This window comes from Adiantum capillus-veneris, chromosome 5 (genome assembly GCF_014529385.1).
Source record: "Adiantum capillus-veneris isolate H3 chromosome 5, ASM1452938v2, whole genome shotgun sequence".
Lineage (NCBI taxonomy): Eukaryota > Viridiplantae > Streptophyta > Polypodiopsida > Polypodiales > Pteridaceae > Adiantum > Adiantum capillus-veneris.
In genome coordinates, this window is record NC_140935.1 from 165314059 (window position 1) to 165458237 (window position 144179).

The window sequence follows — 144179 nt, forward strand, 5'->3', positions numbered from 1 at the left end:
ATATGGAGATAACGTGGCGAAAGGGAAAATGGTTTCAGAAGCTCAAGAACCGCCACCAAACATTGATCGACCTGGAGCAATTTTTATGTATGATAAGAAAACAACCAGGGTTTCAACTTATAATGAGAACGTGGGAATCTACAAGCATGAGGGTGAGGGAATAGTCGTTTATTTTCGCTGCAAAGAACCATACTTAAACGAATTAAGCAAAGACAAGGTTCTTTACTTATTCTCTTATGAAACTGCTATGGGGAAGGATATAGTTTTTGTTGATAGGTACGGTCGAGAATACCAACGTATTCTCCCAGAGGAGGTAGAAAAGGCAACAGTTCCAGGAGCATCAACATATGCCCCAGACGAAGTGCCAAGAGCCATCTACACCCCTAGCAAGTCGACAAATCCCTTCTCAGAGGAGTATGACGCTACCTCACATTCTACCCGACCGCAGACATTCAACAATCAAAACCAACCAACAACTCAGTCATCATTGCAGGCATGGCTTCGACAGAGTGCAACATTGGAACAAGACCGAAACCGAGATGGTTATCAAGCCGCACGAGGGCTAAGGGATTTGCAAGAACCACCACTCTATTCAAGGTATCAAGGAGAGAGTAAGTATAAGCCTCAAGGGTCAACAAACCCTAGAAAACCACCCATAGAACGAGTTCGAAGAGATGAGCCATCTTTGGCAAAAACTGTTAGAAATTATGGCTTAGGAGCACCAGTGGGAGAGGAACCAGCCTACTACAGAAGACCAGAGGAGGTATATCGATTAGGACGTGGAGATCCAATGATAAAGGTTTGTAGACCATCGTAGAATTAGACCTTCTCAAGTGCAAAAATGGGTAAACAAGAAATACATAGGAAATAGAGATCCAAGAGACCATGTAGCAGCCTTTGTGCATGTAATTAGAGTTGAAGAGGTGTTAGACTACCCTACCCAATTCGCAGGGTTTGGACTAACCCTAGAGGATGACGCTGCTACTTGGTTTGACTCTGTAGAGCGTAGAGACTTTGAGTCTATGGAGGAAGTGTTTGACGAGTTTATCGAGGAATTCTCACAAAGGGGGATAGCTCATAATACCGTTTCACAAATCCATAAATTCAAATAGAAAGATGGGGAATTTGTACGAAAGGCAGCCCTAAGACTAAAAATATATGTTAAGTTCTGCCCTGTGGAAGAACTGCCAACTCAGTCCAGACTTATGCTTATATTCATCCAAGGACTCAGAAATGCAGATCTCCAGAAGGACTTACATATGAAGAAGAGCACGACGTTGAATGAGTTAATCAAGGAAGCTCTTTACCTTGTGGACAATTGTGCGGTCTACAAAGAGGAGGAGTCGAGGACCTTGACGACGATTCATCTTCACAACAAAGTGGAAGCAAGTATTCTAAGACAACACCGCAAGGAGAAGTAGCTGTAAACCAAGAGCAGCTTGTAGAGGAAGTGTTAAAAAAGATTAACCTGTACGCCAAACCCCAAGCTAAACAACCCAAGTGGTGTGCTATTGAACAAAAATGGACAAACCATGGGACAGAGGAATGTTATTATAACAAGGGATATGTGAGAGAGAGACCTTACACTCCCCAAGTTCAGTTAGCTTCTCCTCAAGTTCCACCAATGCCTAGGTATCAAGCAGACAACCTACCAGGACCTGTAGGTGTAGAAAGACCACAACCAGTGTTGGGGCAACAACCACCCCTACCAAAATTACGACAAGTCGGTATAAGATACACACCAACCGTAATCGAATCAGAGGAGAAGGCTTTGGTGCCTATGCATGCATATTATGAAGATCCCAATGGATATGCGGAAAACTCTGTCTATTATCCACCGGAAGAACCCTCGACACCAGAACCATGGAGCATGATAGGAAGTACAGGACCACCAACCGCTGCACAGGCAGCAGGAGAAGGAAGATATAGCTTAGATGAACGAACATTGTTGTTCATAGCCAACGGAGGCATGGGCGGACAAAGACAAGCATACCAACAAAGAGGAGCTCAAGGTGCACCTCAACAACCCAAGGTTCCCTGCTACAAGTGTGGTGGAGACCATTGGCTAAGAGACTGCCCTCATGATGAAATCATTAGAGTTAACGCATATTGCACCGAGTGTCGAGTTACTCATTTGATTCCTGATTGCCCTAAAAACCCGAGCAAAGGAGCAAAAACTACCTTGAACATGCTAGAAACAGTACCTTCCAGTGGAGGGTCAGAAAATGAAACAATCATACCTATTCAGACGGTGACACGAGCCCAAGCTCAAAGAAGGACGAACGAACCCATAATTGAAGAACCAAAAACCGATGCCCCAAGTTCAGAAACGAAAAATCAGAGAAGCACTTGGAAAGCTAGAACGAGAGCAAACAGCTCTATCCCAGGAGTTAAAACATACAAAGGATAGATTAGAGCGGTTAGAGGATCTAGCTAGCTTAAGCTCACACACCACGGCAACCATAGTACCCAAGGAAAAAGCAGAGCCCAAAAGTGCAGGATCAGGAGGATCAGTACTGGTAGACAAGGTAAATGAGCAGGTGGATGCACTTCTAAAAGCTTATGAAGCAAGAATAAAAAAGAACCAAACCCAGGAGCAAAGATGGATGACTTATCCATATGCTGAAATAGAAAACAAAGGTTGGAAATGTGTAGAAAGATGATTGAAACAGCTCAATCATTGATGGAAGACACGCTTGATAAACCTACAAATTGGCATGAAGTACCAGCTCCAATCCCTATCCAACCAACTTTAGAGGAACAAGTAGAAACGAAGGAAAGACTCACGAATGCCTATGAGTCCAGAGGAGAGCCTATCATAGTGCCAAATACAACAGATGAGGCAAGTGACGGGTTCCAGCCTAAAACATTGACAGAAATGGGTAAGGACTGTAACGGTCTAGATGATCTGTGGAAGCAAATCCGTGAGGCCAACGAGGCTAATAGGGCGAGTAACCACATGAATAGCACGAGAAAAGAGAAGAATGAGATCTTACCACCTATTGAAGAATTTGAGGCAAGGTCACAAATGAACTTTGATATACACTCATAAGGGGGAGACCAGGGATCAATAAGTTCGGGGCACAGCCAACCAGACTCGCTGAAAACTTTACCCTCTTACCTAGGAGAGTATGAAGCCAATTCTGAAGTGAGAGCAATCTTATCTCAAAGACTCTCTTCTAACAAAGTGATGGACTCACAAGGATTGATTGAGTTATTGTCCACCCTGGTGGCATGCACAATCACATTAGCCGAACTCCTAAGGTTACGACCAAACATGTGGACCACAGTAGGCAAATGCCTAGAAAAATTTGGAGTGAAAGACCCCACCTCGAAGCTTCAGGAAGGGATAAGAGAATTGGACAGGCCTCAACTAAACACTAGGTCAATACCATTAAACAAGGTTGGAGAGTATTGCGAGGGAGAAGATGGAAACACCATGCTACTAGTAGAATTCCAAGGAGTAGTTTCCAAAGCTATTCTTGACAGTGGAGCGGGAGTTGTTATCGCCACCAAGGAAATCTGGAAAAAATGGGGAAAACCAGCTTTAAGAGCTACCAGAATGAAAGTGCAATCGGCAGATGGGTTCATGGAGAAGCCTCTAGGACTCTTAGAAAAAGTGATTGTCACTTCGTGCGGAATCGAGTATGAGCATATATTTGCAATAGTCGATTTCGACAAAAAGAACAATTATGAGATCGTCTTGGGAAGACCATTCATGCAACAATTAAAGATGGTCCAAGATTGGGGTTACGACCACATATACCTCAGACATGGTGAGACAACAATTAAAATACACATGAAAGACCATAGTTACAAGGATGTGAACGAGACACCAGTGGAAGAATTTGCTTCAGCCACATTAGCAGGATCGGAACTCCCAGTATGGTTAGGGCAACAAAAAGAGCTATGGATGTGCGGAGCTTCACATTGTGGAAGCTTAAAAAGAGAGGAATGCGTCTTAGAAAGAGTGATTGAAGACAAGGAGTATATTCCGGAACCTTTCCCTGAAGATGCCTTGGAACCTCTAGAATGGGAATACATACTAGCAACATTGGATGGCTGTATCATTACAGATAGTCCAACAACAAAATTTTGTGATAAGGATGGCTATGATGTGCTACCCTACTACATGGTAAGCATTATACCAGGAGGAGATGAGACGATAGAACCACCAAAACAAGAAGATTTTTATAACTTCTCTGAGCATCTGGAAGTAAATAATGATGCAGATAATGAGTGTTCAGACAACTCGAGTGAGCGTGGGGGGAAAATAGAGAATATCAAGTTTTATGATTTTGCTAATCAACACCCTAGACGCCAGGAACGCTATAGGAGGAAATGAGCAGGGAACAAAGAAAGAGAGAGCCTGATGCCCATGATAAAAAGTAAAGCTCACTATTTGATGCTTGTAAAAGTAGAGGATTGTGTAAAAGATCAAATATCAGGAAGATTCTCAAAAGTTCGAAGGGAAAGAACGCAAAAGGAAAACAGACAAATACGAAAAGCTAAAACAGAAACCAAATCACAAAAATATCAAAAAAAAAAAGAAACAACAAAAGACCAAGAGTGGACCAAACTGGAGCGTAAACAGAAATACCAAGAATTGAAACGGTCTTTACGAGAGGTATGGACTACTGAGGAAGATAGTGATGGTAAAGGGGAGTCAGAGAAGGGAAACATGAATGTACCATCGCACTATCAGAAATTCACCATCGAGGATAGAAAAATCATAATGATACCACCAGTCAGGGAAAGAACCAACCAGGAATCTTACGATGGGCCAGAAAATGCAAAAAGGATAGACCTCGCGGAACCAGGTGAAAAGCCTCAGCCGGTCTATATAGCAAACGATTTAGAGCCTGAAGAAGAAGAACGGCTAACACAACTTCTCAAGAAGTATAAAGATGTGTTTGCATGGTCCTATAAAGACCTCAAAGGAGTTGATCCATCGATATGCCATCATACAATTCCTTTGAAATCGGATGCAAAACCTAGCAAACAACGTCCTTATACATATAATGACACATTTACTAAACGAATCAAAGAGCAGATTGACAAGCTAATGGAAGCTGAATTCATCTATGAAATCGAACATACAGATTGGGTGTCACTCATTGTGGTAGTCCCCAAAAAGAACGGAAAACTGCGAGTGTGTGTAAACCTCAAAAAGGTAAATGCAGCCACCATAAGGGGTAATTATCCCTTGCCAATCACAGAACACGTACTTGAGCGGGTGGCCGGGAAACGGGCTTATTCCTTTCTGGATGGGTTTTTAGGATACAACCAACTGGCAATTGCAAGGGAGGATCAACACAAAACAACGTTTGCCACAGAATGGGAAATTTATGCATATCGAGTTATGCCGTTTGGCTTAACTAATGCCCCAGCTACCTTCCAAAGGTTAATGACGCACGCGTTCAAAGAATACCTGAGATTATTTTTAGAAATATACATGGATGATCTTTGTGTACACTCTCTTCTGTGAGAGGAACATATTGACCATTTGCAAAAGGTATTTGAAAAATGCAGGACATATCGAATCTGTCTTAACCCGGAAAAGTGTATTTTTATGGTTAGGCAAGGCCGCATCTTAGGACACATTGTCTCAAGAAATGGCATAACCACTGACCTAGACAAAGTCAAAGTCATAGTAGACCTACCGAGACCTACTAATGCGAAACAAGTGCAATCCTTCATGGGACACTGCGGATATTATCGAAGATTCATATACATGTATGCAATCATTGCACAACCTCTGTATCATTTGCTAGTCAATTTTGACTGGACCAAAGAGTGTGAAACTTCATTCCAAAAGTTGAAGAAAAACCTTGTATCAACACCTGTACTCAAAGCACCAGATTGGGAACATATATTCCACGTTCACATTGATGCTTCTGCATATACAATCGGGAGTATTCTGGCTCAACTTGGAGACGGAACAATGGATTTTCCAGTTTGTTATGCAAGCCGATAGTTAAACAGTACGGAAAAGAACTACACAACCACCGAAAGAGAGGGGTTAGGAATGATTTATGCTGTAAATTTTTTTTGGCATTATTTGCTCGCAAACAAATTTGTGCTCTTCACTGATCATCAAGCTCTTTTGTATCTGGTAAATAAACCATGCAATACAGGGAGAATTGTACGCTGGTTTATTATATTGCTAGAGTTTGATTTCACAGTGGTGGTCAAAAAGGGTAAAACCCATCTACAAGCGGATCATCTTTCAAGGATACACAACGGGGAAGCTCCTGAAGGAGTAGATGATGACATACCAGATGCTTATCTTTTCAATATTGAAATGATACCCAAATGGTCTCAGGAAATTGTCAGCATTCTTTGCTTTGGAGGCAGGTTTGATAGCATGAAAGACAGATCCAAACAACAAACAATTCGACAAACAAAAAACTTCCAGTTGGTTGCAAGACGGCTGTATCATCTAGGATCGGACCAAATTCTACGATTATGTATAAATCTGGAAGAATTCGAGTGTTACCTTGAAGAAGCACAAGTCCAGGATTGGGCATTTCATTGTCCAACAATGAAAACACACCACAAATTGAAACAATTAGGGGTTTATTGGCCAACTATGTATGCGGACACACATTCTTATGTTACCAATTGTACTATATGTAGTGCCAAATGACCAGTGGATCACGCAACATTGTTTCAGGTAAACATTTCACCTGCATGGAGTCGATATATCATTGATTTCTTAACCACCAGGACGTTTCCTGAAAACATAACAAGAGCACGTAAAAGGGCTATAGAGCTGGAGGCTCGCGACTTTCAGTTAATTGGGAACCAACTCTATAAGCGAGGAAAGGACAATCAACTTAGAATCTGTGTAAGTGAAAGCGAATACGTGCTGATTCTAGAACATGCACATAGCGGAATAAGTGGAGGCCATTTTTTGGGTGATAAGACGGCAAAAATTGTCTTAACCGGAGGAATATGGTGGCCTACATTGCACATGGATGCTGAAGAGTTTGTAAAGCATTGTGATGCATGTCAACGCACCAAGGTGCCGATAAAGAGAGATGAGATGCCACTACGGCCAATGATGGGAGCAAGGGCAACAAAATGGGGCATTGATTTTGTGGGACCTATTTCACCCCCTCCATATCGCACCCATACCCAATATATCATTGTGGCTACGGACTATCTCACAAAATGGGTGGAAGCCAAGGCAACGCAAAAAGAAGATGCATGGACCACTGCACAATTTTTGTATGAGAATATTTTTGTACGATACGGTTTACCAATAGAAATTGTCAGTGATCGTGGAACACATTTTCTTAATGAAGTCATTGAATATCTGCTAGAGGAATTCATGGTCATACATAGGAAATCTTCTCCATACCATCCACAGGCAAATGGACAAGCTGAGGCCACAAATAAAACACTATGCATGGTTCTCACTAAAATTATGTCAGAGTCAAGAACAAATTGGGATCAACAGCTACACTCAACACTATGGGCATACAGGGTAACTTACAAAACATCAATAGGAACAACACCGTACAACATGGTGTTTGGTCTAAATGCTATATTACGCATAGAGTTTTTAATTCTGACTCTACGAGTAGCAAAACACCTAGAATGGACAGGGCATGAGCTCTCTTCAAGAATAGATGGTCTTGAAAAGCTAGATGAACTCCGCTCGAGAGCTGTAGCTTCGATCTATGCTAAAAAGAGAAGACAAAAAGAGTTTTTTGACAAGCATGTGCGCACGAAAGAGTTCAAAACAGGTGATTATGTACTTGTTTATACTTTGAAGCAACATGCCAAGAAACTTAAAAAGCAAGGGATGGGACCCTTTGTGATTAGTGATCTATCGCAAAGCGGAACTGTCAAGCTTGCTACATTAACAGGTGAAGAAATGCCCAATTGGATTAGTGGATGTCGATTGAAGAAATATCATTTACCACTAACATAGGATATGCTTCAACAAACCCATCAAGGAAAACAACGAATGAAGGAGAAACAGAGAGAACGAGAAGAAGCTCAAGCAGAAGCAAAAGAACGCATTGCAAAACGAAGACTTCTGCGACAACAACAACAAGGTGGAGCACCATTGAGAATCAATGCCATTCGACTAACGACATTGGATGAAGACACAGTGGAGCCAATAATTGCAGTCAAAGTGGATAGCAATCAAGTTGAATCGACGGCATTGCTTGATTCTCGAGCTCAAGCAAATTCGATCTCTTACAGATTATACCAATAGCTCAAGTCCATAGGTCAACTTCATCCTACTCCTCAAGTGCTGGAAAGTAGTACATCACACTCGTTGAAAACATTGGGCTGGACTATATTGCATGTACAAGTACATCAATATAGTTACCCACACAAATTTTATGTAGTCGAAGATGAAAGCACACAACACCCAATGTTGTTGGGACAACCTTGGCAAAAAGAGTACAATGTGCAGATAGATTGGAATGCGAAGACAGTCAAAATTCAGCATGCACAAGAACAACAAGTAATAGCCTTTGCTTAGCAATACCGGAATAATCAGCTGCCGGCAATGCAATCACTGGAAAAAGAGCCAAAAGCAAGAGTGCCACCAAAGAACAACATGATACCCAAGGCTAACAAACAAGTAAAAGCCAACCATGCTAACTATATACATACGAAGTCACTGACCGCAGTGCAAAGATCTAGGTTACCAAAACAAGGGAAACAAGTATGGATGTGGAAGGATAAAAATGACATGGCATACCAAAAACAATACAACGGAAGAATTCAACCGAAGCAGATAGTTCCACCAAAAACCAAGGGCATAAAACAGATATGGATCCCAAAGAAAGTACTCAGCAATAACCCAAATGTTACTCACATTTGGATACCGAAACAAAAGCAAAAGGAACTCCCTTCAGTACAAGCAACATCGGATGGCAGACAGCTGCATTTGCAAAACGACAACCGACTTATGTGGATGCCAATCAACAACAAAACAGTGGCACCAAAGGAAGTAGAAAAAAACCTACAAAAATCGGCAAAAACAAGCTACCAATGGAAAGCAAAAGAGATACGGTCTACGGCCATTCCGGCCAAGCCAATCCTCTCCAAAAAGACAACTATGGCCATATCAAAAGTAGCGGCAAAGCGACTGCCTTTTCCAAGAAAGACAATTAAACAGAGAGCAGTAGAGTTACAACTGTTACTTGCAAAGAAAACAGGAAACCTCGACGGCGAATGCCAATAAGCATCTTACTTATACCCTCCTCTTGCACAACATTAATTTTTCCATGCATTGATCGAGTATGCATAAAATAGGGCCACATTAATCGGCCAAGCATTAGCACAAATTTTTCAACCTATGCACGGCACATACTCCGAGGCGATACCTTGTTGTCCGGGAGGACTCCGGCTAGGAGGGGGGGAGGCATTCTCAAATGCGGAACCAATAGTAGAAAGAGCAAAAAAGGGCATGATTTTTGACTAACTTTAAGGGTTGTTGTTTGATTGTGAAATTTTCTGGACTAACCCAGGTACATATGCCCTTATACAGCATGTATCTATAGGTATATGGGGCCAAACGCCGAATCAAGCCCCTAGGTGTGTGTGTATAAGTAGAAATAGCCATTTTTTGGGCAAAATATTGGTAAAACGGAGAAATCCGGCCATAAAAATTACATGTGAATGTATATAATGTTTTGCTGTGATGCTTTTGATTTATTATGATTTTTGGAGATTTTTTGGGTTTGATTTGCTATTTTCCTTTTAGGTTTGCTAATTTTCGGCAGAAAAACTTCAAAAATACAAAAAGCAGGTGAAAAACGATCGTAATCAAAAACAAAAAATACGGGGATGATCAGTGACTATAGGACAACCTATGATACAGTGGGGGTGCAATTATGAGACTGGAGCGGAAAGCGTGTTTTGGCCAGATTTTGATCGAAATGCCAAATTTCTGATAAACAGAGCAAATGGAGTTCAAATCAAGAAATTTTTGAGCCTAAAACGCATCTCGCAAGAAGTTGGGAGCACATGTCAAATTTCATGAAAAGCTCTCTCTCCTTTGAGAGAGAGCTTCTGCCACCTAGAGCGAGCGGAACTTCCAGCAGCTTCTACGACTCGCACGACTACCCGATGGGCTTCAAACATGAGAGGTAGGCTCACCACCTTGAGCTTTTCGCGCATGTTTGTCGTTTTGTTGCAAAAACTAGCGTAGGGTTCACACACAAAGCGGGCAGTAGAAACCTACAAGTAGAAGCGGCCACCTAACGGCTAACCCAAAAGCAACAAGAATTCATCGGCACCTTACCCTAGCATAGGAGACCAATCTTGGATGTCCAAAGGCGAAAACCATTGGGAAAAACCCTAATTCCTAGAATCCTGCAAGAGGCCAACAAATGGGAAATCGGCGGAATGGCGCCCAAATGCTACCAAAATTCATGGGTAGGAGCATCTCAACATGCTCGACAAGTCTGAGTAGCCCACATTGCCAAAAGGTGACCCGAAGCGGCACTAAACTTCAGAAACGGCATCAGATACACAAAGCGTCAAATAGCTCTTGCGGCCAAACCGCATGTTTGTTTGCCACCAAGCTTCACGAGCGGCTTTCCTAGACCATCAACAACCAAGTCTTATGGTGGTAGACCACCACAAATCATCGAAGACTTGTAAACGCAACCATGGGTGCTTCTAGAGCGACAAATTGCCAAAAGGAGCTTCGGTGAAGCCAAAGTCGACAAAAACCATACGGCAATGATCCCCAAGGGATCGGGAAGCTATGGAGGCCAACATTAAGAAATCTCATCGCAAAAAACCACTCCAAAAGTCAGAAAACGGCTCGGAGGCTCTGAAATCCACACAGAGAGTTACTTTCTATCCATTTGACTTTTTTGTTGAAATTAGGCTTAAACATTTCTGGGCACAGATCTCAACATTTTTCATGACACACATTTTCTGAATGACCTTTACATGCTAGCCACCAAGTTTCATCTTATTTGGACCAAAATTGACCTCATATGTATGAAAAAACGCAAAGTTAGGACATAGAGGCAATAATGGGCCATAGACCTACCAAAACTTGTCCAAATCACATGAACCTTGCACAACACATTCACAAGTACATAGCCAACCAATCTGTGTGGTCACCTGCAAAAATTGATGAAGTAGACATCCTACGCGTAGGATGTCTATTTGACATTTTTGGCCTACGAAGGGTGTTTGTCCATTCCAGATCTAATCACATCATCTTCAAGAGCTCATATACCAAGTTTGAAGCCATTCTAATCATTTTTGACCCCCAACACCTTCAAGTTACACTTTCTCGGTCCAAAAACACTACACAGCCTCTTACCAGCATCAATTCTTGTCCAAATCAAAATCCAAGAGCATGGCCATGTTCCATATGCCAAAGACTACCCACAGAACAAATCCCAAGCCATTTTGATGAAATAGACATCCTACGCGTAGGATGTCTCCATCATATTTTTGACCCTCTGTGCAAAGAATGACATCATGGGAGCCAATACCATGGTGCAATGAGCCCATATATCAATTTTCACCCCTTTTGGACATCACTTGCTACCTGTTATGAACTTTCTACCCAATTTATGACCTAAAGCCTGAATCAACCCAAAAATCCACTTTTTGATGCCCAAATCCAAATCCAAGCACATAGCCATGTTGTACAGGCCAAGGACCACCAGCATGTCAAGTATCACCCAAATCTAATTAAAAAGACATCCTACGCGGAGGATGTCTAAATGAATTTTTTTGGCCAGAATTGCACTGTGAGCACATGCACAGTTTCACAAATTCCTTTTAAGCTTTGTTTTCAATTTTCAAGTCATTTGGATGGTTAAAACTCAGTTTCTTAGCTGATATGGGAAAAAATGCTAACTTCGGACTACTGAGTGCAATAGGATCTATGGCAGACGCAAAGTCACCGGCAAAGAAGAAAAGGATGACCATAAAAGATTACCTAGAAGAGGTAGAGCCCTTCGTCATACCAGAAGGAACTCTAAAGCCAACAAGCACATGGATCCAAGAAGATCTGCTAGAGTCCAATGATATAAAGATTTACCAAGGCGTGTTCAGAGACACCGACGAAAACGTGATAGAGCTACCAATGTTACCGCGGGAACTCAATGACTTTGTCAGAAGCAAGATGGCAGAGTATCTGGAGAAGATTAATCTCCACAATTACTTTGAAGCGGTGTCGGCAGGTATTGACATATAAAGAGTATGGGAATTTGTGACAACAATAAAAGAAGATGGAGTGGCCCGAGTTACAGATCTGCAGGGCAAGCCAGGCACTGAGATTCTAATCACAGAAAGAGTAGTGGCAGCTGCACTAGACCTCTCCAACAAGGGGGATAGTGTAACCAAAAGAAGAGACGAAGTAAAGGTGTACACTGAAAAGAAAGCCAACTATACCTTTGAAGATATTGCCAACCCCAAAGTGGCAATCATGAGTCAGCTGTACAATCAATATTTCCATATGTGTACAAAGTGGCCACAAAAGTACAGGATGCCGCCTGTAGCAATTGCCACAACATTCACCTAGGCAATGCAGAAAAGCAAGCCGAAGATCATCAATTATGCAGCTTATGTACATGATAATCTGGTGAAGATGGGCAATAAGAACCCCACATACATTGAGCCGGGTGAGCTAATCACGAAGGTGATTTATGGAGCATTGCACGCCAAGGGGAGATGGCTTGACCCTCCAGCACAGAATGACTGGCTGAGGCTCAAGGAAGATAAGGAAGACGAGCAGCCAAAAGAACCAAGGGTGGCAACCCGTTTGAAATACCGGTTAGAAACCGTGCAAGAAGAGCAGCCAGAGCTGAAGAAAGGAAACAAAGAATCTGCCCAAGTGCCAGCAAAAGAGACGAAATCACAGAAAGCGGCACGTCTAAAGCGGCTGATGGAAAGCTTCAAGGCAGAAAGAGCCCTCAAAGGAGATTTAGACGAGCTATGGAAGCCATCTCTAGAAGCAATGTCGGGATCATAGCGAAGGGTGCACAGAGACAGATTCGATGATTATATTAAGAATTTTGAGATTCTTGATGCCACAGCAGAGAATATCTCACATATATCCTTTACAGAAGAGGAAGTGGAGCAAGTCCGACAGAAACTGCTAGAAGAGCAGGAGGGCCAAGAGAGAGAAAGGAAGACCAAGGCGGATAGAGATTTCAAGAAAAAGCTGACAACTCCACCGGCCAGCCCTGAGTCCAGCCCACCGCCCTCACCACCTCCTCGTAGCCCTCCACACGAAGACAAAGAGGAGCAAGACAAAACAGAACACCAAGAAGAGTCCAAGCAAGAGCAAAGCCAGGAGCAAGAACCAAAGTAGGAGGCTAAGCCTAAAAGTGGGCAACCAGAGCCAAATGAATCATACAACACATTTCTAGACCTGCTAGCTGTCGGATATACAAAAGAAGAGGCTGCCACAGTCGCATTCGACTTGGCAAGCACGGGGCCCAAAGAGCAAATGCAAAGCATACAGTTAGTACAGCTAAAGGAGATGGCCACTGATACGGTGGACCTGCACCCGCCCACCAATGATTGGGATGTGGTGATGACAAAGCTAGCCGGGCTAAGCGCACAGTCAATGGCCTCGGAAAGTGAAATGGCAACTCTCAAATCCACTAAAGTGCAGATAAAGCTGGAAGTTGACACTTTACAAAAGCAAAGCCAAAGGCAGATAGAGAGAGAAGCAGAGCTGCAAGCCAGTCTGGCAAAGGCACTGCAAAGATGCCAGGAAATGGAAAGAGAAAATCAGGCAGCAGCTCAAAGACTGCAAGGAGCCGAAGAGGAGTATAGACAACTCAGCAAGTCATTGACAGATGTAGAGAGGGAAAGGGATAACCTAACCCTACAACTTGCTGAGGAGTCCAAGGAAGTTGAGGCCATGAGAAATGCCAAAGAAAAGGCAGAAATAGACCAGGAGGCTAGCCAGGATGAGGTCCTTGAGCTCAAGGACCAGCTTAAAGTTAAAGATCAAACCATCCAGCGGCTACGGGCATCTTCTGCCAGAGTCAAAGCTACTAGCTCGACTCACACCACCATAGAAAGCCAGATCTATGAAGAACAGATGAAAGAGCTTCAGAAAGAGTTGACTTTAGAGAAAAAGCAAAGGTTGATGATGGTGGAAGGGTCGGTGGTTATGCAGACACGCATGGAAGAAGAGCAGAAAGCAATGCAAGATGAGCTAGAAATTATCAAGAGAAAGCTCGAGGAGGCGGAGAAGGTAAACGCCGAGTTGAACGACCTCCTCGTAAACATGGGAGAAGAAGCTGAAAGAGAGAAACAGACACTCCTAAAGTAGATAGAAGAGCTGAGAGGACAGCAAGCAGAAGAGCAGGCAGGCACAGGGCCGGCAACCATGGAAGGCATAGACCTAGAGAATGTGGCAGATCCTGTGGACACACCCATGCAAGAGGAAATCCTAGTAGGACCCTCTCAAGAGCCACAAGATCTGACACAAGAAGAGGAAGAGAAGCTGCACAAGGCCATAGAGGCAAAAATTAGAGAAACGGCCAAGGAAGCCTTGGAATGGGAGCAGAGGGTTTTTAAATACATGACCATTCAGAAGATCGATGCCAGCAACCTCCGGCGTGAATGGCTACAGCCCTCTCTCCCATATCCTTTGCTAAAGTACGAAGCCGCCACCATCAACAAGAGGATTAGAGAAGAGTCGACAATGCCACTCTACACAACAGATATCTCCCAGCCTGAAGGGGCCAAGTTGATAGTTGACTCCAGCCCAGGTGGAGAAAGGCATGGCTGACGAAGTATCCACAGTACCTAATCCATTTGGTAGAGGCACCCAAACTCATCACAGATAACCTAAGCTTCTCCCTTCTACCAAGGATATGGATGTGGAAGGCCCAGGAGATACTACAAAGAAGCCAACCCACTTGGCTGAACTATCCGAAGCTGCCAGGCTTGAAGGCAGGTGAGAGAATAAGTGTTCAATACATGGTGAAAACCGGCACCATCAAATTGTTCACTGGCTCGCCTGACCTTTCTGCAAAACCCTTTTGGCAGTCTTTGAGACGTTCAAACCGGGCCAAGTGACAGACAATATCTTCTTCTTTCAAGATACTTACAGATGTGCATATGATATGTCTGGTCAGCCTTCCAAGGAGGTGATACATGCATTGTATCAACGGATAATGTTTCTACCATCCTATCACCTCCAGGCCTTTGAAGAAGCGTTCTACACCGGCTTCTTCACCATCAACACTGATATATTTGGCCCAACACTGCTGGATTTACATGCAAGATACGAGTCGCTGCTCAAGATGCACGAAACCATAAGATGAAGAAGCAACTCTACAGACATGTCGGGGACGACATGAGCAAGGAGGGGGGGAGTGTTAGAAGCTGGACACACCCTACGGAAACTGACTACTCGGCAGATTATCATTTTTTGTAATTATTCATTTTTTGAGAAAACTCGACATTTCACCTTGTAAATATTGGGGCTTACAGAAGTTTCCAGATTGTATCCCATTTTTGATAGTTAAATTGAGTAGATGGTTGATTTGGAACTTTAGGGTTTGAGAATTGTAAGATATTTATACCACCTTTTGACCTTAATGAAGGACCTTTGTCATTTTTAAAAAAGTTTGGAAGTCTGTGAGTGAGCGTACTGTGTACAACAGAGAGTGTGAGCTTCATCTTGACGCTACGTGTGCACCGGTGGTCGGAATCGAGTGCGAAGAAGTGCAGCATGTTGCCCCCGACGAGAGCTACGCTCCGATACCTACATTGCGCGCGTACGGTCCGGTTTTGCGAGCTCCATCTACGAGCTTCATTTGGTGATTCGGTGAGCATACATTGTCCGATTTCACATTGCATCATATCCACGCGTTCACATTGAGTAGAGCTACACATTAGACACTTTAGATTTCAAAAACGGAGACCTGCAAATTTTGGCCAGACATCCTACGTGATTTTGCAACGGGTGTTTTGGGTTGGGGTTTTGGTTCATAGACCTTAGGGAGAGCGACCTATTGGTGTTAGTAGGGTCTCCTTCAAGTTCTGTGGTGTTTCGAGATTGTTCGATGGGTGTTCGGCTCTAGAAAGCATTGTAGGAAGTTTCCTCTTATGCACTCTTGAAGACTGTGACTTAGACATTGGGTAGAGACCTCTGTAGGAATTAGTTAGGAGTCGGTCGAGTGTAGGTTGACACCTTATGCTTGCTTCCACGCGCCTGCGGGTCGAGCTTCGTCCTTAGCTGACAAATCTTGTTAGGTGATTTCTCGCTGTGCTGACGTCCGTTGAGGCGTATCCGTCCAACAAGCCACCATAAGGGATAATTATCCCTTGCCGATCGCAGAACATGTACTTAAGAGGGTGGCCGGGAAACATGCTTATTCCTTTCTAGATAGGTTTTCAGGGTATAACCAGCTAGCAATTGTAGTAGAGGATCAACACAAAACAGCGTTTGCCATAGAATGGGGAATATATGCGTATAGAGTTATGCCTTTTGGTTTAACCAATGCCCCAGCTATCTTTCAGAGGTTAATGATGCATGCGTTCAAAGAATACCTAAGAATATTCTTAGAAATATACATGGATGATCTTTGTGTACACTCTCTTCTACGAGAAGAACATATAGACCATTTACAAAAGGTATTTGAGAAATGCAGAACATATCAAATCTGTCTTAACCCGGAAAAGTGCATTTTTATGTTTAGGCAAGGCCGCATCTTAGGACACATTGTCTCAAGAAATGGAATAACCACTAACCTAGATGAAATCAAAGTCATAGTAGACCTGCCTAGGCCTACTAACGCGAAACAAGTGCAATCCTTCATGGGACACTACGGATATTATCGAAGATTCATATATATGTATGCGGTCATCGCACAACCTCTATATCGTTTGTTAGTCAGTTTCGACTGGACTGAGGAGTGTGAAAATTCATTCTAAAAGCTGAAAGAAAACCTTGTATCAGCACCTGTACTTAAGACACCAAATTGGGAAAAGATATTCCATGTTCACACTGATGCATCTGCATATGCAATTGGGAGTATTCTGACTCAACCTAGAGACTAAACAATGGATTTCCCAGTTTTTTATGCAAGCCTACAGTTAAACAGTGCAGAAAAGAACTACACAACCACTGAAAGAGAGGGGTTAGGAATGATTTATGCTATAAAGAAATTTCGGCATTATTTGCATACCAGATGCTTATCTTTTCAATATTGAAATGATACCCAAATGGTCTCAGGAAATTGTTAGCATTCTTTCCTTTGGAGATAAGTTTAATAACAAGGAAGACAAATCCAAACAGAAAACAATTCGACAAACAAAAAACTTCCAGTTGATTGCAGGACGACTGTATCATCTAGGCTTGGACCAGATTCTACGATTATGTATAAATCCGGAGGAATTCGAGTGTTATCTTGAAGAAGCACACGTCCAGGATTGTGCATTTCATTGTTCAACAATGAAAACACACCAAAGACTGAAACAATTAGGGGTTCATTGGCCAACTATGTATGCGTGACACACATGCTTATGTTAACAATTGTATTATATGTAGTGCCAACTGACCAGTGGATCACGCGACATTGTTTCACGTAAATATTGCACCTGCATGGAGTCAATCTATCATTGACTTCTTAACCACAAGGATATTTCCTGAAAACATAACAAAAGCACGGAAAAGGGCTATAGAGCTGGAGGCTCGCGACTATAATTTAATTGGGAACACACTCTATAAGCGAGGAAAGGACAATCAACTTAGAATCTGTGCAAGTGAAAGTGAATACCTGCTGATTCTAGAACATGCACATGGAGGCATATGTGGAGGCCATTTTTCAGGCGATAAGACATCAAAAATTGTCTTAACCGCAGGAATATGGTGGCCTACATTGCATATGGATGCTGACGAGTTTGTAAAGAATTGTGACGCATGTCAGCGCACCAAGGTGCCAATAAAGAGAGATGAGATGCCACTACGACCAATGATGGGAGCAAGGGCTTTTGCAAAATGGGGCATTGATTTTGTGGGGCCTATTTCACCCCCTGCATATCGCACCCATACCCAATATGTCATTGTGGCTACGCACTATCTCACAAAATGGGCGAAAACCTAGGCAACACAAAAAGCAGTGCATGAACCATTGCACAATTTTTATATGAGAATGTCTTTGTACGATACGGATTACCAATAGAAATTGTCAGTGATCGAGTAACACATTTTTTTAATGAAGTCATTGAATATCTGCTAGAGGAATTCACGGTCATACATAGAAAATCTGCTCCATATCATCCACAGGCAAATGGACAAGCTGAGGCCACAAATAAAACACTATGTACGGTTCTCACTAAAATTGTATTAGAGTCAAGAACAGACTGGGATTAGCAGCTACACTCAACACTATGGGCATACAGAGTAGCTTACAAAACATCAATAAGAACAACACCGTACAACATGGTGTTTGACCTAAATGCTACATTACCGATAGAGTTTTTAATTCCAACTCTACGAGTAGCGAAATGCTTAGAATGGACAGGGCATGAGCTCTCTTCAAGAATAGATGATCTTGAAAAGCTAGATGAACTTCGCTTACGAGCTGTACCTTCGATCTATGCTAAAAAGAGAAGACGATAAGAATTTTTTGACAAGCATGTGCGCACGAAAGAGTTCAAAACATGTGATTATGTACCCTCCAAAGCAAAGCTACAAATAGAAAGCCAAAGAGACAAGGACTACGGCCAATTCTGCCACGAAAATTCTCTCCAAGGAGACGACTACGGCCATATCGACAATAGCGGCAAACCAAGCGACTTTTGCAAGAAAGACGATCAAACAAAGAGCGGTAGAGTTACAACTTTTACTTGCAAACAAAATCCGCTAACCAAATTAACAACAAACAGGAAATCTCGACGGCGAATGCCAATAAGCATATTGCTTATACCCTCCTCTTGCACAACATTAATTTTTCCATGCATTTACCGAATATGCATCATATAGGGCCACATTACACGGCCGAGCATTAGCACAATTTTTAACCCATGCACGGAACATACTCCGAGGCGATACCTTGTCGTCTGAGAGGACTCAGGCTAGGAGGAGGGAGGCATTCTCAAATGCGGACTTAATGGCAGAAAGAGCAAAAAAAGGCGTGTTTTTCGACTATTTTTTTAAGGGTTTTCGTTTGATTGCGAAATTTTTTGGACTAACCCAAGTACATATGCCCTTATACAACATGATTAGACAAGTATATGGGGCCAAACGCCAAATCAAGCCCCTAGATGTGTGTATATATGTAAAAATAGCAAATTTTCAGGCAAAATATTGGTAAAACAGAGAAATCCGACCATAAAAATTGCATGTGAGTGTATATAGTGTTTTGTGGTGATGTTTTTGATTTATTATGATTTTTGGGGATTTTTTGGGTTTAATTTGCTATTTTCTTTTTAATTTTACTAGTTTTTGGCAGAAAAATTTCAAAAATACAAAAAGCAGGTGAAAAATGGTCGTAATGAAAAAAAATAAATGGGAATGATCAGTGACTATAGGACAACCTATGGTACAATGGGGGTGCAATTATGTGGATGGAGCGGAAAGCGTGATTTGGCTAGATTTTGATCGAAACGTCAAATTTCTCGTAAACTGGGCAAATGGAGTCCAAATCGAGAAATTTTTTAGCGTAAACTGCATCTTGCAAGAAGTTGGGAGCACATGTCAAATTTCATGGAAAGTGGTTCGAGGACCCCCATTATAAGAAATTTTCACCTCATTTTAAGCTCATTTCTACTATTGACTTTTGAGAGAGAGAGCTTCTGCCACCTAGAGTGAACGGAACTTCGAGCAGCTTCTACGACGCGCACGACCACCCAACAGGCTCTAGACATGAGAGGTAGGCTCACCACCTTGAGCTTTTCGCGCATGTTTGTTGTTTTGTCACGAAAACTAGCATAGCGTTCACACAGAAAGAGGGCAGTAGAGACCTACAAGTAGAAGTGACCACCTAACGGCTAACCCAAAAGCAATGAGACTTCATCGGCGGCTTATCCTAGCATAGGAGACCACTTTTGGATGACCAAAGGTAGTAGAAAACCATCGGAAAAAACCCTAATTCCTAGAGCCCCGCAAGAGGCCACCAAATGGAAAATCGGCGAAAAGGCGCCCAAATGCTAGCAAAACTCATGGGTAGGAGTATCTCGACATGCTCGACAAGTCCTTCCTTCTCTTAAATCTTGCACATCTTTCCCCACAAGTGGTATCAGAGCTCAGGGAGCTTGGATCCACCCCGCGTGTGCAGCGACCCCAAAAGCATGGGACTCTATATAGCCCACATAGCCATACGGGACCCGAAGCGGCACTAAACTTCAGAAACGGCATCAGACACACAAAGCGTCAAATAGCTCTCGTGGCCAAATCGCATGTCCGTTTGCCACCAAACTTCACGAGCGGCTTTCCTAGACCATCAACAACCAAGTCCTATGGTGGTAGACCACTACAAGTCATCGAAGACATGAAAACGCAACCAAGGGTGCTTCCAGAGCGACAAATTGCCAAACGAAGCTCCGGTGAAGCCAAAGTCGACAAAAACCATACGACAAGGATCACCATGGGATCGGGAAGCTATGGAGACCAACATCAAGAAATTTCATCGCCGAAAAGCACTCCAAAAGTCAGAAAACGGCTCGGAGGCTCTGAAATCCACACAGGGAGTTTCTTTCTATCAATTTGACTTTTTTGTTGAAATAATGCTTAAAAGGGACTCAGGGGGGCTCAGGGCAGGCACCAGTAACACTCACCATAAAAATTTCATCAGGAGACATCCTATGCATAGGATGTCTCAAGGCCAAATTTGGGTACCAAACCTAACATTTCTCATCACACACAGTTTCTGAATAGCCTATACAAGCGAACCACCAAGTTTCATCACATTTGGACAAAAATTGACCTCTTGTGCACCAAAAAACGCAAAGTTAGAGCATAGAGGCAATAATGGGCCATAGACCTACCAAAACTTGTCCAAATCACATGAAACTTGCACAATACACTCATGAGCACATTGCCAACCTATATGTGTTGTCACAAGTGAAAAATGATGAAATAGACATCCTACGCGTAGGATGTCTAATTGACATTTTTGGCCCCCAGATGGTATTTTTCAATTCCAGATCTCTTTATGACCCTTTCATGAGCTCATATATCAAGTTTCAAGCCATTCCCATCACATTTGGCCCCCAACACCTCCAAGATGCACTTTTTGAGCCCAAAAACACTACACATGCTCTTACCAACACCAATTCTTGTCCAAATCAAAATCCAAGAGCAGGGCCATGTTCCACATGCAAAGGGCTACCCACAAAACAAATTTCAAGAAATTTTGATGAAATAGACATTCTACGCGTAGGATGTCTCCAGCATGATTTTGACTTGCTGTGCAAGAAATGACATCATGGGAGCCATTACCTTGGTGCAAGAAGTTCATATATCAAATTTCAACCCATTTGAATATCATTTGCCACCTGTTGTGGACATCCTACCCAATTTGTGAGCCTAAAGCCTGAATCTTCCCAGAAATCCACTTTTTGATGCCCAAACCCAATTCCAATCACATAGCCATGTTCAACAGGTCAAGGACCACCCAGTAGACCAAGTTTCACCAAAAACTGATGAAATAGGCATCCTACGTGTAAGATGTCTAAATTATAAATTTTGGCCAGAATGATACTGTGAGCACATGCAGGGTTTCCCAAGTTCCTTTTAAGTTTTATTTTCAATTTTCAAGTCATTTGGATAGTTAGAACTCAGTTTCTCAGCTAATATGGAAAAAACGCTAACTTCGGACTACTGAATGCAACAGGATCCATGGTAGCAGCAAAATCACCGGCAAAGAAGAAGAGGATGACAATAAAAGATTAATTGGAAGAAGTAGAGCCGTTTGTCATCCCAGAAGGAACCCTGAAGCCAACCAACACATGGATTAAGGACGATTTGTTAGAGTCCAATGAATTGAAGATCTACTGAGGTGTGTTCAAGGATCCTGAAGGAAATGCAGTAAAGCTACCCATGATACCACGGGAGCTCAATGAGTTTGTCAGAAGCAAGATGGGAGAGTACCTAGAGAAGATAGATCTCCATAACTACTTCGAAGCTTTGCCAGAGGGGATAGACATCAAACGAGTGTGGGAATTCGTAACTACAATCAAAGAAGATGGAGTGGCCCGAGTCACTGATCTGCAGGGCAAGCTAGATACCATGATCATCATCACAGAGAGGGTGGTGGCAGCCGCACTAGACATCTCCAACAAGGGAGATAGTGTAACAAAGAGAAGAGATGAAGTCAAGGTGTACTCAGAAAAGAAGAACAACTACACCTTTGAAGATATAGCAAACCCTAAAGTGGTTGTCATGAGCCAACTGTACAACCAATACTTCCACATGTGTACAAAGCGGCCACAGAAGTACAGAATGCTGCCTGGAGCCATTGCTACCACCTTCACCTGGGCAATGCAGAAGAGCAAGCCAAAGGTGATAAATTATGTTGCTTATATCCATGACAATCTGGTGAAGATGGGCCACCTACATTGTGCCAGGTGAGCTGATAACAAAAGTGGTTTATGGGGCATTGCATGCCAAAGGAAACTGGCCTGACCCTCCATCTAGAATGATTGGCTAAGGCTGAAAGAAGATAAAGAAGAAGAACTGCCCAAGGCACCCAGAGTAGCCACAAGGTTGAAGCGCCGGCTAGAGACCATGCTAGAAGAGCCGCCAGAGTCGAAGAAGGGAAAGAAAGAAAGTTTACAAGTGCCGATCAAAGAGACCAAGTCACAGAAAGCGGCACGGCTCGAAAGATTGATGGAAAGCTTCAGAGCCGAGAGAGCACTGAAAGGAGATTTGAGCGAACTGTGGAAGCCCTCACTAGAAGCCATGCCCGGATCGTCTCGAAGGGTGCACAGAGATCGATTTGAAGACTACATCAAGAATTTTGAGATTTTGGATGCTACAACAGAAAATATTCCGAATGTTTCTTTTACAGAAGAAGAAGTGGATGAAGTACGACGACAACTGCTAGAAGAGCAGGAAGGCCAAGAAAGAGAGAGAAAGACCAAGGCGGACCGGGACTTCAAGAAGAAGCCACCAACTCCACCGTCAAGCCCGGAGTCCAGTCCACCACCATCACCACCTCCCCTTAGCCCTCCACAAACCCAACAAAAGGAGGAGCTTGACAAATCTGATGATCAAGAAGATTCAAAGCAATAGAAGAGCCAAGAGCAAGAGCGGAAGGAAGAAGCTAAGCCCAAAGATGAGCAGCCAGAGCCAGAGGAAAGAAAGTTCATTCCTTGATCTACTAGCTGCGGTTACTCAAGAGAAGAGGCAACTACAATAGCATTTGAGTTGGCAAGCACAAGGCCCAAAGAATAGATGCAGAGCATGCAGTTAGTGGAACTGAAAGAGATGGCCACTAATACAGTGGACCTGCAGCCACCAACCAATGATTGGGATGTGGTGATGCACAAGCTAACTGGGCTCATAGCAAAATCAATGGCCACGGAAAGTGAGATTGACAATCTCAAAGCCAATGAAGTTCTTATCAAATCTGAAGTCGACACACTACAAAGACAAAGCCAAGAGCATGCAGAGAAACAAACAGAGCTGCAAGCTAGTCTGGCCACGGCATTACAAAGATGCCAGGAGATGGAACAAGAAAATCAGGCAGCAGATCAAAGACTTCAAAGAGCTGAAGAAGAATACAAGAAAATTAGCAAGTCCTTGACAGATGCAGAGAGGGAAAGGGACAACCTAACCCTACAACTTGCTGAAGAATCCAAGGAGGTGGAAGCCCTGAGGAATGCCAAAGAGAAGGCAGAGATAGAGCATGAAGCAAGCAAGGATGAGGTCATCGAGCTGAAAGATCAGATTAAAGTCAAAGATCAAACCATCCAACGGCTGCGGGCATCTCCTTCCAAAGTTAGAGCTACTAGCTTGACTCACACTACTTCAGAGACTGATTTATATGAAGAACAAATGAAAGAGCTTCAAAACGAGTTAACATTGGAGAAGCGACAAAGGCTGATGCTGACCGAAGGGTCATTGGTGATGCAAAACCACTTAGAGGAAGAAAATCAGGCCATGAGGAATGAGCTAGAAGAAATCAAGAGAAAGCTTGAGGAGGCAGAAAAGATAAATGCAGATCTAAACGACCTCCTTGTGAATATGGGAGAGCAAGCGGAAGAAGAAAAGAAGACACTTCAAAAGTAGATAGAAGAGCTGAGAGGCCAGCAGCAAACGGAAGAGCAACACTTTAGCACTGGGCCAGCAGCCATGGAGGGGATCGACCTAGAAAATGTGTTAGATCCCGTGGGCACCACAATGCAAGAGGAAATCCTTGTGGGACCCTCACAAGAGCCACAAGATCTGACACAAGAAGAAGAAGAGAAGTTGCAAAAGGCCATAGAAGCGGCAGTCAGAGACACAGCCAAAGAAGCCTTGGAATGGGAGCAAAGGGTCTTTAAATCAAGGACGATTCAGAAGATAGATGCTAGCAACCTTCGGCGTGAATGGCTACAACCCTCTCTCCCATATCCTCTGCTGAAATATGAAGCTGCCACGATCAACAAGCGGATCAGAGAAGAGCCAACAATGCCAATGTACAAAGCAGACATCTCCAAACCTGAAGGGGTCAAGTTGATAGTCGACTCTCAACCCAGCTGGAGAAAGGCATGTCTGACAAAGTATCCTCAGTATCTAATCCATTTGGTAGAGGCCCCTAAAGTGATTAGAGACAACCTCAGTTTCTGCCCCCTACCAAGGATGAGGACGTGGAAAGCCCATGAATTGCTGCAGAGAAGCCAACCTACTTGGCTAAATTACCCTAAGCTGCCGGGCTCGAAGGCAGGTGAGAGAATAAGTGAGCAATACATGGTGAAAACCCTAACAGGCGCCATCAAATTGTTCACTGGCTCGCCTGACCTATCTTGCATCATGTTTGTAAAACCCTTTTGGCAGTCTTCGAGACCTTCAAACCAGGCCAGGCGATAGACAATATCTTCTTCTTTCAAGATACATACAGATGTGCATACGATCTGTCTGGTCAGCCTTCTCACGAGGTGATACATGCATTGTATCAAAGGATTATTTTTTTACCATCTTATCACCTCCAGGCCTTTGAAGAAGCCTTCTACACCGGCTTCTTCACAATCGGAGAAGTGCAGCGTGTTGCCCCCGACGAGATCTACGCGCTGATACCTACATTGCGCGCGTACGGTCTAGTTTTGCGAGCTCAACCTACGAGCTTCATCTCGTGATTCGGTGAGCATACGTTATCCGTTTTCGCATTTCAGCATATCCACGCGTTCACATTGAGTAGAGCTACACATTAGGCATTTTAGTTTTTGGAAACGATGACCTGCAAATTTCGGCCAGACATCCTACGTGATTTTGCACCAGGTGTTTAGGGTTGGAATTTTGGTTCATGGACCTTAAGGAGAGCGACCTATTGGTGTTAGTAGGGTCTCCTTCAAGTTCTGTGGCGTTTCGAGACCGTTTCATGGGTATTTGGGTCTTGGAAGCATTGTAGGAAATCTCCTCTTATGCACTCCCGAAGGCTGTAGCTTTGACATTGGGTAGAGACCTCTGTAGGAATTAGCCCAGAGTCGGTTGAGTGTAGATTGACACCCTATGCTTGCTTCCACGCGCCTACGGGTCGAGCTTCGTCCTTAGCTGACAAATCTTGTTAGGTGAGTTCTCACTGTGCTGACGTCCGTCGATGCATTTTTTTGGACTCATCTTGAGCTCTTTGTTTTGCTTTCCTCTTGAGAACATTGTGGATGTGTTGTCGCATGGTGCCGACAAGCTCACATTAGCTTCTGCTATCCTCCTTTTGTATTGATTTATCTTTTCTAAGCTTTTTGCTTTTCTTTGCTCTAGTGACTTGTGCTGATCATCCTCCCCTTCGTCGTCGGCATCAGCTCCAGGCTTTTTCTTTTCCTTAGCTAGCTTATGTGTTCTTTCTTCTCTTAGCCTTTGAGGATGTTCCATAGATCTTTGTGTTCAAGAGATCGGAATTTGCTATTTCATCTCTGTCAATTGACATTTTACTTGTTCTAGAGGGATGGTAATAATGTCCTCCTCCTCATCTTTCTCAGCGACTGTGGAATTAAATTCTGAGGGTGTATCTCTGTTGTGGGCCTTGGTTTCACCACTGAGCTTGAGTCCGTTTCCATTTCCTTAGTATCATATGTCCTTCTTCAAGAGCTTTGTCCTTTTGTTTTCTTTGTTGGACACACAGTAGAGGGTATGCCACTGGCCACACTGCATGCTTCCACTTGTGCAATAGATCCAATTGAGACTCTGCTTCTGGCAATTGGTCTATCATTCCAAGTGCTTGATAGGAAATCCTGGTCAGCACAAGTCCTCCATTCATGTAGGTTTTGTCCTGCTCACTGCTCTTGAGGTTGGTCGCGACCATATTTTCAAGGATATATGTCCCCAAGTCGTAGTGCAGATCCTTGTAGGTGAATTTGTGACCTTGTTGCTTGACGAATGCTTTGTCATTATCTATGGCCTTTGTCTTGAGCAGCAGGTTATGGTTTCCCAGTGGTAGATGTAAAGCTTGGTTGATCATATCAGAGGTGATACAAACCTTTACCATCTCTTCGTCTTTGTCGGTCAAGGTGGCCTCACCATTATACTGAATTGAGCTCATCAGCTCATGAGCTCTCTAAAAACCTGTTCCCCATGGGTGAAGTCTGAAGAAAGTGTCCATCTATAGACACTTGGAACCTTCAATGACTTCTTGTTGCTGGTGCAATGTCCATAGCTTCTTTAGGAAAATAGTGGTCTTCACCTTTGTGCCATTTGTAGCCTCAAATCTTCCAATAAAAGCATATGTTGGTATCTCTGCCAGCTCCTCTTCTGGTATGTGGGCTTTCTCGTTTGATGAGATCTCCACTACCTGGTAGGGGGAGCTTCCCATTGCTTCCTTGTTCATATGCAAGGCATTCTGTTAATAGATTTGCATGTAATTAGTTCAAAAAGTAGGCTAAAAAGTTGTCAAGAACGTTAAAAAAAAAAAAGCAAACTTGACCATAAATTGAAAAATGGCATCTAAAACTATAGGTAGTAGTTGCTCCATATAGCCAAATTCTTCTCCAAGTTTGCGAGGGACAAAAGATTGGTTGATTGGCCAAAAGGGTTCATATGAAGCAAAGGATTCTAGAAAAGGGACTATCTAGTGTCTTGAGGCTGTGCCATCCACGAGCAGCTCGCCACACCAAAAAGGAACTAATTGGGTACGCATGTCACAGACAACTGGATATGAAAACAATACAAATCAATACAGCTGGGGATCTCAAGCACGCGGGTGCAGGACTTCCCTTCATGTTAGCCTTTGGATTCATGTGCTCACCTAGGGGCCTTGTTCGCCTTACTACAGAGAGTTCTGATGGGATTTAATCCCTGTGTGCTAATATTATGTATAGGGATTGGTAGCCTACTGTGGGTGGACTACTCAAGAATTATTGCTTAGCATTGTGCCCCACTTTGGGGTTTATTTGGCTACGCAAGGCAACTTTCTAGTGAGCAATATAGGATGCTCTCTTTGGCACTTGCATCCACAAAGAGGCACACATTCACTTCAACAACAAAGAAGAAAGACAATATGGGTTGTGAGTGGAGATTGTGGAGTCATGTTGCTCTGATCATGCATAAGTAAGCTGAGCATGAGGACCTGCACCATAGGTGTTACACTTCGTATCTCTCATAGCACTCAGGCTCTCTAGAGGTGCACGTTGTCTTATATGAGCAAGGTCTCTATTTGTTTTACCAGGCCTGCATAATGTCTTTGTCTACATAAACCCTGAATAGTGATACCTCACACGACTACCTTTCAAGACCGAGCCCCTACTATGACCACCACCTTGCTTGCAAGAGCTCTCCTCTATAGTGGTGCTTTGTGCTAAACCAAGCCAATGCGAACAAAGGGTAGCTCAAAGCAATCATGGACAGAGCATATTTTCTCTCTCTCTCTCTCTCTCTCTCTCTCTCTCTCTCTCTCTCTCTCTCTCTCTCTCTCTCTCTCTCTCTCTCTCTCTCTCTCTCTCTCTCTCTCTCTCTCTCGCTCTCTCTACATTTAGAAATTCCCATTCGTGAATTGTGAACACATTATCGCATCCAAAATACTCCAAGATAATGAATTGTGAAACACGTCTTGTCCATAATTCGACCAACAACAAATGGATTGGTGCACTCATCCATAGTGTTTTAGATTCATTTGATTAGTTCCCTACCAGATGCATGTGCCTTGAACACCGACCCACGGGTTCAAACATCGGTAACTTGAACTCCAACACAAGGGTCCAAATTAATTATAGGGAGCACTGCTTGCTCCTCTCTACTACTCACAAGCCTCTCTCTAGCTAAATCTAGTGGCGGCACCAGTCTCCATGTGACTAGAAAGCGAGATTCCTTGGCAGTGCAGACTCCACTACACCAACAACCTCTTTGTTGTCCTTCCTGAGTCACTATCACTGCTTTCCTTAGGATGCTTGCTTATGTCTTTGTCCTTTGTAGAACCTCTATCTTTGCCTTTGGATCTGCAATCTTAGACAAATGATCATGCTTTCCACAATTGTAACAACGATTCTTGGTTTTCTTTGTGGAATCCAAAGCAGCGAGCGCTTCCACACCTTTCTCAAAAATCTAATTTTTGCCTTGAGTTATCAACACGGCTTCCTCTTCAATGAGAAAAGAGCTAAGACCATCAAATTCCAACTAATCCTTCTTGATTTGTAGCCAAAGTGTCCTAGACATCGTTCATATACCTCAAGTAACTTTGTGAGAACCAAAGCAGCTAAGTGAGTACTTGCCAGTGCACTTTTCATAGCCGATAGTTGATCATGAATAACTTTAGCCTTATAAGGAATGATTGCATGGAACTTCCTCGTGGAAACTGGATATGGAGAGAGAGAGAGAGAGAGAGAGAGAGAGAGAGAGAGAGAGAGAGAGAGAGAGAGAGAGAGAGAGAGAGAGAGAGAGAGAGAGTCTCTTGAACCAATCAACCTTGACAATGAATAACTAAATGACAATACAATGGGGGCAAGGGGTCACATATATACCCACCTCAATAAATTGCCCTATCTAGACTTTGACAAATAAGTAAAATAAATACATAAAAGCCAAAATAAATAATGGGATCACTTTGAGTAGTTTGCTTGAGATGCCAAAACTATAACACCCACCTCTTCTTGTGCTAGAGGGAGAGAGAGAAAGGGAGGGAGGGAGAGAGACAGAGGAGACTATCTTGGGCTCCTCCAGACGAGCTTGTCAAACTGCAACCGCTCACGCTCTTTAAAATTTACCTCTGTATTTTAAATTTGAAGATTAAACGACCTACAAAATATAGAGTAATTTAGTGTTAAAACCTTCAAACTCCCTCAAAAAATTCTCTTATATAAGTTTGCCAAGTTTTTGAATAATTTTTTTTTTCGAGCACTAGTTAGAAATCAAAAGGATTTACTGGCTTTTACACTGCACCCTGTAAAATTTGACGGTTTTCATAAGTGAAGCTTAGAATCTAGTAGTGAGTTTGTGATTTAAACTACATCAAAATATATTAAAGGCACGTACTTTTCAATCAAGGCCAATAATGTAACCAAGAGGTATTCTTGTAGAGTCGATACATGGTGAAGGTAATGGCGACATTCATGAAGGTTACTAACAACTTACAAGCTCTTGTTGATTATACGTTGAGAATTGATGAGGGCTATAACACGGAGATGATTTCTACTTCAAATGGTTGGTAATAAATCTATTGTGGTGAACCACAACCATTATAGGCTCCTTTGCGCTCAGCTGATTAATGTTCAAAAGATGGCAATGAATGAATACGATAAGTGGGTCTATCATTCTATCTCGGGGGGTCCCTCAATAATTACGTGACTATCACGTGAGTGCAGCAGAAGGGTTATTAAATTTTATTTTTTCTCACATTTTCACATACAGAAGGGTACCCTATCATGGAATTGGGAAAAAAATTTACAAAGTGAATAAATTTTTTTGCACTCGTCCACTCCCTTGGAGGCTCCTTGTCATCTTTTTCTTTGCTCTTTGAGGAGTCATCAAAAGATTCTAGGTCATCCATTTTTTTCGCATACACAAGGGTACCCTATAATGGAATTGTGAAAAAAAAATTACAGAGTGAATCCCCTCCTCCCTCCCTCTCTCCCCCCCCCGTCTCACATAGCTAAGCCGAATGGTTGCAATACTGTGTATCATTGACAAGGGGATATACTCAAGCATGTAAGTGTGAGTACGGTTTTCCCTTTCAGCAAAGAACATGGTTTTGTAGTTGACGGCAATATGGGTGGTGTATGTATGAAGCGTGGACCACCGGATTCCTCCCAAGTTGTAATACATTGGCGTTGTAGAAAAGCTTTATTCACTTGGGAGTCAATAAAGGCATCATGTAGCAAGTGTAATGCATCCCATCTCCCGAGCCATTTCTTTATGTCTTGCATCCATCCCGTGCTCAAGGTCTTGCTTTTATGCGTCTTTTGAACTTTTTTGCTTGCTTCCATGCAATTGTAGGACGTCAATGTGAGGGGTTTTGATGCATCTTTATCATGTACTCCACAACCCTTTCCATGTTCATAACCTCAATTGGAAGAGATCTCGACTCAAGAAGTAGGAGCGTAAGAAAGTTTGTAAGAAAACTCTTTTGGAAACTCTGAAACTCTTTCCAAGTAGACTTTCTTCCCACACTTCAACTCCATAAGAAGAACTAGTGTCACCAATGTGTCAAAAACGTACTTCTTAAGAACCCAACACTTGATGTTTCCCACATTACACATGTTCTCAAATGCATAGTATGCTCTCTTTCCCGCTTCCAAACGATGCATAGCACATTCATGACACTTGTGATTGGCCGGAACCTCAAGGCCAAGGTACTTAAAGCTCTCAACAACTTCAAGTGTCTCATTAATGTACACAATACATGGCTTCTCCTTATGGTTTGTTTTCACAAGCATAACCTTTGTTTTGGATTCATTCACAATCAGCCCACTATGCAAGCAAAAGTTCTCAAGGAAAACCATAAGCTTTTGTGCATCTTCTAAAGTGTGTGCTAGAAGCACTACATCATCCGCATACAACAAAATCATGATTACCGCACTGCAAATAACGACCTCTTCAATGCCTTCTTCTTGCATAAAGTCAAGTACCATTTGTTCCAATTGATCGATGCATAGACCAAAAGAGAGTTGGTGACAACGGACGTCCTTGTTTAACCCCATTAGTGCTTACAAAAAATTATCAAATTCCTCTTTCCATGCACAATCGACACATCACCTTCTCATAGATTCGAGAAATCGCAAGCGTAAATAAAGAGAGAGAGAGAGAGAGAGAGAGAGAGAGAGAGAGAGAGAGAGAGAGAGAGAGAGAGAGAGAGAGAGAGAGAGAGAGGCAACATCACACTTTGGACCATGTGGAAGGCTCAATATGCCCACATTCTGGGCTCACAATCCTTCCCTACATCCACCATTTTGCCAGTCATATATATATACACACACACACACACACACACACATATATTTATACATGTACACATATAAACTCTTCTTGGAGCGAGATTTTTTTAAAATGGTCTCTTCAAAAACTCTTTTTGGAGGAGCGAGCTTTGCAGAGCGATCCATTTTTAATATTTGATCAGTTGAGCAAAGTCTGAAAAAAGCTCACTCCAAGGCTGGCTCAAAACCTCAACTCATTTGAAAGACCATCCAGACCTCAAATTGGTACCAAATTTGAAAACAGGCCAAATCTCAAACACAGACTTCAAAGGCCCTCATCTTTTCCATATACTTATTGGGGCTATCAAATTCTTCTTATTTAAACTCTCAACCGCAAACTTGAACCATGCTTGCACATGAGATGAGGTCTGTTGTCCATAACTTAGAGACTTATCACGCATATAAATATTTAGGATTTATTAACACTACTAACATCTCTAAGTGATATTGAAGTGTATGAGATGATGAGATTTGAACAACCATCCAAATCTTAAACCTATTCTCCAAAAACCATTGTTTTGTCGATAGGTTTGTTACACCCGTGCTACCAAACTCTACTTTTGTTAAGTGTCAATCTCAGGGCAGAACTATGCTTTGAAATGAGATTTGGATACTTGTCCAAATCTCAAAAACTTTTCCTAGACACAAAATTAGGGAATGAGATTTGGAACATCGTTTGCTTCCGTACTTGGCTAGAGGTATGAATGACTATATACGTCTCAAACCCAAACTTGATTTCGACAATTGTCCAAATCTCAAAGTCAAGCTCTAAAAACAAGCAAACAAGCACTCTGAACTTGGCTTGTGATTTTGAGAATCTCAAACCCAAGCAAGATTTGGATACCTTTCCAAATTTCAAACCCAAGCTTCAAAGACTATCATCTTTTTTGTAGATTTGTTGCACCCAAGATACCATTTCTACTTTTGTTAACACTCCAAATGAGACAGCTTGGACATGATATTTGGGCGGTCGTCCAAATCTTAAGATTTCTAGTTGTGCAATACTTTGAAATTTGCCTTTTTATGATCCATTGTTGTATTTTTGAAGCCAAAACCCATTCTTTAAGATCATCTTTCCCATATGCTTGTTGCACCTAGGCTACCAATTTATACCTTCGATGGCTCTCAACCCCAAGGCTAAATAACATTTTTAATCGAGATTTTGATGATTATCCCAATCTCAGAGGCTCATCTTGGAGATCTTCACAATTGTTTAAATATAAACCCCAACCAACCAATTCTTCTAGTAGAAGTTCAAGAAGAAGTGGACATGGCCATACAAGGTCCATCAAGTTTTTCCCAATGGTACCTATCAGTTAATGAAGATGAATGGTTGATTTCTCAAACACAAGGTGAACGGTGTGTGTCCCAAGTTATATTTTGACAAGGATTTAGTACTCAAGTGTTGATAAGAAGGGGTTGGGCAACCAGCCTGAGCAAGAGTCATCTACACCACAAATAACTTTGTACATACACTAGTGTTTTTTCTTCACTCAAAGTGTTTGCTAGTTTTGAAATTTCCAAATTCCAATAGTCATGTTTTTGGTTGAACGTTCAACATAAATAACCCCACCATAACTGGTGATCAAGGTTGAGAACATAGCTGAAACATGAAGGGACGAAACCTAGTCAGAGCATGCTTTGCCTCATGGTAATCAAACTCCAACTAGAGAGATAACCTTTTCAATTGGATTGCTTTGTGCTAACATGCGTGCTTAGCATATCCTTTACCCCAGGATTAATGCTTGTAAACTGCCTATCTGCCTCTGGATGATTGGTCGTACTTAGTTGTATTTCCCAAATGTTTATACATAGTCTTCCAAAAATGATTGGTAAAATTGAGTCACATTGACTCGCAACATTACTGAGCAATCAACAATATTTTGAACAACCAACTTGGTTAACTTTGAGAGATTGAATAGTGGATTGAATGAACTTTACAAAGTTTGTTCACCTTATTTACAAGCACCCAAATCGAGTTGTGACCTCTGATGGTGATTGGTAGACCCATAATTAATCTCATAGAGGTATTGGCATATAGTGCAGAATACTTCATTAGCAACCAATCTCATGAAGTTGTATGCCGTTTTATATTTGCCTTTGCTAAACACTAGGGTCCATAACACCTAGTGTGCATACATTTAACAAAAGCTGATTTGTACCTACACTTTCATGATTGTATTGCCATTTTTGATGCTCATACACCCATGGAAACGGCTGGTAGATAGTTCTATGAAAAGAAATTATGTATATTTCCTACTACAATCACTTGAAAACCTTGCTAAAATGTTCTAGCACCCATGGAAACGGTTGGGTAGATAGTCCCAAAATTCTTTACTCCTACATGACCTTGTCATGTGTCTGAAGAGCAAAATAGATGAAAGAATTCTAACAAACACATCCTACTTGGAAAACTGTCAAAGTATATTAGAAAATGAAATGGAACCAAATTATATGGTTACTTTTCTCCCTTATAAACTATATTGATGGTGTTGCTCGACGTCGACGTACAAAGATGAAAACTAGTGAGAAATTCCTCACGCTCCCAATGAGCTCTAGCGCTTACCGTATGATGCAGGTCACCATGCAACCTCAACCCGACCTAGGGTTGATTCCCGCATCTTGCGCTACCATGGAACCTTGACGAGAGAGAGAGAGAGAGAGAGAGAGAGAGAGAGAGAGAGAGAGAGAGAGAGAGAGAGAGAGAGAGAGAGAGAGAGAGAGAGAGAGAGAGAGAGAGAGAGAGAGGAGAATATTTTAATGTCACATCTCAAGAAATTGATTCATGAGAGCCTTCAATTACCCACTTACTCATTGGGGCTAAGGTACCCCCCACACATGAGGGGGTAACTCGTAGGATTAGATGGACATGACGTTAATTTGACAAGGCCAATCACGCACACATGAAAAAAAAAAGGGGGGGTGGGTAAAGAAGCTTATATTCTAATTGCACCTCTTTGAGGTGCAATTATTGAGGGGAGCAGGGTGTAACTCGTTTTTTTAGAATACTAAATTAATTAAGAAAAAAGAACAGTTACAAATTCTCCTAAGTAGGACCTATAGGGGGAGGTAAAAATCAGGCAATGAGGAAAAAAGAGAAAAGTATCTAAGGATAACAAACATTCTAGAAAGTTAATATAGAGAAAGAATAATAGGTCTCCATCTATGCCACTTTAGGACTTTTTGAAGCTCTTTAACCTCATACTAAGAAACATCAGACACCAGACCATAAATCCCCTTCATAACAACAAGAAAGCAAACAGAAAGAGGCACTACTAAAGGGGAATGATGAAGACCAAATAAGGCTTTGTTTCTCTCCAACCATATCTGCCATAAGAAAGTCCATCTGAGGCACATCCATAAGGGTACATCCTAAAAATTGCATTCTCCTAATAATAAAGACCTCTAGGTAATCACGGTAGCATCAACATTGCAGGCTTTTTGGAGCTCTCCTTTAACAAGATATTGTGCTTGCACCTAAAAAAAAGTTGAGAGAGGGACTCTTCATGCACTTGGCATCTGCTGCATATCCATTTGAGACCCCTATCCTCTTGGCTTTTGCACATGTCCATATTCCCTAGTGGATGATAAGCCACATGAGACAACTATGCTTGATAAACAATGGATAGGCCCTATGCATTTAAATCTATAGGGCCATTGATTGGCATTCCAAGAAACTCCCCATTTGGAATTGAGCTTAAAAATAAAAATAAAAATACTTTGGCAAAATTTTGGATAGAGAAAAGGGTTGTCCTTTAAAGCACCTCTGTAATTAGCCTTGAAAACTCGACGACCTCTCTAAAACCAAGTCAGCACAACCTTGGGGAAGGTGGAATTGATGTATCGATTCCTGCTTAGTAAGCCATGCACCATCCCTATACACATCTTTCCAGATTTTAAGGCCCGATTTGAAGCATTTGTGTGCCCTTCTGGACAGCTGCCAACCCAATGAGTGACCACGCCAGCCAAACCAGATAAAGTCATGAAACCAGTAATCAGTTGAAAATGTCCAGGACATTGGAGGTGTCCATATAGCTTTCTGTCTATTCCATGCATTCCAAAATGCGCACACAAGGTTAGACCCCCTAGGGGTAAAATTAGCATTAGAGACTAAAACATCTTCCACTGACAGACCAATCCAAGCTCTATAGTCTCTGAGATGAAAATTTTGAACTTTTCTTTTGATCAAAATTGCCCAGAAGTTAGTAGAGGAAGAAGCCCTCAGAATCCACTCGGTTTCTAGCTTGTTATTAAGTGTTGGACGTTAAGAATTTCCAATCCCCCATGTTCTTTCACTGCCAAGAAACCTTCAATATTTTGTTCAAATCCTCTGAACTGCCCCAATGAAAAGACTTTGTTCATGCGATATTGAGAAGGAAGCCAACATGACAAAAAGAAGATTAGTGATGAGGAAAGCATATAATGAGTTAGAGAAAAAACTCTTGCAAAAAGGTAAGGTTAGTGTTTTTGCCATGAAAAAAGATTTTTCTAAACGTGTCCAACACCTAGTTCCATCTTTGGTTGAAGGAGACATTAAATCCCATAGGGAATGCCTAGTAGCCTGAGAATCTGACCATCCTCAATAACTTTGCAGCCAAGTTGGGTAATAATTACAAGGCACATTATTTAGAGACCTTGAACCCTGTTTTTGCATGGCTAATGACGGATCCATTAGCCAGGTGGTAAAGATTACGGCATGCCCAAAAATTATCAATAGATTATCATTTTTAACTAAACCATTAGTGTCATCTACAAATTGTCGCAAACAAAGCTTATCAATAGAGGATTTAATGTGAATAGCCTTCATTTCCCCCTACTAAAACGGATCTTTCACTAACCATCCCAATGCATCAAAAGAAATAGCATTAAGCAAAGGTGACAAAGGGCATCCCTTTTTGATAAAATTGTGAAGAGGGATATCATTCAGTCAAGGTACCATTTAGAGAGATCCTAGCAGATGCATTGCCAAATAAAACGTGGCCAAATCTAATAAAGCCTTTACCCAAACCCATCTCATGCACATTCTAAAGAATGAATTCCCATTCAATTCTATCGTATGATGTATCAAAATCAATTTTAAAGAAGATAAAGTCCTGCTTTGTTTCCTCTACATACTCCGTTCCTGCCAAGAGTGAGATAATAACATCAAGAATGAGTCTTTTCTTAATGAAACCCTTCCGCTCTTTCAAGGTGAATTGATTCATAAGAGGCTAAGTCTAGCTAAGGAAAGGGGAAAGATCTTGTAAACAAAAGTCATACATGTCATTGGCCTCCAGTTGGATAGATCCTCCCTTGAGCCTTTCTAGTGAATTATTAGACCACACCACCAATAATGAAGGGGAGAGAGCTCCTATAGCTAGGGCTTCTTGCCATACCATCGTCAAAATAAGGTGTCAAAATGTATTGGTAAATACAATAAAATTCATTAGGGACACCATCCATCCCATGAGTTTTGCTATTAGATAAATCCTCCCTTGAGCCTTTCTAGTGAGTTAATTTGACCACACCACCATTAATTGAAGGGGAGAGAGCTCGTATAGCAAGGGCTTCTTGCCAGACCATCATCAAAATAAGGTGTCAAAAAGTATCGGTAAAGAGAGTATTGGTAAAGACCGTCCATCCCAAGAATTTAGCCACTTTAATTTTCCAATAGTTTCTCTTATCTCCCCTTCTATAAGGGGTCGATCCAATCGTTTAGCCAAGTGCAGAGGCATTGTTTTCTTTCTGACAGCAGCAATCATTGCTCTAGAATTTGTTATATCCCTATTTGTCACAAGGAGAGGAGAAAATATTGGGAAAAAAAGTATTGGCAATGTCAACATTTTCCTTATGGGAGGTGGCTTGAGACCTATCTTTATTGACCATTTTTTTTTCTTAACAGTTAAAACATGTGAGAGGCTTATCAAAAATTTCAACCGAAAATTGCGTGGTCCAAGCAAGGGCACATGGCCCTCCAGGAAATCCTCCTTTCTTCGTTGGTCCTTTAGATTACTAATCTCAAGGAAAGGTGAGTCAACTTAAAAGCAAAGAGATTTGCCTACTTATTGTTGGGGTATAGGCGTCTGTGCCTTGCCCGACCGCCCAGAGTCAGGGCGCCCACTGACTTGTATACCTTATACATAGCATAAGTGTATAGGGGGCTGCTCACTCTTTGGAGTCTCCCCACCCATATCTGTGTCGTGTATCTCCTTCTCTCTCTCTCACTCTCCGTCTGTGGTGCTCCCCGATCCCCTTCAATTGGTATCAGAGCTATGGTGACCGCAGAGAGCACGACGGCTTTGAGAGCTTCGAGGCGATAGCTCGCTCGCTCTCGACGATGGAGTTCGATCGCGGAGTTTCACGGAGAGTGATTTTAGCTTGAGGAGCATTGTCTTTGGAGCTTAGGAGCTTGGTATGGTCAAGCTTGGTCGAGGAGGCGGTTGCGGCTTCCTTGGTGAGAGGAGCTTTTGAGCTCAGTGGAGCTCGTTAGAGAAGTGCTCGACGGAGGAGAGCTTGACATTCGAGTGCTTGGATGCTGTTGTGGCAGAGCTCTTGCGTTGGAGCTTGCATTGAGAGGACATTGCATCACGCAGAGTGGAGCAGGAGCAGGTTCAAGACTGTGTGCAGCTCGTTTTTTCCATTTTCGGGCTCTAAAACGCAGTTTTTTGCGTAGCTTCGTCATACAAAGTCAGATCTACATGATCCAAGAGTCTAGGTCAGGGTTTTGGCACGCTCTGGACGCGATGGTGATGTCTATTTGCTGAAATTATGCTTTGAATTATAGCAGGTACAGCAGCAGGTTTATTTGTGCACTTTCGGGTCCCAAAAACACTGTTTTTGGTATATCTCACACACACGGAGTATTTTCTGCAACAACCAGCAAATTCATAGGTGTACACAGGTTTTTGGATATGCATTTTTCCAGAGAGCCACTCATGCGAGAGTGAGCTATGTTGCCATGGTCTTGGCGGTTTATGTATGCCATATATGGATTTGTGTATTTGTTTATGGCTGAGATTATTTGAGTGGTACTCCGGCAAGAGCGGGTATGCTCATATGTATGACTTTGTGAGGTGGTTCCGGTCGAGTTTATTCCCGGATTGGCCATCGTGGCATATATTATTGTCTCTTTGAGGTTTACTGTTGAGATTTTGCTCCAGTTACAAAGGAGACTCTGCCAAAATTTTGTCAGATATTTATGCGCGATTGAGTCATATTGACTTGTGATTTTGTGCAAGGCTTTGCACGGTTATTGGTGCAACTTTGCATCAAATTTTACAGCCATATTTGCAGACTTTTGTTGATGCGATTCGAGCCAGTTTAGGGCTAATTTGGTTGACATTGCGGGAACTCTATTTTGGAGTGGTTTTACATTGTGTTTCTGGCCATATTGGTAGACAGTTTCCAGGTGTTGTTGGTGAGGTGGTTTTGCTTTCTAGTTTGCTACATTGTGCTCATGGCAGAGACAAGTGATCGATCAGATTGTGACCTCTCACAGATGCCCATGTTTGATGGGTCAGACTTTGCGGCATGGAGAGAGTGTATGCTTGACGCATTGACACAGCGAGGGTTGCATCGACCATTGAGTGGTGATGTAGGTAGACCTTCAAACATGTCTGACGATCAGTGGCAGGAGCTAGAAGAGATGGCACTATCTACGCTCTCTTTGCACCTTGTGGAATCTGTATATGCTCTTGTTATGTATGAGGCTACTTCGAGAGCACTTTGGCGCAGATTACATGATATGTATGATAGATCTGAGTCATCAAGGACTCTTGTGAGACATGTACATTCACGAGTATGCCGGCAAGTGACATGTTGGTATTGTGGTCATTCTGGACACGTTAGACGGCGCTGTTTTTGTCGTATGCGACATCGTAGGAGACATGGCAATCTCAGAGATGTATGTAGTGATGCCATGGACTCAGTTGCTTTGACATGTAGTGTCGGAGTATACTAGTGACGGGGATGTCACTTTTACCTCGATCTATGCACGAGATGCTATACATGTGGATAGTGCACTCCCTTCGCAGTGGTTGCTAGACGCAGATGCTATGTTTCATGTCACACCGCATCGTGAATGGTTTTGTAGCTATTCTAGCAGGATGCTTGGCAGTGTACATTTGGCCGATGGATCGGTGCATGCGATAGCAGGTGCAAGAGATGTGAGACTGTCATTACCGAGTGGTGCATCTTACTTGTTACGACATGTGCGCTATATACCAGATTTGACAGTGAGTTTGATCTCGATTGGTCAGCTTAGAGATTGTGGATGTCAGATTTCTCTACGAGAGCGAGATTTTGTGATGCATTTGGGTTCGCTAGTGATTGCGAGAGGTGCCAGGAGTGGTACAGGTTACCCATTGCATGTGGATCACACGAGAGACGGTGTTGTCTCTGTGATCATGCAGCCAGGTAGAGAGCGAGAGAGCAGGCGAGTCTCTTTTGCTCATGGGTTGCAGGATACTTTGCATGGAGTGCAGAGTAGTGAGCTCGTTGTGCACACAGTTGGGGTACGACTTGAGCAGTCACACAAAGAGGTGACAGAGTCAGACATGCATGCTTTGCTAGTGACTGAGCAAAGCAGAGAGTCAGTTGTGCGAGATACTTCTATGCAGGATAGACAGGTAGAGCGGTCTTGCTCTAGTGAGTCACGACAGGAGGATGTTGTGCAAGAGTCTATGCATACGGAGTTAGAGCATGAGAGATCTAGTGAGTCACAGTAGATTGAGTGGTCATGTTTGCAGTGGATGATTGCAGAAGAGGCTGAGGCGTCAGCGATTATGCAATCATTCCTTTCTATGCTCGACAGTGAGCATGGGGATATAGTTGTGCAGGATATGTCTTCCAGCAGACACATAGAGCAGCTGGTTTGCTCTGAGTTTGCACTTGCGTCTTTTGCGGATAGTCAGGAGATGCATGTGGCTGACACGCCTTGTCAGTCAGAGATGCCTATTGCCAGGGATATATATGTTGATGCATGCTCTGTAGAGCTAGCAGGGCCCGCTAGCATTGCATCGGCATTCGGTGGTCTCATGTATGAGATGCTGATCTTGAGATCAGATATCGCAGCTGCAGTGGGAGCATTTGCAGTTGGGGTTGTCAGTCATTTGTTGACTGATGATGGCATAGTGCACGAGGGAGATATGTAGTTATTGCGTACATACTTGTAGTACGTGTGCGGTACGTCTGGTGGTGTATGGACTTACACGGGAGCAGGACAGCTGGATGCACATGATCACAGCCAGCCAGTGGGCATCGGTTGAGAGCGGTTTTCTCTCGCCTTTGCCGCCCAGAGTCTGGGCGCCCACTGACTTGTATACCTTATACATAGCATAAGTGTATAGGGGGATGCTCACTCTTTAGAGTCTCCCCACCCATATCTGTGTTGTGTATCTCCTTCTCTCTCTCTCACTCTCCGTCTGTGGTGCTCCCCGATCCCCTTCACTTATCATCATCCTTCTCTTACACCTAATTTCCTTGGCCCTTTTTTTGAACCGAGTTAAAGCCTTCCGAGCTTGCTTGATGGCAACATCCCATGCAACAAATGCATTTCTATGTAGAGCAAATGCAATTTCAAAGATATTATGAACTTTAGCTTTAACAGAAGATAGCTTTAACAATGAACTATCCAGATGAGGCCCACTAGCTTTGAAATTATGCTCCCCTTTATATAGTTCAAAAATCAAAGTTTTGTGATCAGACAGTAATAGGGAGGAGTCAGACTTGCAACTCACCAACCAATGCTCTTGTAGAAGGTCTATAGATATACATTCTGTCCAATCTAGCATCTCTATAGCAGCTGCCCTGCTGATTATTTGACCAAGTGAAACCAGAGCTTTCAAAAGCATCCACCACTGTTTTTTTGTCAGCAAGCTCTTCCCAACTATCCTTCTCCCTTCCTTGAAGGACCTAACCCAATCCTTCCATATGTCATTAAAAGAGGTGACCATATTAAAATCACCTATGATCAAAAGAGGATTAGCAAGCTCAACGAATTCTACCCACATGGAGGTCCTTCAAAAGTAAAATTAGAAGCATAGATGCAAACCACATTGTAGCTGAAGGGCTCTTTGAGAGTAATAGCTAACCAATAACCCTTTTGTCCATATTGAATCAACACCCCCTTTATCTGCACTATGGTTAGTGTAAAGCCATTTGTGGGACCTGTTAATCCTTTGGAGGTTGACATCCAATGAGAACCCCTTGACTATAACCTCTTGCATGCAGATAAAGTCAAACTGCAAATGCTGGTTAACCAACCATTTCTTAATACTTACACCCTCATAGGGTCAGTAAGACCCTTGCAATTGAGAGAAAGACCAGAAATTAGTTGATTCATTTTTTAGAAGCTTTGGAGGATTTGACTAAAGAGACTGACGACCTATTAGGATCAGAAGGATTCTCTTTCCTCCTTTTGGATTTTCTGACTTGTAGAGGGAGGGTTTCTTCTTCTACTTGAGTGATAAGGATGTCAACTAAGTTCAAAGGCGAATGAGTGAGCTTGTTTAATTCCTTATTGTCATGCTCTTGTAGCTCTTTACTGAAATCATCTCCTTCCAGACTGGTATTAAGACTGCCTTCCCCCAATTTGACAGTTGGGAAAATGTTTTGTGTAGCAGAGACATAGTGCCTCCCCTCCTCAAAGTTCTCAGTTAGAGAACAAAACCCTAACATTTTTTGTAGGACTCTTAGGAGGAATCAAGGTGTCAGTATGAATAGGAGGTTTGCCTGTATAAGGCTGGGGAACTTCAGTGCCTTTTCAGTTTCATTATCATCTACATCATCGTTTTCATCTGTGATGGAAGGATCAAAAACTTCATCCAACAATGCCCCAAATCTGTTAACATACATGTTACCATTATTCCTTGTAGGAGGTCTGTTTCTGTTACTTCTCCTTCTATTTACCTACGGGAATCCATGATTGATGTCCTTTGCATCCCTCCCCTTATCTGTTTCCTTTTGACCCTTTTTGGCAAGCTCTAGACAATCCTTGACCAGGTGACCTTGTCTAAGGTAATGAAAACATGCATTAGGCAAGTTCCTATACACAATTTTTTGAACATGTAATGTTTGACCCATATTGTCCTTTAACTATATAGTCTCTCTAAGAGAAGCATCAATATCCACCTCCATCAACAACATCTGAGGGTCCCACTTGGGATTAATCCCATTGGAAGGTTTTTGTCCAAAAACCTTATCAATTTGGGCACCTACCTGCTTCAACCAAGGAAGGAATTCAATGGGACTTTGGAGGGTTTCTTGCCTTTGGGATCAAAAGCCTTATGCCACTCAAAAATAGACATTGGAGTATTCCTAATTGTTACCATATATATGTGGTAGTGATGTGTGTGAACACAGTAGGACCGTTGGGGCATTCTTTCCCTCTTTAGGAGGTTTTTTCCCCCGTGCATTGTTTATACGCCCATCACTCTAGGGCTATCTATCTTTAAATTGCATACTAAGTAATACGGTCTCTATTGTGTGCCTTGAGCTTCCTTCGTCTTCTCCAAGCTGTGTGCGTTTCTCTGCAACCCTAATTTCAACAATTGGTATCAGAGCAGGTTGCGTCCTCTCGGGCTCAGTCGCCAGCAGCTCCAGCACATGTCTGCTCACTTTCTCCGATTTCAGTGAGCTTTGGCGAGCGTTCGCAAGTCGACAAAAATTTTGGACACGCTCTTAGAGCTTAGTCTGCTCAGATTTTTGATTCGGGCTCATTTCGGCTTCCGTTTCCACTACAGGCTACTAGTACTGCAGATGCTATTTCGTCATAGTGCCATTTTTTGCATAACATGTGCCTAACAGTCTTCTACGGTTTGTGCTATATAGCACGTGTTGTTCCCGCTTTGTTTCTCCTCTTTTTGGGCAATTTTCACATCAGGTGCAACATTTACCATGGCTGACAACAACACAGATGTGTTCAAGATGTTTGCTGCTGAGGACAGATTGGATGGGGACAATTACCATATGTGGGCTTACATGATGCAACATGTTCTTGTGTCAAAGGGCGTCTGGAATATTGTGCAGGGCATTGATGTACGTCCTGGTTCTGAGGATGCAGGCAATGATGAGGATGTGGCAGGTCTTGCTGCAAGGATTGCTGCTATTAGAGTTGTTTTGCCTACGGTAGAACAATCTCGTTGGGATGTAAAGGATGCACACGCTCATGCATTGATTGCGGTGTCTGTGAAGTGCACCATTGTTCCTCACATTCGTTTAGCAAAATCTGCAAAATGGGCTTGGGATATCTTGGCTGGTCTTTATGCAAGTCGCAATGAGGCTAAAATTGCTTTGCTACGTAAAGAGTTGGAGTCGAAGATTATGCCTGAGGAAGATGATATGGACACTTTCCTTGCTGGTGTCAAGGATATCAATGAGCAACTTATTTCTGTAGGTGAAGTCATTTCAGACAGTTCCCTTGTGCAGAATGTTCTTGATGCCTTACCAGATTCTTTTCAGACTTTTGCTAGTACTTGGAGACTTATGACCCAAGGAAATCCTGAAGTTGTCAAGTTTGATGCATTATGCACATTGCTCTTGCAAGAGTCACTTTCCAAAAAAAACAGGACTAGATAGCGTGCAGTTGAACATGCTTTTATTGCTTCTCAAAGAAAGGGTGGTAACAGCAATGCAGCCACTTCTTATGGTTCTGCTGCGAGTGGCAAAACTTCTGTTCCCAATGCTTCTGTTGGCAGCACTTCGTCTGGCAATTTTGGTGATAAGGGAAAAAAGAAGATGCGTTGCCATTATTGTAAAGCTAATCACTTGATCAAGCAGTGTCCTAAGTTGAAGGCCAAAGAGGCTAAGAAGAAAGAGGGGGGTTCCACTGCAAATGCTGGTTCCACTACCAATGCATCCATTGTTGAGTCATCTGTGAAAGGAGACTGTGATGTTGATGTTGATGCAGAATGGGCTTTAAGTGCAAAGTGCACTTACAATCCTGCTATCCATGATGCATGCATGTGATTTGCTGCAGATTCACATGTGTGGTATTTTGACAGTGGCGCTACAAAGCACATTACCTCACATCGTGAATTGTTCACCTCTCTCAAGTCTCTGTCCCTCATGGGAATTCAATCACTTCTGCCAACCATGCCTCTTATCCGGTTCAGGGAGTTGGAAAGATTGTGCTTACTGCTGCAAATGGCAGTTCTTTCACACTTGTTGATGCACGTTATGTACTTGGGATCAAGAAGAATCTTTTGTCTGTATCTGCACTTGCTACACTTGGACTTGTAGTCAAATTTGTGGATGACAGATGTAGAGTTCATGATCTCAGTTTTGGTGATGAAATTGTTGCATCTGGGCTTTTGTGCCGTGGGCTGTATAAGCTCACTCTTTATGACAAGTGTGGATAAAATTTTGCAAATGCAGTTACTGATTTAAGGGCTATCTCAGATGCAAAACTTTGGCATGCACGTTTTGGTCATCTGAATTTTGCCAGTTTGCTGCGCTTGCAGAAATCTGATATGGTTGCTTCTTTGCCACCTCTTGAAGCACCTGTCAAACATGTTTGTGAAGGCTGTATTTTGGGTAAGATGCAGCGTTCGAAGTTTCCAAAGGATGGTTCAATTAGGGCCACATGCAAGTTGCAGCTTCTGCATACTGATGTTTGTGGGCCCATGCAAACTCCGTCCTTGGGCAATTACCTTTACTTCGTGACTTTCATTGATGATTACTCCAAGGATGCATGGGTATTTCTGCTTAAAGCGAGGTCCGAAGTTTCTATGTGCTTCAAACAATTTCTGGCTATGGCTGAAAATGTCTCGAAATGTACTATGGGCACCCTCCGTTCCGATCGAGGGGGGGGGGAGTATATGTCTCATGAATTTAATGCATTTTTGGCTAGTTGTGGGATAAAACACCAATGTACATTGCCTTATACACCTCAGCAACATGGTGTTGCTGAGAGGAAAAACAGGTCACTTACGGAAATGGCACGATGTATGGTCAAAAGTCAAGCTTTGCCGCATTTTGGCTTGAGGCCATCATGTGTGCCACTTATGTACTAAACAAGTGTCTTACAAAAGCTTTGCAATCTATTACTCCATATGAAGCATGGCATGATAGAAAGCCTTCTATTGAGCACATGCGTGTTTTTGGCTGTTTGGCATATGCTTTGGTGCCACAAAGACAACGCAGAAAATTGGATGATAAGGCCGTCAAATGTATTTTTGTTGGTTATAGTGCTGAGAGCAAAGGTTACAGGTTGTATTATCCGCAAACAAAGCATATTCTGGTTTCACGGGATGTAGTGTTTGTGGAAGATTCTGTTCAGTCCTTGTTGTCATGTACTAGAGACAGTAATGTAAGCTCGCATAACAATTTATGACACTTTGTTGCCTCTTTTCAGTGGTGGAAACGTAGAATGTAAATTCCAATGAGGCAAAAGTACAGCCTAGGGGGGTTTCAGAAAATGTTATAGATCAGCCTATTACTAATGCAGATGTACTTGATGTACTTGATGAGGAAAGGGCTGAAAATGAGCAGGCTAGAAGTATGCCAAAATGTCTGGTGCATACATTGCGTGACAGTAAATTGGATGCACCTTTGTCTAGTCGTACTCGTTCAAGCTGTCGCCATGCATCTTATGCATCAGATTGTTATGCTTTGGTTGTGTCTAGCTTACATGATGTTGAGGAACCTCTGCCTTTTGATGAAGCACAAAAGTCAAAAATTGGATGGCTGCCATGCAATCAGAATATGATGCACTTATAGAAAATAACACATGGACTTTATGTGATTTGCCTCCTGGCAAAAAGGCCATTGGTACAAAGTGGGTTTACAAGTTGAAACGCAAGCCGGATGGTGAGATCGATCGCCGTAAGGCTCGACTTGTTGCAAAGGGTTATGCACAACAAAAAGGCATAGATTATGAAGAGTCTTTCGCTCCCACTTGTCGTATGACTACTGTGCGTTTTCTATGTGCATTGGCAGCTCATTTTGGTTGGGATGTACATCAATCAGACGTTGTTACTGCTTTCTTGAATGGTGACGTATTTGAGGAAGTTTATGTAGCACAGCCTCACGGTTTTGTCAAGAAAGGACAAGAGGACAAAGTGTGCAGATGTAAGAAGGCTTTGTATGGGTTGAAGCAATCTCCTTGTGCTTGGTATGAGAAAGCTGACACTCATTTGGTTAAACACGACTTTCGTAACAGTCCAACAGAAAGCACATTGTATGTAAAGCATGAGGGTGATGTACTTCTCATTGTGGTTCTTTATGCAGATGATTTGTTGATCACTGGACCAAATGAGAGACACATTGCTGAATTTAAGGCTGATTTAAATGTTACTTTCAAGATGAAAGATTTGGGGCTATTGCATCATTACTTGGGTATACATTTTAAGCAGTGTGATGGTGGTATTGCTTTGCGTCAGAAAAGTTACATAGAGACATTACTATGTAAGTTTGGACTTGAGGATTGCAAACCTATTGCCACTCCCATGGAAACACGTTTGAAGTTGATTCTACATGATGTTGGTGATCCTGTTGATGTCACTCTTTACCAAAATGTTGTTGGCTGCCTCATTTATGTATGCAACACGAGGCCGGATATTCAGTTTGCATTCTCACAGGTTAGTAGTGCCAACATTATCTACATTGACAGTCAGAGCGCATTGGCAGTTGCGAGGAACCCAGTCTTTCATGCTCGCACAAAGCACATTGAGGTGCATTACCACTATGTCAGGGAGAGGTTAGCTTGGCTTATGTGCCAACACAAGACAACCTTGCAGATCTTTTCACAAAGGCATTGTCTCGTGAGAAGCTCGAATCTTTCCGCAAAGCTTTGGGCTAACTCCCCTTTGTGGACTCATCATGTCCTCAGAGCATGGCACTTCCCTTTGCTCATGTGCCAGCTCTCGTTCACCGCATCACTCCAGGGGGGATTTGTTACCATATACGTGTGGTAGTGATGTGTGTGAACACACTAGGACCGCCGGGGCATTTTTTCCCTCTTTAGGAGGTTTTCCCCCCCGTGCATTGTATATACGCCTATCACTCTAGGGCTATCTATCTTTCCATTGCACACTAAGTAATACACTCTCTATTGTGTGCCTTGAGCTTCCTTCGTCTTCTCCAAGCTGTGTGCGTTTCTCTGCAACCTAATTCCAACACTAATGAGCCATTGACCTTTGCTTATAACTTGTAAGGCACTATCAGAATCATCAAAGAAGAAGAGATAATGATTGCTAGGCAAGTATTGAACCTGTACTGGAAACAAATTTCTAGACTCCCAGCCATGTGAGATGCACTGCTTGAGGATGTCAATAGGTGGTATGAGGCCATGACATAACCCAATAACAACCCTTTCCATCAAACTTAAACCAATTATCCAGCTCAGTAGCTCCCACATAACTTCACCTTCTCCACCAGATCCCAGGTTATGAGCTTTCTCATTATTGTCTTCTTCCAAAGAGGTATCAAATTTGTCATTAATTGCAGGCTCCTCTCTTACTTCAATATAAATAGGATTCTGAACATTCTAGGGATTTAGGTGGTTGATGATGAAAACTATCCTAATTTTCTAAAGCTCCTTGGGGAGGATTGTCAATATTTTTCCATACATTGGAGATCAAAGAAAACTGACCATTGTGAATGGGCATTTACCTGATTGGTCCCCTGAAGAGAAACATGATGTATAAAGAAGTTGTTGTAATGTCTCGCACGTTGAGGAGTCAAAGAGTTGAAGAGGTCATGTTGGTGAAGTTGTTACATAGTCGGGTTTATGTTGGGAGATGGCCGATCCTGCACAACATGCATGTACATATGAGTTGGGCCCCTCTGCCATGGGCCTATGTAGCAAAACCTTCCCACTTGACTAGCAAGCCATGAGGGGCTCTGATTAGTGGCCCCCCCATTGGGAGAAGATAAGCGTTATGGGTGGATGGGAATCGGGTGTCCTTACTACGGACAATCCCGCTCAATCCAAAGGGAAAGGGAGTAGGGAGAAGTCAGCATGTGACAGAGGGCGAGGGCGCAGTGAATGTGCATGCCTCGAACTATGCTCCCATTCCGGTGCTCTAGATCTCCGAGCTCCCAAGAGGTGATACCGACCACTTGATCTGCTTTGAACTAAAGAAGTGAGTGTCTTAAGACATCCATTGGTTTTCTCAAGAGAGTTTAATAAGCAATAATTGCCTGTGTGTGTGTGTGTGTGTTGGGGGGGGGGGGGGGGGGGGGGGGGGGGGGGGGGGGGGGGGGGGGGGAAGGGGGCACAGGTCATGGCCTTACGAGAAGATGACAACACTAAAGAACATGGGGTCTTTAATGAAAACCTCGTCATGGGATGGGAGGGAGGTGCACTAATCTCTAGGTAGGCAAGTGGCGAGCAAAATTCGTACATGGACAGGGGACCAAGGATTCGAACTCGTTAGCTCGACACAGTGGCTTAACCACGCAGACGCGTGCCTTAAAGTGACGGACACGTCCATTTAAAATCGGACGGCCACTTCGCATCTGGCGCTTAGTTCTGCGCCGTTGATCCCATGTGGGGGTCATCATTGTGTTGTCCTGAGGAGTGTAGCGAGCAGGACGGGAGGGAGCTTCAACATGGCGTCAAGCTGCTGGATCGGAAGCGGAACCGCGGCTAACGTAAGGATTAGGGAGGCAGATGGCAAAGTTTTAGACGCCAAAGACGGTCGATCCCGTTTTGCATACATGGAAATGGACATCGATTGCATGGACAATGCGGCAGACAAATTCATGGGCCGGGACACTACTGTGAACAGGAGGTTGGAAGGCATTACGATGGCTAATGGTTCGAGGGATTATGCAGGTACTAAGAGGAGCAGCAGGATTGAGCGTGTAGCTACAAGAATTGACAAATGTAGCTGCCATAAAAGGTTCATGTCAGCAAAAGCTTGCAAGGACAAGGAATGTACTCTTATAGGTGGGGCGAGGGGAAATATTAGACAAGACGGCAAGATTATTTTACCTCAATTCACTATATCAGAGGCCAGGGAAACTAAAGCAGTCTGTCAAGCTCTGCAAGAAGATGATGAATGGACCCCTCGTGTTGAGCGAGCCCTTTGGGCTCTGTCTCCTAAGCTACAGACACATATATTGGCTCGCATTCTCAAGCGCCAAACCAACCCCTCTCTTGCATGGAAGGTTTTTCAATGGGCAGAGTCTCTTCCTGCTTTTGAGAATGATAGTTCTACGTTTTATGCCCTTATTGAGGTTCTGGGTAAGGCAGGGGACCTCCAAGCCATCTGGACACTTATCAATGACATGCGCATCGCAAACATCAAAGTGAAGCCAATCCCTTTCACCTTCCTCATCTCTAGCTATGGTCGAGCTGGCAAAATTAAAGAAGCAGAGCTGACATTCCATTCAATGCGTGAGTTCAACTGTAAACCCAATGTTTACACTTACAATGCCATCCTTCTTGCCTTGTTTAAAGCACACAAAACTGAGAGAGCACTTTTTACATTTCAGAAGATGCTGGCATATGGCTGTCAGCCCGACGATGTGACGTTTAACACAATTATTAATGGTCTCTGCGTTGATAACCACACAGAAGCAGCAGCTTTTTACTTGGATGAAATGTTAAAGGTGGGTATTCCTCCTGACATGAGAACTTTTAACATTGTGATAAGCAACTATTTGAGGTCAGGCCAACTACAGAAAGCTTTGAATGTTTACGAGCTAGCTCTCAAGACAGGATGCAAACCCTGTACCGTCACTCACAGCATGCTGCTCAATTTTCTATTTAAGATGGGGATGTATGATACTGCACTCAACTTATTCAAAGAAATGGTCAACACTAGTCGCGACCTTGATATAGTTGCTTGTACAACGTTTTTAGATGGTCTCTTCAAATGTAACAAGTTAGACATGGCATTTGCTTTGTTTGAAAGTTTGGTAAAGAGAGGGTGTGCAAATGTGGCAACCTTCAATGTAGTTCTGAACTGGTTTTGTAAGAAGAAGCAAATGGATAAGGCTCTGGAAGTTGTGCAGGACATGAAACACAGGGGTGTTTTGCCCAATACTTTCACTTACAATTCCTTAATTATAGGCTCATTCAAGGATGGTAGGCCTGGAATGGGCTTTGCTTTCGTGTCTCAGATGATGGAAGAGGGCTGCATTCCTGACCTGATTACTTACACTTTGCTCTTGGAGTTTTTCCTAAAGGAACAGGGAATAGATGATGCGATCAAGTTATTCAAAGAAATGAGTGAATATGGCCTTCAGCCAGACCTGATAGTGTATAATCGTTTACTGCTCGGACTTTTCAGGGCAGGCAGGATTGCAATGGCCCTTACTCTTGCAAAGGAAATGATTCGAAAAGGGTGCCACCCAAACAAAATGACCTACCGTATACTTAATAGTTGGTTACAAAAGCAAGGGCAATCAGCTGAGGCTTTGAAATTTATTGAAGAAATGATTAGCTTGGGCTGTGATGCCAGTCCTCTGCTGCTGAAAATTCCGGATTCCAATGGATCATTTCTTCAAGACTAAGCCTGCATTTTGTGCCATAATTTCTTCTGCATGGTAAGGGATTCTTTTTATCTGGGGTCATGTGTTGCAACATTTACAACGGGAAACCATGCATGCTAACCGAGAAAGGTAGTGCCAAGCTCGTGCTGCTCAGCAAGGTGAAGGGGGTGATGTTTAGCTTCATTGTTGTCAGTTGTATAGTCTCGTTCGTTTGGAAAGAAGACTTGTGTTCAACTTGCGCCTCCTATTACTTGTAAAGAACAACAGCAAACATGACCGTAGTGGAGGAATGCCTGGTGCACAGATAAGGAGATTATTGTACGGAATGATGAATCTGCTTTTTCTGGGTTTGAAGTTGCATTGAGCAGGCAGATTATTTGGCTTGATGCTGTCGTGAATAGATGTGGGGAATATTACAATGGCAATATTGCCTATTGATTTGCAGGTTCCATTGAAGCCTCATGTACAGCATTTATGCACTACCCTGATTATAGCTGCTCTTTCATGGATCAGTAAGCTGTCCTTGTCGCTGTGGAGCACTTGCAAAGATTTTTTTGCAGGCTGCCTTATATGAGCATGTTGAGGCACGTATGCCTATCCTTCCCCTTCTGTTGTGCATTCTTTGCTTCACGCCCCCAGATTTCATCCAAGGACTTCTTCCAACTTATCCGTGATTCCTCATGTTTCATGCACCATGTTGCATGGACTTGTGATTTTGGGGTACATGAACGGTTGCCTGAGACGTGAGTGTTGGAGCACAAATGGTATTACAAATTTGGAAACCGTATCCCAACGCTCACGAGTTTGTGTCAATGATGATAGATCAACCTATGCTACCTATAACTCTAGTGCTGCCTACTACTAGAGTGTTGTTTTGCTTGATGTGTGCCATTCGTATAATGTAAAAGTTAACGAGCACGATCATGTTAGCTATGATGTCTGGCAACCAAGCACCATCCTTGTTGAAGACCAGTGTTTGCTATAGAAGATGTCCCTTTTGAACCCCTCTTTGGCTACAATGTTCATAAATACAACATGTAGCTATTATAGATTCTCGTATTTCAATTTGATGTTGTAGAGTCAAGCTGGTATAAAAAAGCAACACGGCAAAGCCCTTGTGAGCTTGCTTCTGTCCAGAACTCTTGGGAAACAAATGGAGATACGCATCTAAGTAAAACCCCTGCTACTACTGCGGAGAAACCCCCAACTGAAATAGAATAGAGCTTCAAAGAGGAGTAGGGCTTTTAGGAGCAAGGGGCAGTATTGTCTCACAACCTCCATGTGAGGAAGGTAAAGCCATCCCAAAAGAAAGCGGACAAGTGACAAGATCAAAGCAAACAAAACATCACCAAAAGTATAAAGTAAGGCCCACTATGAGTTTGCTATATGATACCGTCAGACTTATGCTACAATGTTGGTTTCATACACATGATAGCGTACTGTACTGATTCAAGTACAAAACATTACCAGTAATATCACAATATTGTAGCGGAATGATGGTGTTTGATAACACACTATCGTATGGAAATATATTTATCGATGCGAGCATTCGCCCGATCTTTTTTGTACCGTTCTTCTTACACAGTTCCTTCGGATGCATTGCTTTCTTCTAGCTTCTGGTGTTGTTCATTTTTACTTGAATACATCTATTGGGTCCCAATGTTTGGCCTGCATAATCATGGATGGCTCCAGCACTCCTGAGCCCAGAAAGCTGGTCTTGAACTTCCCCTTTTCCCACTCCGATCTGTAGATTCTGTACTTATCCACTGGCTTCGACCACTCTCTGATTAGCCATCCTTACCTTGAATGGAGCTTATGTTTGACATATTCTTCCAGAATGCTTACACCGCCCCGCCATCTAGTATCATCACATGTGAAAATAGCCCTCATTGTTTCCTTATCTTGTAGTCGATTTGGATGACTAGCACTTCCATCCTTTATTTCAGACAAGTCTACGGCCATAGCTTCTGATGCTTTCTCTCTTTGGGTTCTGATCAACTTTGTAGCCTTTGGTAAGATCCATCTAATGTCATCTAACTCTTTAGCTTCTGAATCCTCTCGCAAATCTTCGTATAGATTCCATCCTGTTGATTGCCAGAGCTGCTTTCTGAGCTAGAGGACCTTCCCTCCGAATGACTGTCTTCGCAGTGTCATGCCTCTGTTGGCCTTCTGCGTCTCCTGGCTAATTGATCTTTTAGTGACGAATCGGATTGCAGCTGAGAATTTTTCATCCTCGGATCTGTTTTGTCAGCGTGGTCAAGTCTGCCTTGACTTGCTGTCCCTCTTCTTCCAGGCACTCAACTGAGGCCTTGATTGACTCTTCAGCTTCATCCTTACCAGGTCCACTTTCTGGGAGCTTTCTCGCCAAACCTCTGGAAGCTTCTGCGAAAGCCTTTGGATCGTCCTGGCTTCTGAGCACTTAGTTCCTCCGTGAACTTGGCTACCAGAGTTCTCTGCTCGTGTCACTCATCAACCTCCTTGGCCTTTTCCTTTGGCCGTCCAGGTGGCTCCAGTACTCCAAGTGATCGTACGCACCGGAACTGGGTCGACCGCTTTCGCTTTAGACGCGTCAGCCTTAACATTCTCAGAGCGTTGGGCTACAAAGTGTCAGTATTTCTCACGAGTGTGGCAACCAAAATTTCTTCTTCCAGCATCCGGATTGGTACTTCTTCGGGTTCATCAAAACATCCTTGCCTTTCTTAAAATGATGCATTTGGATCTTGCAGTTGTTCAATGAATGGCCGAATGCTTTGCAATACGTGCAATTGGCATCACTTGTCGGACCTGTTCCTTCGACTTGCATTTTGTGCACCAAGCCTCCACCTTTCCTACTGCTGGTCTAATTTTTGACAATTCTGCGATTTGTTTAGACATTGCTTTGATTTTCTTTATCCACGACCCTTTCTTCTTGTTCTTTGTACGATCATCTGATTCACTCTCAATTGAGCTTGAATTGGAGTTTGGACCCCGACTCCTTAGTTAATGACTTGCTGTCACTCGAGTTCCTTCTTCCCTTAAGGCCTTTCTCTTTCGTCTGTTGCTCTAACTTCAAAGCCCTTTGCACCAAATCGTTGAATTTTTTCGTTGGTTCCGGTACCTCCTTTTCCTTGTGAACCAACTCAAAAACCAAGCCGCATTCGTTTGCTTGAGAGATTTATTCAAGTGTTTGGTAAGCGCTTTTATCTTCGGGACATAACTCTTGATTGAGAGCTTACTTTGTTTGATCTTATCTAGTTCACAAAGTATGTCTTCATCTCCTCTCTCATCGGCATATTCTAGATGGAATTCCTTTATCAATTTGTTGTACGTCCTCAGTTTGCAAGATGGGTAGTAATAGTACCACTTCCTTGATGTATCCTTCAATGTTTGTGGGAAGTATGCTCCCCATTCATCCTCGTCAATGTCCTTCAATTCTGCATAGTGCTCGAACGCATGTATATGGACATCAGGATCATCTTTCTTCCCACCCTCAAATATTGGAAAGGCAATTATCAGGTAATAGATCGCTCGCTATGTCTGGATTTGTGCTAGTGTGATTCGTGATTTGTCTGGATTTTTCTTTATGACCCGACTATCTCTCTCTCGTCTTGTGTTTGCTGTAATGATCAGTGTTAACGTCCCACCTATCATTGTATTGATTATATGTCTCAGTCACTGTGTCTGTATCATTCTTCTTATCTAACTTTCGATGTGCTGTTTTCGGGCTTTGTCTACTACCATCACCAACAGCCCATCTGTTCCTTTGCTTCGCCCTTCTTGTCTGCCTTCTAAGACCCCTGTGAGTGAGAGTGTCTTTCAACCCTCTCTGAATGCCTCATCTAAGTGAGCGAGAGCATCTTTCAGCCATCTCTCAATGCCTCCTCCTTGATTGAGCAGAGTGCTGAGAGCCCCCAAGCCCATCAGTATCCCTCCAGTCAAGGTTGGCATCCGTCTTCTCATTCTTGAAGTTAGGTCCACCATCAAAGCACTCCTCCAATTCTGATATGGACCTAATTCTCTGCAGATATCGGAGCATCCTGCTGATATAGACTTGATCCTCCATGAATACTGTGGTAGGTCTCCATCCTCTTCCTGATCCTTTGGGCGGCATTGTGAATGTTCAAATAACTCCACATTCCAATTGGGAGATAGATTTCTGTCAAGAGGTTGAGCTCACTACTGACAGAGCTTGAGCTCACCACCGTGATCGCCAAAATGGAACGAGCTAGTCATATCTAACAACTATTCCAAGTTGGAGACTTCGAGTTAGATGTCAGATCATATAGAGAACCAGATTCAAACTTCAAACAACGTGAAAATCAGATAAACTAGAATGAAAGTACAAATACAAAAACCGAGTACAAGAACTAAAAGTGGGTTATTGAGATACTGAAGAAGAGTACAACTGATACCAGGTGATAATACAACACAATTCAATGATGCTACGAGCAATAGCTTAGCGATTAAAAGGCTCGCTCTAGCCGACTGAATGACAGTCCCTCAAAATGAAGTAACAGATCCTATTTATAGGTATCTGGATTAGACTTAAATTGACTCTACGACAATTATAGCTAGTAACTACCAAGTTCAACTACGTAGCCTGAATATGAACCAGCACATGACTAAGGCACGACATTCCCACCGTTTATAAGGATTCAATGCAAGAGATGGCCGATAGGTGAAGAGCTCCGAAAGGTGTACATTTTGAAAAAAGGAAAACATTCAAAGAATCAAAACATATGGTTCTATCAAAAGCATGCTTTGAACTCAATCTTGCACTTGCCCTCGAATTGGCAGCACCTGGGCATTCTCCAGGATCTTACAACTAATAGAACCCCTTTCCTTGCAAAGAAACAGAGTGACTATGTCGGTACATAACTAATGTAAGCTTCATATTGCAAGGTGTCGCTGCATTGAGAAAACGAACCTAATCTCCTAAACAACAATGCAAGTGCTTGGCTTCTGAACTGCAACAAAACCAAACGACTCTAAAGAGCTTGAAGTGACAACCAGTTGCATAGATGTACGCATGTGCACGCCCAAAACAAAAGGAACCACAAAACTTAAGATTACAGCACAAAATAAAACTACCAAAGATTCTAACCTGCCCTTGTTCCATCTTGTGAACTAAATGTTCTACGTATAAATAGCTGAAAAGGAGTGTTGCTCTGGTAATCTTTGCTAGACTCAGCCGAGCAGTAAAAGTACTGAAGCAATTCCTACTCTTGACTGACACTTGCCTGTCGTTTTGAATAAAAATTTACTCAATAGGTCGGGAATGTGATAATACTCCTAGATAAGAATGTCTCCAATCAAAGAATGGGCCAATTATTCCAGTCTTGACCAAATTTAACCTTCCACATCTTGCAGCGAGCACGTGCACGCATGCGCACACCCCCGAGCCCCCGGCACAAGATCTAAAGGTGAACTGAATTGAAGTATAAAGACAGGTCAAAATACTAAAATACTTCACCTATCTATTGAGTTTTCGCCGATTTCTAGTGCAGAACTGTTTGATGCACTGCACGGGTCTAGACAAATAGATGAGCATTTCTGACTCAATTTCAGCTTAATTAAGCATTTGAAAGCAAAAAGCAAAGTTAACATTGGTAACAGTGCACAAAGTCCAACAATAGCAGACCGATAAATTATACAGTCAATGACCGATTGACTCTTTCTCACATTCTAATCACCAAAAGAGGAAGCTTTTAAATCCAAAAAGTGAGATAGCCCCTGTTGGCATGCTGGATTGTCTTCAAAGCAACTCCCAAGTTATTTGACAGGCTTGCAGCCTATGCTATTAAAAGCGATGTAACATTTGACAACAAACAAATCCTGGACGATCAGATACAAAGGCTTCACCAAACATGGTTAGACAAACAGTCGTTTTTTATAATTAAGCCTGGAACCCAAAAGTACCACAGTAGGCCATCTCTTTGTTGAATTCAAGACATTGTGGAACCAAATTTTTTTTTAAATACTTACAGTACAACAAGCAACAATGGTACTCACAACATCCTTCAAAGCACAATTGGATTACAAATAAATTTAGATAATTGAGCAAAATGAGTAGAGCAAACTGGCAAACAGGATACACATTCTTGTCCCCCTGCATGTTTGGATGAAGGATACATGCAAATGCCTCTAAATCTGTACACTGGTAAGTTTAAAGGTATTATGCAGTGGACACTGAAGAGACTGCAACAAATAAGGCCATTATCACACTTCACTACTTTACAAGAATGCATCTTTCTCCAGCAGCTTCAACACCTCTGTTTGATCATTCAGCTTTGCCACATCAATGGGAGTCTTCCCATCCAGATTTTGTACCGTCCTGTGGCAACAATGAGACAACATAAATTAACAATTTCCAAACAAAGTGACAGACAAATTGAAATGGGAACACAACCAGACTTTGTGTGACGAATCTATCATTTGGAAAACTAGTAAATGACAAAGGATTATGACAATGGCAGTGAAAACCATATTGAATTCTGAGCCCTAGCCATACTTTTTATTAATTTTATTTCAGGAGAATGGAATATGTTTTGCACATGATGACCTGGTGCTTTTAGAGTTTGACTACTCTCTTTGGATTTTAAATTATGTCCTATTTCCAAAACACTCTTGAAGCTAGACGAGTTGGAATACCTTCAGCTCTCTGAACTCAGCAATCAGTTTCTTCAAAACAAACATAACTATTTGAAATGAAGAAAATATCTGGGAATGAATTTGCTTCTTTGAAACCTTCCAAGAAGCAAATTTTGCTTCTTGGAACATAACTCTTCGAAAATGAAGAAAATCTCTTGGCATAATTTTTTTTCCTCGAAAACCTTTCAAGCCAAAACAAGTAATGATGACACATGCTTATGTGCCTTAGTTTCCCCAGCAAAAAAAATTTAAGAAGAATACTCGGGCCTTTTTAAAAGCTGGCGAAGTAAATGCTTGCCTATTTGAGAGACATACACACTGATCTCAAAGGTGTGGAGAAAACCCTAGCAAATTATAGAACTACTAAAGAAAAAGGAGATGCTTACACGGCTGCTCCATTCTTTAACAGCAGCTCAACACATTCCTGCCGTCCATATCCAGATGCATAATGAAGAGCCGTGTTATTATTTTTATCAACAGCATCTACAGCAACTCCAGCCTCCAAAAGTACTTCAGCACACTTCACCTGCCACATTGAACATTGCACGAATGCCCGCACATCCAAATCATTGTGTTGTAGATTATAAAATCAAAAGCCGAGAACCTTCAAGCAATTCAAAGCTACTAGCTTCAGAGTAACAAATTAATTACCTCTCCATAACCACAAGCGAAGTGCAAGGCAGTTCGCCCTTCAGAATCTTTCTCGTCCTTGTCGGCTCCTTCAGCAAGAAGTGCCTTCAATGCCTGTGTGGGCAAGGTTAATAAAGCTTACTAGCATGTTATAAATTCAAACAGTCAAGCTACATCGAACATTGCTGACACCCAAGACAAGAAGCAAAAAATGGCACACCTCCACATCACCAACGCTAGCTGTGTGATGCACTGTTAACTCTTCCTCGTCCTCACCAACCTCATCCTCTCCCTCCCTAACCTCCGCAGGATCATCAGTAAAAGGCATCCCTCCTGGAAGTGCAAAGCCCATGACATCACTAAGCTTGTTTAGCACTTCAGGATCATTCCAATACCTGGAAAAACAATGATATGATAAAAGTCACTCATTGATACTTTTAACCATTCATTACAACATAGAAACACCCCATAAGAAACTTGATCTTCAATAATCATTGGCAGAAGCAGTACTTCATCATTGCCGAAGGTCCTCCTTTCTCAATCTCCTCCAGAATGGGCTTTAGGGTCGGATCACTTCGCACCTCTGCCATCTTGCTTTCTAACTGCTCCTTCCTAGCAGGGTTTGTCAGATTCTCTAACATACCAGCCATCCCAGGATCCTAAGCATCAAGCAGTAAGAAGTTAGGTGACAAAGCACAGGCCCATATCAATACACAGGGAAACACAAAAACAGCACTTAAGAGGCCATTTTTCTTACCTGCAGAAGTGCACTTCCTAATTTCTCTGCCATTGTCATAAATTGGGGATTCTGCATGACTTCTTGCATAGCGTTGAAGTACTGCTGAGTGTCAAGTTGTGGAATTCCATCCCCGGCACTTTGCACACTCCTTTGAAGCTGCTCAGCCATGTTAGTAAAAGCAGGATCCTTCGCAATTTGTTCTGCAAGGTCTTTGATACTAGGATCCTGGGCAGAAATCGTCATCTCAATAGCATGTCAGTGTTCTATAACAAGCAATCCTTGAATCTTGATGATTGTCATAACACAATTGGGTCAATTAACAGAGACCCTTTTAGCTCAATCTTGAAAATTTATGTAAGTTATAAAAAGTAGTCTTGCAAACTCAGAAAGGCAGAGAAAAGAATTCTAAAGGCACTGATTCGTCTGCTCATTCCGTTGTGCAATCACCGCTCGCCCTCCCTCTGCCGCCTGTGCACTTCGTTCTCCCAGTCTCACCCAAATTCCAATTTTCGCAATAAATCATTTTCCTACTAACCAATGAGTGGCAATCGGGGCTAGCCAACAGCACACTTAAAACAAGGGGTCGTTTAAAATTGGACTAGTGAAATGAATTAGAGAGAAAATAAGAGTACAAAAGCCTCTATATTCTATGAAAGGTTCGAGTTCAAAAAATAACAAAGCTTCTCTAAAAAAGGAGAGCAATAATTACTACAAGTTCTCTCTTTAGAAGAAAAATTTCCCTTGGATTTCAAAATGACAAAATACACCACTTTTTCCTTCGTGGCAGAAATCTTTTGACTAGAATCTGCTGAATTTCTCTCTAAAAACACGTTTTCTTCTCTCTTTTTAAGGAAAAGCGGGGGGGGGGGGGGGGGGGGGGGGGGGGAGGGTGCTTTTGAAGAGCCCGGCTTTTTGGGGACCTCCTATTGTTGCAAGACCTCTAGGCCTATAAAAGCAACCCTTTGGAGCATCACTTGCACGCACAAAGATCACTTGTTGATTGGTGTCAAGTGATTGCATCATCACAACTCTTGGATTTCAGTCCTCTAATCCTTGTACAACAAGAGTTCAATTTAATAAAGAAATACCTCAAATGGGGACATTGACGGTGGTAGTTCAGGTGTGTATAGCCGCTCCAACATCACTCTTTGTTTCAGTTCACTTATTCAAATTGTTTGAAGTGATAAAGTGTTCCCAAGTTTTGCAGATTGTAACTGTCTCTGTGTTTCAGTCTGACCCCGCGCCGTAAGTGATTACAGTAGTATCAGAGCTTAATCATTATGCACCCTCCATCTCCGTCACTAGGGTAGAGATTACCAAGCTCATCAAACAGGACTTGATTCTTCAGTTGGATACGAAGAGGACATGGATACAGCCTACACGAGTTGGGTACGAACATGGCTTTCTATAGAAAGCATCTTCTCTAACTTATGGAGGATGGTTTTGTGATCAGACAAGGATACATGGATACTCATCTATCCCCTACGATGTGCTATTAGTCAGATACGCACATCCTCACATCGGCTAGAGATCGAGACGGGTAAATTTGGAGTACCTGCTGAGTCCAGGATTTGTCACGTGTGCCAGATAGAGCCCGAGACAGAGCTACATTACATATGTCATGTCCAATATACTATAAGATACGAGGCTGCTTTCACTGTCTATTCAAAGAGGGTTTTGGACCCCTTTCTAGAGTCATGAGATACCAGGATCAAAGATGCCTCGGATAATAATTACTGGAGATTTGCAGACACAGAGAGGACCTCTTGAAAAGGGACACAATGAGGGAGATCCAGCGACAACGGCAAATTACAGATTTCTTTCAATCACATACAGAAAAGTTCGAGCAACCCCCACACCATAGCAACACCAGAGGCACCAGAGGCATACTGCTTGATCGGGCGATAGAGTTGGGCGGTCCCGTCGTCCACGGATGAGGGGGCCCTCCCGACATCGACGCAGATTGCGATAAAGGATCCATACCATACTGGCGCGGCATAGGAGCCGTCCCAAGTTCTTACCTTGGAGGACATTGAACCTCTAAAGCATTTTGGATACTGATGTATATGTATATGATGCCTCTACTCCAGTGTATCAGCTCCCCTTTGTATTTCACCTCACCCCTACCAACTATTTTCTTTTCAGCTCTTTGTACTTTTTGTACCACACCTGGTATTAGATTCACCACATGTAACCTTTTGGTCTCATAGGTCATTTGGACTTTTAAAGACGTTAATAATACATTTCATTTCATCCCATCGTGCAAGATCATGCTCCCCCCCCCGCCCGACAACTGAAGGCGACTTTCATGCTCACTCACAAACACCTCACAGAGATGGAAAAAGAGATGGAGTGGAAATCGGAGATGGAAGGTTGGAGGGACGAAAGATAGGTTTCCTCCAAAAGCAAGCTAGCAAAGAGGAACAATGGAAAGTGGAGGAGGGGGATATGAGGGCTGAAATCGACGCGCTCGGAGGGGAGTATCGGCCCTTACAAAAGAGGCTAGCTGATTAAGACAAGAGGGGAACTCGAAGAAGGAGAATTTCAGCCCTCAATGATCAAAGAGCTCAAAGTCATCAAGGAGCAACTGCAGGCGATCAAAGAGAATGAGAAGCAACATGAAGCAAAGACGTTTACATGGGTGGAGGTGATCACCAAGATGCACAAGAAGATGGATTTAGCGGAGAAGTGGATAGAGGTCGCCAAGAAAGGAAAAGGGAATGATGCATCAACCCCCACACCAACCATCAGCAACATGACACTAGAGGAGGAACAACGAAGACACTTGCGTGCTATACATGTGAGAGTTACCAGTCTAAAAGATCCAAATAAAGTCAAGGACGAAGTAAGGGAGCTCATGGAGTCGATGGGAATAGATAAACCAACGCACACAAAGGCATGGAGAGTCGGTAAAAGAAGTGGAGGTGTTGGAGAGACATAGAAGGAACGTGCTCTTATTTTGCGCTTTCCCATTATTGAGGCAAAGAAAGAGTTTTTGAAGAAAAAGCCCGCATTACAGAAGACCGGCATATTCCTTGGCGATGATCTCACTCTATCGCAGCTTGCCCACATGCAGGAAGTTATGCCAGAGATTAGGGCGGCAAGGGAAAAAGGAAAGATAGCCTTCAATAGAGAAGGGAAGGTGGTCATCATGTAGCGACGCTCCACATGACGATTGGAGACCTATGGGACCAAACTTAAAATAGCAGTGTGGAACTACAATGGGTCCCTCAAGTTTGATGTGGGTCCTTGGAGGACAACTTTAGAGACAGAGATAGTGTTCTATTCAGGGACTCACCAAGCCCTTGGTCAGATGATGGCACATGTGACTGGATACACATGGGAGACGGCTCATCCAGTAGATGCGAGATCAAAGCATGGGAGTAGGGGATCCGGGGGGCAATTCTTCTCCAGGAAGATTTGCAGTTGCTTGTACATATTGTTTCGAGAGACGATCGTGCAAGGTACATGTGGGTGAGATTGAAGGCTGAAACAGAGAGATTTCTCTATATTGCCATATGCTACTTTGCTCCAAGTACATCAACCTATGCCTCAGCTAGAGGAGAGTCTCTTTTCTCTGTGCTTGATGACATATGGAAGTTCTCTAGAGATGGGAACATCATTCTCCTGGGGTACTTCAATGCCCGAACGGGCAACCATCAGACAGTCTTCTATGATACTCGGAGGAGATGTTAAGAGAGTTGGACACCATAGACATGGGGCTGGACAGACGCTCACATGATACACAATGTACATAATATGGGAGATACTTGCTAGATATGGGAACGTTAGTTATACTTAATGGCTTATAGAGATTCCCACCGTCGGGTTTACTTGCTTCCCACATCATCATGAGGCTAGCACAGTGGATTATATTACGGCCACCCCGAGCTTTCTTTCCCATATTAAAGACTTTACAATTGGACCCCGGCCCATTGGGATAGCAATGAACCATGCCCTTTTGACATTGCACATCTCATTCCACTTCACCACAACTCAGAGAACATGAAAAGCAGGACTTACAAGATATACTTTCACTTTGACGGACTCTGCTTAAATGGATGGGATTTAAAGACGCCTATGCACATAGGATACAGGGCGACCTTTGGAGGAGCTCACCCATAGTCTAACGGAGACTCTACGGGATGCGGCTAGGGAGGCCTACCCACATACACATCCCGTGGAGAGACGCCGTTCTAGGACTATGCCCCACAACAATTGGTATGATGAAGTGCAAAGATTTGAGAGCCCGACCACAGAGAGAGGTTTCTTTGGGAGTCATCACTCATAGACAATCGTCCATTACCTTCCAACGTTTAGTACGTCAAAGAAGAGGGCCTTTCTAGCTAGCCTTGAGCAAAAGTTACACCAGCTATTTTTGGTTGAGGCTTGGTGGCTTTTTCATGAATCCTCTCCCATTCTAGCTATTACTTCTCCGGAGGTGTGGGGCTGATATGCGGCATCCCTATACAGAGTGTCGGGGCACCCACCTCTACCGGATCCAACAGAGCCATGCCCACATGCATATGCCTTCTTTACAACGAAGATGGTGAGGAAAGCGACAGACAGAAAGAAGCATGAGGGATTGGTGGCAAAGTATTAAATTCGTGCCAGAGATATGCTTGCAGAGCTTCTAGCTATGATGTTCAACCGTGCTATGTGTGAGGACCTACCTTAGACTTGGAGTTTGTTTACTATCGTGCCTATCCTAAAGGGAGGTTACCCTATGGAGCCTATCGTACTATTTCGATCCGTCACACATTAACATGGTTATACACATCCATTCTTGGGCAACATCTGAGCGCATGGACAAAGAGACAGGGAATACGAGTAGCATGACAGGTAAGTTTCAGGAGGGATTTCTCTACTCTTGATCACATCTTAACTCTATGAGTCATTATTGAGGAGGGCAAGGCACATGGGAAACTGTAACAGACTTGGACACTCCAAGTCAAGAATCAACCGCAACAGCACCAAATAACCACTTCAAAACAAGTCATAGATCACAATAGATGTACACTGGCCCGGCGGAGTTCCGTGCCTAGAGATATTGGCCCCAAAGACTGGTGCCCCTTTCGGTATTTCTTTTTATATTAATCAAATCAAAGTACAAGAGAGTGGCTAGGGTTTCACTCTCAGACTCTGCGTCCAGATGCTCTGAGAAGTGAGGCCCACATCACTAATTTAAAGGTTATAAGGGAAGCCCAAAAGCAGAGCCCCAAAAGCTTCAAATCAAAAGCAATTGCTCTCTCTCACAGAGAGTCAAAACTTGAAAGCAAAAGCATTCTCTCTCTTTCTCATATTGTAGAGAAAAAGCAAAATTTGCGTCGCTCATCATTTTCAAAAAAAAAAAATAGCCTCCGCGATTTCCGAAAATTAGGGTTTCTGACAGAAATTAGGGTTTGCAAGAATTTTAGGGTTTCTTGCAAAAATTAGGGTTTCTGTTGTCCGTAGCCACGTCATCACTTTGTGACAGAAACGGATATACTGTAGCTTTGTGAACTTCCACAAATCTTTTGATACACTACCCAAAGCTGGACTAATGTCGCGACTGCAGGTCATGGGGGTACCCACAAGGGGGATTATGGCTTTGTACAGATCACCTGCGGGGCAGGTACGCACTCTCGAGGGGATTTCTACCCTAGTTTACTCCACTATTAGAATCAAGCAAGGATGCCCATATCTCCTGATTTGTTTGATATGTATGTAGATGAGGCCTTTGATCACATTACGAGACTAGGAAACAGAGGAGCACAGCTAGCAGGGACATGGATCCCACTTTTGTTATATGATGATGATATGGTGTTGATTTCAGAACCTCTTTGCAAAGGGAATACAGTGCCATTTGGAAGTCACACATGTGTTTGCAAAGGATAGCGGATGTCTGTCAACCTTGGTAAAACCAAGGTTATGGTGTTTAACACCACATCACAATGGGTCAAGAGGTCAGCTCCCACATTTACTTTTGGCAGGAGATTGTGGAGTATACAAATGCATACACACTTATCTGAGGGTAGTTTTCAACGGGCCAGTTTTTTTTATGATAAAAGCAGTGAGACTAGATTGACGAGAGCCTATGAAGTCTTGGGCAGACTTGAGAGGATGTATTCACAAGTTCAGTTTCAAGAACCTCGAACCAAACTTTGGCTTTTTGATACTTTCATGACCTAAGCTATGATGTATGGGGTGCAGATTTGGGGCTCCTCTAGCAGACTTGGACACCCCAAGTCGACAAGCTCGCACGACACACGAGAGAGAATCACTTAAAATATTTTAAACACTTAAATCATGATTTATTTGAGTTGACACGGTCCGACGTAGTTTCATACCCAGAGAGATTGGCCCCAAAGATTCGCGCCCCTTTTTATAGTAATGCTTGAGCAAAGAACAATTGCTTGTGGGTCTTCTCTACTTGAAGGCTCGTCAGCACAACTGAGCTAGAGAGTGGTCCAAGGGTCTTATTTATAGGCCCTTTGGCCATGGCAAAGCAGTTACATCAAAAGCCTTCAAACTCAAAAGCAATCTCCCCAAGAGCTGAAAGCGAGCGTAATTAACAAAAATCTATACGCTGACACGTCAGCATTGTTAGCGCTATTCTGGGGCGTCCATACCAACCAACGCAATTTCCGTAGAGCCCAGCCCGCCAATGGTTTTTTTAATAAAATTTATCTAATGTCCCTAGGGCCCCATTGAACGGGACCATATCAATTGGAACTTGGAACAACTTATAAATTTGGGTCGAATTCATTTGGCATGCCACGTCATCAATTTGTGACTTAACCCTCTCTTGAAGAAATTGTACTCGCCCTCGATTACGCCAGTAAAGAGAGACAGAGGCCATAAATCAATTCAATAGACATTGACTCTTAAAGACTGTCACAAACGAGAGTCACACGAATAATCAACAAACTAAAGATAAATAATCATTCAACTAAACAGAGTTGAGGGAGAAGTTCGACACAGTATTTGGAACCAGAAATGGGTTGGTCACCCCCCCCCCCCCCCCCTTTAAAGAGAATTCCTTTATTAGGGAGAATCTTTTTACAAACACAAAAACCGAAGAAAACCCCTCCGTTCATTAACTCACACTCGATGGTCGTTCCTTCCCATGAGGGGAATCCAAGAGACGAGCTCTCAATCCTTTTTCCGTCTGTACTCGGAGTCAAGGCTCTGCAAACAATTTCCAAATTCCGTTCTTGGAATTCCAAAGCGTAGGCTGAGGCCTTCTCGCTTTCTCCTTCGCGATGAAGTACCTACAAATACACACGAACACGGGATAACAATTCGTATGGCGAATCCACAATAAATACCTGTGGATTTTTGCGTGAAAAAAGCGATCTTCATGCTTTGTAGTCTCGCGATCTCTACATCTTCTCGAGACAGAGTCTCCTCTTGCTGGCGTTGGCAACTCTTTCCCTGAGAGAAGGCGTGTGATGCTTTTATAGCTCCCTGGCCACGACAAAAATAGCTGAACGCTGACAGCATGCGTAGAGATTGCGGCAGGTTTTTTTTTTGCTACTAGAGAGAGAGAGAGAGAGAGAGAGAGAGAGAGAGAGAGAGAGAGAGAGAGAGAGAGAGAGAGATCGTTGGCTGGTTTTTGTTGCTTTATTTTCCAAGTGGCTGCCCACTTATTAAGTGGGCGGCCGGCGTATTTTAAAAATGGTCTGAATCTGCCCAAAAACTCAATAAAACTGTATAGGTTAAAAACAATGCTTTCACAGCACTTCCCACATGCACAAATGCGATGCAAACATAGATTCTTCGCGGAAAAGCGTATGCTATTCCCGAAAAGCATATGCAAACATAGATTCTTCGCGGAAAAGCGTATGCTCTTCTCGAAAAACACGTTAAAATATTCCTCTTTTTTAAGAAAAGCTTCTCAAAAGCCATCTTTATTCTTGTGCTTGCGTCTCTACGCGTATTCCTTTTTCCAGTTCGGGTTTCGTGCCCGACCCACGGGACATTCCCTTTCCGATGCTTCCGTCACCCATCACATGACGCATCGCGAATCCGTTCCCCAATCTCTCCTACCGAGCTAACAGTACAACCCCTTCACCATGCTTAATGTCACCCATCATATGACACGTCAGAGTTGTCCGTTCCTGATGGCTTTTTGATAATTCCAATAGATCTACAATTTCTAACCTTTCGGTTCAAGTGCACATATTTAAATATCCTAATTTCAATAAAAAGAAATTACTCGAAAAAATTAAGAAAATATTCCATTAAGCAACAAGAACTAACACACTAGACAACACAAATCTACCACTTGCACAAAGATGACTCAACCAATGCACATTCAGATCATATTCAAATCAAATCTCATATATATTCATTCCAGATCTAAGACCCGCATCTAGATCCACACCCTATCTCATTGATGTTGGATTAGCTAAATCTTACTGCGATCATGTCTATAGAATCTCAAGACCTAAATGCTGCAGTCATTTCGTCTCTCAATCCTGCACTCAAACAAAATCACATGAGAGATTAAACATCAATCAGATTCAAGTTCGGGAATTCCCATTTCCAATTTCCTTATCCATAAAGTTATACACTAGAATATTGTCAACACAGATCCAAAGAGAAATCAATGACTTTATTCTAAGTAATCTGTGACAACAAAACGAAGTAATCAATGAATCGTCTGCACCAGATTCAACCCTACTGATCTGCGGGAGCGGAGCTTTCAGATAGACGCACCTAAGCCGAAAGCCTTAAGCTAAAGTTCTAATATCTGAGAAGTATCTGCTAGGTCCTCCTCCTCCATCCACTTTGCATCCAATTGTGGGGGAGCAGGAGAGAGAGCCCACTTGCTGTCCTATGCAATGAGAGTGAAGGAGAAGGGAAGAGAGGCGGAGAAGAAGCTCACGCAGAGATGAACGTGAGAGAGAGAGAGAGAACGCTCGTAGATTGAAAAAAGTCACGCTATATTTCTTTTGGGCTTCACATTTGAGTATATGAGTAAGTGACTAGGGGGCCATTCACACTTGGGCCCCCTCACTTATAAGTCTTTTTAACTTATAAGTTATAAGTACAAGGCACTTAGGCCTTTATTCCCTAACAACCTCCCACCTATAGGCAATGTACCTTGGGAGATCAAAGAATCAACTAACTATGATACATCAGCTAATCATGCACTTACTCATCCAACACCCATCATCTGTCGGCAATATGCAAACCGCTCTGCTGGAAGACTCTTGGTCAAAAGATCTGCAGGATTGTCATCTGTGTGCACCTTGACAAGTGTAATGCTCTTGTCATCAAGCACACTCCTGATAAAATGATACTTCACCTCTATGTGCTTTGTCTTGGCATGAAAAACAGGATTCCTTGCAAGCATAATAGCACTCTGACTATCACAGTGTAGCACAGGAACCGGTGACTTAATGCCAAGCTCTTCTACCAAACGCATGAGCCACAAAGCTTCTTTGCATGCCTCAGTGGCAGCCACATACTCAGCCTCAGTGGTAGACAAAGCAACACATTTTTGCAGTCTAGAAATCCAAGAAACTGCACCTCCTGTGAATGTAAACACATATCCAAAGGTAGACTTCCTGCAATCTGGATGTCCAGCAAAATCTGCATCTGTAAAGCCATGCACAGATGTCTCACTCTTCCCAAAACAAATGCACAAGTCTTTAGTGCCTTTCAAGTATCTCAAGATACACTTCACTGCTTCCCAATGCTTTTTGCCAGGATTGCTCATGTACCTGCTTACCACTCCCACCGCAAATGCAATGTCCGGACGTCTAGCAACCATAGCATACATCAAACTGCCAACGGCTGATGCATAAGGAATCTTGGCCATTTCAGCCCGCATATCATCTGTGTTTGGGCAGTCATGTGCAGTCAGTTTTACATATGGAGGCAGCGGAGTACCAAGTGCCTTTCCCCCATCCATATGAAAACGATGTAGCACCTTATTAACATAATCTCGTTGAGATAGATACAGACGCCTGTGAAGTCTATCTCGAGAGATACGCATACCCAAAATATGATTAGCATCACCAAGATCCTTCACGTCAAAGCGATTTTTTAAGCTTTGCTGTAATGCATCCAACTCCGTGACATTTTTACCCGCAATAAGCATGTCATCAACATACAAAATCAACAATAGAAGAGATCCATCACTTGCGGATTTGATATACAAACAGTGATCAGAATTACTTCTTTTGTATCCTTGAGACCCCATGAATGTATCAAACTTGTGATACCATGCACGAGGAGACTGTTTCAAACCATACAAGCTCTTCAAGAGTCTACATACTTTCTTCTCTTGCCCCTTTGACACAAAACCTTCTGGCTGCATCATATAGATCATCTCAAGCAAATCGCCATGCAAAAACGCTGTTTTGACATCCATTTGCTTTAACTCCATATCTTCAGAAGCAACCAGGCCTAAAACAAGACGTAATGTGGCAAGCTTTACAACAGGAGAAAAAATCTCATCAAAATCAACACCATGCTTTTGCTTGTACCCTTTAGCAACCAAACGTGCCTTGTACTTAGAAGAAGCATCAGATGTGACCTTGGTCTTGTAAACCCATTTACATGACAGAGCCTTGTGCCCTTTAGGCAAATCAACCAAGTCCCATGTATGGTTTTTCTCCAAAGACTGCATTTCTGAAACCATTGCTTTGAACCATTTCTTACTGTCTTCCCGTTGCATAGCCTCTTTATAGCAAGACGGCTCACCACAATCAGTAAGCATGACATAGTCCAAAGACGGTTCATATCTATCGGGGGGCCTTGTCACCCGAGTAGACCTACGCACCCAATGATCCATAACAGGTGGATTTTCAGCCTGTAAACCATCAAAAACAGCAGGCTGTTCAGCCGGTTGCATCGCAACAACGGGCGGTCTAGGAGCATCAACCTGTTCCCCTACCTGTGGTGCATCAATGGCAACTTGTTGGGGCTGATTTTCAGCAGCTAATGGCTGATTTTCAGCACCATTTTCAGCATGTAAAGGTTGCTGAACATTGGGCCTTCTTGGCTGTCCATATGTAACATCTTCACGAAAAACAACCCGGCGCACTTCCTCGACCTTTGTGGGCTGTTTGTGCATGCAATTCTCATTGAAGATGACATCATTGCTGCGTATGATTTTCCGTAATGCGGGATCCCATAATCTATACCCCATTTCACCATCCTCACCATATCCTAGGAAAATGCATTTATGAGACTTTGGTTCTAGTTTGGTGCGCAGTTCACTCCGGATGTGAACATAGGCCTCACAACCAAACACTCTTAAATGTGCATATGAGGGTGGCTTGCCAGACCACACCTCCTCAGGCACCTTTCCACCCAAAGCCTTGCTAGGTGAGCGATTAATCAAGTGAATAGCTGTTTGTACAGCTTCTGCCCAAAAACCATGAGGTAATGCAGCATGTGACAGCATACTCCGAACTTTCTCTGGGATAGTCCGGTTCAACCTCTCTGCAACTCCATTCTGAGAGGGATTAAAAGGAGCCGTGAGCTCTCTTTTAATACCTTTAGTAGCACAAAAGTCAATAAATGCTTTTGATACATACTCCCCCCCATTGTCTGAGCGCAAAGACCTAAGCTTCTTGTCAGTTTGATTCTCAACAAACGCAAGAAACTTCTTGAAAGTATCCAAAACATCGCTTTTAGCACGTATTGGATACACCCACACCTTACGTGTAGCATCATCGATAAACGAGACAAAATATTTCTTTCCCCCTAAGGACAACTGTGGCATTTCACATACATCCGAATCCACTAAGTCTAACCTGTCAGACTTCAAAGAAAGTGACCTTTTGTGCGGTGTTTGACTGTGCTTACCATAAATACAGTGCTCACAATGAGAAAAATCAGCATACCTCAAACACGGCAAATAACCACAACGAGACAGAGTTTCCATTCCTCTTTTACTCATGTGTCCCAACCGGCCATGCCACAAAGAGACACTTGGCTGCTCGGTTACGGCGACAACATGGTCACGCACACTAGATACATGCAAAGGATACAAAGTGTCCAATTTACAACCCTTGGCTACAATCCGGGCCCCTTTACAAATTTTCCACTTGCTATCACCAAAAGTGGTGTGATAGCCTGCATCATCTAGCTGCCCTGTACTAATCAAACTCTTCTTGAATTGTGGCACATGACGCACTTTGTGCAAAACAAAAGTCATACCCTCAGCAAAGGAAAACTGGACACTGCCAATACCTGCAATGTCACATGCATAGTTATCTCCCAAAAAAACAGTGCCCTGCACCTCACCTGAGTACTGTGTAAACCAATCCCTATGAGGTGTTACATGAAAGGAGGCACCTGAATCAAGAATCCAAGTATGCATGTCCACATCAGAACCCATAGCAAGGGTATGTGCATCCACAGAAGAGGCATTGAGTACATCAGTGCTGCTGTCACTGTCACAACTACTAGCAACATTAATTTCCTCAATCAACACAGTGCTCTTCTTGGCATTTCCCTTGTCCTTTGCATCAGTTTCAGCATCCTTGTTCTTCTCTTTCTTCCACTCATAGCATTCCCGTTTATAATGCCCTTTCTTTCCACAATGATGACACACAACATCTTTCCTACGAGATTTGTTGCGTGCCCTGTCCTTACTGTCAGATTTCTCCCTCTGTTGAGACCTGCCTCTCAAGTGCAATGCATTAGAAGACCCACCTGTGGTGTTCTTCCTGTTCATCTCTTCCATCAAGAGAGAACTCTCTACATCTGCATACTTAAGGGACGCACTTGAGTTACTAAGAGCTATCCGGAATACATCCGGACTCTTTGGCAATGTGCATAGCAGAAAAGTAGCTTTGAACTCCTCATCAATCGTGAATTTCAGCTCTGTCAGTTGGCTGAAAATAGAATTGAATTCATTGAGGTGCACTGACATGTGCGTGCCCTCCTTCATGCGGAGATCCATAAGCTTCTTAAGCCAATACACTTTACTGGCAGCACTCTGCTGTGCATACAACTCGTCTAAACGCTTCCACATGCCTCATGCTGTCTGCTCATTCTCTACATTGAAGAGTAAATTGTCAGACACCGAAAGCATGATCGTGGAGCGAGCCAACTCGTCCACTTCTTCCCATTCTTCAACCTCCATATCAACCGGTTTCACACCCTGTAAGTTAATAGGTTTCGCCTGTTTCTTCTGCAACATCACATTATAACATTGCTTCTTCCATATAGCAAAGTTATGGGCACCTTCAAGCTTGCGAATGTGCAACAAATTGCCACTTTCACTGCTAGAAGCCATTCTAAGTGATTGCAAACACTGAAACCCTGTTTTGCCGACCTAAACACGCCCAAATGTGCGCAATCGGGCAAAAAAAAGCTTGCTGTTACAGAAAAACAGCGAGCAAATTTCACGCGAAATCACCCCAAAACGGCGTACATTCACTGCCAAACCCTTACCAAAGGTTTCCACAAGGTGTATACATCATTTGCTTCCTGAAATTCCCTGTTTTAGGGCAAAAATCAGACCTGTAAACACCTGTTTTGCTGAATTTTCAGAACCTCGTTGGTGGAAACACCTGTAAGATTGACCTGTGAGACTTGCCCTAATGATATTGCATCAAATTGACCTCGAAATTGGTCAATTTCAGCAGAAATAGGCTGCTGTTCGCCAGTTTTTGAAACCCTAATTTTGGGGAAACTGTCACCGGAGGTCGATTCTACACGGTGAGAGGATCCCTTCGCGACAGAGTTAATCGAAAACGGTTGAATATCCTTCCCGCAGCGAGCAAGAACAGAATTCTGATCTGTGTTGCGAAGATGGCTCTCTTGGAAACCCTAAAGCTCTGATACCATGTGTGGGGGAGCAGGAGAGAGAGCCCACTTGCTAGCCTATGCAATGAGAGTGAAGGAGAAGGGAAGAGAGGCGGAGAAGAAGCTCACGCAGAGATGAACGTGAGAGAGAGAGAGAACGCTCGTAGATTGGGAAAAGTCACGCTATATTTCTTTTGGGCTTCACATTTGAGTATATGAGTAAGTGACTAGGGGGCCATTCACACTTGGGCCCCCTCACTTATAAGTCTTTTTAACTTATAAGTTATAAGTACAAGGCACGTAGGCCTTTATTCCCTAACACCAATGTCAAATAGTTCTTGAATTTCACTAAGAACCGCCGAGTGACATTACCTTTCACTTTCCTTAGTATCTCCTTGCTCTCTTCCACTTCAGGTTGTTCATTAGGCTCCTTGTCAATTGGCACCTCACCCTGAAAAGGTTTCAAGAGACTCACATGAAAAAGCATTGTAAATCTCCCAAGTGTCTGGCAACTTGAGTCTGATGGATATATCATTTATCTTTTCTTGGATTTGAAAAGGGCCATAATACCTCAAGGTGAGCTTTAGAAAAAGCCACTCCTTTCCCTTTCGTTTCCTTAAGCGTGCCTTCTCAAAACGTAAGAGCACCCAGTCATCCTCCTTCATCTTCAAGACGCGTCGATGTTTATCTATTGCCTTCATGTGCCGTGCTTCAGACGTTTAAGGAGCCTTGCGAACCTTAGCAAAAGCACTCTCAAAATCCCTCGTGTACTAATCTGCTTCAAAAATCTTGTCCTCGGTGCTTAGAAGTGGAAGGACCTTCTTAGCACCTTCGATTACCTCAAATGGCGTCTTCCCCGTCGAAAAGCTAACCGTGTTATTGTAGGCGATACGACCAAAGGCAAGTAATTTTCCCATTTGAGTTTTCTAATCGAAAATGTGAGATTTCAATAAATCCAAAACATTGCCCATCTGCCTATGGGTGGAATGAGGATGAGAATTGCAATCGCCTACCAATGTTCTCCAAGATTGCCCTCCAAAACAAACTCGTGATTCGTGAATCGGGGATTATTGTCCGAAACTATCGACTCAGGCATGCCATTGTAACAAACTTGGAGACCCCAAATCTAGATTCTACCGCGACACAACACAGATTCACTTCAAAACAGTTCACAAAGACAACACGGTCCGGCGTAGTTCCGTGCCTAGAGATATTAGCCTCATAGACTGGGGCCCCTTTCAATATTTCTTTTTATATTAATTTGTGAGCACACTACAAGGGAGTCTCTAGGATCTCACACTCAGACTCTACGTCCAGATGCTCTGAGTAATGAAACCCAAGACAGCTATTTATTGTTACAAGGGTTGCCCAAAAATCAGAGCCCCAAAAATCTCAACTCAAAAGTAACTTTAATCCAAAAGCTTGGCTCAAAATCTGTCCATTAAAAACAACTAGCGTAATTTTTGCAAAGCGTACGGACCGCCACATCATCAACGTAATTTCCAAAATCTGTACGGACTACCACCGCAAATCCCGCCGCGCTTTCAAGGCCTGCTGCCACGTCAGCATTCAACCTGTCGGCGCACTTCAGGGGAGTCCTGCCACGTCACAGTTTTGACATACCCCTCTCTTGAAAGAATTGTGATCGCCTTGGATTACGCCTGCAAAACAGACAGAGGCCATAAATTGTCTCAGTAGACACTGACTCTTAGTATCGACGCACTAGACACAATACATCTAGCACTTGTAGAAATCGACACTCACATCACCAGACATCACAAGACAAATCACATACAAATTATTATAAATCTCAAACCATGATTAATCGGCAACGTATTTAGTAATAGCATCTAGATCCATTCCAGACCTCACGGATGCCCGATTAACTAATCCTTATTGCAATCATGTCTATGAAGATTTATCAAACCGAAATGCTGCACTCATTTCATCTATCGGTTCCTGCACTCAAACAAGTCAAGTACAAATCAATCATATTCGGTTTCGGAAATTCCGGTTCATAAGGTCATACAGCAAAATACTGTCAAACCATCAATATCCTAAAACCCAAAGGGGACATCAGTGACGATTCAAAAATCATGGTAATCCATTGACAAAGGAGCGGAGTGACTCCCCTCCTGAGTGCCAATATCTGTTCTGAAACGAGTATCTCCTCGCTTTCCTTTAATCTTTACCTTTAATCTTTCTATCTTTGTGTGCCAATATCTATTCTGGAACGAGTATCTCCTCGCTTTCCTCCACTTCGGGTTGCTCATCTGGCGAACTATCATCGAGCACATCGCCTTTAAAAGGCTTCAATAGACTCACATGAAATGCATTGTGAATCTTCCAAGTATCGGGCAGCTTCAGTGTAAAGAAGACATCATCTATCTTTCCTTTTATCTTGAAAGGGCCATAGTATCTCATGCTAAGCTTTGAAAAAAGCCGCTCCTTTCCTTTTCGTTTTCTTAGGCGTGCCTTCTCAAAAGGTAAGAGCACCCAATCGTCCTCCTTTAATTTAAAATCGCGACGATGTCGATCTGCTGTCTTCGTATCTCTTTCTTGAAATTTCTCTAAAGCCTTCCGAACCTTGGCAAAAGCAATGTCCAAGTCCCTCGTGTATTGGTCGGCTTCAAAAATCTCACATTAGGTCTAGGGAATCTTTTGATCTACCAGTTGATTCCCTTTTTTCTTTCTCTTCTTGTGCCCAAGCACCTGCCGGTAGCGTCTTTCGCTTCCCCCTCCATTGGCACGTCAGAGTCAAACATTGAAACCCTAACACGCACTATCATCTAATTCCTCTTTCTCTGGAATCCTTTGATGAACTTGCATCTAGTTTATTTAGTTCGACGGAACCCTCTGATTCGCCAGAATCCTGTGATGAGCTATCATCTAGTTTTCTTGATTAATTTTTTTCACTGGAAGACTCTTGTAGCAAACTTGGACACCCGAAGTCTAGATTCTACCGCGACACAGGAGAGATTCACTTTACAACACTTCACATTAGACGACACGGCCCGGCATAGTTCCGTGCCAAGAGGTATTGGCCCCAAAGACTGGCGCCCCTTTCGGTATTTCTTTTTATATTAATCTTTGAGCAAAGTACAACTCTCGTGGGTGCTCGCTCTCAAACTCTGTGTCCAAATGCTCTGCATAGTGAGCCCCCTTGGGTTCATTACAAAGGTTACAAGGGATGCTAATAACAGAGCCCCAAAAGCTTCAAACTCAAAAGCAATAGTTCCCAAAAGCAATTGTCCCAAAAAACTACCAAAAAGAAACCAGCACGATTTTCGGAAAACCGTACACTGCCATGTCGACACGTTTTGCAGAGAATGCCACTACATCAGCAAGGTGTGTCCGAGCTACCACGTCACCAGTTTGTGACATATCCCCCTCTTTAAAGAATTGTAATTGCCCTCGATTACGCCTGCAAAAACAGACAGAGGCCATAAATTGTCTTAGTAGACACTAACTGTTAGTACCAACCCACTAGACACAGCACATCTAGCACATGTACCAATCGATAGTTACATCACCGGATATCACAGGACATCACTTGACATCACATGACAAATCACATTCAAATTCATTCCAAATCTCAAACCAGTATCAATCGGCAACGTATTTAGTAATCGCATCTAGATCCAGTAAGGACCTCATAGATGCCCGATTAACTAATTATTATTGCAATCATGTCTATAGAGTTTTTATGGGATCCAAATGCAACAGTCATTTCGTCTTTCAATTCTTGCACTCAAACAAGTCAAGTACAAATTAATCAATAAATTCCAGTTCATAAAGTCGTACAGTAGAATACTATCAGCCCAGCAGTATCCCTGAAACCCAAAGGGACATCAATGACTCTATATCAAAAATCGGGGTAATCCGTTGACAAAGGAGCGGAGTGACTCCCCTCTTGTGCATGTCTACTGCACTAGATTCACCCATGCTAAAATCGGGGTTCTATCGGAGTAGACTATGCTAGACTGAATGCTTCAAGGTAAAGTTCAAAAATCTGAGGAGTATATGCTACGTTCTCCTCCTCCATCCACTTCGCATCCAATGCAGGATAATTCTTGAATTTAACCAAGAACCGCCTAATCACTTTACCTTTAATCTTTCTATCTTTATGTGCGAATATCTATTCTAGAACGAGTATCTCCTCGCTTTCCTCCACTTGGGGTTGCTCAGCTGGCTTCCTATCATCGGACACATCGCCTTTAAAAAGCTTCAAGAGACTCGGATGAAAAGCATTGTGAATTCTCCAAGTATCGGACAGCTTCAGTCTAAAGGAGACATCATTTATCCTTTCTTTTATCTGGAAAGGTCCATAGTATCTCATGCTAAGCTTTGGAAAAAGCCGCTCCTTTCCCTTTTTCTTTCTCAGGCGTGGCTTCTCAAAGCGTAAGAGAACCCAATCGTCTTCCTTTAATTTCAAATCGCGACGGTGTCGATCTGCTGTTGTCACAAACTGCTGACATGTCAAGCCCTGAAGAATGGAGCCAACTTGCATATCACGACCGAGGGGCCTAAACCCTAAGTGAAGAGGCAGAAGCAGCAAAAGATGGACCCGGATTTTGCGTTGACTTGTTGATGTGGCAAATTGTACGGAATCCCGTGAATTGCCCTTGCATGGTGACGCGGCAGAGTGTACGGATTTCCGTGTTTTGCGCTGGTTGCTGAGTGAGTTGTACAAATTTCCGTGATTTACGTTAGCAGCTTGTGGGTGTTACTTTTAGACCAGATGCTTTTGAGTTTAAAGGCTTTTTATGTAAACTGCTTTTGGGCCTAAGGCCTTTAAATATGAGGCCATGGGCTCATTCTCTAGCATACTTCTTGGAGAAGGTGCAGAGTTTGGAGAACCAACATGTATTGAGTTGATGCAATATAAAGAAATATCGAAAGGGGTGCCAAGGTTTGGGGCCAATACTCTCTGAGGTGGAATTCCGCCACTCTGTGTCGCGTGTCGTCTCTCTCCTTCACTTACAGTTGTTATTGAAGTGCCAAAAGTCTATTCAATCTGTTATTTTCTATTGGCACATGGTGCCCACTTGTGACAGTTGCCTTCTTGTGCCTTTCTTGAGATTTCGCTAAAGCCTCTTAGACCTTGGCAAAAGCAATGTCCAAGTCCCTCATGTGCTGGTCGGCTTCAAAAATCTTATCTTTTGTGCTTAGGAAGGGTAAAACCTTCGTAGCTCCGTCAATAATCTCAAATGGCGCCTTTCGAGTCGAAAAGTGGATCGTGTTATTGTAGGCAAATTCCACCTGCAAAAAATTTTCCCATTGAGTCTTTTGATAAAAAATGTAAGACTTCAATAAATGTAGGACTTCAATGTAAGACTTCTCAGATTGCCCATCTATCTGCGGGTGGAAAGATGACGAGAACTGCAGCCGAGTGCTGATGTTCTCTTAAATAGCCTTCCACAACATACTCGTGAATCGGGGATCTCTGTCAGAGACAATTGTCTCAGGCATGCCACGTAATCTAAATATCTGGGCAATGAACAGTCTCGCTAAATGTTCCGGCTTGACTGTTTTCTTCACTGGAATGAAATGAGCTTGCTTGCTAAGTTTGTCAATAACACTCCAGATACCATCGTGCCCACTCTGTTTCTTCGAGAGATCAAAAATGAAATCCATAGCAATACTTTCCCACGGGCGGTGGGAATGGGTAAAGGTTGTAACAATCCCTATGCTTTATGCATGTCAAACTTGACCTTCTGGCATACCAAGAAACTGCGTACAAAATCGTCTACATCCTTCTTGAGTCTCGGGCAAAAAAAAGTACCGCTAACCTTTCAAGGTGGTATCAATGCTCCGCGATTTCCGGAATTTAGGGTTTTTGGCAAAAATTAGGGTTTGCAGGAATTTTAGGGTTTCTGGCAGAAATTAGGGTTTCTGCTGTCAGCCACGTCATCACTTTGTGACATCTTTCCTTGAGAGAAGAGTGGACTGTCACCAGGAGGTGTATTTTTCCTGTTGCCTTCTCTAAATATGTACTACATATTTTTCTTTATTTTATTTTTACTTGTTTTTCTCGGAACCCTTGAAAAGGTGCAAGTGGACATTGCATGGCCAATGTGAACTACATATTTCTCTTTATTTTATTTTTACTTGTTATTCTCGAAACCCTTGAAAGGTGCAAGTGGACATTGCATGGCCAATGTGAAACGGCTCAGGCCGAATAGGTTTCTCACATCGGGAGTCTAGGACGATCAGTGTGGGACTAGTCGGGCCAGTTAGCACTGAATTTTGATGAGTATGAAAGCCTGTGTGCGCCAAATGAAGTCTAGGCCACTCGGAAAGTCACAACTTTATAAGTGAGTGGGAATTAGGGAATTAACTCATAGGGCCAAACTGGACACTTGGCAGAAGGAGAGCTATCTGCAAGACACCTCAGCAAGAGGGGGCACCCATTTTTAGGTTGAGGCTGATTTTTGCTCCATTAGTCACCTACAGTGTGTGTGTGAGTAGTGGGTGCAGGTTGACAGCTTTAATGGAAAGCTTGCCTTCTCCTTTGTCTCATGTAGCGCGATGATTTGCTCTCGTGCATCTCTCTCGCCACTTTGGCACATATGGTAATGCCCCCACTAGCTGGGCTACTCACATGAATATGTACAGTTCCGAGGGTTTATGCGTATTTGCCAAGGCAAGAGCCTTCTGACAAGAACCAGATTAGCTAACTGCTAATCCGCCACAGGTACGCACAATTCCATCGCGGAAGATTGCGAGTTTGGAGAGTTTTCTCGCGTGAAAACTCGTCCAATTCACAAACGAACCGTCCCATTGCGTGTGGGAGCCCTTGGGACATGTGTAGGCGTGCTTGCTCCACTAAAAACAATCTGAAACAGAGAATTACAGCCTGCTGTGTTTTTTTGCAGGTTTATGGTTTCGCACCTAAACTGCAAGAGAACACAAGGGGAGCTCTGTGAGAGCCTTGGGATGCGTGTAGAGGGTTTTGGGCACCCAACAACAGAAAAACAAAGAATTACAGCATGCTAAAATTCTGTTACAGCTCATCAAAAAGCTTCTAAATTGCGAGGGAATCTGTCCTAGACAGGTGTTTTGACCTACACAGGTTCTGGCGCCGTTATGTTGCCAAAATGAGGTCGGAAACCTGCATTTTCAGCCCTCGCCACGCTTGGATAGCTTTGCGAGAGTTTGACCTAAGTATACAGATCGTCAACTATTAATTTTTTAAAAAAATACCAAAAGGGGCGCCAATTTTGGGGCCTACAGGGTGTCGGTCTCGTGTGCGCAGTGACATTCTAGTGGCTGGACACAATTGTGTTCTCGTTTCTTCACAGTGCTCTGTGTAAAGTTAACAAGTACTTGAAAAGCCGGTTATATGGACCACCATGTTCGTGCATTTCCTTTCAAGCATGATGCTTTGGAGTGCTCTGAATCGCGCTCTCCAGAGAAAGCTACGTCAAATTGTTGAATAAAGGCTAAAGCATTTAGGAGATCTGGAAACCCTGAAAAGGTTTCAAACTTTATTGTCTATCCACCCTCCTTGAATTCCTTGGTCTTCTTACTCGAGAAAATCATATTGGTTGGCTCTGTAAAAGTGATTCATCTTTGAATGAAACATATGGTCATCGGAGTCCTTCATTAATTTCGGCCCCTCTGAGAGCACCTGTATTTGATCCAACAACACATGTAAAAGGTCATCGGATCTTGCTTGGTTGTCGATCACTTACCCAACATCTTAGCCAATGCCTATCAAAGGTCGTTGGATCTTGCGTGTGGTGCGTGCACACACCCAAGATCATAATCTTATTGATCATAAATCTGTACAAAAGAATCCTCCGTTAATCCTTTCGCCCTTTTTTTTTCGACACACCGGAGGGCCCACAAGGAGAGATATCCCTTCCACAATGGCCACCTAATTAATGCACCACGTGCTAGGAACGACGGAAAAAACTCGTAGAATCCAGCTAGGAACCTCCTCCTCGGGTGACCCACCCGAGGAGGAGGATGCACTCAAGTGTCCAAGGGCAAGAGCCCTAGCAACGTGAACACCAAGGTGAGCACACGGTGTCCCTCTAGAGTGTGACCCAATGGAGGATTTAAACCCACAACCCATAGGTTGAGAGGCCAAAGCCTTACCGTTAGACCAACTCCGTTAATCCCGTCGCTCCTTGAGTAGCTTGATTACTAAAATTCAAGACCCAAAGCTTTGTTCTTGTGCTCCAATTGGATAGTTCCTTCTTCGACGTCAAATCAAGTATGATACTTGTAAAACCATGGCATAGAACATCACATCCTCCCAATCCATAATGTAGAAGTCGACTGGATCTATAAATGTCTGAATTGTAGTCGAAGCGATTGATGATGTGTAGGTTCCATTAACCATTTGTGCTTTTCAATGTGTCCCTTTGACATATTCTTCAATACCTAATCTTGCACCTAATTCTGGGAAGAGAAAATTTGCATAGAGCTTGAGTCGAAGAGGATAAGGGTATCTTGATCTTTCACTGTTTCCATAGCTTTGGATGGTTTGGACGAGTTTTCAAGCGAGAAAACTCTCCGTTTTTGCAATTTGTCACGATGGAACTATGAATGCCTATGGGGAATTAGCAATTAGCTAATCTCGTTCCTGTTCAAAAGGCTCTTGCCTTGGCAAGTGTACATAAAACCCACAAGACTATACATAGTCATTTGAGGAGCCCAACTAGTGGGGCATTACCATGTGTGCAAGGGAGAGAAAGGTGCACGAAAGCGGAATCATTGCGCTACATGAGAAAAGGGAAGTGCAGCGCATGGAGAAAGTACAAGATCAAGAAGCTCTCATCTTCTGTGACGGAGGAGCCAGGGCCAACTTCATTTCACTTAAATTGGCGGCTCGACTTGGAATTACGTCAGACAGAATGGAGCCACACGCGGATGCAATTCTAGCGGGGCACCCGGAAGGGATGTCGTCATTACACCCTTCATTGGCAAACTCCGTTTGCATTGTCAAGGGTATTTAGGGCACGAAGACTTTTATATCATGCCTTCCGAAGGGTGTGACGTTATAACCGGTTCGTACATCGTAGAGGGCAGTACTATTTCAATTACCTGTTAAAGGAAAGAGAACACAGATGCATCCAACGACTAGAATGTCACTGCCCACACAAGACAGACACCCTGTAGGCCCCAAAGACTTGCGTCCCTTTCGGTATTTCTTTATTCAATTTAAGGTAGACAATCCGACCACTTAGTACAAGCTTTCACAAAGCTGTCCAAACCTGGCGAGGGTTGAAAACGCAGGTTTCCGACCAGTTTCGGCAGCAAAAAAACGCAAAAACCCCTCTAGGTCAAAAGTACATGTCTAGAGCGGATTCCCTTGCTATCAGGAAGCTTTTTGGTGAGCTGTCACAGAAATTCAGCGTGCTGTAATTCTCTGTTTTTCACAATCGGGTGCCCAAAAGCCTGTACATGCATCCCAAGGCTCTCACGAGGCTCCCCTGGTGTTCCCTTGCAGTTTAGGTGCAAAACCCTAAACCTGCAGGAAAACACAGCAGGCTGTAACTCCCTGTTTCGGATCGTTGTTAGCGGAGAGAACACGCCTACACGTGTCCCAACGGCTCCCGCACGCAATGGGACACTTCCTCTGTGAATTGGACGAGTTTTCACGTGAGAAAAACTCTCCAAACTCGCAATCTTTCGTGATGGAACTGTGCGTACATGTGGGGGATTAGCAATTAGCTAATCCGGTTCCTGTTCAAAAGGCTTTTGCCTTGGCAAACGCGCATAAACCCCCAGAACTGTACATATTCATTTGAGTAGCCCAATTAGTGGGGCATTACCATATGTGCCAAAGGGGGTAGAGATGCATGAGAGCAAGTCATCACGCTACATGAGACAGAGGAGAAGGCAAGCTTTCCATGGCACCCTCAACCTCATTTGGGCGCCTCCTCTTGTTGAGGTGTCCTGTAGGCTGCTCTCCTCCTGCCAAGTGTCTAGTTTGCCCCTTTGAGTTAAATCCCTAGTTCCCACTCACTTAGTTGTGACTTTTCGAGTGGCCCAAATTTCATTTGGCGCGCACAGGCTTCCATACTCGTCAGAATTCAGTGTTAACAAGCCCGACGAGTCCCAGACTGACCGACCTAGACTCCCAATGCGAGAAACCTGTTCGGCCACAACCGTTTAACATTGGCCATGCAATCCAAGGAAAACAAGTAAAGGTAAAAACAAAAATAAAAATATCTAGTACTTATTTGCGGAAGGCAACAAGAAAAACACACCTCTTGGTGACACACCCCACCCTTGAAATACTGCAAGCGACCTCGCTTGCATGCCAATAATACATGCGTTATCTCTTGATCACATATATTCTATGATGGGAATCCAAGATATACATGCTTCCGGAAATGTAGCGTTGCACGATTAAAAATCCCACCAACTTGGCTACGACACATATATCAAGCATAGAAGTCTTCTAGTGTACACTCAAGCACAAACTTCTCTAGCTACATTCTGTATGGAAAGTGTAGATACAAATTGCTTAACTACTCTCTTGAGCATCATCAACCATGCTCTTGCCTTGCTCCACAAAGGCTACATCAAGTCACTGTGGGTTCCAACTGAAAGGCTTCAAGATACAATTGCAATAGCTGAGGTGAATCAATCAATTCAGACTGTTCTATCCATTTGGCATCCAACAATGGATAGTTCTTGAACTTCACCAAATAGCGTCTTGCAACCTTTCCTCTAACCTTCCTTTCTTTAGGTGCCAATATCAGTTCAGCAGGGTTGTCCACGTTCGACGTACGGGACGTTCCGTACCGTACCATACGACTCGTACGTTCCGTATATGACTCGTTCAGTTTTTTTTTTTTTTTTTTGGAGGACGATTTTTGGTGTGGGATTGTTTTGCATCTCGACTGCATTTGACCAAGAGCCCAATGGCTGCATTGGCTCAAACAACCATGACCTATGTACGACGAGGCTCGGGTAGTGGATCTACTATGGCCACCAACACTTTGGAGATCATGATTCTTCTTTCCTCGGACATTGCCATTTCCAATGTCCATGGACAGATCTTTCATGTTCTAACTTGTAAGACTTAAGTTACAAGTATTTAGTACCAAGTACTAAGGTTTATGTCATGACTCATATGATCTATCATGTGTAAGACGCATGATTTTTTTTTCCATCGTAAGTTACGTCACCGTACGTCTAATTTGTTTTAGTTCGATTAGTACCGCACGTCTTCGTACGTGTACCCGTCGTACGTGACCGTACATGTCAACTATGTTGTTCAGAAACAAGAATCTCATCCAATTCTTCCACTTCGGCCTGTTCCTCGTTAAGCATATTCTCTAGCACATCACCAATAATTGGTCTTAGAAGGCTGACATGAAAAGCATTATGTATTTTCGAGCCTTCTGGTAGCTTCAATCTATAAGCTACAACGCTGGTCTTTTCTGAAATTTGAAAAGGACCATAATATCGCATATTGAGCTTAGGAAACAAACGTACCTTGCCTTTCCTTTTCCTTAACCTGGCCTTTTCAAAGCGCAAAAGCACCCAATCACCAAGTAAAAATACAAGTTCACGACGGTGACGATCAGCAGCTTTCTTTTGCTTAGCCCGAGTCTTCTCAAGAGCAATCTTAATCTTCCTGTATGTTTCATCCATATCTTACACATATTGGTCTGCCTCAAATATCTTGTCCTTAGTCTGCAAAATGGACGGGACTTTCCTCCCTCCTTCCACTATCTCAAATGGTGCCTTACCTATTGACGTATGCGCAGTGTAACATATTCAACCAATGGAAGATGGTGTTACCAAGTTGCCTTGTGCTCTGACACATAACATTTGAGTAGATCCAAGACAGTAGAATTTGTCTCTTTCGATTGTCCATTGGTTTACGGATGAAACGAAGATGAGAATTTTAGCGTAGTGCCCATATTCTCAAACAGTGCCCTTCCAAAAAAGACTCGTCATACGTGGATCCCTGTCACTAACAACTGACTGAGGCATCCCGTAATATTTAAAGATATTGCTCATGAATATCTTGACCATGTGTTTTGGCTTTATCTTCTTCCTAACAGGAATGAAATGGGTCTGCTTATTGAACCTACAAATAATAGTCCAAATCCCATCATTGCCTGTTTGCGTTCTTGGAAGATCAAAGATAAAAGTCCATCGCTATGCTTTCCCATAGCCTATCAGGGATCGGCAATGGCTGCAACAATCCTGGTTGCTTTTCTCTGTCAAATTTGACTTTTTGACAAACTAAGCATGATCTTACAAATGCGTCAACATCTTGACGTAAAGCTAGCCAATAGAAGAATGCCTCAACCCCTTTCACTGTCGCATCAATTCCACGATGCCCAGCGTAAGGTGGAGCATGGCTTTCCATCAAAATCTTTGGCCGTAACTGTTTAGTAACGCATAACTTTCCATGCATCATGAGAAAGTCATTCTTAAGCATGTAGTGCTCATGATGTTGCCCATCAACAAGCTAGTCATAGATCCTTGCAAAATCTCAATCTTCAGCATATTGTGTCTTCATTTCGTCTACTTCACAATGGTACGGAATTGACATTGTTGAAATTTGGGGCTTTCGTGACAACGCATCAACCACCACGTTCTTTTTCCCTTGCACATGCACAATCTGAAAATGAAACATTGACAAGATGTTTACCCATCGCATGTGCTTCTCAGACAACTTCGTTTGTGTGAGAAAATATCGCAAGGTTTGATGATCTGTTTGGACGACAAAATCAGCCTCACGTGATTGGCCGACTGCGAAGTGCACGGTCCGCTCTCAATGAGTGAAAAGAGAAACAAGGGGAGGCCGGACAAGCCCTTCTTTCTTGGGTTTCTTGTCACTCTTCAAAAACAAGATAAGGAATCGACACGCCCAAGAGGACTTGGGTTACATGCGACCGCAACAAGCAAAAAAATTATGTGGTTCTTTCCTTGAGTGATACAGAACACTACCAAAGCTCTGATACCAATGTAAGGTGCAACGGAAGTGAATGTTGAACTTTGCTCAAGATGAGTGCCTTTAGTGAGAGAGTGCAAATGATAAAAAACAAAGTGGATAAACACTGTGAATGAAGGTGCTGAGACTGAGAGATAGAGAGAAGAATACGACACCAGACAAGTTGTCAAACCCTCCTCTGAAATTTCCAGTTTAGTCCTACTAGGCCGTGAAATCTATGTTAGACTCAAAAAATTCCCCAATCGGATTCTTGTAGCTCATTCTGCAAGAATTATGCAAAAGTAGGTATGGCCGCCTAATGGCGAGAGCGGTCTACTATTGATTGCACAAATCTCTACAATGCTTGGACTTGCCGACAATGAGGACGACGACGAGACGGGTTGAAATCTGAAAACGCTAATGACTAAAATCTGCTAATCTTTATCTGCTGAATTTTGACTCTATGTCGATGGCGACGATGCAACAACGACGCGCTGAAAACGCAAATGCTGAAATCTGCGTTTTCCGGGCTAAAACTGCAAACTACGTTGGATCTGACCGTGCTGCGAGGATCTGCTGCGGGAAGGTGAGATCTGCGAGGTTTGGGACTTGCGGTGCAGAGTCTTGATGCTGAAAACTGAAAACGCTGGTGCTTCTGGTGGTTCCGTCGCGGTGAATCTGCAAAACACCGAGATGTCAGGCTGATCTAAAAACGCTAGGGGCTGATCTAGGTCCTTGATGCAAAAACGCTAGGCTTCTGCTGTTCTGCTATTGCTGGGGCTGATCTGCAATGCAAAACGCCAAGGGCTGATCTTGCGAACAGACTCACAAAAGTGCCAAAACACTTCCTAAGCTAGGCTAACTGAACTGAACTGAACCCATGTCTTGAGGTAGCTTGTCCACGTACATGTGCACGTGACAGAGTCAGAAGAGCTAGAAGAAATGTCAGAAGAAGAAGAAGAAGAAGAACAAGATACTCCTTCAAATCGTACATGCTTCTTCTGCTTTCGTGCCAAGGCAAAAGTAGATTGACGACCCAAATAACCCGGCAAGTCAATTCCTTTCTTCTGCTTTTTGTCAAGTTTTTTGGCTTTGTTGTTCGCGTCAAAAAGCTGGGTAATTCGTGTATCAGTCACCTCTTCCAATTCTTGCTCTCTAAACATTCTCGGAGTAGGAGGTTTCTTGCGTGCCGGTTTGAGGGGTGGTTTTGTGGCCTTCCGCCATTGAGAGTGCACTTCGTCAAAGGTTGTCTGAGTCAAAAATTTGGTAAATTTCGGATTCTTCGCAAGATTGATCATCATCTTTGTCGCATCGTCAACCAATTGTCGACACTCCATCTCTTCAATCTCCGCCTGAGTAGGCAGATGCGGGCTGTACTCGTGAGAATCTTCTTCGTGATCTCTTCCCGCATCCCCAGATGCAGAGGAAGTGGCCTGATCTCTGTTTGAATCCATAAGTGTCGCGAGGAAAGGATCGGCTTTCCCAGTAGAAGAGAAATCGGCCGCGCCTTGATACCACTGTAACAGACTTGGACACTCCAAGTCAAGATTCTACCGCAACACAGCAGAGATACACTTCAAAACAGTTCGCGGTTCACAATTTATTCGACACGGCCCGGCAGGGTTTCGTGCCAAGAGGTGTTGGCCCCAAAGACTGGCGCCCCTTTCAGTATTTCTTTTTGTATTAATCTGTAACTCAAAGTACAAGGGAGTGGGAGGGTTCTCACTCTCAAACTCTGCGTCCAAATGCTCTGAGTTGTGAGAGCCCAACCCACTTCTTTAAAGGTTTACAAGGGATTCCCAAAAGTAGAGCCCCAAAAGCTTTCAGTAAAAAGCTCTTCAAAAATAAAGCAATGCCCAAAAAGCTTCCAATTTTTTCAGCCTTGCGTAGGAAAAGCAAGGTCATTACAACTGCCGCAAATCACGGGATTCCATACACTCAGCCACGTCAACCTGCTGCCGCAATTCCCGCCGCAAATCACACAGGTCCATACACTGCCACGTCAACACTACTGCGGATTTTCCGGGCCTGTTTTACCGGCCAGCCGAGGTGTGTGTATCTGCTGCCCATAGTTTCCAGGGCCATGACACGTAGTCAGTTTGTGACATGACTCCTCTGTAGAACTGTCACAAACTAGACAAAATCTAGGCTTCTTTGCCTTTTTCTTACCCTTTCCGAAGCTACGCTTTTTGCTTCGCTTTTTGCCTTTTTTGTTCTTCGCTCGAGTCAAAAGAGCTAGAAGAACTATCAGAAGTAGAAGAAGAAGAAGAAGTGGGTAGTCCTTCAAATCATACAAGCTTATTCTGCTTTTTCGTCGATGCAAAAGAAGATTGACCACCCAAATAACCCGAGAAGTCAGTCCCTTTCTTGTGCTTATTGGATTTGTTGTTTGCGTCCAAGAGCCGGCTGATCTGTGTCTGAACCACCTCTTGTAATTCTTACTCTATAAACATCCTCAAAGAAGGAGGTTTCTTGATTGCCGGTTTGATGGGTGGTTCTGTGGCTTTTTGCCACTCGGCGTGCACTTCTGCGATGGATTGTTGTGACAAAAATTTTGCAAATTTCGCTTCATTCACAATTTTAATCATTTGCTTTGTTGCCTCGTCAACCAATTGTCGACGTTCCATCTCTTCAATCTCGCACTAAGTAGGCCGAAGTGGGCCATACTCTTCCTCTATTTGCTCATGAAAATCTTCTTTGTGATCTCCTCTCGCATTCACAAATGCAGAAGAAGTCGATTATTTCTTGTTGGAATCCATAAGTACCGCGAGAAAAGGATCGGATTTCCAGGTAGAAGAGAAATCGGCCGCGCTCGGATACCACTGTATGGACACATGGCGGCTCTACAACAATTTGCCACTATCAGCCGAAAGAGGGGGCGCCCAAATTGAGAGAGGAGGCTGATTTGCAACTTATTGTGCTTTACAATGTGTGGGTGAGTAGTGGGTGCAAGTGATCACAGCTTTAATGGAAAGGCTTGCCTTCTCCCTTGTCTCATGCAATGCAATGACTGGCTTCACGTATCTCTCTCTCCCCTTTGGCATATATGGTAATGCCCCCCAAATGGGCTACTCAGTTGACCATGCACAGTTCTCAGCTAATCCGGTTTCTTGCCTTCTAAACAGAAACCGGATTAGCTAATTGCTAATCCCCCACAGTGTACACACAATTCCATCGCGAAGGATAGCGAAATCGGAGTTTTCTCACGTGAAAACTTGTCCGATTTGAAGGGGAACTGTCCCATTGCGAGTGGAAGCATCTGAGACACACATAGAAGTGTTCGCTCCGCTTGAAACGGTTCAAAACAGAGAATTAGAGCCTGCTGTGATTTTTGCAAGATTAGGGTTTCGCACGTAAATTCCAAGGAATCACCAAGGGAGCCTCAAAAAAGGCCTAGGGATGCATGTCATGGGTTGTAGGCACCTTACAATGGAAAAACAGAAAATTACAGCACGCTGAAATTGACCTACAGCTCACCGTAAAGCTTCCAGAATGCATGGAAAAGCATCCTAGGCATGTACTTTTGACCTACCGGGATTTTGCGTCATTATGCGACAAAATTGGGTCAAAAACCTATGATTACAACCATGGACAGGTCCAGACAGCTTGGTGGGAGTTAGGTGAAAGTGATCGGATCGTTTCTTTGCACTAAGAATAAAGAAATACCAAAAGGGGCGTCATTCTTTGGGGCCAACAAGCTTCCAAGCCGTGTTTGAAGTGTCAATTCCCGTTATAGGTTTTTAGTTGCAAAGTTTCTCTGTGTCCTAAAGTCTAAAGTAAAGTTTTGGGTGAAAGCCAAAGTCTACCGCCCTACGGGCGGGTTCCATGGTTCCGTCGCCGAGACAGAATCGCTTTTTCCTCAAGAAGTGAGCCTTGGTCGGTTTTTGGTAAAGACACAGTACAGGAACGCGGGATTACACGCATTATGGAAGAGGGTTCCTCTTCACAAGACAGGTAGGCAATTCCTACAGTGTTTGAGGTGGTGAGAGTTCACGACCACACCTGTCTGTACCTTTTGTTGATGTGAATGCTCCACCTGTACCTTTTGTTGATGTGAATGCTTCACCAATGCAAGGCTTTATGACTAGGCAACTAGAAGATGATGCGTTCAGGACTGAGTTGGTTGTTGTTGTGAATGTGTTTTCTCCACTGATGCAGAACCCAAGGTTTATGGAGTTTTTGCAAGCGCCACCAGTGCCACAGCATACAAGGCAACTCACACAGCCAGTAGAGCCCGTTGATGCTCAAGCCTAGGTACACCATGCGTCCCAGCAAGATAGGGAGCACTCGCACGTTGCGGAGTCAAGGGCTCCAAGATAGGTTCCTTCCGTCCGTGCGTCCGTGAACAGGTGGTTAGGACACCAATTCCACAGGACTTTCCAGTTCAGCCCGCCACCTTTCAAAGTCCACATGTTGCATTAGATGGACAAGGAACCAATTTCCAAGCAATGCATCAGGTTTTTTCAGCACCCACGGTACCTCCTGGGTATTTCGGGGGTGAATCTGAATTCCAAAGTAACAATAAAGTTTCGACGCCTGTCATGTATCTCGCAGGCGATACCATTAACTAGTATCAAGCTTTTTGGGTTAGACGAGTACATTAAGTTAGATGTGCAAGTCTTCAACCCTACGGACTACAATGACAATGTTAGAATAGCTTTAGCGCAAGAAATGAACCACAACAAAGGTAAGCCGAAGGAGAACAAGTCAAGTACCCCTCAAGACCAACCGAATGGTAAAAACGGTAAGACCAATGATAAGCATAACAATAATTCTTCTTCTCAATCTTGTTCTACACCTAGAGCACAGAACTCTCACAATGATAATAAAGAAAAGGCTTAAACTCGGGACATCTCTAAGTTGACCCTTGATGAAAAATCTGATCAAGGAAATTTAGGAGGTAGGTTAACTCTTGAAGAACAAAAAGAAAGATGTTTTGAATGTAACAGTACAAGTCACATAAAACGAGTTTGTCGTAAGAAAGCACCTAAAGAACCCACAGAGTCCACATCCTTTGTTACTGCAATCAGTGAGAACACTAATGTATCCCAAGTTTCTTATGATCATATAGATGAGTCTCTCATGCAGTGTTATGGTCATGTAAATAGTCAACGCATTGTGATCTTGTTTGATTCGGTTAGTACGCATGATGTGATCAGTGATTCTCTCGTTAAAGAGCGCTCGTTTAGCAGCTCTTCTAATAGATCCCATTGTGATCTCTGGATTTGTTCTAGAGAGCGCTCGTTTAGCAGCTCTTCCAATAGATCCCACTGTGGTCTCTGGATTTGTTCTAAAGGCATGCACTCTTCTTTCACACATGAATGTCCTGATGTGACAGCGTTAGTTCAAAATGTCAGGTTTCGACGTAGGCAAACATTCTTTCTATGTTTCACTTCCAGATTATGCATGTGGAAGGCAAGAAGAATGTTGTGGCTGATACGTTATCAAGAAAGTCACAAATTTCAGTTGTGTCAATTCCTTGTCATCATGAGCTTGATGACATGAAGGAACAATATGCTATTGATGAAGATTTTGCAAGGATCTTTGAACAGTTGCAAGATGGGCAATGTCATGAGTATCTACCTCCTCAGAGACGCTTTTATGATGATGCATGGCAGACTGTGTCACTAGGCCATTGCAACATAAGGTCATCGTAGAAAGTCATGTCCCACCGTATGCAGGGCATCTGAAACCGGCCTGTTCAATCCAAAAAAGGGCGGTAGACTTTACTTTAAACCTTGATTTAGCTTTCACCCATTATTAGTCGTCTATTTTACCTGTACTTTCAAGACACAACAAAGGGGAGAGGGATACAGGCTGCTAGATTGCACCTGTATGAGTGGACAGACACCAGATTGGCCCCTAACTTAGGCGCCCCTTTCGGTATTTCTTTATTGTTCAAAAGAGAGAATAAACGCTGTGGTTCCTACAAGCTGCCCCGCACAAACTCGGCTGAATTTCCACTGTTCCAGCCCGATTTCGGCAGCATAACTGTACTAGAACCCTTCACGGTCAGTATTCCCACGCATTGAATAACTTTCCCGACGCATACGGGCACTTTGCAAAACCTGGCGAGAATCTGCAGCACGCTGAATTCTCTGTTTTCAGCCCTGAAAATACGCCAGATCGCCTGTACAGCGGTCCCCTTGCGTCCCCGAACCTCCTGGGGGTATTAGGGTCCGTTTAGGGCCAAAACCCTAAACCTGCAAAAATACACAGCAGGCTGTAATTCACTGTTTCGGGCTCCGTTTCGCGTGCCGGTCGCATCCGTAGCAAGTCCTCGAGCTCCCGCACCTGTAGGGCTACTTGCCCTTTGAATCGGACGAGATTTCTGGCGTGAAACCTCTCCGAATTCACCTGTACCTGCGGGGGGATTAGCCGCTAGCTAATCCAGTACCTGTGCAAGAGGCTCTTGCCTCGGCAATCGCGCATGAACCCACACAACTGTACATTGGTCAAATGAAGAGCCCACTAGAGGGGCATAACATACTGCCAAAGGGGAGAGAGAGGGCAGTGCGTAGCGTGCAGGGCATCACTCCTGGCACCGCACTGTGCATAAGAGGGAAAGCAAGCACTCCATAGCTCTTAACCTGTGACAAAAGCTGCAAATGAGCCTCTCCCAGCTTAAAATTCAGCACCAACTCTCTCTTGCATTAGAAACTGCACCAGAATGTGCCACTTGGCACATTTACAAGCATTTTCCCGTTTCGGGGTTGCCGCCTAAAAATATCCCAACCGGTTGCCCAGTTGACTTCACGGCAGAGTAAGAAAATGTTCCCTTTGTCATTCCGAAGGTAATGACGCCAACACATTTTCAGGTCCCAAAATAGCAGTTCCCTAAATTTTAGGAGATGCTGCCATTGTATCTTTCTAGGTCATCCGACCCTCTTTGTACACTGCGGCCACATCCAGAACTGAAATGTAGCCTCTGTAGCAAAGGATTCCACTTTGGCTAGTCAATGACCCCACTTGGCTAACCATAGTCCTTGTCCAACCTTAGTGCTCTCTTGCCCTCAGGCCTGGACTCCCTCTGGACAGTTCCACACTAGCTATGCAATGCAGGGCAGTTAGATTTCCCGAGGGGTGTTTCCAAAAAGTGAAAGTAAATAGATAATAAGAAAGAAATCAACAAAAAGGATAGATAGTAGTCACACGCTGGTGACATACCCCCCTCTTGAAATCTCAAACGTCCTCGTTTGCATCTATGTCGTACATGCTTACTGTCAACACTGATGTATTCAACACCTGTCGACACATATACGACACATACATGCTCATTGTCAACCCTGGTGTATTCAACACCTCGTCGACTCATGTATTGCCTGCGTGTGAACCCTGTCCCAATGACATAGTGGTAGCTTCGCACTGTGCCATTGCTTTGAGTCACTAACTTTCCAATGACAAAATGGTAGCTGCACATTTTGCCACTGTCTTATAGTACACGTTGGATCCCGTAACACTTTCGAGCATACCCAAACCGACAGTTTAAGAATGCAGTTACACATGTACTCTTCAATAGAAGCAATCACTGTATCCTTGACAAACTGACAAGAAATACTCACTTCTATAGCACTAACCAAACTTTTGGACATTCCATAAGAGCAATTGCCAAACTGACAATCTGTAGAGCTGTAACATTCATGTAACAGGTATTTCATTTGAGCTCACTTTAAATACCATGTACATCATTTGTTTCAAAAGCCATTGTCACACTGACAATCCATGTAGTTTTGAAACTCAAGGGGTCAAGGTAGGTTGCAAATCGAAGGCTTCCAGGTAAAGTGATAACACAGTTGGTGACTCTGCAAGTTCACCTTCTTCCATCCACTTAGCATCCATTGGTGGATAGTTTCTGAACTTTACCAAGTAACGCCTAGCAACCTTGCCTTTCACTTTCCTTTCTTTGTGTGCCAAAATCTGTTCAGGGAGCAAGATCTCGTCAAGTTCCTCGACTTCCGGCTGATCTTCAGTTGGCATATCTTCTGGCACATCACCCACATAGGGTCTGAGAAGACTCACATGAAACGCATTGTGAATCTTCCAACTGTCAGGCAATTTCAGCCTATATGCAACATCACTGATTATGTCGCATACTTGAAAAGGCCCATAGTAACGCATGCTGAGCTTTGGAAAGAGTCTTTCCTTGCCCTTCATCTTCTTTAACCTTGCCTTTTCAAACCGAAGAAGCACCCAATCACCAAGTGAATATACCACTTCACGACGGTGACGATCAGCTGCTTTCTTTTGCTTTGCCTGAGTCCTTTCTAAGGCCACTTTGACCTTCTTGTACATTTCATCCATGTCTTGAACATACTTATCTGCTTCAAATATCTTGTCCTTTGTATGCAGTATGGGAGGAACTTTCTTGCCACCTTCAACTATCTCAAAAGGTGCCTTGCCAGTTGATGAATGCACTGTATTATTGTATGCATACTCCACCAATGGCAAATACTGCTCCCACTTTCCTTTATGCTCTGACACATAGCACTTCAGCAGATCTAGGACGGTAGAATTTGCCTCTTCTGACTGCCCATCTGTTTGAGGATGAAATGACGAAGAGAATTTGAGCGTGGTACCCATATTCTCAAACAAGCCTTTCCAGAACAAACTAGTCATGCGTGGATCACGGTCGCTAATAATCGACTGTGGCATGCCATGATACTTGAAAATATTGCTCATAAACAAGCGTGCCATCTGATCTGGCTTTATCTTCTTCCTGACAGGAATAAAATGAGCCTGTTTGCTGAATCTGCAAATAATGGTCCAAATACCATCATTTCCTGTCTGCGTTCTCGGAAGATCAAAGATAAAATCCATAGCAATACTTTCCCATGGTTTATCTGGAATAGGTAGTGGTTGCAATAACCCTGGTGCCTTTTGCCTGTCAAACTTGACCTTTTGGCATATTAGGCATTCTCGCACAAAGGCATCCACATCCCTTCTCAATGTAGGCCAATAGAAGAATGTCTCTACCGCTTTAACTGTAGCATCGATACCACGATGCCCTGCATACGGTGGGACATGACTCTCTTCCATAACTTTGCGTCGCAATGGCTTTGTGACACACAATCTGCCATGCATCATCATGAACCCGTCTTTAAGAAGATAGTGTTCATGACGTTGTCCATCCATTAGTTGCTCGAAGACCCTTGCAAAATCTTCATCATTTGCATACTGTTCTCTCATATCATCAAGTTCATGATGATAAGGAATCGACACAGCTGAAATTTGTGGCTTCCTTGACAAGGCATCAGCCACAACGTTCTTCTTGCCTTCCACATGCACAATCTGAAAATGGAACATGGACAAGATATTTGCCCATCGCATATGCTTCTCAGATAACTTTGTCTGTGTCAAGAAGTATCGCAAGGTCTGATGGTCCGTTTGGACAACAAAGTCTGCACCTAGCAGGTAGTGTTTCCAACTTAAGAGCGCATGAATCACAGCCAGTAACTCTTTCTCATAGACCTGCATGGTCATCTCTGGCCCTTGCAAAATTCTGCTCTCATAGGCTACTACCCTGCCATCTTGCATTAGCACAGCACCAATGCTACTACCGCAGGCATCACACTGGACCACAAATGACTTCCTAAGATCTGGCAACACAATGACTGGATCTGAAGTCATCTTTTCCTTTAAGAGATTAAAAGCTGAAATCTCTTTCTGTGTCCATCTGAAGGTGACTGCCTTCTTTTGAAGAGCATGTAAAGGTGAAGCAATCTCAGCGAAATTTCGGATAAACCTTCTGTAATAGGAGCATAGTCCCAAAAAGCTTCGGACATCATGCACCGTCTTCAAATTTGGCCATGACTTGATCGCTTCAACTTTTGCAGGATCCATTCTGACACCGTCCTTTGAGACAATGTGTCCCAGAAAGTGAATCTCTTCCAGAAAAAACTCACTTTTCTTTGCATTGATGAGCAACCTATGACTGCGTAGCTCTTTGAACACAATGGCCAAGTGATGCCTATGCTCCTCTTCATTCTTTGAATAGACTATCATGTCATCAAAGAACGTACCAACAAACTGCTGGTGTGGACGGAAAATTCTGTCCATCATCCTATTAAACGTAGCAGGAGCATTTGTGAGACCAAAGGGCATCACTAAAAATTCGTAAAGGCCAAACGTCGTTCTAAAAGCAGTCTTGTGCACATCCTCTGATCTAATGCGGATCTGATGGTACCCACTCTTTAGATCTATCCTGCTAAACATAGCTGCTCCTTTTAATTTGTCCATAATATCATCAATTCTAGGTATAGGGAACCTATTCTTGATGGTATTCTTGTTCAGTGCACGGTAGTCGATGCACATACGCCATGAGCCATCCTTTTTCTGCACCAACAACACTGGAGAACAGAATGGAGATGAACTGGGCTGAATCAGCCCCTTTTCTAACAGCTCCTGTACTTGGGCCATTATCTCTTTCTGCTGAGCCGCACTAACCCTGTACGGAGGCTTATTTGGTGGGCTACAGCCTGGCACCAAATCTATCGCATGGTCCTCGGGTCTCTCTGGCGGTAATTGAGACGGTAATGAATCGGAAAAACAGTCACTATACTGTTGTAAAAACATTGACCTTTCTTTATCTAGCACAGATAAATTTGATTCATCACAATCTGACACTTCACGTGCAAAAACCAAGTACGCAGAAAGATGCTTTTTCATTACAGAAGTAATAGCAGAAGCTGATACAGTAGGAATAGACTCCCCTTTAAGCTTTACATCCAGAATGTGAGTCTTTCCCCTGCTCTGTACAGTGATCTTTTTGTTGTAGGCATCCAGGATTCCCTGTACACGAAACAACCAAGGAATACCTAACAACACATCACATCCGTCCAGTGGCATGATGTAAAATTCTTCAGCATCTACATAGGACTGGATATGTAGACGCAACTTTCCAATGATGGGTGTCACAGCCTCTGTATGGCCAGGACATGCCAAACCTGCCTCTGCTGTATACCCCATCTCTTCAGGTCTGATTCCCAACTTTGAAGCCAATTCTGGGGAAATAAAGTTGGCTTTGGCACCTGGATCAAAGAAGATAAGCACTGTTTGATCCCTAACCTTTCCCCATGCTCTGCAAAGCTCACTTGCATCTGAATTTGGCTTGTCGCCCACCATATCTGGCACTAGACCAGCCATGGGCTTCTTTCCTTTCCTGTCCTCCTTGTCTTCAGAATCAGCTGGCCTTTTCTTTGTAGGACAATTGTAAGCAATGTGGCCAGGCTGCTCACATATAAAGCATTTGTTCTCTGTCCTCAGGACCTTCTTTTGCTCTTCTGACTTGCGAGGAAAACGTCTTTTCCATTTCTTTGCGGGTCCTTTTTCTGATTCAGCCGTAGCTTTGTCTTTCCCTGCGTTGGCCGACTCCTGAGTCCCTTTAGGAGCCTCATTGGGAACGTGCTTCTTGGCTGAATTTTTCTTGCCTGATCCTGCCTTGACGCCAGTGTTAAATTCACAATCTTCTCCCTTGAGCAAACCATTGCCAGTGTTTGCTACCTCGATGAGCTGCGTCAAAGTAGTGACTTTGGTCTTTGTGCAGTATTTTCTCAATCCTTTGGGTAGGCCACAACAGTATTTTTCAATCTGTTCTGTCAATGGCACAAACCTATAGGAAGTTACTGGAAGTAGAGCTTTCCAAAACTTCCGATTGTAATCATCCAGATTTCTGCAAGTGGCAGCATTAAGCTGGTGCCATTCTGTCATGACATCTGCTTCGAAATCATCAGATAACCAAGCTGCTGCAAAAATCTGCTTGAAGTAAATCCATGTGGACGGAGCTTGCCCTTGAAGCAATAAAGTTGTCCACCATTGTCCCGCATTCCCTGTCAAGAAAGTGGCTGCCTTGCGGACCTTTGAAGCCTCTGTAAAATTTCCCCCTGCATAGGCCTTGTCAAACTGCTGGAGGAATGAAAGAGCCTTCTTCCTGTCATCAAACCCTGTAAAGGTCGTGAATGACACACCTTTGCCACCTTCTTTGTACGGAGTTGGCCTCTCCAGCGGCGTTAAATTGTCATATGGAAGTGACTGAAACATGGGAACACTATTAGGGTTCATCTTTGTTCCTTGGCCGCTATTAACTTGACCTGGAAATGCCATATTTGGCTGCTGATTTGTAATTCCAGCCATACCAAAATTTGCTTGTGGCATCCCAAATTGTCCCTGAGTGCTTTGAAACCCTGGTTGCATACCCATGACACTGTACATGGGGTTAGGCATCATCGTTTGAGCACCGCCAAACACTGTTCCTGGCGTGTAAAACTGATTTCCAGGTGCATGACCAGCCATGCTCTGGAATACCGATCCACCTCCAAAATAGCCAGGGTGTACTGAAGGTGGTGGGAAGACCTGTTGCATAGCCTGTAAATTGCTTCCCTGCCCATTAGAACCAGCTATAGGCTGCTGAAAGGTGGCGGGCTGAATTGGTACAGCTTGAAAAACTGGCATCTCAGCCACCTGTTCTTGCACCTTAGGCATAGATTGTGGAGACTGCATGTTCTCCGTCAAGTGTACAGGTGTTTCCATTGACTGTGCGGTATGAATCACCTGTGCTCGAGCCTTAACAGGCTTTTGAATATGATCCAGTGACCCAACTTGCTGAGACGGAACAGGAGGTTGCAGAAAGGCTAAAAACCTTGGGTTCTGCATTACTTGTGTGAACATAGCCACAGCAGTAACCAACTGGGTCCTGAATATATCATCATCAGTCTGTGGTGGTCTAGAGGACTCACCCACTTCATGTGTCTGTTGACCCTGTGAAGAGGAAACCTCTTCAGTCACATCATCTGGTCTGTCAGCCATAATTGCAATTCCCTGTGTCTGGTCTATGATCCCCTGTGTCTTCAAGCCCAAAACTGACCAAGGCTCACTTCTATGGAAAAAAGTGATTTAATCCCGTCGATGGAACCATGAAACCGGCCTGTTCAATCCAAAAAAGGGCGGTAGACTTTACTTTAAACCTTGATTTAGCTTTCACCCATTATTAGTCGTCTATTTTACCTGTACTTTCAAGACACAACAAAGGGGAGAGGGATACAGGCTGCTAGATTGCACCTGTATGAGTGGACAGACACCAGATTGGCCCCTAACTTAGGCGCCCCTTTCGGTATTTCTTTATTGTTCAAAAGAGAGAATAAACGCTGTGGTTCCTACAAGCTGCCCCGCACAAACTCGGCTGAATTTCCACTGTTCCAGCCCGATTTCGGCAGCATAACTATACTAGAACCCTTCACGGTCAGTATTCCCACGCATTGAATAACTTTCCCGACGCATACGGGCACTTTGCAAAACCTGGCGAGAATCTGCAGCACGCTGAATTCTCTGTTTTCAGCCCTGAAAATACGCCAGATCGCCTGTACAGCGGTCCCCTTGCGTCCCCGAACCTCCTGGGGGTATTAGGGTCCGTTTAGGGCCAAAACCCTAAACCTGCAAAAATACACAGCAGGCTGTAATTCACTGTTTCGGGCTCCGTTTCGCGTGCCGGTCGCATCCGTAGCAAGTCCTCGAGCTCCCGCACCTGTAGGGCTACTTGCCCTTTGAATCGGACGAGATTTCTGGCGTGAAACCTCTCCGAATTCACCTGTACCTGCGGGGGGATTAGCCGCTAGCTAATCCAGTACCTGTGCAAGAGGCTCTTGCCTCGGCAATCGCGCATGAACCCACACAACTGTACATTGGTCAAATGAAGAGCCCACTAGAGGGGCATAACATACTGCCAAAGGGGAGAGAGAGGGCAGTGCGTAGCGTGCAGGGCATCACTCCTGGCACCGCACTGTGCATAAGAGGGAAAGCAAGCACTCCATAGCTCTTAACCTATGACAAAAGCTGCAAATGAGCCTCTCCCAGCTTAAAATTCAGCGCCAACTCTCTCTTGCATTAGAAACTGCACCAGAATGTGCCACTTGGCACATTTACAAGCATTTTCCCGTTTCGGGGTTGCCGCCTAAAAATATCCCAACCGGTTGCCCAGTTGACTTCACGGCAGAGTAAGAAAATGTTCCCTTTGTCATTCCGAAGGTAATGACGCCAACACATTTTCAGGTCCCAAAATAGCAGTTCCCTAAATTTTAGGAGATGCTGCCATTGTATCTTTCTAGGTCATCCGACCCTCTTTGTACACTGCGGCCACATCCAGAACTGAAATGTAGCCTCTGTAGCAAAGGATTCCACTTTGGCTAGTCAATGACCCCACTTGGCTAACCATAGTCCTTGTCCAACCTTAGTGCTCTCTTGCCCTCAGGCCTGGACTCCCTCTGGACAGTTCCACACTAGCTATGCAATGCAGGGCAGTTAGATTTCCCGAGGGGTGTTTCCAAAAAGTGAAAGTAAATAGATAATAAGAAAGAAATCAACAAAAAGGATAGATAGTAGTCACACGCTGGTGACAGCATCGTGGAATTGATGCGACAGTAAAAGTTAAAGCGGTAGAGACATTCTTTTATTGGCCTATTTTGAGGAGAGATGTGGACGTCTTTGGGCGAGCATACGTGATTTGCCAAAAGATCAAGTTTGACAAGCAAAAGGCACCAGGGTTATTACAGCCACTGTCGATTCCGCATAAGCCATAGGAAAGCATTGTTGTAGATTATTTGCAGATTCAGCAAGCAAGCCCATTTTATTCCTGTAAGAAAGAAGATAAACTCTGAACAGATGGCACAGTTGTTCATGTACGATGTGTTTTAAGTACCATGGTATGCCACAATCGATTGTCAATGATCGTGATCCTCGCATGAGAAGTTTGTTTTGGAGAGTATTATTTGAGAACATAGACACTACGCTCAAATTCTCAACTCCGTTTCATCCACAAATTGATGGATGATCAAAAGAGGCTAATTCTACGGTCTTGGATGTGCTGAAATGTTATGTGTCCGATAATAAGGACAAGTGGGAACAATATTTGCCTATGCTTGAGTATGCTACAACAATACGGTGCATTCGTCCACAAACAAGACACCTTTAGAGATTATTGAAGGTGGCAAAAAGGTTCCTTCCATTTTGCATACAAAGGACAAGATCTTTGAGGGAGATCGAAGAAGATTAAGCTTGCCTTGGAAAAAGACTCAGGCAAAGCAGAAAAAGCTTGCTGATCGTCGTAAATTACTATTTTCACCTAGTGATGGGGTACTTTTACGGTTTGAAAAGGCAAGGTTCAAGAAGATGAAGGGCAAGGAAAAGTTTTTTCCCAAGCTCAGCATGCGTTACTATGGGCCCTTTCAAGTGCTTAATACGATCAACGATGTTGCTTACCTATTCGCACTTGTCCGGCCATTTGGCCCAGCACAAATAATTTAATTGACTTATCCTAAGGCCTTTTCTTAAAAATAATTCTAGGCCTTAGGGTCATTGTTCTAAGAACCTCATCTCATTCATGTGCTCGCACTGACGCACATAATTTTTTGAGCCTGAAATCTGAGGCTACTGTCTATTCCTTATTCAAGGCTCGATTTCCCAATCACTAGGGCTTCATAGTATATTTTTGCTAGGGTGTTCTAAGCCGCATCCGGGCACACCTGAGGCCCTAAAACTACTAGTTCTATTTTGATGTGCACACAATTAAAAAAATAAATATTTTTCTAATAAAGAAATTAATTATTTACAAAAACTGACATTGTTACACTCGCACCAAACAAGAGCAAAACCACAACATGCAAGAAAACACAGCTCAGGCAAACACACACTCACACAACCCACCTACAAGCAACACAGAACACACTCACCTCCATGCACATGCAAACACACACAAATACAAGAACTCGCACACAGGTAGGCATACAAAAAAACAAATAGAAACAAGTAGGCAAACACACAGTCACACAACCCACCTACAAGCAACACACAGAACACACTCACCCCATGCACATGCAAACACACACAAATAGAAGAACTCGCACACAAGTAGGCCTAAAAAAAACAAATAGAAACAAGGAAACTGACCTACCAACCCTCCACCACCATCCCACCCCACCACACCACACCACACCCAACTTTGAAAAGCACACACAAACAAGAGAAGAATGAGAACATGCAAGAAAAACACCCACATCAGCAACACACACACCCCACGCACAAGCAAGCACACATACCACAACCCCACATGCACATGCCAAGTTCACACACATAAATAGAAGAACTTGCATGAACGCAAGCATACAAAAACAAAGAAACCGAAATTACGTACCTAAGTAGAAAAGAAAGACAACAGAAAGCAACGAAAAATGGCGCATGCATCATAGGTGACCCTCAGACGACAGGGCAAGGGAAGGGTGGAGGGGAACGGAGAAAGAGAGAACAAGCCGTCAAGCTGCTTTGCGAGCAGCAAGGGGGCAAAAGCCAGGTTGGCACGCGGGAGGGTACAGCCAGCAGGAGAGCTAGCACGTTCGTGAACCACAAGAAAGGGAGGGTGATGAGGAGAAGGTCACACGGAGCAGGTGTAAGCAGCGCGTTGCCCTAGAGCATTCATCTTCCTTAAGCCAAACACAAAGAGTAGTACACACAAGAATAGAGCTTGAAACAAATTTTCTACCAGAGCCAACAAAAAATCAGCTACAACTCTCTGTGAAGTATTATTTTAATATTGGCCTACACCATTGAAGAACAAACCATGAACTTCTGCCGTAGCAGATTGTTTTTGGGTAGAAAATCAAGTATAAAAATAGACTTACATTAAGTAGCCCTGACATGGCTGAGAAGTCAAACGGATTCTGAAACTTGACTTCCTCCTCTGCAGGAACAGGGTTTCCGCCCTTCTCTGTGGCTGACATGGTGCTAGAAGGTTCTGCACCTTTCTCACTCCCTCCATTTTCTTTGATGCCTACACTCACAGTTAATTTTACAAAATGAACCTTACATTCCAAGGCGCACCTACCAACAGAGCTACCAATACTATTCCAATAACAACAAAAACACAGAATTGAAATAGAACCTTAACCCAGCAAACCAATGGTATACCAATACCAATAACAATAAAAAACAAGAGTAAAGTAAAAAACCTGACCCAATCGCAACCCTTTACTGTTAGAAAAAATGTCACATTAGTAACCCGTTGCATCCATTTAAGCCTGGACAGAGGAAATTGCACAGCAACAGGAGGCATCCTAAAATCTGAGCCCAGCAGTGATAAGGACGAGAAACACCACATTATCATTCAAGAGAGCTGTTACATTGGAATGTGCCGCTACTCCCAGTTTAAAAATAAAAGCAGGTAATGTCCAATGCTTAGACTCGCTTGGCACTCTGATTCAGTAGCCGATGTGTGTGAACACATAAGAATACAAGCATAAGACTCTGCTAATAACCGACTCCAGTATAGTCTGCTAACAAAACATCTACTTAGCTCGTCGACACCTACTTGATTGAAGCATCCGGTGCATTTTTTATGCAGGATGCTACATGCAGGCTTCCAGCTTAAGCAAAGCTCGACTTCGTCTGCTCAGTTCCATGCATAGAAACAAAGAGCAGAGATATTCCCGATCTTGATACAAAAGAGAACGCAGATCCAAACGCGCAAAGTTTATCGAATTAAAAACCTAATTCGAATGATCGGAGTCTTACCTGAAGGTGCAGAAGCCATGAGAGGAAAGAGCGCACCTTCCGCAGCACTCTACAATGGTTTAAGCTTCGACCGATCTAGCGCGTTAAGTATCTTTCCGTCTCTCTCTCTCGCCCCTCAGGATGGGGTTCCTTGCGTGTAAATACACCCTAATCCGCCTTCCTTTGCCCCCTTTCACATGCACGTGGATAAGGTCTTAGAACAAGAGCTGAAATTCATTGCTGGGGAAAAGAGAGTTTATGAAACTCAAGGGTGCGCATTATGTCCGGCATCATTCTTGAGATCTAGGGATGGGGTCACGCATACATCAATTGCAGCACTTTCGCAACAGGCTTGGGCATGGTTATTCTCACGTCACGAAGTTGTGCAGCATGACATCTTTTGCCAACACTCCTTTATATTCTTATGCAAACATTGCCTTCTTTTATTCAACTCGACCAAAAACGGCAGGGTCGGTTCATTTGGCTGCGTTTATTATAAGTAAACAAATAATAATGAGATTCACAAAACTCTGAGGCCCTATGTGTGAAACATATATTATCCGTAGATGGAAACGATGCAAATATGCATGAATCAGCATAGTTGCAAACAAACGGACATAATTACAAATGGAAAATAACTTGTGCACATGTGACCATGCATGGGGCGCAATTATTCAATCAAATACATGACAATTATGACTCGTGTGACCACTCCCTAATCAACACTTTGCCCCAAGTCCCTCAAAGATGGCAAAGTTGAAATTTGCCTTTTTTTTTTTTATGTGCATAAAACAACGTGTGCAAGCAATTCACGTCCCATTTTGTTATGATGCAATGTGGGGATAAAGAATGTCACATGCAAGAATCTCTTAGGGTTATCTTAACCTAGAAGCAAGTAACTCACACATAGGGGGTGCCTCCCTGTATCAATCATTGCATTTCTCAATTTGCAATCTTGTGCAACCTCGTTGCCCATAGGCTCTAGGGCTAGGAATGTGAATGAATGGGGCTAGGAATGTGAGAGAATTCAATGCTTTCTAAAATTGAGTGTTTTCATATTGCAATGGTGCATGTATTTGTACTGTGCAATAATGTTTAGTGTTTTGTTGAGAATCTACTATTCTAAATGCCCCTCCATCTTTCCAAGGCCCCCTATTGCTTACAGTGTCACCACGTGTGGGCATGAAATATGTAGCTTTCATGTGCTGCAATGGCACTATCATGTTGCTTACTCTGAGAGATGGTTGCCTTAAGCTCCTGACGTATATTGCAATTGTGTATTCATGGTATGTAAGCTTTTTTTGCCTATTTAGTAGCAAGTTGTGCAAACTTCTCTGTATGCAAGGCTTTTAAGCTTTATTTGTGTGGCTTACTCTCATTCTTGCATTGCCACCACGTGTTGAGTGGTTTGTTGGCATATGTTGTCCACCATCTTCAAAAGCTTGCAATAGTTGCCAATTTGAAATATGCAGTACTTTAGTAGCGCACCAGAGTTATAGTAAATACTTGGGTGGGGATAGAGATTCTTTGTCTGCCCTCTCTAGATTATGTAAGACAGATAAATTGAAAGGAGTACATGTGTGTGTGGCATTGTCTAGATGCATAATCTAGCACTATGTGGTTACTTTGCATTTTAACAACAGCAAAGTGTGACTATTCAATCGCACATGTTGTATGGTATATAGCTTACTTGCAACTATCTAACACGATCAACATATTCCATTGTGTATTCCACACATCCTATTAACGTGCTAAATAGATGTAGGAAACTAAATCCAAGTGCATTCTTCTTATGGCCAATCGAACCTTCTAGCAGAGCTTAGCGAATTGTCCAATGAAAGCAAGAACTTGTGGTATTGATCCCCCTCTCTAATCAATTGTACAGTTCTGCAATGTCCATGCTAGTGCCACTTACTACACTTGAAGTGCCATAAGTGATTGCGAATAAATCCATAGAAGGATGTGGATTACATGTGTGAAGACCCAGAGTAGATATGGAGTGCCAATGTTGACTCACTTATGTTGTAATATGTGGGTAATAATGTCGTAAATTTTGGAGACATTTGGTGGTAATGTGGATGAGCTTGTAATTTCCCATGTTAGCCCCATGTTCATTCAAGCTCCAAATTGTATTATCACATCACCTAGAATTTATTTGGAGTTTATTAGCATTTAGCTGGACAATGCATAAGTAACCAATAGGTACATAAGTTATTTGTGTAAATGTGAAAGGGCTTTGCACCTTAGATCTCTCAAGATCTAGCTTTCCAAAGCTTGCGTGCTTGTGCATGCTTTGTGCTATGATTGTATTGGTCAAGGGATTCTTGTGAATAGACATTCTCTTTGCTCTTGATTGGATAAAACATGAGAATAGACAATAGGAGACAAAGTAAGGAACTCCGTTAATGGTGGCAAATCCATAGGGCAAAAGAAAACGTGGGTAGCATATAGCAAGATCCATAAATGGTACTTGAGAAATGTGTGTGTTGTTTGTTTTAGACTTATACTTATACACAAAAGAACATAACAATTCAAAAGACAATGATTAGCACAAAAAAAAACTCAATCTTTGATTCATTTGTGTACATCATAGTGAGAATGAGGTATCATTCTAGTGTTTTTTATCTAAGATAGTCAAGAACAACTTATCATGAAGTGAAAGAGGCCAAGTTTGACAACGATGGACAATAGCTAAGCCAAATAGATCCTAAGTAAAAATAGAGTCCTTACCTTCATCCATATAAACAAGACAACAGATTCGTTAGAGCCTTGAATACGTATTACAGGTGTCAATGAACCTATTAGATGTTATCCATGTCCTACTTAAAACCTTTTTAACTTGTACCTACCATCCATGTAGTGTTAAATATTAGCAAGTATCCATTCTCAGAATAGTAATTCATATATGAAAGTAACATGTGTGTGTGTGTGTGTGTGTGTGTGTGTGTCTGTGTGTGTCCACCCTAACCCAGGCATCATACTCAATGAGTCGGCAGTAGGGCCTAGGCCCATTGAGTATGGGCCAACAATGGGTCTACTGCATCATCAAGTTAATGAGATTAGAATAGTCAAGTATGAAGCCAAGTAGAGAATAGTATGGATGCCATTCATAGTCAGTCCTAGAAGTTTTCCATGCTTTAACAGTTTGACTCTGGCTCTACTCACAACTTCATATTAACAGAGTTGGCCACCAAGTTGGGATAGTCCTCAAATGAATCGCCCATAAAAGAGTAGTTTGTTTATAGGTAAAATGTTCCTAAAATTATAAGGATCGAAATAATTACACAAGGGTAAGTACTTTTGGATTAACCTGCAACCTAAAACCAGTAGAGTCAAACTACAATAGTTGTGAGCAGGAATCTATCTATAGACAAGGAAAGACCACCTAACACATGTCAACCTAACAAGGAATTATAGACAGCGGGTCCATCAAAGTCTATAAACAAAAATCTCCAAAGCAAGTGTAACATTTAATGGCCTAGTAACTTGTGTGTAGTGGAAAATAGCATGAACATAGTAGGCATTTCATTAGAATAGATTCCTAATGAGAATAACAAGAGTGCTTGGGTGGAGAGAGCAACAAAAAGCATAACACCTAGTTAGATAGCATGAACAATACTTCAAAAGAGAGAGAAATTAAGCAATTGATGACAGTTGAGGACCGGATTTGCATGGAGCCGGTCCCCCCTCCAAAAGGCTTTGTATTATGGTTTCTCCCATCAAGAGAGACATTTTACAATACAATTCTTTGTGTTCCTTCAATACTAGCTAGTGCAATGAAGATGGAAACTTCAAGCACTAAGCAAAACACTTATCAAACACAACATCAATTCCCTCACGGTCTCAGACCCAAGACCTCACACACCTTCGAAGATGGTGAGAGCTAGCCGGGTACGAGAGTAGATTGAGAGGAAGAAGGAGTAGTCTTATGAGAAATGTGGATATCTCCTCACATAATCACTCATATTAGCATAGCTTAGCTTAGTAATTAGCACGGTAGAGGAGATGAGCATGCATTGAAGCTTGGCTCTTGGTTGGATTTGCATCACAAAGCCAAGAGTTGTTGGTGTAGGCCTCCCTTCTCACAAGCTTGGAGTAGGTGATAAGCTTTCCATTCAAGCTTGAGAAGAGATAGTGAGTCTTCTTACTCTACACCTGAGCTTGTGTGAGTGTGTGTGGATAATTGCCTTTGAAAAATCAGCCCCCTCTCTCTCTCGGTCGACCCCTCTTGCTATTTTCTCTTGCTAGCAACTCATTGGACCTCCCCATGCTTAGCCAATAGGATTTCAGGAGCATAAGTGATAGCCTTCTAACATGTGTCCCCCTTTCCCCTTTTGTGAGAGCTTTAGGTAATTAATAAATGCAATTAAACTCTCATTGGACCCCTTTGTCTCCTGGCCAATAGGAATCAGGCAAGCCATTGGGCTGTTGAATGCTCATTGGACCCCTTGGAAGACTGTCCAATAGTCTTCTAGAGAGCTTAATTCCTATTGGTTCTTTTATTTAAGTGTTTTTAAATTAATTAAACTAGATTTACTCTAGCCTAATTCTCATTGGTCCACCTCCATGGCCATCCAATAGGATTTGAGTACACCTTGTGGGCATTTGGCCTAGGGAGCTGACATGTGTCCCTCTTTCCCCTTGTGTACAAAGGAAGCTTGTGAGTGTGTGTGTGTGTGTTTCTCTCTCATCCTCTACTTCTTGGGCTCGCCCCCTCCTATGTAGGAGTTTGTGAAGACTTTTTGGGCCACACACAAAGTATCCAATTTCCTAAGCCTTTGACCATTGGACACAACCTTTGAATTTTGCAACCTTAGCATTTTAGAAGTCTTATTGGGCTGAACCCTAAGGTCTTTGGAGCCCATTGTTGTACATAGCTCTTTTGTAGATGGCCCCCCCTTTGGATCCCTATTTTTCCTCCTTTGGATCCCTACTGTGGCCGGTCTACCAGCTTAACCAATATTCTAGCCTTTTCTCCCTTGGCACTTCCCCATATTGAACGATCAGTTTAACATGAGAAAATCATTTAGGAGAATTAGATATTAGTTATTATGACAACGAGAGTCCTGGTTTCTAGTTTTTTGGAAAAACCTTGTGTTTAGGACGTGTGTGTTGCCGTTTTTAGACTTATACTTATGCACAAAAGAACATGACAGTTCAAAATACAATTGTCTTTAGACAAAGGACAATGATTAGCACAAAACAACTCAATCTTTTATTCATTTTTGTACATTATAGTGTTTTTTATATAAAATAGTCAAGAACAACTTATTTTGAAGTGAAAGAGGCCAAGTTCGACAATGATGGACAACAACGAATCCAAAAAGATCATAAGTAAAGATAGAGTCCTCACCTACATCCATATAAACAAAACAACAGATTTTGTTATCCTTGAAACCAATTATGTAGTGTTGAATATCAGCAAATATTCATTCTCAAAACAGTAAGCCACATATGAAAGTGACATATGTGCGTGTGTGTGTGTGTGTGTGTGTGTGTGTGTGATAGAGAAAGAGATCCTATGTGCATTTGCTTGTTTGCATTGAGAGAGGTGATCTATCCATTTGTGAGTGAGCACTCTCTTGGGTGTGTGGAGGTGTATTTGTGTGCATTGTATGCTTGAATGATGCATACATTTGTATGCTTTGCGAAGGGATTGTGTACATTGTAACTTAAGATTGAGTGTGCACATACATAGTTCTCTCCCTTTCCTTGACTAATTTGGTAGATTGAATTGAGTTTAGTTGCAAGCATAAAAGAACATAAAAGTTCAAAAGACAGATGGCTTTAGACAAATGACAACGATAAGCACAAAAATGACTCAGTCTTAGATTCATTTTTTTACATCAAAGTGCGAATGAAGTATCATTTTTTTACATCAAAGTGAGAATGAAGTATCATTCTAGTGCTTTTATACACGAGATAGTTAAAAAAATTGGTTCTAAAGTAGAGGAGGCCAAGTTCTTCACTGTCAAAAAAAAGCTAAGCCAAAAGATGCTAGATAAATATATAATTCTCACTTGCCTCCATATAAACAAGACAACAAATTCGTTAGCTTTAAATATGTATTACATGTGTCAACAAACCTATCAATTGTTATCCATGTCCTACTTAGAAAAGTTTTTAACTTAAACCTACTATCCTTTTTTAAGCATCAAATGGTGCAAAGTATTAGGAGTCAAATATCCTGTAAGTAGATAAACCAAAACTAGTGTACTTCCACATGTTTTTATTATGATCAGAAGGCCACCATCCTTTCAAATCCAAATGTCAAAAAATCCCCTTACTTTTAAAGTGTTATGATCAGAAGGCCACCAAATCTTTTGATTTAAGTGTCAAAATATCCCTCTAATATTTCATTTTTTAAAACAAAATTTGTGATGTATTCCAAATATGATATAACTTTTTGAATTGAAAACCCCAAAACATAAAGAAGTAATTTTTCATATGTTTTTAATGTGATCAGAAGACCACTACCCCTTCTGATCCAAGTGTCAAAAGATCCCTTGAATATTTCATTAAAAAATGAAGTATTTAAGATATGATGTGATTATCCTTTCAAAAGTGAATGGTTAAAAAGTTTTTAAAATTGTTGTGATCAGAAGGCCATCACCCTGTTGGAAAGAAAGGGGGGAGACCGGTTGCTTAAAACAATTCAACCTTGCTCACAGACATCACCATCAACCTGTTGGAAAGAAAGGGGGAGACCGGTTGCTTAAAACAATTCAACCTTGCTCACAGACATCGCCATCAACCTTGCTCACAGACATCATCATCAACCTGTCAACCTCTTTTCCCAATTTCCAAACACACACACACACACACACACACACACACACACACACACCGTGCAATTGACATAGACAAGATTGTAAGAGTGTGTAAGAGATAGAGACTTGATTAGAGAGTACACAACAAATTAATCATAGCATAAGAGTGTAGAGAAGACAATCTTCAATAGAAAGGCCTAATTCTAGCCCCAAAACTCCACGGCACCTATTCTTGTGGAGTTTTGGTATTTAATGTATTATTTGTGAGTTTAAGTTGCCAAAATTTGAGGCCCCTCTTTTACAACCACTTCACTTTTCTAAATGAGAGAAACTCATTAGTTCTTGCATGTCCCATAAGGGAAAGTTCTCACTACAAATATTTACAGAGCCATAGTGGCTTATTGAAATAAAAATCTAAAATATTGTGCGAGTATAAAATGACCGAGAGGGTTATTGCCTGCACCTCTTTGTCAACTCCCCACATTCTACTCTACAAAATCATCATCATCAACTCGATTAGAAAAATAAAATAGACAGCATATAATTAACCATTACGCCAGCTATTCCAATTGCAGCTAACCACTACAACAGGAGGTGCCCAATCTCATAACATCCCTCCCATTAGGGATAGGAACTGTCCTCAGTTGCTCAATAGAGAAACCAAGTGGACCGTGAGTGATGGAAACTGTGGATAAGGTCTGGGAAGTTGCGACGAAAAAACTTTTCAGGCATCCTGTTGGCATCCTCTCTAGGGTGTCCCTTGAAAGTCAAAAGGTAACGATTGTGAAAGGGTGGTGGTAATGCGTGTGCTAGTCTCCACCCAACCGTGCTTCTTATAGCCTCCCCCTAGCGTACACACTGTCCGATCATGCCGGTGGCCTTGCCCATAGAACCCATGTCCTTACATCAGCCCCCACCCCCCTTGGAGAATCGTTTTCGTCCTTGAAAACGAACGTAGAAAAACGTTTCTTAAGTGCGGAGACATTCTCCCACGTAGAACCTTCTTTAGGTCTATCTAGCCATTTTACCAACACCTATCGTCTGACACGATGTCTGGTGCGAAGCTCATGAGAATCCCAAAATCTTTTCGGGCTCATGAGGAATGCTCGGCGGTTCAATAAGGTCAACTAACACACCTATGTCAATGACATTATCATTGTATCCTAGCTGTTTTCGTAAATGGCTAACATGAAAAACATGATGAACTCATGAGTGCTCTGGGAGAGCTAACTTATAGACCACTTGACCTATACGTTTGAGAATGGTAAACGGTCCACAATAGCGTGGTGAAATTTTACCAACTTTTCTTGTCTTTAGACTTTCTGAATGCTCGGAAACTTTGAGGAAAACCTTGTCTCCATTTCAAAAGTAGCAAGACGATGATGCTCATCTGCGTACTTCTTATATCGATCTTGAGCTTGCTTAACATTCTGTCGAGCAACTCGAAGCATGTCAAAATGGTCTTGGAGAAAATCCTTCGCTTGTTGTATCTTCTCCTTAGCCAACCCCAGCGTAACGGGTGATCTAGATTGAAATCCATATAAAAGCATAAATGGACTAAACCCTGTAGTCACATGCTTTGAACTATTATAAAGAAATTCCAATATAGGTAAGTAGTCTTCCCAATCGGTTTGCTTCTTGCTAACGTACGCTCGTAGCATATCCTCTAGCACTTTATTAACTCTTTTGATTTGACCATCCGTTTTTGGATGATCAGTCGTACTTAGATTAAATTTATTTTCCAACTTTTGGAACACAGCTCTCCAGAAGTGATTATCCAACTTTCAATCTCGGTCACTAATGATACTAGCTAGAAGACCGTAGAGTTTATATATATGCTCTACAAATAGCCGTGCTAATTTCGGTGTGCAATTTTGGTGAGATGGTCTACAATTACCCATATGGCATCGTGGCCACGATTTGTAGTAGGTAGTCCTACTACAAAATCCATAGAGATACTCTCCCACTTACCTTGTGGAATCTCTAAAGGATGTAAAAGGCCACCTACCTTGAGGCGCTTTGCCTTATTAACTTGGCACTGCTGGCAGTTTAGTACGTACTCTTGAACATCATGATGTAAGCCCGGCCAATAAAATTACCGTCGAAGTAAGGCATACGTCTTACGAATACCTGGATGACTAGCACTTGGACTATCGTGACACTCAAATAAGATTTGGCGTCTAGTGTCTGAGTCCTTTGGCACACATACTCTACCTTTGTGGAGTAAGTAGCCATCATCAATGAAAAAATTCTTCCATCGCTTAAGCTCTTCCTGCGTAGGGGTGGAGCTCTGTGTGTTGGAGTTTCTATCTGCGCGTGCAGAGACATGTTGATCTGGCTATTCAAAGACATGTCAATGTGAGGGATCCCTTTTTAAAATTGCACTCCACACTTTAGCATATGATCGATCTTGTGCACACTTGCCATGTAATGACTCTAAAAATCCACTCTTTATTTCTGTGAAAGCAAGTGAATTAATCTAAGGCATCCGACTTAGTGCATCCGCTACTACATTATATCGCCCCTTGCGATATTGTAGCTTATAATCATAATCTTGAAGGATTTCGGCCCATCTAGCTTTATGGCCCTTTAAGTCCGTTTGAGTAGTAAACCATTTGATACTCTCATGGTCAAAAACCACTTCAAACTCAGCACCATATAAATAGTGTTGCCACTTTTGTAAAGCGTGAATTATGGCATAGAGCTCTCTCTCATAGACAAAATAATTATGTTGAGCTCTATCTAACTTTATACTTTCAAAGGCTATAGGTATTCCCTCGTGGAGAAGTACCACACCGATTGCTTTATCACTAGCATCAGTGTCTAACAAAACAGCTTGAGTGGATCGACGATTGCTAGGATGGGAGCAATGGCTATAGCTACCTTGAGCTATTCGAAACTGCATTTTTGGGCTTCCTCCCAAGAAAAGTTCTTACCTTTTGCTTTAAGTTGATCCGTCATAGGAACATCAATTTTGGCATAATCACGAATATACTATCGATAAAATCCAGCCATGCCTAAAAATATTTGAAGCTCCTCAACCGTGTTGGGATGTGGCCATCGAAGAATGGCAACGACCTTGTCAGTGTCCATTTTGATGCCAGAATAAGAGATCACGTGACCGAGGTAATGTATCTCTGTTTTAGAGAAATCGCACTTGCTTTGTTTAGCATACAGCACGTGAGCTCGTAGCTATTCGAACACTAATCGTAAGTGTTCTATGTGTTCATCTTTAGTCTTACTGTAAGATTTCATGAAGGAAAACCACAAAAAAATTTCCAAGATAGGGACGTAAGACACTATCCACGAGTCTCATAAATGTAGCTGGAGCATTGGTTGACCAAAAGGCATAACCAAAAATTCAAAATGCCTGAACCGTGTTCTAAAGGCAGTTTTGGAGATATCTTGTAGTAGGACATGCACTTGGTGGTATCCTGAACGAAGATCTATCTTTGTATAGTATCTTGCCCCATGGAGTTGTTCAAACAACTCATCCACTTGAGGCAGAGGATACTTGTTCTTGATGGTTATCGCATTTAATCCACAATATTCTATGCACATGTGCATAGTACCATCTTTCTTTTTCACCAATAGAATTGGTAATGCCCAAGGCGAAGTGCTAGGTCTAATGAAACCACGAGCAAGGTAGTCAGCCAACTAACTCTCAACCTCCTTGGCTTCTTTAGCACTCATACGACAAGGTGGTTTACACCGGGTTAGTGCCTCGCAAGACATCTATGCCATGCTACATATCATGTGTAGGGGGTAAACCCGGTGGTAAATTACTTGAGAACACATCACTATACTTCATGAGTAAGTGAGTTAGCTTTTGCCATGCAAAAGGAGAAAGTAAACTAGAGTTATGCTGGATGGAGAATCTTGTAATTCCTGTAATGTTTGTTTTACAATAGTTGCACGTTGCTCTATAGAATTAAAATTGAGAGCACTTTGCTTGTTAGATTTGTTAACACTTTGTTTATCATTGGAATTCATTGCACTTTGCATACCATTACTAGAATTCACCGCACTTTGCTCTTGAGAATTCACAAGACTTGGAGACAAGCAGTAACACAAAAAGACTTCATCTATTAAATTTGCTTTCTACAAAATAGAAAGCTCGGTTATACATATAAGAGGTGCAGATGGTATATTTTTCTCCCCAAGCACAAGCACATGTTTACCATTGGCTATAAAGGATAAGGAGTTGTGTTCATAACTCATGTGCAATGTGTTTCCTAAACCATGCAGCCACTCCCATCCTAAAACCACATTAGCACGGTCCATGTTCATAATTTGGAAGTCAAGGGTCATTGTATGATCTTGAACAATAAGCTCAACCCCTTGAACTATCGTGTCCCATATTCTTTATCATTCCGAGACATCTGCTCCACCACATACTTGTGAGAGCAAGGAGTCTGTGTAAGCTTCAATTCCTTGACTAGCTTATAGTTCAAGAAGTTACGAGTTGCACCATCATCCACTAAAATACAAACACGTTGTCCGTTAATAGTGCCATGCATGTGAATCAAATCATGGGTGCCAAAGGTGGGCCACATTGAAGCAGACAACTTGTGTTTTTCTTCCATATGAAGAACCTCTACAGCACAATATTTAGGAAATGAATCTAATGTGAGGCATTGCACCGTGTGCATGGCCTTTTCTTTGCCTTGCAAAAGAGGACAATCTTTCTTGTTATGTTGGTCTGAAAGACATCTAAAACGCGAATTGTGTTTCTTTGCACGTTCAAAATCAGCAGTGTTGAGAGACCCACGTGGAGTATCTTATGAGTGCTTAGGCTTCTTAGCCTCTTGTGGGCGTGAGAGGTACATTGTCTCTTATTCCTCTTGGAACGTGTGGGAGATCTACCTCGCCATTGGCTCTTAGCAAAAGTATTCTTAGAGTAGGGAACATTTCCTTTCCTCTCTTGGTCATCATTGTATCTTTGGGCATGACTGATGGCTTCTTCCAAAGTTTTTGGATATTGGGTCTTAACACGAAAACGATAGTCTTTGTCAAGGCCCCTATTAAAACCTCATTCGTATCTTCTTCACTGGAGTCAAAAAACTCTTTGGAGAAAGAAGCTTGAAACGTAGCTCAAGACGGAGGACGAACATCTATTGGAAATGTCATCCACCACTTATAAGCCTTGCCTTTAAGAGATAGACTTGTTTCCACAGCCGTCTTTATATCCGGGACGTGTCTCAGTCTATGAATATCACTCCATTTGTGTAAGAACGTATTGACTGCATCCTTGTTGCGATCACGCTCTTCCCCGTGACACTCAGGAATGGTGATATTCTTAAGTAATGCATTGCTACCTTCTGCATCTTTTGCAACACTTGTCTCTTGGACTCCTTGAGTCGTGCGAGCTTGGTTCCCTTGAATCTTGCCAATTATGGCTCCTTGAGTCATCTGTGAATTCATAAATTTCACAAGTAACTCCGTAAGATTGGTAACATTTGCATTGAGTGCAGAGAGGTCGCTTTCAAGTATGCTTTGGCGATGTTCCAAAGTCTTGAAAGAAGCCATATCTACAAGCCCATGATCTCCTAGAGCATCATCATCATGCATATTAGTGTCAGCAGCACTAGTGGTGCTCCGATTTTGATCTACGTGCTCAAAATCAAAAGTGTGTGTAGGTGGGATATCCTCACTGGCCATGGTAAACACACACTAATTTAAAGAGAGAGAAAACGTCAACTTGTACCTTGTGAAATTGAAGTCTTTGTGTTTTGTATGCTCCGCGATTTGCGTTGCATGCGAACCTCGCCTTGCGAGAATTTATCGCTTCACGTGTCGTTCGTTGTAAGAACACCTTTGTTGCCTCTTCACAAAAACTCATCGTTTTTGTGAAGGCTTTTGCTCATTTTGAAGCTACCTCCTTGAGGGAAAAAAACAATTTGGAGGAAAAAACTTGCCTTCCTACAAGAAGTGAAAAGGAAGGGTGAAACTACTTCTTTGAAGTTTGAAGCTTTCCCTTTCCTTCTTACTTTCCTTTCAACACAAGTGTGCTATCTTTCCTTGTTATAAACAACAAGGATCAATAACTTGATGGTAAAGTGTTGGCCTTTTACCCTCATGGGGTGGGTTAAACCCTCCTTCATACAAGAGTTAAGTGGGCCTTCCTACGCGTACAGCCAACGGCGCCAACGGAAGCCTTCCGAGCCTCGATGCCGTAGAGTTGCCGATCAAGTTTGCCTTGGTCGCCCGCTGTGGAGGGCGTAGGTGGGGTGTCAGTTGTCACTGTCTGTCTGCACGCGCTTCGCACAGAAACTGTGCATGTCTTCTTTTTGCTGCATAGCAGAGATGTCGTTGTCTGTGGAACGTGGGAGAGAAGCAGCGCGTCGCACGCACATGAAACGACATCTCTGCTATGCGTGTTCTAGTCTCCACCCAACCGTGCTATCTTGTAGCCTCCCCCTAGCGTACACACTGTCCGACCGTGCCGATGGCCTTGCCCATAGGACCCATGTCCTTACAGGTTGCCTCGTTGTTGTTGTTGTTGTTGTTGCTATGAGATTGAGCAGTTGTAATAGAATTGTCAAATTTGCGTCTCTTGAAAAAGATATAGCTTTGATGTTTGTTTATGTCAAAGTTATTAGAGGAAGGAGGTCTCTTGTTACGGTTAACGTTAGCAGTTTGGTCAGTGTGAGAGGGTTGTCCACCTTTCTTCTTCTCTGCATTGAGAGCCAAATTAATATCCCTTGACAGAGAATCTAGTTCGAACATATATACCTCACCACCAATTTGTAGTGCCAAGATGGATATGTACTTACACTTCAATTTTTTGCGACTAACATGTTTAATAGCTTGCAATTGAATTAGATAGTTCAAAAAACGATAAATTTTATTCTGTACATCTTCATTTTGATCATGTTGAATTAAATCCCATGGCGTCGTGCTTCAACTTTGTACTGTGTGGACAAAAATTCAAGTAAAAACACTTTTTTAAATGCATGCCAGGTGCGTGGTCTTCTACTGTGTTGTTTGGTGGCGTTCCACCACAATGCACCGCTGCTAGTGAGATGATTCGATGTACATTTTACCATTTCACGTTCGGGGAAGTCTTCATCATGAAATAGTCATCTAGCTGACTAACCCATGCTAGAACCGTGCTAGCATCTTTAGTGCCATCAAAAACCTTGAAAGTGAAGGCTTTTCTGTTAATTTTGTTTTGCTTGGGTGCCGGTGCAGATTCTAAGCGTGCAGAATGCAATAATTTATCTTCAAGCTCTTGCCTTCACATACGTTCATACGTGAGAGATTGTTGCTGATTGGCAAGCTGCTCAGCAATTGTGGGTGCCTATGGAAGGTGTGCCATGATTGCGTGCTTTTTTTCTTTTCTTTTTCTTTTTTTAGTGTGTTTTCAAATTTAAAATGGCTATATGGAGATATTTACAGATGCAATATGCAAAAGAAGTGAGAGAGGGTAAAAGAAATAGTAGAAATAAAATGTACTTAGCTTAAAGATCACGTTGACGTCCAGTCCACAATGACAATGTGCAAGGATATTGCCGAAAAGGTGAGCGGTCAGATGGTTGGTCTGCGAGTCGATCAAGTTCGCGTCGTCCAATCTCCTGTATCCCAAAGGCAATGGAAAACGGCAATAATATGCAATTTTCACAATAGACTTTTGAATAGCATGGTCGGCTTCCGCTAATTTTTACGATGAGATCCTCAATCAATAGATTGGTGGAGATTGTGGGGTTGAAATGGTTCAATAAGGATTATGGCTCTCTCAAAAAAAAAAAAAGCAGCCAAAACAAAATGACGAGTAGCCGATCGAGGATTTTTTAGATTGGCGGACCAAGAGTTCTTAATGATGGGGCGGCCAAAGTGATCTTTGCTTTTACGGTTGTATGCAGAGCAATGCCGACCAAGGGGCTAAACTCAGTGTGTGTTTGGCCGCTTAAGTAATTTTATAAAAGGTAAATGGAAGGGGTGAAAGAGTTGGCTCCTTGGAACTTGGAACTTTTGGAAGTCTTGTAAGTTAAATAAAAGAGGGTGTGAATAATCAACCCCTTAAAGGTCTTGAGTCTTCACTTCAAGCGTAGCGGACTTTGAAATTGAATAAATCCACACAGTTTTGTTCAAAAGTGTGAAAAGGAGGGGTGAAAAAAAAACAATAGCGTGCAGACCTAAGAACAACAACGCCGAGAGAAAGAAGGGAGATGGAGGGTATTGCATGCAATTTCGGCCTTCACGGTAGCAGGAAAATTTGATGCCAACCCCAGGACGCTCCCTTTGATGCAGACGTTGGAAGATTTGTGGTGGTTGACAAAGGGATCTCTTTGCATGCTAGGGGTGTTTCCCATCGCCGATTGCCATCAAATTAGAAGCAGCAATTCAAGGCAACTCCTTGCTTCGTTCAACTTCTTCTCGGGGTTCTTCAAAGTTTACCAATTCTCTTCTTCCAATTCCACTGGTTCTTCTTCTGTTTAACGGCGCCGAGTGTCGCCCTTCTAAAAATCCTTCAAAGCTCTCCACTATCGAGTTGGATTCATCGCCTCGTTCATCTCTTTCTTCAAAATCTTCAAACCCTTATGTTTCTTCAACTCTTGCTCTCTCTCGCCTTCACAATCGACAAGATTCATCAGTTAGTTTAAATTGGAGCTTGACGTACCAAATCTCGATGTTGCTAAGCAGGATTAATTGGTCGATTTGCTGCTTAATTGCTTGATTGATTAACTTGATGCTATAGATTTGTAGTTTGCTCCTTAAAATTTGAATTTGGTTGCCGATTAATTTGTCAAGTCGAGAATTTCTTCAAAATTTTGAAATCCTGTGCCGAGTAACTTGAACCAAAGCTCTGATACCACTCTTGGAAAGAAAGGGAGAGACTAGTTGCTTAAAATAATTCAACCTTGCTCAAAAACATCACCATCAGCCTGTCCACCTCTTTTCCCAATTTCCAAGCACACACATATACACACCTAGACTATCACACACACACAAAAAAAAAAAACATAGAATTGACATAGAAAAAATTGTAAGAGTGTGTAAGAGAATTGTAAGAGATAGAGACTTGATCAGAGAGTACACAACAAATTAAGCATAGCATAAGAGTGTAGAGAAGAGAATCTGCAAGAGAAAGGCCTAAATCTAGCCCCAAAACTCCACGACACCTATTCTTGTGGAGTTTTGGGATTTAATATATTATTGCTGAGTTTAAGTTGCCAAAATTTGAGGCCCCTCTTTTACAACCACTTCAATTTTGTAAATGAGAGAAGCTCATTAGTTCTTGTATGTCCCATAAGGGAAAGTTCTCACTACAAATATTTATACAGCCATAGTGGCTTATTGAAATGAAAATCTAAAATACTGCGCGAGTATAAAACGGCCGAGAGGGTTATTGCCTATGCCTCTTCGTCAACTCCCTGCATTCCACTCTACAAAATCATCATCATCATCAACTCCATTAGAAAAATAAAATAGACAACACATAATTAACCATTACACCGGCTAACCCAATTGCAACTAACCAATATAATAGGAGGGTGCCAAGTCTCGTAACATCCCTCCCATCGAGGATAGCAACTATCCTTAGTTGCTCAATAGAGAAATCAACTGGACCGTGAGTGATGGAAACTGTGGAGAAGGTTTGGGAAGTTGCAACAAAACTTTTCAGGCATCCATTTGGCATCCTCTCTTATAAAGCATAGGTGACTAGACCTTGGAATCCACCTCCCAACCTCCCACTATATAGGCAATGCTCCTAGCCTTTTGTTCTAGCCCGATTCCCTTGTCCACACTGCCTAGTTCGGCCCTTGGCCCAGTCCATGACTCCCTGGCTTTGCCCTTGTCCTGACATTACTCCCCCCTTAAGGAAGAGTTTTTGTCCTCGAAAACAAAAGTGGGAAACTTCTTCTTAAGAACACTAATATTTTCCGAAGTGGCACCTTCCTTAGGTCGATCTTTCCACTTGATTAAAGCTTGTCGACGTACATGATGGCGCGTACGTAAATCATGATAGTCAAGAATTCATTCAGGTTCATGCAGTAAGGTAGCATGTTCAACAAAATCGTCTAGAATCTGTTAGCCAATAACATTGTCGTCCCCATGTAACCACTTACGTTAACAGCTTACATGAAACACCGGATGAATACGAGAATGTGTAGGTAGCGATAGATTGTAGGCACGATTACCCACTCGCTTGAGTATTTTGAAAGGCCCACAATATCGTGGAGATAATCTAGGTGTTGGCCCAATTTTTGGACTTTCTGAATGCTCTGGCACACGTAAAAATACTTCCTTGCCTTCCTCAAAGGTAGCTTGCCGACATTTCTCATCAGCGTACTTCTTATACCGATTATCTGCTTGTCGGACGTTCTGACGAGCGAGTTTCAGCATATCCATGTGGTCTTGAAGAAAATCCTTAACCTGTTGGAGTTTTTCATTTGCCAACCCCACCGTAACAGGTGACCTAGGTTGAAAACCATCCAGTCGTGACATGCTTAGCACTGTTGTAAGCAAACTCAAGAAGAGGTAGATATTCTTCCTAGTCTGATTGTTTCTTGCTAACTTATGCACGTAGCATATCCTCTAGCACTTGGTTAACTCGTTCAGTTTGACCATCCATTTTTGGATGATCGACTGTACTGAGGTTGTGTACCCAATCGTTTAAACACAGCCCTCCAAAAATGACTGTTAAACTTGGGATCATGATCATTGACAATGTTACTTGGCAAGCCATACAACTTGTATAGGTTGTCCACAAATAACTTGGCTAATTCTAGAGTCTTGATCATTGATTTGGTTGGAATAAACTTACATAATTTAGTCAACCGGTCTACGACCACCCATACTGAGTCATGACCTTGTACAGTGGTTGGTAAACCCACAATAAAATACGTAGAGATACTTTCCCATTTACCATTGGGAATCTCCAAAGGATGTAAGAGTCCTCTTACTTTCAGGCGCTCTGTTTTTTTAACCTGACGTTTTTGGCAATGCAAGACATAATCTTGAACAAAGCCATCTAAACCTGGCTAGTAAAATTGTCGTCGTACGAGAGCATAAGTCTTTCTAATATCCGGGTGCCCTGCACTTGGACTGTCATGAAATTCATAAAGAATTTGGTGCCGAATGTCTGTGTCCGTCGGTACACAAACTCTCTCCTTATGGAGTAGGTACCCATTGTCGATGGTAAAATTCTTCCATCGTTGTAGTTCATCACTCGACAGAGGAGAAATGTGTGTGGAGGTTAACGATACACTACCATCATTGAAGTGAGAAGGATCCCTCATTTGTACATGGCTCCACACTTTGGAATATGCGTCATCCTGCTTATATTTGCCCTTTAGAGAGTCCAAAAATTCACTATGAAGTTCCGTGAACAAGAGAGAACTGATCTCTGGCATACGACTAAGAGCATCGGCCACCACATTATATCGTCCTTTACGATATCGGAGCTTGGAGTCATATTCCTAAAGAATCTCAGCCCATCTGGCTTTTCGACCCTTCAAATCGGTTTGTTGTGTAAACCATTTAATGCTTTCATGGTCAAACACAATCTCAAACTGAGCACCATACAAATATTGTCTCCATGTTTTCAAGGCAGACACTATTGCATAGAGTTCGCGTTCATAAGTAGAGTAATTATGCTGTGTTGAATCAAGCTTCTTGCTTTCAAATGCAATTGGTCGCCCTTCTTGTAGCAGGACTGCTCCAATAGCACGGCCACTGGCATCCGTTTCCAAAACAAATGGTTTCAAAGTATCTACAATAGCTAGGATTGGAGCTGTAGCTAATGCATCCTTGAGCATATCAAAACTATGCTGTTGAGCGGGTCCCCACTGAAAAGCTTTGCCTTTGCCTTTTAGTTGGTTCGTCATGGGAACAACAATATTAGCATAGTTTTTAACGAACCTTCGATAAAAACCTGCAAATCCTAAAAAAATCTGTAACTCTTCCAAATTTTTAAGAGAAGGCCACTGCCGAATGGTATCCACTTTGGATTGATCCATGTGTAGCCCAGTAGCCGAAATAACATGCCCCAGATAGTGAATTTCCTCCTTCAAAAAATCACACGTAGATTCCTTGGCATATAATTGATTTGTTCGTAACAACTCGAACACCTACCCAAGTACGGCTTCAAGACACTATCCATAAGTGTCATGAATGTTGCGGGCGCATTGGTTAACCCAAAAGGCACAACCAAAAACTCGTAGTGTCCAAACCTTGTTCGGAGTGCAGTTTTGGATATTTATCAGCAAGTCAAATACGTACTTGGTGATAACCTGACCGCAAGTCTATTTTTGTAAATATACGAGCATCAGTGAACCTGTCAAACAACTCATCCACGCGTGGCAATGTGTACTTGATCTTAACAGTAACCGCATTTAAGCCACGGTAGTCTACACCCATGTGCATACTACCGTCTTTTTTCTTCACTAATAGGATAGGAGAAGCCCATGGTGAAGAACTAGGTTGGATAAACCCTCTGCTAAGATAGTGAGCAAGTTGACGTTCCACCTCAGCAGCTTCAGAGTAACTCATGCGATAGGGTGGTTTACTGCCTGCAACCACATCGATGCTATGTTGCACCGATCGTGTCAGCGGTAATCCTAATGGAAAATAATTAGGAAAAACATCATGAAATTCTTTTAATTTTTTTAAAAAGTCATTGGCAACATTTGCTTGTTGAGAAGTAGCCATTGAAGGAAGAAATGAGAGAGAAGCATGCGGCCTTGAGGAATGTTCAACAGATTCAATGTTAGAGAGAAAATGAGACAGTGAGTAACACAAGATAACTTGATCTATTTCATTATCAGAAACGAGCTGCATAAGCTCAGCTGTACATATCAGTGGTGAAGAAGGCACGTCCTTCTCTCCTAACAACAACACATGTGCGCCATGGGATTCAAACATCAAGCTGTTGTGCTCATAGCTATGCTTCAATGATGGTCCTTGGCTATGCAACCATTCCCTACCAGGGACCACGTCTGCCCTCTGCATGTTCATAACCTGAAAATCCAAGGATGTGGAGTAGCCTTGTACTTCCAACGATACAGCTCGGACTTGAGTATCCTAGATTTTGGCATCATATCCATTCATCATTGCTACCTTATAGCGTTGGGAACTCGGAGTTTGAGGCAATTTGAGTTTTTTCACCAATCCATAATTAATGAAATTGTGAGTAGCACTGTTATCTACCAAGATGCGCACCTTGTGCCCTTGAGGAGACCCGTGCATACATACTAACTCATGTGGTCCAAAGGTCTGTTGCCACATGGAAGCTGTGAGACATCATTCATGCACCACCTCGGTGTGTGTTACTTCCACTGTAGAGAATCGTGAGGAAGACTCGAGAGGCACTAGTTGCATTGTGTGCACTGCTTTCTCCTTGCCATGAGCAGTAGATTTCCCCTTGGGACAATCCTTTTTGCCATGACTGCTTCCCAAGCATTGACAACATAATAAGGGGGGAGTAATGTTAGGACAAGGGCAAGGCCAGGGAGTCATGGACTGGGGCCAAGGGCCGGACTAAACAGTGTGGACAAGGGAATCCGGCTAGGGCAAAAGGTTAGGAGCATTGCCTATATAGTGGGAGGTTGGGAGGTGGATTCCAAGGTCTAGTCACCTATGCTTTACACTATGGCCTCCTCAAGTGTTTTAGGGTCTTGAGGCACTAGTTGCATCGTGTGCATTGCTTTCTCCTTGCCATGAGCAGTAGATTTCCCCTTGGGACAATCCTTTTTGCCATGACTGCTTCCCAAGCATTGACAACATAATAAGGGGGGAGTAATGTTAGGACAAGGGCAAGGCCAGGGAGTCATGGACTGGGGCCAAGGGCCGGACTAAACAGTGTGGACAAGGGAATCCGGCTAGGGCAAAAGGTTAGGAGCATTGCCTATATAGTGGGAGGTTGGGAGGTGGATTCCAAGGTCTAGTCACCTATGCTTTACACTATGGCCTCCTCAAGTGTTTTAGGGTCTTGAGTCTTGACGTGCTTCTTAAGCTCTGGCGTTAGACCGCGGATAAACCCACGTACTTGCTGAAAGGTGTCTAGTCCTTTGAACTTGAGGATAACATCTCGATAGTGAGAAATATATTCAAGTAATGATGGGCGTTGGCACATGGAACACGTGTCCCAAGCCGTCCAATTCCGATCTGCCTCATTTGTAGGTAAGAATTCTTTGCGAAACATAGCCTCAAAGGCTAGCCAACTATGTGGTATGATATTCTTCTCCTTGAGAGACATCCACCACTTGTAGGACTTGCCTTCTAGAGTTAAGCTTGTTTGCAGTGCTTTGACTGCGTCTGGAGTACACCGTAAGGTGTGAAGTCCCTCCCACTTGCTGAGAAAGATATTCATGGCATTCTTATTGCGATCTCGGTCTTCTCCCTTAAAAGTCGGTGGTTTGGTGTTTTTCAACAACTCATCCACCTCCTTTGCAGTGAGAGTGTGCAAAGAATATGGAGATGGACCTTGTCCATGATCAGAAGGGCCTTGCCCCTGAGTAGCAGTTTGCTCATGCATGTGTATGTCAACAGGGCCCTTGGCCTACTGCTGCGTAAGTTGTATCACTAATGTAGATAATTTAGTGACGTTTTCATTTAAAGATGCAAAATTTCCTTCCATGACTAATATGCGTGTCTGAAGTGCACAAAACTCTTGAATATCAAGCAGTTCATAAGCGTCGTCACCCATCATAGCATCCCAGGCACTCTCTGTGAGAGTATCCGGCCGCGAGCCATCACGGGCAGGATCAGGCGTATGATGCTCGAAATCAAAAGTCATATTGATATCTGAATCCATAGCGACACCGTGTAGTGGAAGGAATAGAAGGAAAAATACCTTGAGTCGATGAAAAAGAATCCCATAGTCGTAATTGGCACCGCAAATGGTAATTAGCCGTGCTATTTACGTTGGTTGTCAAAGTTGTAATCAATCCGCAAATCCATCTGTGCACGTACCCTGCTTGGACACGTTGTACCCGAATCAGTTGCAATTGTTATTGCTTTAGTGTAATTGGTTCTATGAACACGGTCGCCAATGAATCAATTTGAAAAATTTGTCGACTACTCAAGGGATTGTCGACTTGCTGATTGCTGTACGTAGGGTAGTATCGACTCGAATTGCTGGCCCCTTTGTCGATGGTAGCCGAGTACGTGGTCACAAATTGCGACCACCGTGGGCTCGAAGCTGCGACCCCTGTGATGAGTACTAGCCCTAATCAATTTTTTGGTTTGCCCTAAGGCTTGTGGGTGGCCTAATATGGTGAGGCCCCTTTTTTGTAAAGCCTGGCTATGGCGACAATAACTTGCAGCGATGGCGAGCAAGAGGCAAATAGAGATGGCATCCTCTCTGTTGCGCTACTCCTGGGGATGCAGTGACTTTGATCCTGCTCGCCCCTTCGGCAGGGTCTAGTCCTGCGCTGCTAGCAACTTGCACTCTCCCCTTGCTAAGCAGCCATGCATGCTTGTTGGCCACCCTTTACTTGCATGACATGCAAAGGAGATGACTCTCCACGCCTGTGAATGCCCAAAAAAGTGGCTCTAATACCAGTGCAAAGCATAGGTGACTAGACCTTGGAATCCACCTCCCAACCTCCCACTATATAGGCAATGCTCCTAGCCTTTTGCCCTAGCCGGATTCTCTTGTCCACACTGCCTAGTCCCACCCTTGGCCCAGTCCATGACTCCCTGGCCTTGCCCTTGTCCTGACATCTCTAGGGTGTCCCTTGAAAGTCAAAAGGTAACGGTTTCCTCGTTGTTGCGTGTTGTTGTTGTTGTTGCTATGAGGTTAATCAATTGTAGCAGAATTGTCAAATTTGCGTCTCTTGAAAAAGGTATGGATTTTATGTTTGTTTCTGTCAAAGTTATTAGAGAACGGAGGTCTCTTGTTACGATTAATGTTAGCAGTTTGATGAGTGTGAGAGGGTTGTCCACCTTTCTTCTTCTCTGCATTGAGAGCCAAATTAATAGCCTTTGACAGAGAATCTGGTTTGAATATATATACCTCAACACCAATTTCTAGTGCCAAGCATGATATGTACTTACGCTTCAATTTTCAGCGACTAACATGTTCAATAGCTTGCAATTGAATTAGATAGTTCAAAAAACGATCAATGTAATCGTGTACATCTTCATTTTGATCCTATCCAATTAAATCCCACTGGCATCGTGCTTTAGCTTTGTACTGTGTGGGCAAAAATTCAGGTAAAAACACTTTTCTAAATGCATGCCAACTGCGTCGTCTTCTACCGCGGTATTTGGTGGCATTCCATCACAATGCACCACTACTAGCGAGATGATTCGATGCACATTTTACCATTTCACATTCGAGAAAGTCTTCATCATGAAAATAGTCATCTAGCTAACTAACCCATGCTAGAACCGTGCTAGCATCTTTAGTGCCATCAAAAGCCTTGAAAGTGAAGGCTTTTCTGTTAATTTTGTTTTTCTTGGGTGCTGGTGCAGATTCTATGTGTGAAGAATGCAATAATTTATCTTCAAGCTCTTGCCTTCAGATACGTTTATACGTGAGAGATTGTTGCAGATTGGCAAGCTGCTCAGCAATTGTGGGTCCCTGTGGAAGGTGTGCCATGATTGCCTTCTTTTTTTCTTTTCTTTTCTTTTTCTTTTTTTAGTGTGTTTTAAAATTTAAAGTAGCTATATGGAGATATTTACAGATGCAATATGCAAAATAAGTGAGAGAGAGTAAAAGAAATAACAAAAATAAAATGTACTTAGCTTAAAGATCGCGTTGGCGTCCAGTCTAATGAATAGGCTTTATCTTCTCTACCACAAAATCGAGGACGACTATGATTTCATGAGAGAGGTAATGTCATAAAAACTAATATCCAATACTCCCAAATGATTTTTTCATGTTAAATTGATCATTTAATATGGGGAAGTACCAGGGGAGTAAAAGCTAGAATATTGGTAAGGCTGCTAGACCGATCTTTGTCAGGGATCCAAAGGAGGGAAAATAGGGATCCAAAGGAAGACAGTCTGCAAAAGAGAAATGTGCTTCAATGGGGCTTAAAAGACCTAAGGTGCAACTCCATTAAGACTTCCATAAGCTAAGGTTCCAAAAATTAAATCTTTTATCCAATGGCCAAAGCAAGGGGAAATTGGATGGTCACGGGAAGACTAAAACGTCTTCTCACATCCCTAGGAAGCAGGGAGCGAGCCCATATTGTAGGGGATGAGAGAGAAACACACACACACACACACACACACACACACACACACTCCAAGGCTCCCCCTTTACACAAAGGGAATACTGGACACATGTCAAGCTCCTAGGCTAGTTGCCCCCAACCTCTCCTCAAATCCTATTGGATGGCCATAGAGGTGGACCAATGAGAATTAGGCTAGAGTAAATTTAGTCTAATCAATTTAAAAATGCTTGATAAAAGAACCAATAGAAATTAAGCTCCCTAGAAGACTATTGGACAGTCTACCAAGGGGTCCAATAAGCATCCAACAACCCAATGGCTTGCCTGATTCCTATTGGCTAGAAGACAAAAAGGTCCAATGAGAGTTTACATGAATTATTTAAATAAAGCTCTCACAAAAGGGGAAAGGGGGACACTTGTCAAAAGGATATCAACCGTGCTTCTAATTTGTGATTGGCTAAGCTTTACAAGAGCCAATGGGAGGCCAGCATGAGCATTTAGCATGGGGTCGACCAAGATGAGAGAAGGGGCTGCATTTTACTCTAACACAATGCTACACACACACACACACACACACACACACACACACACACACTTGCACAACTCATGTGTGCAAGAAGAACTCCATCTCCTTCTCCAAGCATTGAGAAGTAGAGGCCTGCACCAACAACTCTTGGCTATGGAATGCAAATCCAACCAAGAGCCAAGATTCAATGGCTTGCTCATCTCCTCTACCATGCTAATTACTAAGCTAAGCTATGCTATTAGAGTGATTATATGAGGAAAATACTTCTTTCTTGTAAGATACCTCTTCTTCCTCTCATTCTATCCTCATTCTCTTCTAGCTCTCACCATTTTTGAAGGTGCGTGAGGTCTTGGGACTGAGGCTAGGGACACCAGGTGTGATTTTCAAGCATGAAGCTTCCATCTTCATTGCACCAACGAGATTTTTCAAAGAACACACAAATTGTATTGTACAAAAGTCTCCTTTGATGGGAGAAGCTATAATACAAAGCCTTTATGGAGGGGGGACTGGCTCCATGTTAATCTGGTCCTCAACTGTTGTCAATTGTTCTATTTTTCTCTCTTTTCAAGTATTGTCAATGCCAAATTAACTAGGTGTAAATGCTATGTTGCTTTCTCAATTAAGTACTCTCTCTATGCTCATTAGGAACTTGTTCTTGATGAAATGCTCACTGTATTATCAATTTCCGCTACACACAAGTTATTCGTGCATTAAATGTTACATAATATATGCCATCTTCCAAGTCTATATTTGAAGGGCCTAAATACTCTACCAACCATGATGAAGAGGTGTTTAGATAAGTTGAGATTAGTACTATCTTATATTGTTTTCTACTCATGAACATTGTCCTCTTTTTTATTCTGCATCTTGCTCACAAGACGTGAGAAAGAGGAGCTATCATTTTCGGCCATATTTTTATATTTATTGCTCATTATAAATGTGAATGATGACTTTGAGAAACCACATTGAGCTGTTTATAATTTCATGAAGCCAGGGATGACCAAATTGTGGTATGACAACACTGTGATTTTTGGGCAATGTTGTTGCTCCAATTCTTTTTGGACATGAGGTACTCTAGAACATGTTTTTAGACTACCCAGACATGACAATCACATTTTTCCACATCCAGCCACACAAAAGCCTTAGAAGAATTGAAACCGACACAACAAGCCATTCACACCAAACAAGTAATTGTCATTGATATCAAAATATTTTATACAAAATGTTAAATGCAATGGGAAAACTGTCAACAATACTGGCAATATGATAAGGCTCTACCTAGGGGATAAGCTGTAGCTTAAAAGTTAATACATAGCTCTCTCTGGCACATCCTTACATAGAACTTTCTTTTCAATCCTTCTCGAGACTGCCAGTTTGCACTTTGAAAATGACTCCATTCACTATTTTTTGAGCCCACCTTCCACCCACAAATTTTAGAACATCTTTTGCATCTAGATAATATTAGAAATTATCACTAAATACTAAGAGGATTAATCCCCGGCTTTGTGGAGGGTTAACACACTTATGATTAAGAGAGAACTTACTTGACAATAGAAAATTAGCATGAGTGTAACTTTACATAGATCATAAAAGATGAAAGAGTATCCAAGCATGTTCCTCAAGTAGGGAAACGGGGCATTTAGCTTTAGTACAAGAGTGTTGTAGTAAAGGGGCATAAAGGATCCCCACAAGAGTGGGTCAACCTTGGAAATGTAGAGACAAGTTTGTATATACAAATCATCATGCCACATATGCACCACATCAATCCATAGGCACATTAGATGACTAACTCCCATCTAAGCTTCACAAAGTTAATGGTAGATACACACCATGATATAAGAGATAAGGAATGAAGGTGTAATAAGACAAAGCACACATAGTGAATAGAGACACATGAGTCAAAAATCTCAAAAAGCCTTAAAATAATAATTCTTGAGGCTCTTCACATTGGCAAACACTTTTCACTCTTAGTCCTTCTTTGAGGTGGATACCTATCACAAAGTTTTGGAGCATTTGGATAATTTGTGAACAAAATTGGATTACTTTTTGGTCAGTTTCCTAAATGCTAATTGTTTATGCTTGCATTTGCATTACAAAATTATTAATTTTTATGATTTGTGAGTCCGATAGACTCAAAGAATACATTGGAATCAAGTTTGATTAAAAAAAGTTATTTATGTCAAGGAGAGAAAATTTGCAAATTTGGGACTCTTATTTATAGGGGGATATCTTACCTTTTAATTTTACATGTAAACATTCATATAGAGTCTCTTGAGCAAACATTTTATCATTTGAAGCTCTAAACATCAAACTAAGCCCAAAAAGTGGCAAACAGGCTCTAAAACAAGTAAACATACTTTGATTGCATAGCTTGTAAGCAAAGGGTTAAGAATTACAAAGATGGTATTCATGATCTATTTCTATCAAAACAATGCTACATTCAAAAGTGCTTGGGACTTCACTCTAGATTTTGATGTGTCTTTACAAGAGAAAAATGACATCAAAATGGGTCTTAGAAGCCTCTAAGAGTGTGTTATAGTGTCAACCAAAAGAGGAAGTGGGAAGAGTGGTGAATTCATGGCCTATTACAACCCAAATAATAATGCTACCTTCAAAAGTGTCTAGGGAATTGAGTTTGGGTTTTGCCGTGTTTTAATAGGAACAAACCAACATTAAGACGGATCCTTGATGCTGCCAAGAGTGTGCTAAGAGTTCAAAATGATGGGGGAATGGGGAATCAAGTCTAAGATTGGTAAGCAAGGGATGAATGGGCATCTAAAAGTAGGAGAGGTTCTAGGAGGGGGCATCTTGGTTAAGCAAGGGACACACAATCTCCACTCCCAGTTCTCCACACTAGTTGAACACAAAGCATGTCATTTTTCCCGAAGAATAGCAGGCTCATAAGTCAGGGATTAATTTTTATTGTGTAGGATGATCTATAGTCACTTTTGTAACTTGGTAGGTTCCTCTTGAACCTTTGCTCTTTTTCTTTTTCAACATACAAGCCTCCATATCTATAAAACCCTTGTAAGCTCTTCATTATGTACATAGAAAGCTACCATTTATTACCTATTACATAATGCTTATTCTTCTTCTTCTTGAACTTAGTATCTTTCAACTTTGGTAGTGGTGGATTGTGGAGTTTTCCATCTCCTTTATTTAACAATGTTATGGTGAACAAGTGACAAATATTGATTCAAAGTCTCTTATAAGAAGAACTAATTACTTCATGCAATTATTTTTGGAGGGGGTCACTTTCATAGATCTAGCCCTCAATTGGTCAGTCAATTTCTCGCTTGCTTTTCCATATCCTAAAATTAGAGGAGATGTATTAGAAAGATACAAGAATTTACAAGGGTAAGGGAAAAATCCATGCATAGTGAACAATTAATTTGTCACCATAGGTACATTTTCTATAGCTCTCATACAAGGCAAGTTACTCATCATTATTGAAGATGGTTGATACTTTTCTTTGAGCACGCTCACAGAATCCATATTGTCTTCCACATTGTTGGTGATCTTATTAGCAATATTGTTGGGGTATAAAGCCCAATGTGGTCGCCCAGGTAAGTGGGCGGGCCGCCAGGTATGTACACATATTCTTTTGTAAAAACCTAATAAGAACTCACTATGCTCTACACATTACAGTAGAGCGAGTTCACCATATCGTCGTGCTCTTCTTCTCGCACTCTCCCTCGAGTCGCACTTCCGCTCGTACTCCTTCAACTGGTATCAGAGCTCAGATCGAGGCTCGGGGCAGCACTGCAGGAGGTTAGAGTCACCAGCTCAGATTGGAGTGAAATTCGACAGGCGAAGACACGGCCCCAAATCCGTTCGGCCCCAAATTTCATTCTGAGGTCATCTCGGCCACCGTTCGGCTTCGACAAAGGTCTGCGCAGGCCATTTTCGACTACGTGGTCTCGACGGGTGCAGATCCGACTCTGCAAATTTGGGGTTTTTGGCCTACAACTGCAGGTGCTGAGGATATCGACACTCCCAGAGTGTTGATTTGTGGCTATCTACACATCGAAGGACGGCTCACAGTTCTTGGAGGCGTGTCACATACGACACGGGCGCATCTACACACAGACTGTAGGCGACATCCACTAGTTCATCAGGTAGCTTGTGTTTGCTGCTTGATATTCCAGATTTCATCCTGACATTGCAGGTACTTCCACATGGGATGTATTGTCAGAGATGATGTATGTTTGTTGAGGGTTTGCTGGCTGTGAATCACGCAGCAAACAACCGCCGCAGCGGTTACAACATATAGTGGGAAATTTGTGGATGTATGACTTTGTGGGAAGTCTATGTACTGTCAGATTTACTGCAGCCTTTGTTGAGGGTCGAGTGAGGTTTTATTGAGCTGGGGGATTCTCGAATGTTGAGATCCTTTCGATGATACAGGTCTTGGAGCGATCCCTTGAGCACCCTTAGATAGGCAGCTAGGATGTATTGACTGTGAGTTAGACAGTTGGGATTGCATCTTTGCTTTACTGCCGTTGAGGCATTGTCGATGTCTATGCTTACAGGACAGTGACAGGATAGTGAGAGACAGTACAGGTGCAGGACAGGTTTACCCGCAGCTTACAGTGTCAGAGAGACAGTGTTTTTTGAGCTGTTTTTTGAGTACACCAGAGCCATTTTACAAAGGAGACTCTGCCGAAATTTATGCAGAATCTGAAGCTTTCTTGGTTCATTTGATAGGTTGATATTGGTTTAGAGATCAGTTTACTGGGGAAACTCTGCCGAATTTTTCCCAGGAAAGTAAACTACTGTGAAGCGTAGCTATGGCTGGATCATAGGACACTGCTCTTTACAATATCAAGAAGCTGGATGGAACCAATTTCCCATTGTGGAAGAAGCAGATTTGGCACGTGTTGGTACAAAAGAAGCAGATAAAACCTATAAAGCTCAAGGGGATAAAACCAGAAGATATGGACGAAGATGAATGGAGCGAAATGGATGAATTGGCATTTTCTACCATTATGCTGACTTTGGCAGAAAGCGTTTACTTCAATGTAGCAGACGAGATGTCGGCTTATCAAGCATGGTTAAAGCTGAGTGATCTTTATGAGAAGCAGAGTGCAGCCTCACAGGTATACTGGCTTAAGAAGCTTGTTGACTTGAAGATGAAAGAAGGGACACCTATGTCCAATCATCTGAATGAATTCAACACAATCTATAGTCAGTTGTCAGCTGAAGGTGTCTATAAGTTTGATGAACCTGTTAGAGCTATGTTCCTTTTGATCACATTGCCGGAAAGTTGGGACACTTTTCGCACAGCTTTGAGTAATTCTGCACCTCCAGATGGTTTGAACATAGCAGGTGTAGAAGGAAGTCTGCTTACTGAAGAAACCAATAGAAAGACAATGGACAAAGGCAAAGGAACAGCCTTAGTTGTCAGGGGAAGGACCAAAGAAAAGTACAAAGGTGGAAAGAGGAATCAGTCTCGTAGCAAGTCCCGCAGTGCTAAAGGCAAGAGTGACATAGAATGCTACCATTGTGGCAAGAAGGGTCACATGAAAAGAGACTGCAGAGAATGGAAAGCAGAAAAAGGCAAAGAGAAAGCTGAAGACCATGGTGAGAAGAACAAGTCCTCAGTGAAGATTCAAGAAATAAATGTGACAAACACTGTTGCAGAGGATGACATTCTAGTGTCAGGAGACATCTACTTCTTGAAGAATACAATGGACTCAGCTCTTCTTACAGCATCAGATGGAAATGCACCGAGTGACTGGATTATAGACTCAGGGGCATCACTTCATGTGTCTCCAAACAAGGAGTGGTTTACTTCTTATGTGACCACTAAAGATCATGTTCGGCTAGGCAATGGGCAGACGTGTGAGATCTTAGGTGTTGGAGATGTTCAATTGAAGTTTCAGAATGGCTCTTCTTTCACGCTGAAGAATGTGAGACATGTTCCCGCAATTACAAAGAGCTTGATCAGCACAGGTTTACTTGATGATGCTGGATTCGTCACCACTTTTGGACAGAACATGTGGAAGATATCCAAGGGTTCTATGACAGTAGCACATGGAGTAAAGTCTGGAGGACTTTACATGATTTATGTATCAAATGTCTCTAAAAATGTAATCAATGTAACCGAGCAGCCGAACGTTTCTTTGTGGCATAGCTGGTTAGGACATATGTCCAAGAAGGGAATGGAAATCTTGTCTCATTCTGGTTATTTGCCTGGCTTTTCATTTAATGATTTTGAATTCTGTGAACATTGTCTGTATGGTAAGCAAACATAGAGGCCACATAAGCATAGAAGCAGTAGAAGAGATACACAGTTGGCACTTGTTCATAGTGATTTGTGTGGACCTATGCCTAACCTATCTCTAGGGGGAGCTTCTTACTTTATGACATTTATAGATGATTACTCGAGGAAAGTATGGGTTTACTTTCTCAAGCACAAGGATGAAGCGTTTAGTGTTTTCAAAACGTTTGTGACACTTGTGGAGAATCAGAGTGGCAAGAAGCTTAAATGCTTACGCACTGACAATGGTGGAGAGTATGTTTCAAAGGCCTTTCAGGACTTTTGTGAGTCAAAAGGTATAAAACATGAACTTACTGCTCCTTACAATCCTCCTCAAAATGGTGTTGTTGAGAGGATGAATAGGACCATAGAAGAGAAGGTCAGAAGTATGTTGTCTAATGCACAACTGCCAAATGGGTTTTGGGCTGAAGCTGTATCAACAGCTGTTCATCTTGTAAATAGATCTCCTAGCAAGGTTTTGCAGAAGGATTCAGTGCCAGAGATGGTATGGTCAGGCAAAATGCCCTCATACAAGCATCTCAGAGTCTTTGGCTGTGAGGCATATACTCACGTTCCAAAGGAATTTAGGAACAAACTTGAGCCAAAGAGTAGAAAGTGCATCTTTCTAGGCTATGGTAATACTGGTGAGATGGGGTACAGACTTTGGGATCCCGAATCCAGAAAGGTTGTCCGCAGCAATGATGTTCACTTTAATGAATCCAAATATCATTCTAAACCAGAGAGGGTTGAGGAGATTAGAAGAGTTGTCTTCCAAGAAGATGGACCTGCACGTGCAAGACAAAATGTCAGGGCTCAAGAGGAGCAAGGACAGGATAGAGTGGAACCACAGGTTGTGGCTGAGCCTGAGCCACCTATTGTGCGTAGATCTAAACGTGTCACGCGACCTCCTGATAGGTTTGTTCCATCTATGAACTATGTCATGTTGACTGATTGCAATGAGCCTTCATGTTACAAGGAAGCGGTGCAAATGAAGGACTCCGGGAATTGGAAATTGGCCATGCAGTCAGAGATGACAGCTCTGCATAAAAACAAGACATGGAAGCTAGTTAAATTACCACAGGGCAAAAAGGCTCTACCTTGTAAATGGGTTTACATGTATAAGATCACCGCTCATGATAGTCAGCCAAAGTACAAAGCAAGGCTTGTTGCCAAGGGCTTTAAGCAAGAAGAAGGCATCGACTTTGATGAAGTCTTCTCTCCGGTGGTCAAGATGACTACATTGAGATGCTTTCTTGCATTGGTTGCCATATTAGATTTGGTGTTGCACCAAATGGATGTCAAGACAACGTTCTTGCATGGTGATTTAGATGTGGAAATTTACATGCAGTAGCCAGAAGGGTTTGTTGAGAAAGGCAAGGAAGATTGGGTATGCCAGTTGTTAAAGAGTCTTTATGGCTTTAAAAAATCACCGAGGGCATGGTACCATAAATTCCACAAGTTTATGCTTTCTCAAGGCTACAAACGTAGTGAGTTCGATCACTGTCTATATACAAAGAAGGCTAAGGATGGCAGTTGGCTGATCCTTATTTTGTATGTGGATGACATGTTGATTGCTGGCAAGCACTTGGAAGAAATTTCAGCTTTGAAGTCAAAGATGGCAAAATCGTTTGACATGAAAGACATGGGTGAGGCAAGTCATATACTTGGTATGCACATTGAGAGAGACAGATCAAAGAAGTTGATTTGGTTATCTCAAACAAAGTATATTGACAAGGTTTTGCAACGTTTCAATATGGAGAAGGGAAAGGCATTGAGTGTTCCATTGCCACCATATGTGAAACTTAGCAAACAAGATTGTCCTGTGTCTGAGGAAGAACAAGATGAAATGGATAAGATTCCATATGCGTCTGCAGTGGATAGTTTGATGTATGCAATGATTGCTACTCGCCCAGACATTGCATTTGCAGTGGGAGTAGTAAGTCGATACATGTCAAACCCAGGCAAGAAACATTGGGAGGTAGTGAAAGGAATATTGAGATACCTGAAAGCTACAAAGAGTATGCGTATATGCTATGGGAGTCAGGAGCTAAGTGTAAAGGGTTTTACAGACTCAGATTATGCAGGTGACTTAGACAACCGAAGGTCTACGTCAGGGTATGTCTTTACATTGGCTGGTGGAGCAGTATCATGGCGTTCTAGATTACAAGATTGTGTTACTCAGTCTACTACAGAGGCTGAATATGTTGCAGCATCAGAGGCATGCAAAGAATCAATTTGGCTTAATCGACTAGTAACAGATCTGGGAATCAAAGAAGAGATGCCTGTGTTATATTGTGATAGTCAAAGTGCTATACAATTGGCTCGCAATCCAGTTTATCACTCAAAGACAAAGCATGTGGATGTGAAGTATCATTTCATCAGGGAAATGCTCGAGGATAAGCAACTTCAGCTTGTCAAAGTTCACACCATAGAAAATCCTGCTGATCTACTTACAAAAGGACTTCCCTCAGAGAGCTTTGCGCATTTTCGCAAGCAGTTAGGTGTAGGGTAGTACATCACTTCTCTACATCTCTTGTATATTAGCTTGTATAGTAGCTTCTCTCACACTTAAAGTACCACATTGGACTTTAAGTGGGAGGTTGTTGGGGTATAAAGCCCAATGTGGTCGCCCAGGTAAGTGGGTGGGCCGCCAGGTATGTACACATATTCTTTTGTAAAAACCTAATAAGAGCTCACTATGCTCTACACATTACAGTAGAGCGAATTCACCATATCGTCGTGCTCTTCTTCTCGCACTCTCTCTCGCGTCGCACTTCCACTCGTACTCCTTCAAATATCCATAGCCCAAGGATCCAAGGATAGGGAGGGCCCTTTCAAGGAGAGCTTAACCATTCCTCTCTTTGTAGTACTTTAGTATGCCTTTGCATATCTCAAGTTGGAGAAATGTCTATATCATGATTCAGATTTCCTTTTCCATGGGCAATTATTGTCAAAAAGCAATAGGTTTGAATTTTTCAATCATTGGAAGAAATGACCCTCTTATTGAATTCCAGAACTTCAACTTGCACCCAACATGGTCCCTCCCCTATAGGAGTTGCTCCAAGAAATAGAGGAGGGAATGGAGAAGAATCAAGGTTTTCAAAGGCTTGTAATTGGGCGGGTTAGAGGTTGCGGGGGGGGGGGGGGGGGGGGGGGGGGCATTGAGGTCCATTTGAATGAGATCCTAAGGATGCCAGAAGGGGATGTAGTTGTTAAGAGGTATAACACATAGGAATTTTCATAGTTGGACCCCTATCACCTTCAAATGATTAAGATACTTAAAGGCAGATCGGGATGATCCTATCCAAACAGAGTATTTTCACCCACTAGTTGTAATGAGAACATTGAATGCCATCAAAGTAGTTGGACCCCTATCACCTTCAAATGATTAAGATACTTAAAGGCAGATCGGGATGATCCTATCCAAACAGAGTATTTTCACCCACTAGTTGTAATGAGAACATTGAATGCCATCAGGGAACTTTTTTACAAAAACAAACAATGATTTTAAGTATGGCTTGAGCCCTTTGAACTACAACTCCTTGAGAGAGCCACTAGGCTCTACACCATTGTCCAAGAAACTCCAAAGTAGGCCCTAGTCTAGCTAGAGCCATATTAGAGCCTTATGATGCAATATTTTTCTTGTTTGTCATTAACACGGTTGATAGTAGCCTTTACCTGATAAGACACGTCTGGTTGTTTCTAGCATCTCCTTGGTTGTTTGCTTTAAAAAAATGGACCACAAGAAGAATGTGGTTGGAGAGGAGGGGGGGCACCACACATCTAGAGCTTGAACTTCTCCAATTGGGTTGAGGTTTGGTTAATTTCAAAATTTTCACAAGAGGATATGAATCTCTTGCTTTGTAGAATCAAAGTGAGATGGAAATAAAAATGTGATAGGAAAAAATTGTGTCTTGTTGCCTCTTAACAAAAATATAAGAGGGATGGCTGTTGGGATTAGGTGTTGTCCAAGAATGTGAGGTGAGGGAGTCTTGTTGGAGTAGACCCTGCTACCCCACCCTGCAAGATAGCGCTCTGCTTAACTAAGGTGGCTAGCACACAAGCATTTCTCTATGCTCCTGGATATGGTCGATTCCAATCATTTGTATAGAAGTATATGTTGCAATTTATCTGTAACAATATATGAAGATATAGTCATCTACATGGTCGGCTCTATGATCATCTATTTTTGAAAATTATACGTGGTCCACTATATGATCATCTATTTTTGAAAATTATACGTGGTCCACTATATGATCATCTACATGGTCATTTCTCAATATTCATCAGTATGGTAGGCTATGCTTATCTAAATAGATATCTAATTTATTTTCAGCCATAGATGATGATATGGTTGTGCATATGGTCGGCTTTATAGTCATTCAAATCCAAAACCATATGTGGTTATCTATGGTTGTCTGCATGGTCATTTCTTAGTAGTCATCAATTTGGTAGACCGTGCTCATATAAATGGATGTTGATTTTGCAATTAACTATAGATAACAATGTGGTCATCTATATGTTCGGCCCTATGGTGATCTATATGAGCGTATGTACGGTTGTCTCCATGGTCATATGTAAGGTCTTATACATGGACATCTTTAAGGCCTCTTGTGGCCCTCTATGGTCGCTATGGTTTTCTAAGTGGTCATTTCTCTATGATCAACAATATGGTTCATTGGAGTCATCTATATAGATGTAAACATTGCAATTCTTATGCCATATATAAAAATATAGTCAGCTCTATAATCCTCCTATATCATCCTTTATATGGGCATCAATATGTCCATCTATGTTGTAATCTCTATGGTTGTCTATGTGGACATATGTATGGTGAGCTACAACTATCTATGGTCATGAATGGTTATCTACATTGCTATCCTTTTTCCATAGACATCATCTCTATGGTTTTCCATATGACTGTATGTATGGTCAACGAAACCTCCTCTCTATAGCCTATGAAATAGCTTCAATCATTGACTCAACAATAAATACTTCATTTAAGTAATCAAAAGCCATATCAAGAATCTCATACAAATCCATGTGCAAAAAGTCTGTTGAGGCATGTAAACACGGAATTGTGATCCCAACGGTGCACTCCCAAAAATTATGGACAAAGAAATCTTTATTCATCCCATTAGCATGTGTTATCTGTGTTGATAACGAAGCGGGATAGGATATTTCAGATTCCTCCGACTTTATAGTATAGTAAATTCACCTAAAAAAACATTACTTATAAAATTCTTAAGAAGTCAGCAATATCCAAATTTGCTGATACATCCTCAAGATATCTACGTATACATCCCAATTTTGCGTGTAACTCCCTTTCTGTGCAAAAATCACGTTCTCATCTTGGACACATGTTTGCATGCCTCATACGATGCTACAATACATGTGGCAAGGTGAGATGTGTTGAGACAAAGGGTTGGATCCATAGAAGAGGGACTGATATAAGGAAAAAACTCTTGTAAAGCTTGGCCCAATGAGGCATCTTCCAAAACTAAATTAGCAATATGTGATACTTGTTTATGCCCAGAGGATATAACGAGTCTCAAGAACAAAGAAATTGGTGCATGGTCAACTGATAGCAAGCTAGATTATGACTATTTTCCTTTGAGATGTTGGCCAAGATACAAGATAGAATCTATCTAATCTCTCTAGCAACCATCTTGGCTCTCTCCAAAAACCACATAAAACTATCCTGATTAGAAAGTATGAGGCAAGGAAGACATATATCATGCATATACACCAAAACCTACAAAGAGAAATTTGTTATCAGTATCTCTCTCAGAGCGAGTGATAGAGCATAGGGTAGGTGACACAATTGCCCACCAATCCTGTGTAGCACCTACATTTTTGAAATCACCCCCAACGATCCATGAATTCACTATAGGAAATACATCCATTATCTATACCAAAAGTGAAGCCCTAGCAAGAGCGTACACACATAATTTTCATGAACGCAGAGAGAGAGAGAGAGAGAGAGAGAGAGAGAGAGAGAGAGAGAGAGAGAGAGAGAGAGAGAGAGAGAGAGAGAGAGAGAGAGAGAGAGAGAGAGAGAGAGAGAGAGAGAGAGAGAGAGAGAGAGAGAGAGAGAGAGTCTCCTAGAGAGTTTTCCATGATGTCAAATCACTATAAAAGAATGAAACTATAATCACTCATATAGGAACAAAATAACAAAGGAAAGTAGAGACAAAAAATGACACTAACATGTGTATTGGAACAATTATAGGTGCAGTTCTCACCCAGCAACTATGGTTCTTCTTTCTTCACAACCATTAGTATGAGGGGCAACAAATTGATGATTTACCCTACGAGCTTCACTAGAAATGCCCACCACACACACTTGGATGCATTCATATGGCCCTTAGCAGTGAAGTCAATCTAGATTGTGGAAAATATATCAATCAAGAGGTTTTCTACTCAAGGTTGCACCACGCACATGTTCACTACAAAGCGATCAGTTCTTTGCCATTTCTATTTAAACACCTTTTGGTGTTGTCTTTGCATATTCATGTACTCAGGTGTGTGTGGGCGCGCGCGCATGCGTGCGTGCTTGAAACAAGCATTGTCATCTCTAGGGACTTGTGCTCGGGTCTTTGTAGCATGAGAGGTCGGGCCCTCATAGGGTTCATGGTCATGATGGGTGTCTAGATGACCATCATTAGTTTAGATTTATGATCCCACATATTTTTGTTGGCACCCTGGTTTCTTGCCGCATTATTTGCAACATTTGGTTTACTATAGTGTTCCAATTGATATATCTAAAAGTAGTACTTGAGGCTTTGAAGGTGTTTTATATCGCAACCCCATCTTCTTTTAGATTGTAATCATCTGCATAGAGTAACTAAATTTCCAACATTTATTGAATGTAGAGTGATGTTTACCAAACAAGTGTACATATAAGGTTTTGTCTTTTAATCCCTCTAGAAAGCAAGAGATTAATTGCTTCTCTAATTAATCCTGTATGGAAGACATCTCAAAATATAATGCTTCAACCTATCAATCGTATCACACACTCTCTTCTTCAATTTTTCCTTCAAACTCAAGATTTAGGTCATTGGTGTTGTGTTAGATGCCAATCTTAGCGTTCTCTTCTACAGATGCACTGACCATGACTTCAAAATCATACAAAACTTGTAGAATTTGAAACCAAACAAGAGGTTTTCCTTCAAACGTAAGGCCGATTCCTTGAACCATTGTATAAACATCACTGGCATTTTTGGCATAGATCACTTAGCAAACTTGAAACACATGCTTGCGGGGATCAGTTGTCCCATTGTAACGCTTACAAAGCTTTTGGAGCCGAGGGCTTTGACCTCTTTGGAGCTGTTTCACTAGATACTCCAATGTATTTCAAGTGCTTTTTTCTTTTTGTTATCATTTGTACTATCGCTAATTATAGATCAAACTGATTTTATATATCTTGACCACAAGTACATGAATGTATCTAGCTGCCACCCCGTGGATAGATGGCTCAATTTATCTCAGCTTTCACGTTGACAATTTTGAGCTATGGAAATGAATCATTAATCCAAATTGTTTTGCAAGTTTGTGTTGCTTCCATCCAAGGGATGTGTACATTTAATTTTAATGTGATATTTGTACCATGAAAGTTATGTACGAGACATTTATGCTTCAACCTTTAGACATGCAAGGCATGGTTTCAATTCAAAATAGCTATATTTTTCTAAGACTCACAATATATTTTTGGTTTTCCATCCAAAGGATGAGATGTGTTTAGATATGAAATTCCTCATACAGGACATGTTTTTGGACTCAAAATTTTTATTCCAATACCATTGAATGGTTCTGTATAAGATAAATTTTCATAAGCAATTCAAGAAGTTGAAACATGTTGCTATAGGTAATTTTGTTTAGATTTAGCTTCCACTAAATCAAACTTTTCATTCAAGAGTTTTGTTTTCTCTTCTTGAATTGCAATATGATCAAGGGCCTTTTACTCTATCCTTTTCAAACAATCATGGATTTAATGTATGTAGCAACCTTTTATCTTTCATAGATTGAGTTAGACATACAAAGAGTTCTTGATACTTCTTACAATAAGATGACATTCATAGTTATGGTGAGTGCTATTTATAGAAAACAACATTTGAGTCAAAGAACTCTTGTTTATCAAATGGAAGTTTCTAGTCTTTAAACCATATGATGATATTTGGTATGTAATGCTCCATAATTTTAAATAGTATGCACATAAGTATAAATTTTTATTGGTCCTTAAAGAACATGGTTCCAATGATTTCTTCATGCTTCAATCCTTGTTTGTTCAAGGTACAAATAATTAGCATCTTTGTCTAATTTTGAAGGCATGGCCTTCAAAACATTTGGACATGCTCTATGAGGACACGTAATGCTTTTTATCATTTTAGCATTGCAGAGTTCGTTATACCTATGAGGTTTCCAAATTAAGATCTTATCTCCATATGATGTGGCGGTTTGCTATGATGCAAACATGTTTATACGAAATTTGCTCCATCTACAAAAATGGGACTCTTTTGAAGGATCTAATGCAAACTATGATACAAGATTCTTTTTTTGTTAGTCTAGGGTTGATGATTTTTAGCTCATATCTAGTTTATCTATGTAACTTAGTCTGCCGGTTTGTAAAGCATATTGACCAAGGGACTAGATTTGAACATTGGCAAAGTGTAAAGGTGATTTTAAGTAAAGTGAACACAATCTTTTTGAATTATGAAGTGAGCGTCGAGTGTGTTGTGTACTTATATTTAGCTATTTCTGTGATCTAATTGTATATCTCCTCACAAAGTTAGGTTTTGAATCTAGAAGTGGCGTTGTGTTCCAAAAGAAAGTCTCTCTACTCATCAATGTAAGTCACTCATTGTATTTTTGTGTTTTGTGTGTGAACTCTGCAGGTTATTTTGAGTTATAACTTGTGATTTTTCAAATTGTGATCTCTAGAATAGCTATGAATAGAGTTTGATGATACAAAGTTATGTGGTGTACTTGTTGCATAGATTGACCTGTTAAATTTAAGCCTGCTATTTGCTATCGATTTTGCATCCAACATCTTGATGAATTTGAGGCCTTAGGGTGGCATCAAATGGTCTTGCCTATCTCCATGGAAACTTTGGTTACAATGACACACCATTTGCTAATTGAAATACATGAGTTAGATTAGCAAATATAGACTCCAAAAAATCTAAAATAGAGAGAAGAATGTATTATTCTCGCATTTGTTTGAAAATGCACTTTGGTTCCTTTTCTATCGATGGCTTCCTTCCTAGGAATCATCTTTTGCATGTTAAATTATGCTTATCTTAAGCATGACCTGCTCTATGATTGGGGGTATCATCCCGCCTTTGACTTCACAGAGGCATCTTGATGTAGACATAGCCTGGTTTTGCTTTGCTATGCGCGCTCAATGTGGTATCCAAGATTATGGTAGGTTTTATTTGTCACAATAGCGAGACCAAGTTCAGTAGTCACTCCGAAAGGGAAGAGAGGAAACAAAGGAAGAAAAGGGCAAGAAAGAGGTCACCCTCTTCTCCTTCTTCTTCACCTTCCTCCTCTTCCGATGAAAGCTATGGCTATTCTCCTAGAGAATACGGGTGGGGAGGACATCGCAAATCATACCCTGCATGGCGAAGGTCACAAAAGCTAAAGAAGTTCAAGGAGGGAGGAAAGAGTATCTCATTTCTCACCTATAATGGCACTTTTGGTGCTACCGACAAAGTGTTGGCCTTCATCCAACAATTTGATGCGGCCTTTGGAGACAAGGGCTTCACAGAGTCCTCCAAGCTACACCATGTAGCTATGCACTTCCAAAAATCAGCTTGTCAATGGTGGGCTAGCCTTCATGGCAACGACAAAGCCCCAAAGACATGGAAAACTCTACGAGTTTCCATCTTGAAGCAATTCCTTCCAGGCGATGCAAATGACAAAGTGCTTATTGAATGGCGCAGCTTGAAGCGTCTCTCTCATGAGTCTATCCACAAGTATGTAAACATGTTTTGGGATTTACATCTCAACACTGTCGTCTTCTAAAAGATAGACTTTGCTGAGCAAAAGTAGCAACTCTGTGCGGGATTGCCTGAAGAGATGGCCGAATACATCAACTCTCAACGGCTTGGTTCTATCACCAAAGTAATCCATCACACCATGGTTGCTTCACATATCAATTTCCATCAAGGGGCTAGACAGAATGTCAAGCCCATGGAAAACAAAGACAAAAATGATGCAAAGGGGAAAACCAATGCTCAAAATTCTTCCCAAGGCACTTCCAACAACAACAACAACAATCGGTCCAAGGAGAAGGGAGTTTACAAAGGCAAAAACAAACTCTTTCCTGAAGATCTTGAACCTTTTCAC

At 42.5% G+C, this 144179-nt stretch overlaps 2 protein-coding genes across 2 annotated transcripts; one reads left to right on the plus strand and one right to left on the minus strand.

The window, feature by feature from the left end:
• Positions 1–48949: 48949 nt before the first annotated feature.
• Positions 48950–51109, plus strand: LOC147458497 (uncharacterized). The gene has a single exon (XM_086513141.1). It carries the CDS (start codon positions 49051–49053, stop codon positions 50959–50961), a length of 1911 nt encoding a protein of 636 aa, XP_086369267.1. The 5' UTR covers positions 48950–49050; the 3' UTR covers positions 50962–51109.
• A 5826-nt stretch (positions 51110–56935) lies between these two features.
• Positions 56936–103322, minus strand: LOC147458498 (ankyrin repeat domain-containing protein 2A-like). The gene is made up of 8 exons (XM_086513142.1): positions 103164–103322; positions 102275–102423; positions 58958–59164; positions 58711–58859; positions 58421–58595; positions 58222–58314; positions 57957–58096; positions 56936–57253 (listed from the first exon to the last, which is right to left on the minus strand). The coding sequence occupies exons 1-8, from the start codon at positions 103180–103182 to the stop codon at positions 57154–57156; spliced, it is 1032 nt and encodes a 343-aa protein (XP_086369268.1). The 5' UTR covers positions 103183–103322; the 3' UTR covers positions 56936–57153.
• Positions 103323–144179: the final 40857 nt, after the last annotated feature.

Excerpts from the sequence above, each read along its gene's own strand:
- LOC147458498 (XM_086513142.1), bottom strand. Across the intron at positions 58,097-58,221 it reads TCGCTTGTGGTTATGGAGAG|GTGAAGTGTGCTGAAGTACT; the intron begins GTAATTAATTTG and ends TCAATGTGGCAG. Across the intron at positions 57,254-57,956 it reads TTAAAGAATGGAGCAGCCGT|GACGGTACAAAATCTGGATG; the intron begins GTAAGCATCTCC and ends TTGTTGCCACAG.
- LOC147458497 (XM_086513141.1), top strand. The coding sequence starts at position 49,051 with ATGGCGTCAAGCTGCTGGATCGGAAGCGGAACCGCGGCTAACGTAAGG.